This window comes from Lucilia sericata, unplaced genomic scaffold (genome assembly GCF_015586225.1).
Source record: "Lucilia sericata isolate MDLA Ls3-8-SP2 unplaced genomic scaffold, ASM1558622v1 Contig000563F_arrow, whole genome shotgun sequence".
NCBI lineage: Eukaryota > Metazoa > Arthropoda > Insecta > Diptera > Calliphoridae > Lucilia > Lucilia sericata.
Genome location: NW_023994573.1, coordinates 168,383 through 292,653, shown reverse-complemented (window position 1 = coordinate 292,653; position 124,271 = coordinate 168,383). Strand labels below are relative to the sequence as shown.

Genomic DNA, 124,271 nt, shown 5'->3' with positions numbered 1-124,271 from the left:
TGCTTCAGTGTTTTACTTCTTTTTCTTTTAAGTTTTATATATATTTTTTTGTAAATTTGTATTATATTGTATTATAAAAGCCAAGCACGTGCCGTTGGCAAAAAATGCTTTTAACCATACACCTGCAATTATATACGAAAGAAAATAAAGATAAAACAGCAACAAAAAACAACAACAATAATAATGTTTAGTAATACAATTATTACTAAACAATTTTTATAAAGATTGTTTTTTACTTTTTTATCATTTACCCCAGTAACAATGTAGTATAAATAAATGACGTCAAAGCAAAAGAAGTGTTTAAAAATGTTAACATACTTTTAGGGTAGGGTTAAACAAAGCAATAAATAAGTGACGTTTAAAACGAAATTTAAAATACGTGTTTTGAGTATTTTGCAAACAACTAAATTGTGGTATTTAAAAAAAAATCCTTAACTTTGCTATTCGTATAATTTTTGTTATTTTGGCATATTTTTCGTGAAGTATTTGTTCTTTTTATATGCATGTTGGAAAATACTGGTGGTAAATTGTGATACCTGCTATCATCGTCACTGCTGATACCGTGACTATCGTCATATACCACAAGAACTACTATGACAATCAAGGTGTTAAGCTTTTTGTATGATATTCATGACTTCTGTGTTTCGTTTTCTACTTTTTCATTTTTCAACAAGATTTCCTTGTAGAATAAAGGAAAAGGAAAGCAGCGTTTCTTAAACTGTTCTAAAAATCACAAAAAAAAAATTAAAACAGTTTCAAGATTTTTGTAAGGCTTTGAACAATCTATTATTATTATTATAGATATTTTCTCTTTGTTATCTATTAACAATATTTGAGAACCTCTGCCTGTATCCTGCTAGTTTACTTATACATGCGTTCTCTATCGTATATTTGTCTCTAGCAGTTCTTTCTCTCTTTATGTAATAGTGTTTGTTCATGCAATTTTTATGACAAATAACGTCACGTATTTCTGTGGGGTCATATGGCAAAAAAAAGAATATACAAAAATTATACTATACAATATCCTCGAAAGAGGAAACACACTTTAACCACGAAAATCTGCATTATTGCCAAAAAAGGAAAAAGGATGAAGTACAAATACACGGAATCTTCTTTATATTTTATAACAAATAAGTATGTTTGTGGTTGAGATAAAAACACAGCGGTTTAAAAGGCTATATTACATTACATATTTATTTATCTTCTTTGAGAGTTAGTTTTTTAAGCAATTTTAAATGAAATTTTTAAAACACAGATGCTTATGATCTGCAGATAAGTAGAACATAAGTAGAACAGCGCTAGAAAAGAACTAGAACAGCGCCAGAAAAGAACTAGAACAGAACTAGAACAGAACTTAAACAGAACTAGAACAGAACTAGAACAGAACTAGAACAGAACTAGAACAGAACTAGAACAGAACTAGAACAGAAACTAGAACAGAACTAGACAGAACTAGAACTGAACTAGAACTGAACTAGAACAGAACTAGAACAGACTAGAACAGAACTAGAACAGAACTAGAACAGACCTAGACAGAACTAGAAAGACTAAAACCGAACTAGAATAGAACTAGAACAGAACAGAACAAGAACAGAACAAGAACAGAACAAGAACAGAACAGAACAGAACAAGAACAGAACAAGAACAGAACAAGAACAGAACAAGAACAGAACAAGAACAGAACAAGAACAGAACAAGAACAGAACAAGAACAGAACAAGAACAGAACAAGAACAGAACAAGAACAGAACAAGAACAGAACAAGAACAGAACAAGAACAGAACAGAACAGAACAAGAACAGAACAGAACAACAGAACAGAACAAGAACAGAACAAGAACAGAACAAGAACAGAACAAGAACAGAACAAGAACAGAACAAGAACAGAACAAACAGAACAAGAACAGAACAAGAACAGAACAAGAACAGAACAAGAACAGAACAAGAACAGAACAAGAACAGAACAAGAACAGAACAAGAACAGAACAAGAACAGAACAAGAACAGAACAAGACAGAACAAGAACAGAACAAGAACAAAACAGAACAAGAACAGAACAAGAACAGAACAAGAACAGAACAAGAACAGAACAAGAACAGAACAAGAACAGAACAAGAACAGAACAAGAACAGAACAAGAACAGAACAAGAACAGAACAAGAACAGAACAAGACAGAACAAGAACAGAACAAGAAAAACAGAACAGACAAGAACAAGAACCAGAACAGAACAAGAACAGAAAGAACAAGAACAAGAACAGAACAAGAACAGAACAAGAACAGAACAAGAACAGAACAAGAACAGAAACAAGAACAGAACAAGAACAGAACAAGAACAGAACAGAACAGAACAGACAGAACAAGAACAGAACAAGAACAGAAACAAGAACAGAACAAGAACAGAACAGAACAGAACAAGAACAGAACAAGAACAGAACAAGAACAGAACAAACAAACAAGAACAAACAGAACAAGAACAGAACAGAACGAACAAGAACAGAACAAACAGAACAAACAGAACAGAACAAAAACAGAACAAGAACAGAACAAGAACAGAACAGAACAGAACAAACAAACAAGAACAGAACAAGAACAGAACAAGAACAGAACAACAAGAACAGAACAGAACAAGAACAGAACAAGAACAGAACAAGAACAGAACAAACAGAACAAGAACAGAACAAGAACAGAACAAGAACAGAACAGAACAGAACAAGAACAGAACAAACAGAACAAAACAGAACAGAACAAGAACAAGATCAGAACTAGAACAGAACTAGAATAGAACTAGAACAGAACTAGAACAGAACTAGAATAGAACTGAACTAGAACTGAACTAGAACTGAACTAGAACTGAACTAGAACTGAACTAGAACTGAACTAGAACTGAACTAGAACTGAACTAGAACTGAACTAGAACTGAACTAGAACTGAACTAGAACTGAACTAGAACTGAACTAGAACTGAACTAGAACTGAACTAGAACTAAACTAGAACTGAACTAGAACTGAACTAGAACTGAACTAGAACTGAACTAGAACTGAACTAGAACTGAACTAGAACTGAACTAGAACTGAACTAGAACTGAACTAGAACTGAACTAGAACTGAACTAGAACTGAACTAGAACTGAACTAGAACTGAACTAGAACTGAACTAGAACTGAACTAGAACTGAACTAGAACTGAACTAGAACTAGAACTGAACTAGAACTGAACTAGAACTGAACTGAACTAGAACTGAACTAGAACTGAACTAGAACTGAACTAGAATTGGACTAGAACTGGACTAGAACTGAACTAGAACTGAACTAGAACTGAACTAGAACTGAACTAGAACTGAACTAGAACTGAACTAGAACTGAACTAGAACTGAACTAGAACTGAACTAGAACTGAACTAGAACTGAACTAGAACTGACTAGAACTGAACTAGAACTGAACTAGACTGAACTAGAACGACTAGAACTGACTAGAACTGACCTAGAACTGAACTAGAACTGAACTAGAACTGACACTAGAACTGAACTAGATGAACTAGAACTGACTAGAACTGAACTAGACTGAACTAGAACTGAACTAGAATCTGAACTAGACTGAACTAGAAACTAACTAGACTGAACTAGACTGAACTAGAACTGAAACTAGAACTGAACTAGAACTGAACTTACTGAACTAGATACTACTAGAACTACTAGAACTGAACTAGACTGACTAGAACTGAACTAGAACTGAACTAGAACTGAACTAGAACATAACTAGAACTGACTAGAACTGAACTAGAACTGAACTAGAACTGAACTAAAACTGGACTAGAACTGAACTAGAGCTGATCTATAACTAGGCTTTCACTGTAACCAGAAAGAGATTAAAACGGAACTAGAGTTGAAGTAGAACAAAAATTAAAGAAATTAATTCTTTCCTAAATAATTTCATAAGAATTTTAAATGTCTTTCACACCTTAATATTTAAAATTACCTATTTACATAGGCAATTAAAGTATCTGCCTTTTTCCGAAATTGCCTCGCCTAAAGGTGTGCTTCACCTTTAGGAAAAACAATTTTGCAATAAGTATGGAAAATGTACTAAAAAATATTGAAAAAATTTGTGTATTTGCTTGAATTTTAGCATTTCATTTTGCACTTTTCTTCGTTTATTACGCTGCAACTAAAAATTTAACGCCTACACTCTTGATTGATGTATAATTACCCCTAAAGCTATACCCCACATATTGTAGTTTGGAAAATTTCCATAAGATTTTTTGGCCTTTTGTTTTTTTTCGTTGTATGATGAAATATGTAAAAAGGCCTATTATACAAAACACGCGAGAAATCGAACATCATCATCACAGGCCATCATCAGCCGACAATTTTTTTTGGTGTGGGACAATTTTATGGTGATTGGCAGAGGGTGATGGGAAGAAAGGAGAAGGGTTTGAAATGTTTAAAGCCAATTGCAAAAAAACTTACATGAATTGATGGCTAAGGCCAATGTTATGTGCGGACTAAAATCGTGTTTTGTATTTTGTGGCATCCGTTAGCACCTCTTTTCTGTTATTTTGTTGTTTTTTGGTTGATATTTATATACATATGTATTGCCGTACATGTTCAAACAAATGTATGTAAATAGTTTTTGGCCATTTGCAATTGTTGCTGTAATTGTGGCCCAAACTAATGGTTTTATTGGTAAAATATAAATTACTGTGGGATTTTGCTGAGATTTAAGAGGAAAATCAACAAATTGAAAATAAATAAAACAAAATGAGTTTTACAAAGGCTTTTAAATTGACCCTGACTAAATTTTTAACACTTTTTTTTTACCATATTTGGGGTTTAACAGACAATTGATTTTTTATTTACTTTTTTTAAAAATATCGCGTGCTGTTGTAAATTTGTAGTTATTTATTTATAAAGAAAAAGTTTGCTTTTCCACTCTTTTTCTATCATCACCCCAAAAGTAGACAAAGGTTAATTGCTAACATTGGCATTTTTTTTGGCTACCCTATAGGTGTTTTCTTTTTTCGCTTTTCATTGACGTTTTAGAGAGGTGTGAAAATTCCAAAAAAAAAAGTTTATGATTATTTTGACTTTCTTACTTTGTACAGCTCTTTTTTTATTATTTTTTCACACATACACACACGTGTTTGAAAATTTTCCATTTAAAACATAACAACAATTATATTTTATTATCTTTGGGGATTTAAATAAAATCAATATTGCTAAAATGGCTTTTGTTGGATTGTTTTCCCCTGAAGTTTTATTTTTCCTTTTTTTTATAGATTTTTTATATAGAGATTTTTTATACAGATTTTATGTGTCTGTATGTGCAAAAGCTTAATACTTAATCCTCTGGTGTTGTATTAATGTTTGTTTATTTTATTTAAGATAAAATGTAAAAAATAAATAAATTAAAAAATAAATTCGCAAAAAAATCTATAAAAAACCTTTCACCACAACATTGTTTTTTTCAGCACAAAGCTAAATACTAAAATTTGTCTGTTTTTTAAATTCTCTAATAAACACACTGGGCTAGATCAGTTAACAAAAAGCCTTCCTGTTCTTCTAAATATAAACTACGTTTATTTAATTTTTGTATTTTTATTATGAAAACAAACTAAATATTTATTTTCAGACCTATTACGCCTAAAATCATACTACTGTTTTATAAAGCAAATATGCTTGGGCGCCACAAGAGAAACGTAGCTAAATTCCAGTAAATAATTTAACTAAACTAAGTTTTTTTTTAACAACAACAACAATATTTGCTTAAATTTATTTAGTAAACAAATATCAATGCAACAATAATATTTGTTTAAACTTAAATTCAGTGAAAATTTATTATTTTACTAATAAAATGAATTTAATTTTCTAAATTAAACAATGAAAAAATAGATAAATTTAAGCAAACAAATTAAATTTCAAATAAAACACCTTAATAGAAAAAATTAAAGTCTCTTTAGTCATAGTACTGGTCTAGTTCTGTTCTGGTGCAGATCAAGTTCAGTTCTAATTCTGTTTCTAGTTCAGTTCAGTTTTAAGCAGTTCTAGATCAGTTCTAGTTCTGTTCTAGATCAGTTCTAGTTCTGTTCCAGTTCTGTTCTAGTTCTGTTCTAGTTCTGTTTAGTTCTGTTCTAGTTCTGTTCTAGTTCTGTTCTAGTTCTGTTCTAGTTCTGTTCTAGTTCTGTTCTAGTTCTGTTCTAGTTCTGTTCTAGTTCTGTTCTAGTTCTGTTCTAGTTCTGTTCTAGTTCTGTTTTAGTTCTGTTCTAGTTCTGTTCTAGTCTGTTCTAGTTCTGTTCTAGTTCTGTTCTAGTTCTGTTCTAGTTCTGTTCTAGTTCTGTTCTAGTTCTGTTCTAGTTCTGTTCTAGTTCTGTTCTAGTTCTGTTCTAGTTCTGTTCTAGTTCTGTTCTAGTTCTGTTCTAGTTCTAGTTCTAGTTCTAGTAGTTCTGTCTAGTTCTGTTCCTAGTTCTGTTCTAGTTCTGTCTAGTTCTGTTCTAGGTTCTGTTCTAGTTCTGTTCTAGTTCTGTTCTAGTTCGTTCTAGTCGTTCCTCGTTCAGTTCTAGTCTGTTCTAGGTTCTGTTCTAGTCTATGTCTAGTTCTGTATAGTTCTAGTTCCGTTCTGTTCTAGTTCTGTTCTAGTCTGTCTAGTTCGTAGTTCTGTTCTAGTCTGTTCTAGTTCTGCTCTAGTTCTGTCTAGTTCTGCTCTAGTTCTGTTCTAGTTCTGTTCTAGTTCTGTTCTAGTTCTGTTCTGAGTTCGGTAGTTCTGTTCTAGTTCTGTTCTAGTTCTGTTCTAGTTCTGTCTAGTCTGTTCTAGTCTGTTCTAGTTCTGTTCTAGTTCTGTTCTAGTTCTGTTCTAGTTCTGTTCTAGTTCTTTTCTAGTGTTCTAGTGTTCTAGTTCTGTTCTAGTTCTGTTTTAGTTTTGTTCTAGTTCTGTTCTAGTTCTGTTCTATTTCTGTTCTAGTTAATAAAATTCTGAAAATTTTATGCGTTTAAAATACATTTAAAAAGCCGTCACTTTCCTTTCACTAATTTAATTAATGTCACCGAGTTTTTCCAATTGTTTTCATTTTCATTTGTTATTTTTTTGTTGAATTTCCTAATTTAAACCAGAAATAATAATAAAAATCTGAACTTAATTAAATTTACAAGAACGTTTTATATTTAAACGTTTTTTGTTTATTTTTATGATGCATTTATAAATTTTGCATAAGTGTAGGGGTTTTTGTCATAAATATTTTTGTGTGGCAAACACACAATACGCTTGACAATATGCCAACACATATTTTCATCACACGCATACATAAACAGGGGGCCCACACGTACACTTTCATACATACATACAAATTTATAAAATTCCTTTTATAAAAAGCAGGGGATTTTGCATAAATTTTAAGCACATTCTGTTGGCTGCACAATCATTTCCCATGAAAAATTTTTCACTCTGTCGCTTTTTAGTAGCTGTTGCATTTATTATACTACCGACCGTATTTATTGCATTTTTAAAGATTTTTTCTTTTGCTCTTGCTAGTGGTTGTTATTTTTTAAATTTTTTTTTTGTATTTTACTTATTGTTTTATTCCCAATGGTACACTTACCTGCACGGAATGATCCAAATTATTGATAATACGTATCACACGTCCGGCGCTACGTTTTATCGAGCCCGATGTGGTTGATAATGTACCCAAATCCGCTTCCATTATTGATGGCTTACGACTGGCAGGTTTTGAGCCCCAGCCCTGATTGCCCGGTGAAGCATACCACATGCCGTTCTTTTTACCGTAACTCGCAGGCTGTTTGTATGTGTATGTGTGGACACAAATGTAAAAATCATTTCAGTTTTTAAAGGATATTTATATAGATGAATTGCAGTTCCATTTGAAGCGATAACAGCAGGAAAGGGAAGAAAAGGAGAGAAGAGAGAAAAATAGGTTGTTATTTGTTAGTAGATAAAAATTGTTACTCAATCAGTAGACGGAAGTTTACAGAATCGTATACAGTCACATATTTATTGAAGGTAAATATGTATGTGTTAATATATTCATATGTTTGAGTTGATATGAGTTTTGGATAAAAACTTATAGTTGAAAAATTGTTTTAAAAAATTTATATAAAAAAATGCAGTAAGTGGAATATTGCCTACCAATAAAAAATATTTCAATAAATGCATACATTTAAAACAGTTAATACAGTGGGGGAGAAAACAAAGAGAAACGGAATGGAATAGAACTAGAACAGAACTAGAATAGAACCAGAATTAGAGCAGAACTAAAACAGAACTGGAACAGAGCTAGGACAGAACTAGAACAGAACTAGAACAGAACTAGAACAGAACTAGAACAGAACTAGAACAGAACTAGAACAGTACTAGAACAGAACTAAAACAGAACAGAACTAAAACAGAACAGAACTAGAACAGAACTAGAACAGAACTAGAACAGAAATAGAACAGAAATAGAACAGAACAAGAACAGAACTAAAACAGAACTAGAACAGAACTAGAACAGAACTATAAAAGAACTAGTACAGAACTAGAAAAGAACTAGAACAGAACTAGAACAGAACTAGAATAGAACTAGAACAGAACTAGAACAGAACTAGAACAGAACTAGAACAGAACTAGAACAGAACTAGAACAGAACTAGAACAGAACTAGAACAGAACTAGAACAGAACTAGAAAAGAACTAGAACAGAACTAGAACAGAACTAGAACAGAACTAGAACAGAACTAGGACAGAACTAGAACAGAACTAGAACAGAACTAGAACAGAACTAGAACAGAACTAGAACAGAACTAGAACAGAACTAGAACAGAACTAGAACAGAACTAGAACAGAACTAGAACAAAACTAGAACAGAACTAGATCAGAACTTGAACAAAACTAGAACAGTAGTAGAACAGAGATTTATTCTGAATTAAAGTTAAAGCATACATTTAGGGTTCCTAATAAAATACCTTTTCGTGGCATACTGTTAGGAAATTTTTAAACTGTTACAATAACTAATATCACAAATCACTTCTTTTGTCTCTTACTGTTGTAATATTTATATGTATATGTCTGACACATACACAAGTACTTGCTCACACAAATGTTTGTGTGTATATAACTGTTTGTGTTTCCGTACGATTTTTGTTTGTATAAATCTGATTTTAATTAAATTCTTTGTAACACAATTTTAACTCTCTTTCGTTCATTCATCTCTTTCACACTCTCTACTGAACTACGAACAGCTGGAGTGGGAAATTGATGTTGTGTATAAATTTTTATGTAGGTTTGTAAGTTTGTGTATGTGTCATCTGTTTATTGTTGTTGTGTTTATTTGATTTAATATCAAAAATTTTTATCATGATTTTTTTATTGATAATATTTTTGTTTGTTGTTTTTTTTGCAGTTGAATCTATTTAATTATTTTGAATGTGTGTTACTAGCATTTTGTTAAATTGTAATTGTTGTTTTTTTTGTAGATATTATTGTTATTATTTTTGTATGTATGTGTGTGTGTATATTGAGGTGATAAAGTGATTGTTTTATAAATCACAATATAATTGAAATTTCATTGATTTATTTAGTTTTTTTTCTTGTGTTAACAGTTAACTACTAAATTTTTAATAACAATTTTTTTTGTCTATTAAATTTTATCTGTTTGTTTGTCGAGAGGCAAATAAATTGAAAATTTTTCAGCAGTTTGTGTTATTGAATTTTTAATTATCCTAAAAATAGACTGTGAAATAAAATTTTTAATTGAAATCATTGCGTGTGCGAAAAAAGTTGTATTTTTTTGCTGGGCTTCAATTAATTAAATAAAATAAATTAACAAATAATAATTGTGGGAATTATTTTTGCCAAGTGTTAAATTAAAATTTGACAGGATAATTTAAAATTTAAATTTAAGCTAAATTAATTTTTTATTAAAAAGTAATTCAACTTTATAAAACCTCTTCAATTAATAAAGATATTGTAAAAAATTGTATATATATGAACTGCAACCATATCAGTTTATAGTTGAGTGGCTATCTGTGTAGTTATTAAGCTCTTAAAAACTTCATATAAATCAGTCACTTTCTCACCCTCTCTCTTTTGCTGCAACGTCATTTTATCTCCTACTTCTTACTTGTACACAAAGTAACAAAATTTAATCAAGGATTTTCATTTTCAGTGATAATAACAAACAATCATTGTTAAACAAATACACAGACATACACTCTTACAGATATTTCAACAAAATTTTTTTACAATAACATTGAAACACAATCTGTGGATATTAAACGAAAGCAACAAAAAAAAAAAAAAAAAAAAACAATATAAAAATTTACTGAAATTAAAAAATATATGTATGTATGAATGTATACAAAAACAGTTTGAAACTGTATGTGTGTGTGAGTCAACACTCAATACATTTTTACAAATATGTGACATACGTGTCACACATTTTTGTCGCTGGAAGTGCAAAAAAAAAAATCACTCACAATATGTTATTGTCTCTTTTCGGATGCTAAGAGAGCACGTGTTTGTGTGTTCATTTATGTGTGGTGGCTTGAACAAAAATAATTGTTAATTTAATGAGTGAATTATAAAAAAAAAAACGAAAAAAAGATGTCGTAGAAATAAAATAAAAATTTCCAACTGTATTTTTTGAACAATGACGTACTTTTCAAAAGGGGGCCCAATAAATTAATATTCTTTAAGAACTTCTTTAATTATCCTAAAAGTATGCCACAGATTTTTATTCATTTAAGAAACCTATATATAGGCTATAATTATTACTATTGAAATAAAAGATACTTAAAAGTATGCAAGAGAAATGTTCAAATTAAAAGATCTTTTTTAAATTTGATAAGAATTAAGAACGTCTTCTCGTTCTGTTCCTGTTCTATTCTAGTTCCGTTCTGTTCTAGTTCTGTTCTGGTTCCGTTCTAGTTCTGTTCTAGTTCTGTTCTAGTTCTGTTCTAATTCTGTTCTAGTTCTGTTCTAGTTCTGTTCTAGTTCTGTTCTAGTTCTGTTCTAGTTCTGTTCTAGTTCTAGTTCTAGTTCTATTCTAGTTCTGTTCTAGTTCTGTTATAGTTCTGTTCTAGTTCTGTTCTAGTTCTGTTCTAGTTCTGTTCTAATTCAAGTTCTGTTCTAGTTCTGTTCTGTTCTAGTTCTGTTCTAGTTCTGTTCTAGTTCTGTTCTAGTTCTAGTTCTGTTCTAGTTCTGTTCTAGTTCTGTTCTAGTTCTGTTCTAGTTCTGTTCTAGTTCTGTTCTAGTTCTGTTCTAGTTCTGTTCTAGTTCTGTTCTAGTTCTTTTCTAGTTCTGTTCTACTTCTGTTATAGTTCTATTTTAGCTGTGGTAAAATTCATGTTAATGGGAATTTGTTGGATTTTTATTAGTTTCCCTCCCTGTTTAAATACTCTGCACACTTTTTTTGTTTCGGAACTGAAATTGAAAAATTACATAAAAGACAGGAAAAACGTATGTGGGTTATAAAAATAAATACAAATGAAAATAAATAATAAAATTTAAATAAGTAAAAATATGTGACAAACAAAAGTAGTAACAAAGACACCCTACTGTGGTAAAATACAAAATTGTCTAAAATATTTTCACGGCTATAGTTAACATTTTGAAAGGTATATTTGTTTTGAGATATAAGAAAAATTTAGTGAATTGTTAGGTGTAGCGTACTTAGGAAATAAAAAAAAAATAGTACCAAACAACAGAATTGATTTCCAAATGAAAATGAAGTTTGGCTATTAATGTATATAGTTACAAACATATTCTATTACAGTGGGAGAGAAATCTGTAAGGAAAAATTGCAAATTGTTGTGAGAATAAGGATATTTTGTAATTTGAAAATATTTTTTATGACTCAAATGAATAAGATATAATTTGTTGTCATAGTTGATTTTTATTGGCCCACTGTTTAATACCACGTACCCTTATAGTATTTCAACATATAAAAATACTTTTATATGCCCCATATTAAATGAGTAAGTAGTAGTAAATTCAATACATAACCCTCAAAAACGTACGCACATACATATATATAAAAACATTTTATAAATAAAAATAAATTTAATTTGTAATTTGATTTTATAGAAATTACATTAAAATTACATTCTTCATGTTGATGTCATTCAATTGAAGTCCTTTTTATGTATTACTACGCATACGGGCGTAAAAAACAAACATAAAATCTATAATAATTTTTTTTTTTATTTTCAATTTCACATGACAAATCTGAGTTTTGTAATGAAAAAATAATTGCGAAAAAAAAACCTTCAATTCAATTATTTGTTGTAATAAATTGTATTAAAATTGTTGGGGTTTACCCAAGCAAAAGTTGAATGTAATGTCGAGTAAATGAATGTGTTGGTGTGCGTTTGTATGTGCTTTACAAATTATTTTAATTATTTTATAAATGGTTTGTTATAAATAATATTTTTCATGTTTATTTGTTGTCAGAGAGTGGAAAAAAATAGCAAATAATACAAATAAATTGAAATTGAAATTCATTTGTGAAAATCAAATATAAAGTTAATTAATGTTTTGTTTTAAGCATACAAACAAAATAATGATGATAATTATGATGATGATTATTTGTAATTAATGAATTTTAATTGAATATATGAACAAATAACAAATACAATGAACAGGTATAAATTATTTATAATAAGTTTAATATATTTATAAATAGCAGAGATGGGGGTAGTGCACTAAATATTTAGTTAAATCAATATTTCATTGTTCTGTTCTAGTTCTGTTCTGTTCTGTTCTGTTCTAGTTCAGTTCCAGTTGAGTTCAGTTCAAGTTCAGTTCTAGTTCAGTTCTAGTTCAGTTCTAGTTCAGCTCTAGTTCAGTTCTAGTTCAGTTCTAGGTCAGTTCAGTTCTAGTTCAGTTCTAATTCAGTTCTAGTTCAGTTCTAGTTCAGTTCTAGTTCAGTTCTAGTTCAGTTCTAGTTCAGTTCTAGTTCAGTTCTAGTTCAGTTCTAGTTCAGTTCTAGTTCAGTTCTAGTTCAGTTCTAGTTCAGTTCTAGTTCAGTTTTAGTTCAGTTCTAGTTCAGTTCTAGTTCAGTTCTAGTTCAGTTCTAGTTCACTTCTAGTTCAGTTCTAGTTCAGTTCTAGTTCAGTTCTAGTTCAGTTCTAGTTCAGTTCTAGTTCAGTTCTAGTTCAGTTCTAGTTCAGTTCTAGTTCAGTTCTAGTTCAGTTCTAGTTCAGTTCTAGTTCAGTTCTAGTTCAGTTCTAGTTCAGTTCTAGTTCAGTTCTAGTTCAGTTCTAGTTCAATTCTTGTACAGTTTTAGTTCAATTCTTGTACTAAACTAGTTGAGTTCTATTTCAGTTCTAGTTCAGTTTTAGTTCAGTTTTAGTTCAGTTCTAGTTCAGTTCTAGTTCAGTTCTAGTTCAGTTCTAGTTCAGTTCTAGTTCAGTTCTAGTTCAGTTCTAGTTCAGTTCTAGTTAGCTCAGTTCTAGTTCAGTTCTAATTCAGTTCTAGTTCAGTTCTAATTCAGTTCTAGTTCAGTTCTAGTTCAATTCTAGATCAGTTCTAGTTCGGTTGAAGTACATATATAGTTCCAGTTTTTTTTTTGGTAGAAAATGATTGACTTTTTAATAAAATTTCTGACAAATGTCTGCCACAGCTTGAAATATTTTATTTATAATCATAATATTTTCAAAATATTGCAGGCACTTACCGTTTACAATAATATTAGCTCCTTCATTAATTTCTTCATATTTTCCAACAATTTCTCCAATATACATAAACACTGCCTCAGCATCCACAAACATTTTTCTAGTTTACACAGAAATAAAGAATATTTCCATCATTTATCACCGAAATGACGCCATCTTGGCTTTAAAAGTTTGCCGACAATTTTCTCTACTAAAATGAATACTTTACTATTATATTTTTAGATAATTGTATTCCTTATTTATTTAGCTTCATTTTGATACTAAATTTATTAAAATCACACAAATATTAACTAATTAATTTAAAATTTTAAACAAACAAATTACCATCAAAACGAAATACGTGTTTAACAAACGCGACAATCAAACAAAAACTAAAAAAAGTAAAAAGAAGAATAAAGACAAAACATAAACAAAACATTTTTTAAAACAACAACTACAACTACTCCTAGTCTATGCAAAACAATCACACACACTTCAGTTAAGGCTAAACAAAACAACTTAAACACACGCACTCCATAATGACGTCACGCTCAAAAAAATGTAAACAAATCTATTGTTCTCAGAGAAGTGCATTTTATTAAGCACTCTTTAAGAAAACAATAACAACATTCACCTACTCCCTGCTTCTATTTAAATATGCAAAAAATAAACAAACACACACACTCCATATAATTTAATACAAAGCCGGTTGGTTGTCTTTATTCTTCTTCTTACTTTTTTTAGTTTTTATTTGATTGCCGCGTTTGTTAAACACGTTTTTCGTTTTGGTGCTAATTTGTTTGTTTAAAATTATAAATTAATTAGTTAATAATTGTGTGATTTTAATAAATTTAGTATCAAAATAAAGCTAATTAAATAAGGAATACAATTATCAAAAAATATAATAGTAAAGTGTTCGTTTTACTAGAGAAAAGTGTCGGTAAACTTTTAAAGACAAGATGGCGTCATTTCATTGATAAATGATTGAAAAATTCTTTATTTTTGTGTAAACAAGAAAATTGTTTTTGGATGCAGAGCCAATGTTGTTGTTTTAGGTAACATCATTTAAATTGGAGAAGTTGTTGGAAAATATGAAGAAGCTACTATTGAAAAAGGTAAGTGTTTGAAATATTTTGAAAATATGTATTAAGATTATAAATAAAATATTCTGAGCTATGGTAAACAATTTTTAGAAAATATTTATTATTTTAGTTTGCTAACACAATTTTTGTAAAAAGTAAATAATTTTCTATAAAAGATCATGTTTTTTAAAAAGTACGTGGATACATTTTGAAGAAAAATTGTTTGGCAAAAAATACAAAGAACAACCGAACTATTGCTTTTCAGTTCTAGTTTAGTTCTGGTTCAGTTCTTATTCAGTTCTAGTTTAGTTCTGGTTCAGTTCTAATTCTGTTCTAGTTCAGTTCTAGTTCTAGTTTAGTTCTGGTTCAGTTCTAATTCAGTTCTAATTTAGTTCTAATTCAGTTCTAGTTTAGTTCTGCTTCAGTTCTAGTTCAGTTCCGGTTCAGTTCCTTTTCAATACTAGTTCAGTTTTTGCTTTAGTTCTAGTTCATTTTTAGTTTAGTTCTAGTTTATTTCTGTTTCTGTTCTAGTTCAGTTTTAGTTGATTTCTAGATCAGTTTTTATTTAAAAAAACAACTTTGTTCATGTTGTATTTTAAATTTTCTAGGAAATTTAAAATTTTATTATCAAATTTTCTCCCAAAAACATTTGTTTGTCCTTTATGTTGGAAAATTTTTGCATATTTTTTGTAAAATACTCCCATTAAAATTAAACTCTGTGATAAAATTTTCCAATTTTGTCTCTATTTCGGCCACAAATATTTTCAGACTTTTGTTTTTGTATGTTTAAATATGCTTTGAATATTATTACCTTAAATAAGCCTTAAAATATGCAATGCTATTTTACTTAACTGCAAATATTTGCTTTTTGTAACATAAATGCTTGTCTGTTTGTGTTTAAATATTAAAATCGTAATACCAACAACATATCGATATTTTCAAAAGTAATTTTATTATTATTATACCTCTCTAACTTCCTCTCTTTATCAAAGCCTGAAGTAATGTCATACATTGGAGATTATAAATGTTAAGAGTATAATTGCATACTTTAGGGGGGAGTAAATAAATAGTTTGTGTTGTGTGTAAAGATAAAGATTTAAATGATTTATGAAATGTTTAGTTATATGTCTGTACATATTTCGAAAAAGCTTAAAATTTAGTTTTTAAGTTAAAATTTAAAGTAATTGTTAAATTAAAAGTAATTTTTATTAAATTACTTTTAAATCTTTTTTATTTTTTTTATTATTTGTTAGTTTGTTGAGTTTATTTTTATGTGTTTTAATACTGTTTCAATTTTGTTGTAATTCCGTTTAATTGATTCTAATACTAGTGTCATAAATTTTATGATTCTGTATTTTAAAATTTTTCTATTTTAAATTGTTGTTTTTTTCTATATATTTTTTAAAATTTAACTTTTGGTTTATGTATTACAAGGTTAAATTTGTTTGTATTTTTTTATAAATTTTTTTATTTTCATTTTTCCCCATTTCAAGCCAATAAATTATGTTGACAATAATAACTTTAGCAGAAAAAAAGTCATACAAAAGGCTTATTAGAGCAGCAGCCTAAGGCTATTGTTTATGCCTTTTTTTACAGCAGCAGCAACAATATCATTAATAATTTATTGTTTGTTATTTTAAAAGCACAAAAATTCTTATAAAAAAGTAATTGTGTTTGTTGCCGACGTTGTTATTTTTTTCTATTTTCTAAAAGGTCATCATGAAAATGAGTAAAACTAATTAGGTTTATTGTTTATAAGCCCTAAGGTAGACTTTAAATTTTTTAAAGAGAAATTTAAGGCAAAAAGAGTACAAGAGAAAGATGTAATGGTAGACAAAGAAACAGAAATTTTAGAAAATATTTAATAAATAATTTAAAAATTAAATTAATTTAAAATTAAGTTCGTTTAAGTGCCATAGATAAACAAATTGAATTGCTAATTACAGTGGTTGAGGTACAACATAATCTTTAGGTTTATGTCTTTGCCTTTTTTATTTCCAATTTTAAACATTTTCCCACATTTCTTTTCCACTGTTATGCCAAACAATATAATTGTATAATAATACTAGTAATTAATTTAATATATCCTAAATTATTATTATTATTTTATTAGCGTTGTGTGCGTGCCTGTGTATGTATGTATGTCTGTCTGTCAGTTCATTTGTTTAATTGTGTTTCATAATTGTTTTGTAAATAAACTAAATTACTTTGTGTTTGCCTATTTATTATTTGTTTAATTTAAAACCCAATTTAAATCAGTATTTAGAGGTTTTTAATATTAATTATGGTAGAATTTTTTAAATATTTTCTAACAAATATTTTAAATATGTACCATTATTGTGGTAAATGTGAGGAAAAGGTGGTAATATATAAAATAAATTTATATTTTTCATATAAACAACTAGCTGAATTACATAATTATTAGGTATTTTTGTTATAAATAGCTAATATTGATAGTTTTAGTGGATAATTTTAAGAAAAACACTAATTCAGCTAGCTGAATTGTAAATAAATTAAGCAGATTATCTATTTAGCTAGTTTAATTAATACAATATTAAAAAAATCTCTTATTTAACTAGCTGAATTGCTAAGTTTTAAAGAAAATTATCTATTCAGCTATGTGTATTACTGAAATATTATGAAAATTTCTAATTCAGCAAGCTGAATAGCAAAATTTTTAGGAATAATGTTAATTCAGCTAGCGGGATTGCAAGAATTTAAGAGTTTCTTTTTATTCAGCTATCTAATTTAATGAAATACTAAGATTACATCCAATTAAGCCAGCTGAATTGCAAATATGTTAAGAAATGTTTAATTCAGCGGGAAGAATTGGACAATTTTGAAGAAATATTTTCATTTTAAAAAAGTATTATAATTAAATTGTAAAGAATCTGAAGAAAATCTTCAATTCAGCTGGCTGAATTTTGATATTATCAAGAAATGATCTAGATTATCTAGCTGAACTCTTATATTTTAAAGAAAATCTGTAAGTTGTATTAACAGAATTGCAAGAAAATCTCTTATTCAGCTAAACGTACAGTGATATTTTTATTAAAATATTTTTTTCAGCTAGCTGAATTGCCGCAACTTTAAGAAAATTTTCAATTTATTTCATTGATTTAAAGGAAATATTATCAAAAACTTTAATTCAGCAAGCGGAATTTCAACATATTACATTAATCGTTAGCCTAATTACAATAAATGTAAGTACATATTTAATTCAGCTACGATATTTTTCTCTTTATAGAAAATTTTCTCTTTTTATAGGAAATTTTCGGAAAAATTTCTCTTCTTATAGAAAATTTTTGGGAAATGTTTTTTTTGAATTGAAAATTGAAAATTTTTGGGACATTTTCTCTTTTTATTGAAAATTTTTGGGAAATTTTCTCTTTTTATAGAAAATTTTTGGGAAATTTTCTCTTTTTATTGAAAGTTTTGGAAAAAATTCTCTTTTTATAGAAAGTTTTGTGGAAAATTCTTCTTTTTATAGACATCTTTGTGGAAATTTTCTCTTTTTATAGAAAATTTATAGAAAAATTTCTCTTTTTGCAGAAAATTTTGTGGAAAATTTCTCTTTTTATAGAATTGTGGACAATTTTATAGAAAATTTCGTGGAAAATTTACATTTTTATGGAATTTTTTTTTGGAAAATTTCTCTTTTTATGGAAAAAAATGTGGGTGTTATAGAAAATTTTTCTTTTTTTTGGAAAATTTTTAAAAAAATTAATTTTTTTATAGAAATTTTTGTAAAATTTATTTTTTATAGAAAATTTTTGTAAAATTTTTAGAAAATTTTTGGAATTCATCTCTTTTTATAGAAAATTTTTGAAAAAATTTCTCTTTTCATAACATTATTTATAAAAATTTCTTTTTTTATTTTTGGAAAATTATTTCTTTTTATAGAAAATTTTGGAAAAATATTTTCTATTTATTTCATTACTTTTAACCAACAGTTTTCCATTTAATTGTAAATAATTAAGCATAAATTATTTTCATAATAATTTCTGTTCGTTTTATTCTACATTTTATTCATTTTATTTATTTTAATGATTAATGATTTATTTATAAAAAAATAAGCTCTTGTTTTGTTTATTAATTCTTTTAAAAACAATTTTACCATATATATGTGTGCGTTTTATAAATAATTTATAGAAATATGTTTAATGCCATGTTGAACACCTGCTGCGTTTGGGTGAAAGAGAGAGTGTGTCAAATATATGACTTGTTTTTTTGAATTAAAAATATGTTATCAGATGTCATTGAAAGTTTATGGGAAAAATATTAAAATTTTATTCATACATCGATGTATGAAAATTAAAGCAAATAGTAATATAAAAGCGAATAAAATTGTCTATTATAGTTTAATAAAAAATATTTGGTAGAAATTTTTTGTTAAAAGCCTAAAAGTAGGCAATATATTTTCTATTGTTTGTAGTTTTAAAGGATGAATTGTTGAAATATATTGTTTACTGTTTAAAATTTTAAATAGTTTAAAAAATATTTATAGTTATGTTGCCTAATATTAGGCTTCTTTATTTGACAAGAAATGTTGCCTACTTTAAGGTAGCTGTTTTATTACCTTTCATATTTCCTAAATATTTTCTTACTAATTTAATTTTTGTCAGCATTCCTAATTAAGATTTTATTTATTTATCAACTCTATTTGAATTTCCATTAACACTTCATTACTATTGCAGGCGAAAATTTCATTGCATATTTATAGGCTAATAAATTTTATTTACACACATAAATAATGCACAAAAGATTAACTTTCTTAATTGCTTAACGTTAATAACAAATAGTTTTGCTAATTAAAGCCAAAACATTAAATATTCATTTATATTCCCTTAAATATTTCAGCAACCAAACACAACAGCAACAACAACAACACAGATAAGGCCACAAGAGAAACAAAAAACTAAGGAAAATTTAAGTTGTATACAAAATGTAGCATTTAACATTTTTCTCCGTCCGGCTTTGTTTTGTAAATGGACTTAATTAAACATTAATATTCCACAAAAGCAGGCAAAAGATTCAATAGCTATCAATACCCGGACTAAGTGTTAAAAATAAAGCAATTCCTGCCAACTAAATTTTCTACTTTAATTTTTCGTTTTCACTCTACCGCCGTTTGTTTTTCAGTTTTTGTACATTTTTTTTTTTTAAAGTTCTGGTTCATTAAGCAAAAATTTTAAAGTATCCTTTATATTTGTTAGAGAATTTACAATAGAGACACTAGCACAAACACACAACGAGACCAAACACGTTCAAATGTACACGTACATGCAAACGTGCACTCATAGCGAATGAGAGAAAGAGAGAGTGTTTAATTAGGCAAAACACTATGCAGCGAGCGTTTCAATTGAACTGTTTTATACATTAGTTAGTATTGGCAAGGCCATAATAGATTTTATTCTTCAACTAAATAGTACATAAAAGAAAAACTACAGTGACTAGAAAAATAAAACAGCAAAAGTATACAGATTTACTAAGAAAATCTCGAATTCAGCTAGCTGAATTGCAAAGTTTACAAGAAATTTATTAATTTAGTCAGCTGAATTGCAAAAAATTCGAGATAAATTCTAATTCAGCTATATAAATTGTGATATTTTCAATAATTAATGTTATTCAGCTAGCTGCTATAATTTTGAGAGGACTTTCTTTTCAGCTACCTTAATAACTGAAATATAAAGAAAATAAAGAAAATCTCTAATTCAGCTAGCTGAGTTTTGCAAAATTCGTAAAATAGTTGTTACTTAAGTTAGCTAAATTGCTGAAATTCTATTCAGCTAGCTGAATTGCTATATATTTGAAAGGATTTTCAATCCAACAAGCCTAATATCTAATTCAGCTGGCTGTATTGAAAAATTTTTAGGAAATATATTAATTTAGCTAGCTGAATTGTAATAATTTGAAGGAATTTTGAATTCAGCTATACGAAATGTGTTATTTTCTATAAAATTTGCTATTCAGCTAGTTAAAGTGCTACATATTTTTTTTAGAATTTCAGCTAGCTGAATTTTAAAATTTGTAGAAAATTTATTAAATTATCTAGCTGAAAACCAAAATCACAAGGAAATTTTTAATTCAGCTGTATGAATTGCAAAATTTTTAGTAAATATTAATATTTAGTTAGCTAAATTGCTATAATTTTTAGAATTTTTACAATTCAGCTTTCTAAAAATATTACATATTTAGAAAACTTCCAATTCAGCGAGCTTAATTCCCAAAGCTGAAAAGAAATTATTAATTCAGTTGGCGGAATTACACTTATATAATGAAATCTTTAATTTAGCTAAATGAATTAAACTATTTTTGAGAAAATTACAAAATTCAGCTAGCTGAATAGCAAAATTTCACAGAAAATATCTAATTCAGCTAGCTGAATAGCTAAATTTTAAAGAAAATCTCTAATTCAGCAAGCGGAATGGTAAAAATTTTACAGAAAATATCTAATTCAGCTAGCTTAATAGCAAAATTTTACAGAAAATCTCTAATCCAGCTAGCTGAATAGCAAAAACTTACAGAAAATCTCTAATTCAACTATCTAAATAGCAAAATTTTACAGAAAATATCTAATTCAGCTAGCTTAATAGCAAAATTTAATAGAAAAGCGGAATGGTAAAAATTTTACAGAAAATATCTAATTCAGCTAGCTTAATAGCAAAATTTTACAGAAAATCTCTAATCCAGCTAGCTGAATATCAAAAATTTACAGAAAATCTCTAATTCAGCTAGCTGAATAGCAAAATTATATAGAAAAACTCTAATTCAGGTAGCTGAATAGCAAAATTAAAATCACAAAATTAAAATGTCTTTTTAGAATAAACTTAAGCTTATTATTAGGCTTAAATTTAAAAGATTTAAAATGTTCTTTATAATATTTCCGTCCCTTTTTAATAATTTTCAAAATTTCCACCAATTAAGTATTTCCTCTTCACTTTGACCACTTAATTGGCCACCCACTGTTGCAACACCCATATCAAACTAATGACAACACACCAACAACGCTACAATTTTCGTTGAAATTGGTCAATAAAGTTTTTATTGTCAAGTCTCTGTAGCCACAGGAGGGTATTGGGAAACATTTACGGGGGGAATGGATATTAACTCGAAAGTATTACTATAGCAAAAAAAAAAAAAACGAAAGAGCAAAGCATAAAGAAAATTACTTTTAAATGGCCAAAGTTTGCTATTGAAATGATAACTGTAATAAGCGCCATTTTTAAATGTAATATTTAATTTGAAAAACATTTACGTAAGTAGTATAGCATACTTAAAGGAGAACAATAAATGTAAAACTAAAGTAATGACAGAAAAGAACATAATATAAAATATTTCAAATTATTAAAAATTGTTGCATACTTTAAAGCATTATAGAATTTAAATTCTATTACCTACTTTAAGGCAAATGTTTTAAATGCAGTTTTTTTGTTAAATATAATGTTTATAAATAAATAGTTGGAAATTTAACTTTTATTAAATAAAATATTTACTGACAATTTAAAAAAAAACATTTATAATGAAAATATTTAAACATCCGCCTAAACATATGCTACAATTAACAATTTTCAACATAAATTTAGTTTAAATTATATATTGCTTTGCTGTTCTTTTTTTAACAATAGAAAAAAATCCTCTTATTAATATAATACAGACTGGTTTGTAAATAAGCTTTGCTTGCTTTTCATTTTTTTTAGCTGGCTCCTAAAAATATGCCCACATTTTTTGCTAAACAAATAACTAATTAGCCATAAACAAAATCTAGTATTTTTTTCTGTTTATTTTTTAAATAAAAGATAATTTAATACTCTAGTAAACAAGAATGACATTTATGTAGTTTATTTTTTTATATAAATATTTTTATATTTGTTCATTTATTTGTTAAAATACTCATGTTGTCATGTATTTATATAAAAACAAATATATATATTTTTTTAAATTTTTTTAAAAAAAAGTACTTAAAGTTGTTGACATTGCAAAAAGCGAGATAGTTATAAAATATTTATATAAAAATCTGTTATAGAATTTTAATTTTTTCGTCGAATCATTATATAAATCTAATGAATTAAAACAAATAATATAAAAATAAACTTTTATTAAAGTTGAAGTTTTTTTACAAGTTTTTGCAAAAAAAATAATGGGAAATAAATAATAATAGACAACACTAGTATGTTTTAAAAGAAGAAAGTTAACAGATGATAAAGTTATAAGGCGGACACAAAATCTGTAGACTGGACTAAAATCAGAGTCTGGACTATACTTCAGAGTCTGGAATATATACAGACACTAGACTAGAATGTTTTTAGTCCATAGTGTGGGACTATAGATTAGTCTGGTCTATAGTCTAGTCTATAGTCTAGTCTATAGTCTAGTCTATAGTCTAGTCTATAGTCTAGTCTATAGTCTAGTCTATAGTCTAGTCTATAGTCTAGTCTATAGTCTAGTCTATAGTCTAGTCTATAGTCTAGTCTATAGTCTAGTCTATAGTCTAGTCTATAGTCTAGTCTATAGTCTAGTCTATAGTCTAGTCTATAGTCTAGTCTATAGTCTAGTCTATAGTCTAGTCTATAGTCTAGTCTATAGTCTAGTCTATAGTCTAGTCTATAGTCCTAGTCTATAGTCTAGTCTATAGTCTAGTCTATAGTCTAGTCTATAGTCTAGTCTATAGTCTAGTCTATAGTCTAGTCTATAGTCTAGTCTATAGTCTAGTCTATAGTCTAGTCTATAGTCTAGTCTATAGTCTAGTCTATAGTCTAGTCTATAGTCTAGTCTATAGTCTAGTCTATAGTCTAGTCTATAGTCTAGTCTATAGTCTAGTCTATAGTCTAGTCTATAGTCTAGTCTATAGTCTAGTCTATAGTCTAGTCTATAGTCTAGTCTATAGTCTAGTCTATAGTCTAGTCTATAGTCTAGTCTATAGTCTAGTCTATAGTCTAGTCTATAGTCTAGTCTATAGTCTAGTCTATAGTCTAGTCTATAGTCTAGTCTATAGTCTAGTCTCTAGTCTAGTCTATAGTCTATCTTAGTCTAGTCTATAGTCTAGTCTATAGTCTAGTCTATAGTCTAGTCTATAGTCTAGTCTATAGTCTAGTCTATAGTCTAGTCTATAGTCTAGTCTATAGTCTAGTCTATAGTCTAGTCTATAGTCTAGTCTATAGTCTAGTCTATAGTCTAGTCTATAGTCTAGTCTATAGTCTAGTCTATAGTCTAGTCTATAGTCTAGTCTATAGTCTAGTCTATAGTCTAGTCTATAGTCTAGTCTATAGTCTAGTCTATAGTCTAGTCTATAGTCTAGTCTATAGTCTAGTCTATAGTCTAGTCTATAGTCTAGTCTATAGTCTAGTCTATAGTCTAGTCTATAGTCTAGTCTATAGTCTAGTCTATAGTCTGTCTATAGTCTAGTCTATAGTCTAGTCATAGTCTAGTCTATAGTCTAGTCTATAGTCTAGTCTATAGTCTAGTCTATAGTCTAGTCTATAGTCTGGTCTATAGTCTAGTCTATAGTCTAGTCTATAGTCTAGTCTATAGTCTAGTCTATAGTCTAGTCTATAGTCTAGTCTATAGTCTAGTCTATAGTCTAGTCTATAGTCTAGTCTATAGTCTAGTCTATAGTCTAGTCTATAGTCTAGTCAATAGTCTAGTCTATAGTCTAGTCTATAGTCTAGTCTATAGTCTAGTCTATAGTCTAGTCTATAGTCTAGTCTATAGTCTAGTCTATAGTCTAGTCTATAGTCTAGTCTATAGTCTAGTCTATAGTCTAGTCTATAGTCGTCTATAGTCTAGTCTATAGTCTAGTCTATAGTCTAGTCTATAGTCTAGTCTATAGTCTAGTCTATAGTCTAGTCTATAGTCTAGTCTATAGTCTGGTCTATAGTCTAGTCTATAGTCTAGTCTATAGTCTAGTCTATAGTCTAGTCTATAGTCTAGTCTATAGTCTAGTCTATAGTCTAGTCTATAGTCTAGTCTATAGTCTAGACTATAGTCTAGTATATAGTCTAGTCTATAGTCTAGTCTATAGTCTAGTCTATAGTCTAGTCTATAGTCTAGTCTACAGTCTAGTCTATAGTCTAGTCTATAGTCTAGTCTCTAGTCTAGTCTAGTCTATAGTCTAGTCTATAGTCTAGTCTATAGTCTAGTCTATAGTCTAGTCTATAGTCTAGTCTATAGTCTGGACTATAGTCTACAGAATAAAATTAATATATTTTAATCGACACACTTACTGACCCAAGATTTGGTTGGCGATGTGAGCATAACAAACGGTGAACTTTCGTCACTATCTTCGTACATTTAGTCTGTGAAAAAATGACACGGGTCACAGTGATAGACACAGCAGCAGCAATAGTCGTAGTAGACGTTGTTATAGTTACAGCAACAAGACAAAAAAAAATTTTTACACTTTGTTAAAGATCTTATGATTTGAATTACTTTTCCCCCTGTTTACTTAAATTTTTACTTTTTGTTTTCTAGATTTTTTTCTCTTCTCTATTAGACATTTTTACTACAAATGAAGTAGAAATGTTTGTAAAACTAAAGGCAGCATTTGAAATAAGCAAAAAAAGAAAAATTGTAAATAAATAAAAACAAAAAATGTTAAAAGAAAATAATATTCTTTTACAGAAACTTATGTTTTTACTTTAGTGGACTTGCATATAATACATATATAATTTCTACGACTTTAACTATAATTTTGTTTTTGCTATGTTGCTTTATAAATGATATTAAAGCAGAAAAGTACTACGACCACGTTTTCCCTATTACTTGCAGTGACAGAGTTTGGATGATATTTTTTTGCCTTTTTCTAGAATTTTCTTATTCTTGGTTTGTGTTTAAGTTAAAGTTGTTAAAATATGGTTGGTTGTACTTAAGCGACACTTGTGTCTTGACTATTAAGTAGAAATCGTAATACTTTTAGCCCCTGCTCTATACTACCAACAAACATAATTCTAAGCAACATATTCTAGGAGAGCGAAAGGCATGGTTGGTGTTAGGAAATAAATAAATGAATTTCTGCAATTCTGTGGTAGTGGTTGTGTTTGTTGCCTGTTTGTTGATGCTGGCTATTTTTTCTTGTATTTTATTTTAAGTAGCATTTGTTAGAGTAAAATTTACGTTGTGATTTCTTGTTTTTTATTTGTTTTATTTAATTTTTTTTCTGGCTACAGTCTGAAGATTTAGTATTTGTTGGGTGGGGTTTTTGAATGTGTTTCTTTGCTTCTATTTTTAGTTTCCTTTAACTTAAACACCGTTGGGTAATTGCTATTTTATGTGTGAATTACATTAATTGACACTATTTAGAATTTTAATTATATTTAGGAAAAAAAAATATAAAGAAAAATAGTCTGAAGCATTAGTTGGTGGAAAATAAACTTGTTAGTTTGCAATACAGTAAAAGGAATATTATTTAGTTGTTAAGTAAAGAAGTGTAAAAGGTAAAGTTAAAATAAATGAAAGATTTGCTGGCAAAAATAATTACTTGAAACTTTTAAATGGGAACGGGAAATGTACAAAAAAGGATTATTTATTTCAGTTCTAGTTCAGTTCAATTCTAGTTCAGTCCTAGTTCAGTTCTAGTTCAGTTCTAGTTCAGTTCTAGTTCAGTTCTAGTTCAGTTCTAGTTCAGTTCTAGTTCAGTTCTAGTTCAGTTCTAGTTCAGTTCTAGTTCAGTTCTAGTTCAGTTCTAGTTCAGTTCTAGTTCAGTTCTAGTTCAGTTCTAGTTCAGTTCTAGTTCAGTTCTAGTTCAGTTCTAGTTCAGTTCTAGTTCAGTTCTAGTTCAGTTCTAGTTCAGTTCTAGTTCAGTTCTAGTTCAGTTCTAGTTTCAGTTCTAGTTCAGTCTAGTTCAGTTCTAGTTCAGTTCTAGTTCAGTTCTAGTTCAGTTCTAGTTCAGTTCTAGTTCAGTTCTAGTTCAGTTCTAGTTCAGTTCTAGTTCAGTTCTAGTTCAGTTCTAGTTCAGTTCTAGTTCAGTTCTAGTTCAGTTCTAGTTCAGTTCTAGTTCAGTTCTAGTTCAGTTCTAGTTCAGTTCTAGTTCAGTTCTAGTTCAGTTCTAGTTCAGTTCTAGTTCAGTTCTAGTTCAGTTCTAGTTCAGTCTAGTTCAGTTCTAGTTCAGTTCTAGTTCAGTTCTAGTTCAGTTCTAGTTCAGTTCTAGTTCAGTTCTAGTTCAGTTCTAGTTTCAGTTCTAGTTCAGTTCTAGTTCAGTTCTAGTTCAGTTCTAGTTCAGTTTCTAGTTCAGTTCTAGTTCAGTTTCTAGTTCAGTTCTAGTTCAGTTCTAGTTCAGTTCTAGTTCAGTTCTAGTTCAGTTCTAGTTCAGTTCTAGTTCAGTTCTAGTTCAGTTCTAGTTCAGTTCTAGTTCAGTTCTAGTTCAGTTCTAGTTCAGTTCTAGTTCAGTTCTAGTTCAGTTCTAGTTCAGTTCTAGTTCAGTTCTAGTTCAGTTCTAGTTCAGTTCTAGTTCAGTTCTAGTTCAGTTCTAGTTCAGTTCTAGTTCAGTTCTAGTTCAGTTCTAGTTCAGTTCTAGTTCAGTTCAGTTCAGTTCTAGTTCAGTTCTAGTTCAGTTCTAGTTCAGTTCTAGTTCAGTTCTAGTTCAGTTCTAGTTCAGTTCTAGTTCAGTTCTAGTTCAGTTCTAGTTCAGTTCTAGTTCAGTTCTAGTTCAGTTCTAGTTCAGTTCTAGTTCAGTTCTAGTTCAGTTCTAGTTCAGTTCTAGTTCAGTTCTAGTTCAGTTCTAGTTCAGTTCTAGTTCAGTTCTAGTTCAGTTCTAGTTCAGTTCTAGTTCAGTTCTAGTTCAGTTCTAGTTCAGTTCTAGTTCAGTAGTTCTGTTCTAGTTCAGTTCTAGTTCAGTTCTAGTTAAGATCTAGTCCAGTTCGAAAAGTTTTTATAAAACATCTATTTTATATAAAAAAATGAAATTTTTTGAAAAAAGGAAATTTTTCTGAAATTTTCTATATAAAAGGACCTTTGTGTAAAATTTTCTATAAAAAACGGGATACGTTTTATAAAAAGGGAAATATTCGAAAATATGTTAAGAAAGTTAATATTTGGAAAATTTTCTATATTAAAGTTAAAATAATTTTTCTATAAAAAAAGGAAAAGTTTTTATAAAAACGGAAAATTTTTCCAATATAATTATTCTCTAAAAATGTAAATTAAAAAAAGTTTTTTATGTGTTAAATTGTTTAATTTGTAAAGTAAAAAAAAACTACATTCACTAGTTTGTATTTAACAATTTCCACAGTTCAACAGACGTATACTTATTATTTAATATACAAATAAATCAATAACACTCATACGTCCATGTAGTAAAAATTTAAATTTTAAATAATAATTATTTTCCTATATATTTTGCTTATGCTAATAAACTGTTTGGGGGGGAAAGTAATCACGAACCATTGTTTAAACTTTAAGTTTGTTTAACTAAACTTTCTTACATTTTTGGGTTTTTAATTTTCACAATATTTTAAATAATTTTTACTTTTATTTGTTGTTTTATGTTTACTTTTTAAATTAAAAACTCTCACAAACTAATAAACAGCCTTCAAACAAACACGTGCTTTTCCGTGAAAAAAAACACTTTGAAGGTTTTAAATTACGTTTTGTAAATAATTATTTTTTTTATTTAAATTTCTTAAACTACGTTTTATTAACGTCTCGCTAAGCCCATAAAAAACCAGCGTTTCAACCCGATGAAGGCTTTACCACAACTAAATGTGTGAATTGTAAAAAAAACTTTTTAAATGAACAATAATTTGGTAAGTAAATGCACAGCTGAGAAGTGTGGAGTGAGTGGCAAGAATATGTTTTAACTTGGTCATAAATAAATTAAAATAAACGAAAGTATTGTTTACGTGTTGTGGTGATTTGCTTTGGTTTCTTGCCATAAAATTTTATTTGATTTGCATGTTTTCATACATTTGACCAAAAAAAAAAAAAAAAAAAAAAACTCAGAAGAAAATATATAACAAACTATAAACGTCTTAAAGAAAACAGCAAAATTTAGGTTGCGTTACAACGCCAAAAGGAAAATTGTGTCAGTAAAATGGAACAAATTACTACAAAACATGTAAGTTTTTTTTTTTTTTGCACACCAACACTTATATAAATGTTTTTACTAATACTTATACCTTTTGTGTATAAAAAATAAGTGTTTTATTTGTTTTCTTTTTTTTCTCCCAAATTGTTTTCTTGTTTTTTTGTTATAGATTTTTTCCGAACTATTTACCACTTGAGGGCTTCTTTTTGTTAAGTGTGTCTGCCTGTTTGTGTGTAAAACAATTTTCAATTTGTTATATTTTCTTTTAACAACTGTTTACTTTCATTTAACAAGTTTTAAACATGTTCATATTTGTGTGTAAAAAATAAAGTTTTTTTTGCTTACTTTTTCATTATGTTGTTTATAGAAAACTAAATTTTGAAAAAAAGTCTCTTAGATTGTTATTCCCCTGTTTAAAACTAAATAAAAAAACTTAAAGAAAACACATTAATGTTGGTAATTTTTTACCGTTCATTACATTTTAGGTTTGACCCGAAAAACTTCAATAAACAAATACTCTAAAAACTACTGACATAAGTTACAAATACCCCAAAAGGGAAATGTTTAAAAAAATGTTTTACAAAGGGACTTGTTACGATATTTTTAAATTTTATACCATTTTGTTTAACTCCAGTCCTTAAATATTTATATGTTTTTCAATAACTGGCCAGTTTTACTTTTTTTCCTAAAGCCACATGGCTTAAGTGTTAAGCAGTTATACACAACTATATTTTAACTCATATATCAATACTGCACACATATACATTCACACACTCTCTCATAAATACCAAAACACCTCCATTCTTTGCTATATTTCCCATATTTTTACCCACATTCCTTCATTCATATAGATTTTTCTTTATTTCAGTTTGTAGTTTTTTCTCTCTTGCAGTTTAGCTTTTTCATTCACAGTTTTGTAACATTGTGTGTGTGTTTTGTTTGTATTTATTTGTTCGAAACATTCATTCATACTTTTTCTTTAGAAAAAGAAGCCAACAAAAATTCTTAAAAAGTAGTTACTATTACCAATACTATTACTGCAAAAGATATCACTAGATTTTCTTTATTTTTGGTCTTTTGAATGACTTATGGTTTATTTAGTTGATACCAATGTAGAGTGTATTTACATGGAAGTCCTTTTTGCTTTCATTCATGTGTTGAAGACAGTGAAAAGATGAGTCAAAGAAAAGATTTTGTTCTAGTTCAGTTCTAGTTTAGTTCTAGTTCAGTTCTAGTTCAGTTCTAGTTCAGTTCTAGTTCAGTTCTAGTTCAGTTCTAGTTCAGTTCTAGTTCAGTTCTAGTTCAGTTCCAGTTCAGTTCTAGTTCAGTTCTAGTTCAGTTCTAGTTCAGCTCTAGTTCAGTTCTAGTTCAGTTATAGTTCAGTTCTAGTTCAGTTCTAGTTCAGTTCTAGTTCAGTTCTAGTTCAGTTCTAGTTCAGTTCTAGTTCAGTTCTAGTTCAGTTCTAGTTCAGTTCTAGTTCATTTCTACTTCAGTTCTAATTCAGTTCTAATTCAGTTCTAGTTCAGTTCTAGTTCAGTTCTAGTTCAGTTCTAGTTCAGTTCTAGTTCAGTTCTAGTTCAGTTCTAGTTCAGTTCTAGTTCAGTTCTAGTTCAGTTCTAGTTCAGTTCTAGTTCAGTTCTAGTTCAGTTCTAGTTCAGTTCTAGTTCAGTTCTAGTTCAGTTCTAGTTCAGTTCTAGTTCAGTTCTAGTTCAGTTCTAGTTCAGTTCTAGTTCAGTTCTAGTTCAGTTCTAGTTCAGTTCTAGTTCAGTTCTAGTTCAGTTCTAGTTCAGTTTCTAGTTCAGTTCTAGTTCAGTTCTAGTTCAGTTCTAGTCCAGTTCTAGTTCAAGTTCTAGTTCAGTTCTAGTTCAGTTCTAGTTCAGTTCTAGTTCAGTTCTAGTTCAGTTCTAGTTCAGTTCTAGTTCATTAGTCAGTTAGTTCAGGTTCTAGTTCAGTTTCTAGTTTCAGTTCTAGTTCAGTTCTAGTTCAGTTTCTTAGTTCAGTAGTTTCAGTCTAGTTCAGATTCTCGTTCCGTTCTAGTTCAGTTTAGTCCGTTCTAGTTCAGTTCTAGTTCAGTTCAGTTCAGTTCTAGTTCAGTTCTAGTTTCAGTTCTAGTTCAGGTCTAGTGCAGTTCTAGTTCAGTAGTTCAGTTCTAGTTTCAGTTCTAGTTCAGTTACTTAGTTCAGTTTCTAGTTCAGTACTCTGTAGTTCTAGTTCAGTTCTAGTTCAGTTCTAGTTTAGTTCAGTTCTAGTTCAGTTCTAGTTCAGTTCTAGTTCGGTTTCCAGTTCAAAACTATACCGTTGTGATTCTTTTTATTCTACTGTGCTATCTTGTTTTTTTTTTAGTTTTTTCTCACATTCCTTTTTTTTCTTTTTTAGTCTTATGAATTTATGCCATTTGTATGAGTGTGTGTCAATGTGTGTCTGCATTTATGTTTGTTTATGTGTATTTATCTCTGGTTGTGTATGGTTTCTTATTGCTGCTACCGTTATGATTTTTTCTATTTTTTTCTCTTTTTTTCCTACATCGTACTTACTTACTCGGGCAACTGCTAATACTGAAACAATTTTTTGTTATATTTATTACTCTAGAATTGACTTTTTCCTCCTTTTTTCTTACTGTGTTTTTAGCCATAACTTTAAGACGTAAAACATTCAACTAAATTGGTAGTTGTTGTGCCGTTTTTTCCTAAGTAATACCCATAGTGGCTTATGAGCAGTATTTATTACCATTTCTTCTATATGACTTGGTTTGACTTGTATTCGTTTTTCCTCCTTTTTGCTGTATGTCCATATGGACTTTGTTTAGCCTGTTATTATTGTTACTTGTGGCCAGTTTTGCTTAAATACATATAAATACAAAAAGGATTCACTTTTTGCCTTGTTTTGCTTGAACAGGGAAGGAGTAGGTGCTCTGTTTTCATTTTAACCCTAAAATCTTTAGTTATTGTTTATTTTTTCTGGCTATTTTATTTATTTTTATTATTTTTCAAATAGTTTCCCTGTTTTATTTCAACGTTTTTTTTTATAAATTTCAAATATTTGTTTGTGTTTTTTCCTATAGCAGCCTTTTGTATTTATGAGTCTATATTGTTTTGTTCTAAATATTTTGTTGCTGTGTTGTCTTGTATTTTGCTAAAGTTTAGTTTTTTTTATTCTTTTTTAACAATTTTGAAATGTATGGTTTTGAAGTAGCAAGTAAAACAATTTTTTATTTATTAAATCAGGGATTTTTAGCACAAGCCACATGGAGAAAATTTTTAAAGATTACTTTTAGCGGTTTTTTTTTTTAACATTTGGTTCAAAGTTCAGCTCCAGTTCAGTTTTAGTTCAGTTCTAGTTCAGTTCTAGTTCAGTTCTAGTTCAGTTCTAGTTCAGTTCTAGTTCAGTTCTAGTTCAGTTCTAGTTCAGTTCTAGTTCAGTTCTAGTTCAGTTCTAGTTCAGTTCTAGTTCCGTTCTAGTTCAGTCTAGTTCAGTTCTAGTTCTGTCCTAGTTCAGTTCTAGTTCAGTTCTAGTTCAGTTCTAGTTCAGTTCTAGTTCAGTTCTAGTTCAGTTCTAGTTCAGTTCTAGTTCAGTTCTAGTTCAGTTCTAGTTCAGTTCTAGTTCAGTTTCTAGTTCAGTTCTAGTTCAGTTCTAGTTCAGTTCTAGTTCAGTTCTAGTTCAGTTCTAGTTCTAGTTCAGTTCTAGTTCTAGTTCAGTTCTAGTTCAGTTCTAGTTCAGTTCTAGTTCAGTTCTAGTTCAGTTCTAGTTCAGTTCTAGTTCAGTTCTAGTTCAGTTCTAGTTCAGTTCTAGTTCAGTTCTAGTTCAGTTCTAGTTCAGTTCTAGTTCAGTTCTAGTTCAGTTCTAGTTCAGTTCTAGTTCAGTTCTAGTTCAGTTCTAGTTCAGTTCTAGTTCAGTTCTAGTTCAGTTCTAGTTCAGTTCTAGTTCAGTTCTAGTTCAGTTCTAGTTCAGTTCTAGTTCAGTTCTAGTTCAGTTCTAGTTCAGTTCTAGTTCAGTTCTAGTTCAGTTCTAGTTCAGTTCTAGTTCAGTTCTAGTTCAGTTCTAGTTCAGTTCTAGTTCAGTTCTAGTTCAGTTCTAGTTCAGTTCTAGTTCAGTTCTAGTTCAGTTCTAGTTCAGTTCTAGTTCAGTTCTAGTTCAGTTCTAGTTCAGTTCTAGTTCAGTTCTAGTTCAGTTCTAGTTCAGTTCTAGTACAGTTCTAGTTCAGTTCTAGTTCAGTTCTAGTTCAGTTCTAGTTCAGTTCGTGTTCGGTTGATGATTGATACGTTTGTATATATTCGTTTATTTCTTTAAGTGCTTTTCTGGCCATTTTTTTTTTTTTGGTTTTTCCTACATTTTTGTGCAAAAAACTATTGTTTTCATAAAATTTTAATTTTGTTACTGTTGTTGTTAAAATATCCTACTAGTTGTTGTTTGTTTTTGTTGTTGTTGTGTGTAACTACCATTAGCATAGACATATAGACTAAAACTGAATTTACATTCAACCAGGGGGCTGGTTAAGTGATTCGTTTGTAAATTAAATGGGCACTAAAACAAATACACGTACATACATACATATTAGTGTATTGTGTAGATATGTATATGCATGACTGTGAGCTCATATGTTGTTATGTCTGTTACTTGTAGTTTAACATGACATACAAAAACTATTTACTTTTTTTTTCAATTTACAATTATAACTTTTGGTTTTGTAATACAACTTGAGTTATTTAATGTTTTTGAAAAACTTTAAGGAGTTTTTTTTGCTTCAGTTTTGGTATCACTTTAATTTATGAAATAGTTAAAAAGTTGTTCAAAAATACTGTATATATTATTTGGTTAAAGAATTTAAGGGTTTCGTAAAGTGTCTGCTTATAGTATTATATGTTAGAGAAGTTGTAAAATGCTTCTAGTTTTTTAAATATGTTTTATTAACCATTTTTTTATGTAATATTGTACGCTTGAATAATGTTAATAAAATAAGGGACCAATATATATATTTTTAAATAATTTTAAAATTTTTAACAATAAATCTAAAATATATTTTTATGTAACAAAAAATAATAAATTGCATTTATTGCTTTTACAATATTTAATTAAAAACATATCTTTTCTATAAAATTTGCATATTTTAAAGTAAATTTTTAAGAGTAAGAAATTTACTAATAAATTTGCATATTTTTAAACAATGACTGAATTAAATTTGTAAAATAAAAACTTAAAACATTTTTTCTATATGAACCTTAAAACAGTAACAAAATCTGTTATAATCTTGAAAAAAATAAAATAAAACAAAAAATTTAGGAAAATAATTTAAAATAAAAGAAAAGAAATATTTTCTATGAAATTGCTCAAGAAATTTAAAATTTTATTTTTTTTAGCTTTAGACAAATTTGTTAAATTTCAACATATTTGCTCTCAGATAGGGTATATAAATCATTTAAAACATGTTTATAAGATATTTGTGTTTCTCCAGTAAATGTATACAAACATTTGTCTGTATTTAAAAATCTATATTAAGAGTTGTTATGTTCTCCCTGGAAATCATTTAAATAGAACTTTATATCATTTTAATAATATTATTTATTAAACATACATACACACGCTTTCTTAATAAAAATATTGGTTATGAGAAAAAGTTTATGAGTAGAATTTGAAAAATCAAAAAATAATAAACCTGAACTAGAACTGAACTAGAACTGAACTAAAACTGAACTGGAACTGAACTAGAACTGAACTAGAACTGAACTAGAACTGAACTAGAACTGAACTAGAACTGAACTAGAACTGAACTAGAACTGAACTAGAACTAGAACTGAACTAGAACTGAACTGAACTGAACTAGAACTGAACTAGAACTGAACTAGAACTGAACTAGAACTGAACTAGAACTGAACTAGAACTGAACTAGAACTGAACTAGAACTGAACTAGAACTGAACTAGAACTGAACTAGAACTGAACTAGAACTGAACTAGAACTGAACTAGAACTGAACTAGAACTGAACTAGAACTGAACTAGAACTGAACTAGAACTGAACTAGAACTGAACTAGAACTGAACTAGAACTGAACTAGAACTGAACTAGAACTGAACTAGAACTGAACTAGAACTGAACTAGAACTGAACTAGAACTGAACTAGAACTGAACTAGAACTGAACTAGAACTGAACTAGAACTGAACTAGAACTGAACTAGAACTGAACTAGAACTGAACTAGAACTGAAGAACTGAACTAGAACTGAACTAGAACTGAACTAGAACTGAACTAGAACTGAACTAGAACTGAACTAGAACTGAACTAGAACTGAACTAGAACTGAACTAGAACTGAACTAGAACTGAACTAGAACTGAACTAGAACTGAACTAGAACTGAACTAGAACTGAACTAGAACTGAACTAGAACTGAACTAGAACTGAACTAGAACTGAACTAGAACTGAACTAGAACTGAACTAGAACTGAACTAGAACTGAACTAGAACAACTGAACTAGAACTGAACTAGAACTGAACTAGAACTGAACTAGAACTGAACTAGAACTGAACTAGAACTGAACTAGAACTGAACTAGAACTGAACTAGAACTGAACTAGAACTGAACTAGAACTGAACTAGAACTGAACTAGAACTGAACTGAACTAGAACTGAACTAGAACTGAACTGAACTAGAACTGAACTAGAACTGAACTAGAACTGAACTGAACTAGAACTGAACTAGAACTGAACTAGAACTGAACTAGAACTGAACTAGAACTGAACTGAACTAGAACTGAACTGGAACTGAACTAGAACTGAACTAGAACTGAACTAGAACTGAACTAGAACTGAACTAGAACTGAACTAGAACTGAACTAGAACTGAACTAGAACTGAACTAGAACTGAACTAGAACTGAACTAGAACTGAACTAGAACTGAACTAGAACTGAACTAGAACTGAACTAGAACTGAACTAGAACTGAGCTAGAACTGAACTAGAACTGAACTAGAACTGAACTAGAACTGAACTAGAACTGAACTAGAACTGAACTAGAACTGAACTAGAACTGAACTAGAACTGAACTAGAACTGAACTAGAACTGAACTGAACTAGAAATATCCAATCTCGAAACTAAACTGTCTAACAGTACATTTTCCCTATCCCAATAATTTAAACTTACATTTGCCCACCTGACTCCCAAAAACAATTTGCTGCTTCACATATAAAATACATACATATGTATATGTACATAAGTCTATAAGAGTGTCATGTATGTGGTACTCAAAGTATCGCATTATAAGTCCATAACTGTTTGCCTATAAATTGTAAATGTATTCACATGTATTAACTGAACTCTTACATCTGTACACCTGTTCTCATACACATACGAAAACACTCCAATAGGTCTACTTTATAGACTTAAAACATGTAAATGTGTTTCACATACCCCGACACATACATACATGTATCCCTGGAAGTATACTTATTGTTTTCATGTATGTTTCATCTACAAAGATTCCTTTGGCATTGTGTCAATTAATTAACACTTAAAAAGTGACAGCAAAATTTACCTTAAAACAGAGTACAAAATACCTACACCTCGCCCTGCTACTTACTACTCATTACGTACTTTCTATCTATCTTTTATTTTGGATTTTACTTACAACTGTTACCTTTCAAGTTTTCCTGCTATGAAAAAGGCACAACTGGCAGGAAGGATACAGGATGTTTAATGTTAAATGTTAAAATTGTATGTAAATTATTGTTTTAAAAATGAGAAGATGATTTCTTTTCATTCTTTTTTTTTTGATCTTACTCACATGCATGAAAACGAGTAAAAATTAAGACAACAAGTAGGAAAAAAGCAGTAAATTGTTGCCATTAAAGCATAAATTATTTGTTTCTTTTAAGAAACATGAAAAAAGAAGAAATATTTTTGCATTTCTTTTGTTGGTTGTCATGAAAACATTTTAATCCTTATTAAGTGTTTACAGGAAGAAAAGGAAATTAAATAATATTTATAAAGAACCCAGTGGGGAATTTATATGGAAAAGTTAGTTCCTTTTAAAGCAACTTTTCTGTAGAAAATTTGTTTTTTAGACAAGCAACTTTTCTATAGAAAAGATGTCTTTTAGACAAGCAACTTTTCTATAGAAAAGATGTCTTTTAGACAAGCAACTTTTCTATAGAAAAGATGTCTTTTAGACAAGCAACTTTTCTATAGAAAAGATGTCTTTTAGACAAGCAACTTTTCTATAGAAAAGATGTCTTTTAGACAAGCAACTTTTCTATAGAAAAGATGTCTTTTAGACAAGCAACTTTTCTATAGAAAAGATGTCTTTTAGACAAGCAACTTTTCTATAGAAAAGATGTCTTTTAGACAAGCAACTTTTCTATAGAAAAGATGTCTTTTAGACAAGCAACTTTTCTATAGAAAAGATGTCTTTTAGACAAGCAACTTTTCTATAGAAAAGATGTCTTTTAGACAAGCAACTTTTCTATAGAAAAGATGTCTTTTAGACAAGCAACTTTTCTATAGAAAAGATGTCTTTTAGACAAGCAACTTTTCTATAGAAAAGATGTCTTTTAGACAAGCAACTTTTCTATAGAAAAGTATGTCTTTTAGACAAGCAACTTTTCTATAGAAAAGTTGTCTTTTAGACAAGCAACTTTTCTATAGAAAAGTTGTCTTTTAGACAAGCAACTTTTCTATAGAAAAGTTGTCTTTTAGACAAGCAACTTTTCTATAGAAAAGTTGTCTTTTAGACAAGCAACTTTTCTATAGAAAAGTTGTCTTTTAGACAAGCAACTTTTCTATAGAAAAGTTGTCTTTTAGACAAGCAACTTTTTCTATAGAAAAGTTGTCTTTTAGACAAGCAACTTTTCTATAGAAAAGTTGTCTTTTAGACAAGCAACTTTTCTATAGAAAAGTTGTCTTTTAGACAAGCAACTTTTCTATAGAAAAGTTGTCTTTTAGACAAGCAACTTTTCTATAGAAAAGTTGTCTTTTAGACAAGCAACTTTTCTATAGAAAAGTTGTCTTTTAGACAAGCAACTTTTCTATAGAAAAGTTGTCTTTTAGACAAGCAACTTTTCTATAGAAAAGTTGTCTTTTAGACAAGCAACTTTTCTATAGAAAAATTGTCTTTTAGACAAGCAACTTTTCTATAGAAAAGTTGTCTTTTAGACAAGCAACTTTTCTATAGAAAAGATGTCTTTTAGACAAGCAACTTTTCTATAGAAAAGATGTCTTTTAGACAAGCAACTTTTCTATAGAAAAGATGTCTTTTTGACAAGCAACTTTTCTATAGACAAGCAACTTTTCTATAGAAAGGATTAAAATGTTTGAGAAGTTTTAGTTTTTAAGAGAGAACAGTTTCACTTTTGTTTACATTTTATTTTAAAATTTATTTGTCATTTTTTTAAACAAATTTTTAGGTGTCAAAACTAAAACTTTTTTTTGTTCTGTGGTAAAAGATTATTTATTTTTGCAATTTTTTAAACAGCTTAATCAAACAATGTCACACAGCCTAATTTAAAAGTAAGACCAAAACCCCTCTGGATTTTAGAAAAGAAGATTTTGGTTAAAACCCTTCTAAAAACCAAAATAAATATGACACAAACAAAACCATAAAATGATTTATGAGAAAAATATAAAATTTCTAAACAACAAACACATTTTTTTATAATAAATCTTCAAGGTAAAATATAAAGATTTTATTAAAAAAAAATTGTGTGAAATAAAAAAACATTAGAAATACATGTCAACTACATTTATTTAAAACTGTTGACAAGCTCTAGACGTGTTTGTTTGAGGAGAATAAGAATGAGTTATAAAAATCATTACTTTTCTAAATTGAAACAAACAGAAAAAACCAAATTACTTTCAACACCATCATAGCATTTCATAGTGGTTTGTGGTGTAAATTGATGAAAATGAAATCATTTTTCATTTCGTTTATATTTTTTTCTCTTTTTTTGAATTTTGTAAAAGATTACCAACATATATGAAATGTGTGTATGGATATAAAATATCATGTATAATAGTAATTAAAACTAAATAACCTCGACCGAGATTTGTTTGTATTTTTTTTTCATTTTAGTTTTATTATGAGTACTACTAGGTTTTTTATCCAAATTCTTTTTGCTTTGTAATACAAAGTCCAACAATTTTTATTATTATTTCGTATTTATTTTTATTAGATTTTGTTTTTTATTATACACTTTTTTTTGTTAATTCATTCATTCATATGTGTGTTTTTTTTCTTTCTTCTTTTCAAATAAATAAAAATATATTTCTTTCATTTTTATTACTTGTTATAAAAAAAAAACTCTTGATATAATTTCCGTTTCCGTTTTGCTTATATGTTTTCTGAATGAAATATAGATTTGGTAACTTAAAGTAAATAACAACAACAACACACAATACCAAATAAAATCCCTCATTCTTTTCTCGCAAAGCAAAACCGAAAATCTGTGTAAATAATAAAATATGTGTGAAATATAAAACGTCAACATGTAGAACGTTTTTTCTGACCTCACCGGCTCCCCTTGTATTTTTTTGTTCAACTTATCCATAGCTTGTTCCCATTTCTAGATTGTTTTCTAACATTACTATTTCATTTGAAATCTAGTTCCCCCCTAAAAGTGTGCTTTAAACAACAAACACAAAAAACGTGCTTGTTGTTTTCATCAAATACTCTCAGTTTTGCTTTATACTCACGCACTCACTCACACACATAAATATTTATTTAGCTCAACTTAACAAAGCCAGATATTGTTGTTGTTGTGAGAAAAAAGAGGACTTCGCCAAAGAGGAAATTGTTGGCATTTTATGACTTTTATTAATATTTTTTCGGCTTTACTTTGGATTTTTTCTTCCATACAGTTTCTAGCCTTTGGTCAAATATGCCAAACAATAATAGCAACAAAAACAACTACAACAATCACGCATACAAATACACTGGAAAACGAAAAGTTACTTCTTTAAGAGAGAAATTTTCTATGGAAAATCGTTTGTATAAAGGATACGTTTTCTATAGAAAAGTTGATTGTTAAGAATATAATATTTCTATGGAAAGGATAATTGGTAGAAGAAAACATTTTTTTAAAAAGGAAAAAAATTCTCAGAAAGTAAATCGTCTACAGGAAAGTAACTTTGATAAGTTTAGTTTAAAGTGTTGTTTAAAGTCTAGTTTAAAGTCTAGTTTATTGTCAAGTTTATAGTCTAGTTTAAAGTCTAGTTTGAAGTCAAATTTAAAGTCTAGTTTTAAGTTTAGTTTTAAGTCTAGTTTAGAGGACTAGTTCCAAGTCTAGTTCTAAGTCTAGTTTAAAGTTTGTTTCAAGTCTAGTTTAGAGTCTAGGTCCAAGTCTAGTTTCCAGTCTAGTGTAAAGTCCAGTGTAAAGTCTAGTGTAAAGTCTAGTGTAAAGTCTAGTTTAAAGACTAGTCATAGTCTAGTCATAGTCTAGTCATAGTCTAGTCATAGTCTAGTCATAGTCTAGTCATAGTCTAGTCATAGTCTAGTCATAGTCTAGTCATAGTCTAGTCATAGTCTAGTCATAGTCTAGTCATAGTCTAGTCATAGTCTAGTCATAGTCTAGTCATAGTCTAGTCATAGTCTAGTCATAGTCTAGTCATAGTCTAGTCATAGTCTAGTCATAGTCTAGTCATAGTCTAGTCATAGTCTAGTCATAGTCTAGTCATAGTCTAGTCATAGTCTAGTAGTCATAGTCTAGTCATAGTCTAGTCATAGTCTAGTCATAGTCTAGTCATAGTCTAGTCATAGTAGTCATAGTCTAGTCATAGTCTAGTCATAGTCTAGTCATAGTCTAGTCATAGTCTAGTCATAGTCTAGTCATAGTCTAGTCATAGTCTAGTCATAGTCTAGTCATAGTCTAGTCATAGTCTAGTCATAGTCTAGTCATAGTCTAGTCATAGTCTAGTCATAGTCTAGTCATAGTCTAGTCATAGTCTAGTCATAGTCTAGTCATAGTCTAGTCATAGTCTAGTCATAGTCTAGTCATAGTCTAGTCATAGTCTAGTCATAGTCTAGTCATAGTCTGGTCATAGTCTAGTCATAGTCTAGTCATAGTCATAGTCTAGTCATAGTCTAGTCATAGTCTAGTCATAGTCTAGTCATAGTCTAGTCATAGTCTAGTCATAGTCTAGTCATAGTCTAGTTATAGTCTAGTCATAGTCTAGTCATAGTCTAGTCATAGTCTAGTCATAGTCTAGCCATAGTCTAGTCACAGTCTAGTCACAGTCTAGTCATAGTGTAACTCTCATTTTAGCTTCCTGTTCTATAAGGTTTTCTCTCAGTGTTTTAACTCCCCAAAAGCATACTACTTGTATTACTTCTGGGAACTGATACTTTTTTGCCCTTACAAACATTGTTGCTGCCGACTGACTGATGCTGCAGAAATTCATGTTGCTGCAGCTGCTACCAGCCATTCGGTAAGCTACGTTTTTCTTACTTTTGTACAACAATGTTGTAGTTGCTATAACACTAGAAGTATTCTTCTTGATTTTTTTGTAGTAGTTGTAGTAGTTCATGAATTTTTGATCACATTTGATTGTGGGTTTTTTATAGCTGTATAATTTTCTTTGGCTGTTTTGTTGCTGTTGTTATTGCTGTATTTTTATGCCAAGCAACCAACAAACATACATTACTTTGAAGTCTTAAATATTTTATTGGATTTAAATATTTGTAATAAAAAGAAAGAAATGAGATGAGATGAAAAAAATAAAATAAGAAATGATTCTCTCTTTTATATACAAAACAAATAACAACATATTTTCACAAAAAATGTAAATTTTTCTACATACAGACAAGATAGAGATTTTCTTTCTTTTTTACTTATTTTGTTATTTTTACTAGATTTTTTATGTTTGTATTAGATTTTCTTGCTAAATTTTCCTTAAAATAAAAATTACTTAATAAGGTGTTGATATCTATAAGTCTGTTATAATTTCTATTTGTTGTTGTATGAATGTTGCAAGGGGATTTATATGGAAATTTAAAGATATTTTAAAAATTTATTTAAAATATAGAGAAAAATGTTATAGAAATATTTAGCAAATTAATGTTTGTGGAAAATTATAAATTCTTTTAAACTTTACTATTTAAAATGCAGTTTACATTTTATATAAAGATGTTTTATAGAAAAAATATATTGAGAGAAAAATATTAAAACTAATTTTGCTATTATTTATATTTCTTTATTTGCTTAAATGACCATTTAAAATAAATATGAAATTTAATTTAAAAATGTTTTAAATTTTGTATGTAAATTGCTTCAGTTTAATAATTATATCTTTGCATTCTAAACTCAACTAATTATCCTTTAATTCTTCAATTTTCATTGATTTCAAGGAAATCTCATTATGCGAATTTGTATTAAATTTCTGTTAATTATTCACCTTTAATTTTAATTAGAAATTTGTGATTTTGTATAACAAAATGTTTGCTTGTTTGTGTGTGTGTGTGTATCTGTGTGGAATAGAAAATGTTCATTAATAAAATATTCCTTGAAATTTAAATCAATTTTTGAAACATACACACAAACTTTACAAAATAAGTAACCCAGTGCGTATACGTAATATGTATTTCTTGTCTATTTAGTAAAACTATTAATATCAATCATACGCTTCAGTTACTTTAATAACAATTAGTTACGGTCATTCAATACTCAATAAAACAATCATTTAACTACAGGATAAGTAGCATAAGGTACAGAAGGAGGTTAGAAAATCAGACCTTTTTGAAAAGCCTATCATCAGTTTAGTCATGATATGAGTCATCATTAACTGGAATTACATTTAATTTTATCTTAACAAAACATTCAAACTCTTATTTATATGTAATATTAAAGTACAAGTTTAACAATTTACAATTGGTTTTGTTTTCGTTTTCCTTGTAATAGTTTAGGGGTAATACAGGCTTTAAAGGATTTTTATTACAAAAAAAATATTTTAGTTCTAGTGACCCTTTACATAAATTTATGTTGTATAACCATAAGGGTTTTAGTTGGTTTCCCTTTCCTGTTTTTCTTCTTACCACTTTTTATTTTTCATTTTGTTTATGAATATAAATTTTTTATGGCGTCTTAAGCTTTAAAAACTGTACACAAAATGGTTAGTTGCCTCTTTGGCTTAAAGACTGGCTAAAAAGGATTTGTTTTCCCCTTTTCCTTTTGGATTGATTTTAGTGAAAACTAAATTTCCCTTAATTTTTTATTTTGCTTTATCTGTGGCTTATTTGTTTTTATTGATTTTGAGGTTCGTTTTTATAGATTATTTAACATTTTATGGAGTTATAAATAGTAAATAATTTTTTAAGGGGGTTTTTAACTAAAATTTACTTGTAAGTTAAGGGAAGGGAAAAGGACAGGATGTTTTCATAAAGGATGTAAATAATATTGTGGTATTAGGAGTATTTTTAGCAACTTAGTTCTAAAGGAGCAAAAGATCTTTAGTAATATAACTGTAGACTAGACTTGGCCCTAGACTAGGACTAGACTAGGACTAGACTAGGACTAGACTAGGACTAGACTAGGACTAGACTAGGACTACTAGACTAAGGACTAGACTAGGACTAGACTAGGACTAGACTAGGACTAGACTAGACTAGGACTAGACTAGGACTAGACTAGGACTAGACTAGACTAGGACTAGACTAGGACTAGACTAGGACTAGACTAGGACTAGCTAGGACTAGACTAGGACTAGACTAGGACTAGACTAGGACTAGACTAGGACTAGACTAGACTAGACTAGGACTAGACTAGGACTAGACTAGGACTAGACTAGGACCTAGACTAGGACTAGACTAGGACTAGACTAGGACTAGACTAGGACTAGACTAGGACTAGACTAGGACTAGACAGGACTGACTAGGACTAGACTAGGACTAGACTAGGACCTAGACTAGGACTAGACTAGGACTAGACTAGACTAGACTAGACTAGACTAGGGACTAGACTAGGACTAGACTAGGACTAGACTAGGACTAGATTAGGAACTAGACTAGGACTAGACTAGGACTAGACTAGGACTAGACTAGGACTAGACTAGGACTAGACTAGGACTAGACTAGGACTAGACTAGGACTAGACTAGGACTAGACTAGGACTAGACTGGACTAGACTAGGACTAGACTAGGACTAGACTAGGACTAGGACTAGGACTATGACTAGACTAGGACTAGACTAGGACTAGACTAGGACTAGACTAGGACTAGACTAGGACTAGACTAGGACTAGACTAGGACTAGACTAGGACTAGACTAGGACTAGACTAGGACTAGACTAGGACTAGACTAGGACTAGACTAGGACTAGACTAGGACTAGACTAGACTAGACTGACTAGACTAGACTAGACTAGACTAGACTAGACTAGGACTGACTAGACTAGACTAGACGACTAGACTAGACTAGACTATGACTAGACTAGGACTAGACTAGGACTAGACTATGACTAGACTAGACTAGACTAGACTAGACTAGACTAGGACTAGACTAGACTAGACTAGACTAGACTAGGACTAGACTAGACTAGACTAGACTGACTAGACTAGACTAGACTAGACTAGACTAGACTAGACATGACTAGACTAGACTAGACTAGACTGACTAGACTAGACTATGACTAGACTAGACTAGACTATGACTAGACTAGACTAGACTAGACTAGGACTATGACTAGACTATGACTAGACTATGACTAGACTATGACTAGACTATGACTAGACTATGACTAGACTATGACTAGACTATGACTAGACTATACTAGACTATGACTAGACTATGACTAGACTATGACTAGACTATACTAGACTATGACTAGACTATACTAGACTATGACTAGACTATGACTAGACTATGACTAGACTATGACTAGACTATGACTAGACTATGACTAGACTATGACTAGACTATGACTAGACTATGACTAGACTATGACTAGACTATGACTAGACTATGACTAGACTATGACTAGACTATGACTAGACTATGACTAGACTATGACTAGACTATGACTAGACTATGACTAGACTATGACTAGACTATGACTAGACTATGACTAGACTATGACTAGACTATGACTAGACTATGACTAGAACTATGACTAGACTATGACTAGAACTACGATGACTAGACTATGACTAGACTATGACTAGACTATGACTAGACTAGGACTAGACTATGACTAGACTATGACTAGACTATGACTAGACTATTACTAGACTATGACTAGACTATGACAGACTATGACTAGACTATGACTAGACTATGACTAGACTATGACTTATTAGATTAAAGGTTTTCTGCCAAAGATACTCGATATAGTCTCCTATATAAGCCACTTTTTTGCAAAAGTATAATCTTCTTTGGACATCTTTTTTTGACATTTTCGTAAATTAGCTTTTTTCCTATTAAATTATTAATGGCTTAAGAGAATATTTAAACAACAACTTTTTAAATACATTAAGAAAAATATCATTACCAGTCATGTCAAACATTAATATAGAAAAATCAAATAAATTAAGGAAAATTTTGTTTTTCCACCAGTGAACACGTTATCAATTCGCGATAAGGAACATCATTTTTCCTTAAACAAAAAAAAAAAAAAAACCCTCACACACGCACACCCAGACAGACTGCCTTCCATCAAGTTTCGCATACAAGACAAGTCAAAATCACAATCAATGAAAAATCAAAATCACATACACTTCAACCCAAAATAAAAAAAAAGAAAAGAAGAAAGGAAACCAACAACACAGCAAGTTTAAAAGAAATATTTCATTTAGATTTGAACTCGTACGAGTTTCACATTTAGAAGACAATAATGTTTTCAATATAAATAATGAGCGTTTTTTTCTTCTTGCCAACCAAAAGGAGAGGGATGGCAGGTTGCAAGTTCAAAAATGTTTTGAGGCTTGGGGTGAATAAGAGATTAGACAGCAAAAGCTAAATAACACACACGCAATTTTTATTGAATGAAATCAGATGAGAAGCAAAAAAAAGAAAAAATAAAACAAGATGGTATTTTAAATATCATACATTTATCTTAAAGAATATGACATGCCACAAAACATTTTAATACGTACGCAATCTTTTACACAAACACATTGGCATACCCAGGGATAAATAGATTTTCACACATACATACCCTTAATATTAAACATATAACATGAATGAAAGTTATAAATTTTATGTTGATTGTTGTTTTCTGTTCGATGTATTCGTTAGAACATGTTTGAATGTTTTTTTTTTTTTTTTTGGAAATGATGAAGAATATTATAAAATACAATAATACACAACAATCATTGCTTGTTGCCATTCAATCTTATCTTGGTTATTGTATGTGTAGTGTGTGTTTTGGGGTATTAGCAACCACATGCCACCTACTTTTACTAATGCGCCTAAATATGTTGTAGCCAACTTTTAGGAGGTTTAGCAAAAAAAGTGTTCTCTCGTTGCAAAAAATTTTGCTTTCTATAGAAAACTTATCACGCATGACACTTATCACTCAATAGACACTTTTCTATAAAATAACTGCTGTCGCAAAACACATTTAAATAGTAAACTGTCCCCGCAATATGTCTATAGTCTAGTCTATAGTCTAGTCTATAGTCTAGTCTATAGTCTAGTCTATAGTCTAGTCTATAGTCTAGTCTATAGTCTAGTCTATAGTCTAGTCTATAGTCTAGTCTATAGTCTAGTCTATAGTCTAGTCTATAGTCTAGTCTATAGTCTAGTCTATAGTCTAGTCTATAGTCTAGTCTATAGTCTAGTCTATAGTCTAGTCTATAGTCTAGTCTATAGTCTAGTCTATAGTCTAGTCTATAGTCTAGTCTATAGTCTAGTCTATAGTCTAGTCTATAGTCTAGTCTATAGTCTAGTCTATAGTCTAGTCTATAGTCTAGTCTATAGTCTAGTCTATAGTCTAGTATATAGTCTAGTATATAGTCTAGTCTATAGTCTAGTCTATAGTCTAGTCTATAGTCTAGTCTATAGTCTAGTCTATAGTCTAGTCTATAGTTAGTCCATAGTCTAGTCTATAGTCTAGTCTATAGTCTAGTCTATAGTCTAGTCTATAGTCTAGTCTATAGTCTAGTCTATAGTCTAGTCTATAGTCTAGTCTATAGTCTAGTCTATAGTCTAGTCTATAGTCTAGTCTATAGTCTAGTCTATAGTCTAGTCTATAGTCTAGTCTATAGTCTAGTCTATAGTCTAGTCTATAGTCTAGTCTATAGTCTAGTCTATAGTCTAGTCTATAGTCTATAGTCTAGTCTATAGTCTAGTCTATAGTCTAGTCTATAGTCTAGTCTATAGTCTAGTCTATAGTCTAGTCTATAGTCTAGTCTAGTCTAGTCTAGTCTAGTCTATAGTCTAGTCTATAGTCTAGTCAATAGCCTAGTCGAAAGTCTAGTCTATAGTCTAGTCTATAGCCTAGTTTAAGGTCTAGTCAATAGTCTAGTCTATACTTGTTTAAAAAATTAGCTTTTTTACAAACTTTTCGTTACACCCTGTTAACTTTTCAATTTTTTTTGTTTTTCTATATGAGCTGTTATATGTTTTTTTCTGCTGATGAGGTAAACAATAAAATTCCACAAATTTCATAAATATTTCAAGCACATTTACCTGCTGTTTTTATCTTTAGACACACATCTCTTGACATAATGTCAGTGGTTCTACTCTATGGGTGTTTTGGTAAAACTGTATGAGAGTTGAGCATTTTTAAAAAGTGAAAATGGTATAGATTTCAAAAATGTACACCCACACATATAAACATAATAAAAACAATAGCTTCTCGAAGAAAATAAAAAAACCCGTAACAAATACTCAACCTAACATATACAGAGAGCAAAAAGGAATGTTATGGTAATGGCATTAGCATAAAAATCAATTTGTAAGAAACAAAATAAAAATATATAAAAAGATATTATAATTTATTGTTTTCTTTAACAATAATAACCTTAACACATACAGACATTAAGGCATTTTTACTTTTACAAGGGATATTGCGAGACATGTCTTAGTCTGTTCTGTTTTCGCTCTGCCTTTTGTTTTGTCAGTTTTGGTTTAATGAAATTTTAAGCATAAATTTTTATGGCAACAAACCCCCCCCCCCAAAAAAAAAAAAAAAAAAATCACAAACATTACATGAATCTTAATTTTTACCACAAATAAAAACAAAATATAAAAAATAAAACACCGTCGTCATCAATGCTGCCTTAGAAATCTTCATTAATATTTCAGCAAAAATAAAATGTAATGAAATCCAAACCTTTGTATAGAACACAGACATTTGATAACAAAACCTAATGACTCTAAAATGCCATGCATAAACGTATGCATGTATGTGTATACTTTTTTCCAGCTAGATAAATGTATTTTCGTTGTTGTTGGTTGTTTTTTTCAAATTTCATTTTATTTCTATTTAAATGGTAATTAAATAAAATTAATGACAGCTTTAGGTTTGTGTATCAGGACACATGTCTATTTAAAATTCCTTTGATATGTTTAGTTGCTGAGATAAAAAATAATGTTTAAATTCAAAATAATTTAATGTATGAATGCTTTTTAAAGCAAAACATTTTTTTTGGAGGTATGAATAAAATTAAAATTTATTTGTGTGGAATAGTAAATTTTAATAAAGTAAATGGTAATTATTTATAAAGAAAAAAATATGCAGAGAAGCAAACAAATACACAGGATTTTATTCTGTACTTTTGCTCTAAATTAAGTAGCTTTGGCAAATATTAATAAGGTTTAAGTAGTTTTTAGAATGACTATGACTAAAGTCTAGTCTATAGACTATAGTATGGTCACATTTAAAAAGAAATGACTTTAAAACCCCGTTATCAAGAACACTGTTGTGTAAGACATAGTATGAAGATGAAGGTCTAGAGAATGAGGCATTTTATGGTCATAGTCTGGTCTATAGTATAGGCTATAGTCTAGTATATAGGCTGAAATATAGACTGATTTTGTTAAATCTGTAGTTTAGATTAAAGTCTGGTCTGTAGTTTTTATTAAAATCTGTAGTTTTGTACTATAGCCTAATTTAAGTGTAGTCTAGTTTATAGTTAGTTAGTAAGTTAGTGAGTGAGTGAGTTAGTTAGTTAGTTAGTTAGGTAGTAGTTAGTTAGTTAGTTAGTTAGTTAGTTAGTTAGTTAGTTAGTTAGTTAGTTAGTTAGTAGTTAGTTAGTTAGTTAGTTAGTTAGTTAGTTAGTTAGTTAGTTAGTTAGTTAGTTAGTTAGTTAGTAGTAGTTAGTTAGTTAGTAGTTAGTTAGTTAGGTTAGTTAGTTAGTAGTAGTTAGTTAGTTAGTAGTTAGTTAGTTAGTTAGTAGTTAGTTAGTTAGTTAGTTAGTTAGTAGTTAGTTAGTTAGTTAGTTAGTTAGTTAGTTAGTTAGTTAGTTAGTTAGTTAGTAGTTAGTTAGTTAGTTAGTAGTTAGTTAGTTAGTTAGTTAGTTAGTTAGTTAGTTAGTTAGTTTAGTTAGTTAGTAGTTAGTTAGTTAGTTAGTTAGTAGTAGTTAGTTAGTTAGTTAGTTAGTTAGTTAGTTAGTAGTTTAGTTAGTTAGTTAGTTAGTAGTTAGTTAGTTAGTTAGTTAGTTAGTAGTTAGTTAGTTAGTTAGTTAGTAGTTAGTTAGTTAGTTAGTTAGTTAGTAGTTAGTTAGTTAGTTTAGTAGTTAGTTAGTTAGTAGTTAGTTAGTTAGTTAGTTAGTTAGTTAGTTAGTTAGTAGTTAGTAGTTAGTTAGGTAGTTAGTTAGTTAGTTAGTTAGTTAGTAGTAGTTAGTTAGTTAGTTAGTTAGTAGTTAGTTAGTTAGTTAGTTAGTAGTTAGTTAGTTAGTTAGTTAGTTAGTTAGTTAGTAGTTAGTTAGTTAGTTAGTTAGTTAGTTAGTTAGTTAGTTAGAGTTAGTTAGTTAGTTAGTTAGTTAGTTAGTTAGTTAGTTAGTTAGTTAGTTAGTTAGTTAGTTAGTAGTTAGTTAGTTAGTTAGTTAGTTAGTAGTAGTTAGTTAGTAGTTAGTTAGTTAGTTAGTTAGTTAGTAGTAGTTAGTTAGTTAGTAGTTAGTTAGTAGTTAGTTAGTAGTTAGTTAGTTAGTTAGTTAGTTAGTAGTTAGTTAGTAGTTAGTTAGTTAGTTAGTTAGTTAGTTAGTTAGTTAGTTAGTTAGTTAGTTAGTTAGTTAGTTAGTAGTTAGTTAGTTAGTTAGTTAGTTAGTTAGTTAGTTAGTAGTTAGTTAGTTAGTTAGTTAGTTAGTAGTTAGTTAGTAGTTAGTTAGTTAGTAGTTAGTTAGTAGTTAGTTCGTTCGTTAGTTAGTTAGTTGTCGTTAGTTCGTTAGTTCGTAGTTAGTTAGTTAGTTCTTCGTTCGTTCGTTCGTTCGTTCGTCTTTCGTTAGTTGTTAGTTCGTTCGTTCGTTCGTTCGTTTTAGTTCGTTTCGTTTTCGTTTCTTTCTTTCGTTCGTTCGTATTTTCCGTTTTCTAACCTTCTTTTCGTTCCTTCTCTTGATCCTTAAACCATATCCTCTTAGTAACTACTTTATTCCTTCAAATCAACTTTTCTTTTTCCCCCTCCCACTTAAAAGCTCCAACAACAAAGCCTTAAATGCACAAAATGTGTAAAATTTATGAGCAATTTAATAATTTTATTTTAAATAAATTAAAATTCATCACACAATAAGAACACAATGGCAAAAACAATAAGGTAAATGAGAAGAAAATTGCAATAAAACTGAAAATATTTAAACAATAAAGAAAACTAAAACATCTGTATTATTATTTAACATAAATAAATAATAATTTATGACAACAAAACAACAAATGAACAAATAAATGAAATAAACCCAAAAAATACAAGGTTATCTAAAAATACAAAAAATATTTATATTAATGTTTACATACATCTAAACAAACAAAATTGTGTAAATGTAATTTTAAAAAATTTTCATCTAAACAAATATATAGACGTTTACATTGGGAAAACATGTTTGTTTATTTGTGTTCATTTTCTCTTTCTCACTTTTGCTAACAACAAAAACTAATCTATACTATTAACTTTTCATATATGTATAAACAAATACACTTAAACAAACATAAACACATACATATACAGTTGTATGTATGTGCTACATACTTACAAATGTAATATATTTAATATACATGAGTATATTTTTCTGCATATTAATTAAAACACGTTTTCATGTGATTTTTTCATATTTGTTTTAACACTAATACAACAACAATAATAATATTTGTTTGTATATGTTTTACAACAACCACAACTACTACATAAACAAGTTAGTTTATGTTGCCAAAAACAAAAAAACAATAAGGAAAAAAATAAAACAAATGGTCTTGTAACGTGTAAATATTATAAAACACACACACACGCATACACTTTTACATTTATAAATATTGTATATTTTACACTCTAACACAAACATAATAAATATTACTAAAACACAAATATTAATATGAAAATAATTCTATATTGCAACACATATTTACAAAGCGTTACTATATATGAATATAATTAACGAGATTGGTTTGAAAAGTGTTTTAAAAGGGCAGTTTTTTTGTTTGAATTTAATTTACAAGGGCAGTTTTTTGTAAAAATGTTATTTGCGGGTGCAGTTTTCCGTAGAAAAGTGTTTTAGAGGACAGCTTTTTTCATTTTTCCATAGAAAACAGTTAGCAAAGTCAGTTTTCTATAGAAAGATGTTCTGCAATAGCAGTTTTCTATTGACATTTTTTTGCGAGAACATCCGTATATAGAAAAGTAATTTGGGAGGACAGTTTTTTTTATAGAAAAGTAATTTTCGAGAAGAGTTTTCTATAGAAATGTGATTTGCGGGGACAGTTTTCTATTTAAAAGTGTTTTGCGGTAACAGTTTTCTATCGAAATGTAATTTGCGAGGGAAGTTTTATATAGAAATGTGATCTGCGTGTACAGTTTCTTATAGAAAAGTGTTTTGTGAGGACAGTTTTCTTTAGTAAAGTGTTCCGCAATGGCAGTTTTATATAGAATCGTGTTTTCGAGGGCAGTTTTCTATAGGAAAGTTTTTGCGAGGGCAGTTTTTTATAGAAATGTGTTCAGCGAGTATAGTTTTCCATAGAAAAGTGATTTGCGAGGACAGTTTTCTTTAGAAAAGTTTTTTTGCTTGGGCAGTTTTGTTTAGAACAGTGTTTGCGAGGGCAGTTTTCTGTAGATAAGCGTTTTGTGAGAGTATCTGTCTAAAGAAAAGTAATTTGCAAGAACAGTTTTTTTATGAAAAAGTGTTTTGCGAGGGCAGTTTTCTTCAAAAATTAATTAAAATTGAGGACATTTTCTTCAGAAATTTGTAAGAACATTTCTCAATAGAAAAGTGTTAGAGGGCTGTTTTCTATAGGAAAGTCTCTTTCGAGAGCAGTTTTCTATAAAAGAGTGTCTTTCGAGAGAATTTTTCTACAGAAATGTGTTTTGCGAGAGCAGTTTTCTATAGGAAAGTGTCTTTCGAGATCTGTTTTATACAAAAAAAAAATGTCTTGAGTGATCAGTTTTCTGAACAAAGGTGTCTTGCGAGGATTATTTTCTTTAGAAATGTACCTAGCGAGAGCGGTTCTCCATATAAGAGTTTTTCGAGAGCAGTTTTCCAAGGAGAAGTATCTTTCGAAAGCATTATTTTTATAGATAAGTGTCTTGCAAAAGCAGTTTATAATAGAAAAATGTTTTGCGAGAGCAGTTTTCTATAGAAAAGTATTTTTCAGAGCAGTTTTCTATAGAAAAATGTTTACCTTTGAAGTATGTTTAAAAAAACATTTCACAAACTTTTCAAACCACCCTCCTTTAATATTCCTCACAAAATAAATATCATGTTATAAGTATAGTGTAATTAAACGTAATTAATATTTTTATTATACAATATTATAATTTTTTGTTTGTTTTTGCATTTTTTGTCGTTCCATATTTTTCCAACAAAAAATCATATTTATTACTCGCCCTCCCTCTTCACCAGCCTTCTCACGCTCTATTCGCTTAATGAACAAGTAGTTTAACATGTTGACATGCAATTCACTCTATGTTGAAAATTATTATAAAAATCTAAAAGTTTCTGTGTGTGTGTGAAACATTTTGTTTATATTGTATGTGTTAGTATGCGGTGCTGGTGAGAAAAAGTTAATATTTTGTTATCCTTTCTCCCTCCCATTATACATATTACACAGTTCAAGTATTATTAACACATTGTTTAATATTTGTTTGTTTTATTGTAGTTGTTGCTGTAGTTGGTATTTGTATTATTGTTTGAATATTTGTTTGTTATTGTTATTTATTATAGCAACAATAGCAGCGTTATTATTATTATTTCGAATATTGTTTAACTTTTAACAAATTGACACCTCAACACTTAAACTTGTATCCGTGTGTGTGCGACTGTGTGTATGTGTGTATTTTGTTGCTGCTGCTGTTATTGCTGAGAGCTATTAAAAATATTATAATTATTGTTTGTAATTTGTTTAACAAATCTGTATGACAAATTATTATTTCATTATTTGGTGTCAGTTTTTTTTTGTGTTGTTAAAGCAAAAAGATTAATTGATATTTAATGAAGGGATTGAAAACAGTGACAAAAGACACATTGTGCAGTTTTCTTAAAGATATTGCTTTACGAGGGCAGTTTAGAAAAAATGTTTTGCTGAGGCAGTAAGAAAAGTATTTTGCAAGAGCAGTTCCCTATAGACAAGTGTCTTGCGAGGATAGTTTTCTTTAGAAAAGTGTTTTGCGACAGCAGTTTTCTATTGAAATGAGACATCCGAGAGCAGTTTTCTATAGAAATATGTCTTGCGAGAGCAGTTTTATATTTAAATTATCTTGTGGGGACAGTTTTCTATTGCAAAGTGTCTTGCGGGTTAGTTTTCTTTAGAAAAATGTCTTTGTCGCAATATAATAAAATACCTATTACAAAAATAAATATTTTAATAATGCGCGAGAGATTTGCCGTACATATGATGTTGCTCATGTGCAGGTTCGATTACTACTGTCTTTAAAATTAAAAAATAATGTTTATGGACCACAAAGAATTTACAAATTATAAATATCAAGTGGTCCGTTATCCAAAAACAAAAATATTCAACTATTGTTGGTACACACATTATGCTTACTTATATTTAAATAAATAACAAATGCATGTACGTACACGACAGAAAGAAGAATGACAAAAATTTGCACTAACAATAATACACTCATTAACAGACGCAGTATTAATAACAACAACATTAAGGGTATTGGAAAGTACGAACGAAAAAACAAACAAGTAATTAAACAGTCGGTGACAAAAAATATGATCTCCTCCAACATTCTCCCCCCGTTGAAAGGTCTGCGTTTCAAGATCCTATAAATTAGGTAAAGGGGCCACCTTGTGTATAGGTCGCCGACAAAAACCATTAGCAGATTTTAATTCGACTACTCGTACATGTCCATCAGTACCAAAAATTGTTTTTGTGACTCTTGCAAGGAGCCAATTCTGTGGTGGAGTATTATCTTCATGGATAATGACTAGTTGTCCAATATTGATATTTGGTTGTGTTTTAGACCATTTCGAACGTTGTTGTAGCGATAAAAGATAATCTCGGGACCACAGTTGCCAAAATTGATTTTTGAGATACGAAATTTGTTGCCATCGATTTAATGCGGATAACTTTGAAGAATCAAAAGTTTCCTGAGGTATGGACACCAACGATGAACCAATTAGCAGATGACCGGGAGTAAGTGCTTCTCCATCATTAGGGTCATCTGACATTGGAGCTATAGGACGAGAGTTCAATATAGCTTCTATTTCGACAATTAAAGTTTGTAGTTCTTCAAATGTAAGGCGAGCTTGAGCAAGATTTTTTACTAATAGGGTTTTAGCAGATTTAACAGCGGCCTCCCACAATCCACCAAAATGTGGGGCACGAGGAGGGATGAAACAAAATTCGAAGCCATTTTGAGTACAATGCGTCTTGATTTCTGATACGATTTTATTAGAGAGCAATTTATCTTTTAACTCTTTGAGTTTATTGTGGGCACCTGTAAAATTTGTCGCGTTATCGCAAAAAATGCGTTGCGGTAGGCCACGTCGACTAACAAAGCGATTTAAACAAAGTATAAAATTGTTTGTGGACAAATCGGAAACGAGCTCCAAGTGAGTTGCCTTTGAGCTAAAGCACACAAAAACTGCGACGTAAGTTTTATAAGGTACCTTTCCACGAATACGATACGAAGTTAAGAATGGGCCACAAAAATCGACTCCACTGACCAAAAATGGTCGTTGAGCTCTTAGGCGATCAACTGGTAAGTTGCCCATTATTTGTCCAATCAACTTTGGTTTGTAGTGGAAGCAATGGACACAATTGCGAACCACTTTTCGAACTACTTCTCTGGCGTTAATTATCCATATTTTTTTACGAAGTATTCCAAGCAATACTTTGGGACCAGCATGTAAGTGAAGACGATGTAAATGCTCAATGTATAGCTTTACAAAGCGATGATTTTTCGGCAATAAAGCGGGAAAGCGAGCATCATATGGGATTGGAGCTTTCGATAATCTTCCACCCACTCGAATCAAATTAATAGTTTTGTTGTCAGTTTCCATTTGATGTACAAATGGAGCCAGTTTTTGCAAGGACGGTTGTACCAAATTATTGTTTAAAATGGCGTTTAACTCCACGACGAAGTTTTTACTTTGTATATGTGCTACTAATTTCCAAAATGTGTTCTCCAACTCCTGGGGTGGGAGATGAATGATGTTATTGGCTTTCAACAAAGGGTCTACCTTGCACCTATTACAAATTCGAAAAATGTATGTAAGTATCCGAAGAATTTTATAGTATGACGAATGCTTATCTATAATTTCATCTATGACGGACTCGAAGTAAAAACATATCGAGGTATTGTGATTTCATGAATATGTTCCAAATCTGCTTTAATTTGGAGCCACATCAATGTCAAACTATTGTTGAGGGGATCATCCCAACCAATGTTCTGGACCCACATCTCTTGGAGCAGCATTTTACAACGAACTACAATAGGGCTCAAGAGACCAAGCAAATCGAAAATTTTTGCTACTATCGATAAAATTGAACGTTTTGTGGGATTACTTACATCGGGCAAGTTAAAGCGAAACAAAAATATATCCTGAGTAGGATTCCAGGACATTCCAAGTGTTTTTGTAATATTTTCTTCAGTGGTTTTAATGGCAACTTCTTCGTCGTTGTTGGTTACGAAGTCTGGACAATTGCTATTCCACTTTGCGAGCTGAAGACCATGAATACTGAGAATTTTAATAATTTCAGATTTCTTGAGTTCTAAGATTTCGAGACTATCAGAGCCAGTGAGAACATCATCTACGTATAAATCCTCACGAAGTACCTTTGAACCAATGGGAAAAGTTGAACTGTGCTGATCGGCGATAAAAAACAAACTTCGAATAGCCAAAAACGGTGCTGCTGAGAGCCCATACGTAACGGTGTTTAGTTGAAACACGCATAGTTTGTCTTTTGAATTGGATCTCCAAAGAACCAATTGAAATTTACGATCACGTTCATCGACTAAAAATTGGCGGTACATTTTAGATATGTCTGCAGTGAGAGCAAATCTATTCAAACGAAACGAAAAGAGTGTGGTAACTAAATCTTGTTGTATAGTTGGGCCAACCATGAGTATATCATTCAAGGAATGATTCGAAGTTGTGCGAGCTGACCCATCGAAAACGACACGAAGCTTTGTTGTTGTACTCTCAGGCTTGAGAACACAATGATGAGGTATTATGTAATGTGGATGCGAAAGAGGACGATTATAGAGCGACATATGACCAAGTGCCAAATATTCGTTCACAAAATCGACATACATAGATTTTAAAGTGGGATCACGTTCCAATTTACGTTCGAGCGACAAAAATCTTCGTTTACTAATTTCGAAAGACTCACCTAAACAATTAGGATTTTGTTTAAATGGTAACCGAACTTGAATTCTTCGGTCCGAGTTAATTTGGACATTTTCGGTGAAATGTTTCTCACACGCTTGTTCCTCATTGGTAAATGTTTGAGGACCACTTACATATTCCTCAACTTCCCAAAATTTTCTCAATGTGTTATCAAGAATTGAAGTTGAAGAATCTAGGGCCAAATTACATGTAAGGGTCGAGGGATTTTTTTGATCGTTGAATTTTCCACCGACAATCCATCCAAAAACTGTATTAACAAGGCAAGGCATGCCATGTCCTAACGAAATGCGTCCTTCGAGCAACAAATCGAAAAATATTTCCGTACTAATTAACAAATCAATGCGTTGGGGCTTATAGAAAAGCGGGTCTGCGAGTTGTATGGTTTCTGGAATTGTGAACCTTGTTGTATCTATTTTTTCACCAGGCTGTTGGGCTGATATAGATTTCGTTACAGCAAATGTTGATGACCACTGAAATGAGCCAATTCGGGATTTTATGGTAGCAGCGACAGAATATCTTATTTTTGTTTGAATTTCACTTATTCCAGAAACATCTTGACAATTTGGTAGAAAACGTAGTTTAAGTTTCTTGGCAGTTTCTTCTGTAATGAAGTTAATTTCAGAACAGGAATCCAGAAGAACTCTTACAGGTTGATAACAACCGAAACTATCTTTGATAAGAACCACCGCAGTTGGTATTATGGCTCTTTTGAACGAACGAGCTACTAACGATGTTGCATTATTTGTAGATGTTTCAGGAGGAGCTGGATTAACTGGTGCTGATTCCGGTTGAACGAAAATATGTAACGAAGTATGATGAGCGGACTGACAAACCCTACAACGACTACTAGGAGGACATTTCGAAACTAAATGACCCTTTCGAAGGCAGTTTATGCAATGCCCATTACGTTTTACGAAATTAAAACGTTCCGAAACTACGAGCGACAAAAATGATGAACAGATGGCGAGATGATGACCAGAGCTGTTACAATACGAACAAGTTGTGTTTGTATTCGAACTAAGAAAAGTATTTGCATTACGAGAAAAGTTTGATTTTGGCTTTGTGCCAGTAGAACTACTTTTTTGTTCACTTTTCTTTCCATGACTTTCCAAAAATTGACATCGATGACTCAAGATGTCATAACAGGTGTCCCATGAGGGCAATGATCTAAAATCTAGTTTTTCATCGTAATTCTGTTTAGAACTATCATCCAGCTTCGATAAAACAATATGAATTATAATAGCATTCATAATGTCTAATTCCGATCCAAGCGATAATAGTGAACCACGAATTGCAGAAACGGTATCTATGATATAACGTAATGAAACACTGTCGCCTTTGGACATTTCAGGAATGTTGAAAAGTGTTGTAATGTGTTCCAAGAAAATTAGTACTTTGTTGTCGTACCGCTCCCTCAACCTATCAAGGGCCTTCGGGTAATTCTCATCAGTCACTTGGAAAGGTTCCACAACTGATAGGGCTGGACCAGAAAGACAATTTAACAGATAATTGAATTTATCTACTGGCGTAATTGACGAATTATCATGAACCATATTATTGAAAGTAGTGATAAATCGTTTATAATCTGCGTACTTTCCATCGAAGCGAGGCAATTTTAACGAGGGCAAACGAGTTTGATTGGAAAGTCCGATCGAAGTGTTGAAGAAACTTTGTTCCATTGAAGTCGAACTACGAGTTTTGTTTAAGATGGACAACAATTTTGCCTTGGCTGCAATATATATTTCTTCTAAGTCACTCCTAGTGACATCGGAAGGACTTATTTTTTCAATTTGCCCTTGAATATGGGAAATCTGTTTGAAGTAGGACTCTAAAATTTCGAGCCGACATTGCAAAATTGTTGTATCAGCAGTATCTCCATCCTTATCGATTTTCTTTTCTAAACAAGTAATGTTTCTTTTCATTGTGGCCCTTTGTTGTTTCAAAGAGGCCAATTCTGGACTTCCAGAATCATTTAATTCTGGCATATCTTTGTCCTTGTTGGCCATTTTTTATATAAACTTTTCGAAAATTTATAACAAAATGTTTTATAGGAAATCTTCAAAAAATACCTATTACAAATCTTGTATCTTTTATTTGTACCAAGTATTTCTTGAACCACAAAAAATATTGAAACACAAAAATTAACTTGTTTTCTTCTACAAAATTTTGTTTAGGAAATAAATTTAATTTATTTGAGCCACAAATTATTGTAATTACAAAATAAAGGAATTTATTTTGTTCTACTAAAAAATGTGAAATCAAATAAATTTAATTATTTATTTGGACTACAAATTGGTTTTGAAATTACAGAAAAACAATTTTTTCTGTTCTACTAAGGAGAACAACAGCTCTTAAGTTGGCTCTAAGAATTTCTCGAAAGTATTTGCAACAGTACCACAAATTGGTTCTGCTGGAGCGAAAAGGCAATATTCGTGCAACTGGTATACACAAATTCTACAAAGATGTGGCTCTACGGGCCAGGAAATCCTCAAAACCAAATTAAATAATTGAGTTTTATTTAAAACTTAAGTGCCGTGTCCTGTCACGGTCGCCAAAAATGTCGCAATATAATAAAATACCTATTACAAAAATAAATATTTTAATAATGCGCGAGAGATTTGCCGTACATATGATGTTGCTCATGTGCAGGTTCGATTACTACTGTCTTTAAAATTAAAAAATAATGTTTATGGACCACAAAGAATTTACAAATTATAAATATCAAGTGGTCCGTTATCCAAAAACAAAAATATTCAACTATTGTTGGTACACACATTATGCTTACTTATATTTAAATAAATAACAAATGCATGTACGTACACGACAGAAAGAAGAATGACAAAAATTTGCACTAACAATAATACACTCATTAACAGACGCAGTATTAATAACAACAACATTAAGGGTATTGGAAAGTACGAACGAAAAAACAAACAAGTAATTAAACAGTCGGTGACAAAAAATATGATCTCCTCCAACAGTCTTGCTTGAGCAGTTTTGTCTTGCGAAAGCAGTTTTCTGTAGAAAAGTGTCTAGAGGGAGCAGTTTTCTATAGAAAAGTGTTTTGCGAGAGCAGTTTTCTACAGAAGAATGTCTTTCTAGAACATTTTTCTACAGAAAAGTGTCTTGCGACAGCAGTTTTCTATAGAAAAATGTCTTGCGAGGGCAGTTTTTTAGGAAATTGTCTTGATAAAACTGTTTTCTATAGAAAAGTGTCTTGATAGAACAGTTTCATATAGAAAAGTTCCTTGATAAAACTCTTATCTATAGAATAATGTCTTTATAGAACAGTTTTCTATAGAAAAACGTCTTGATAGAACAATTTTCTATAGAAAAGTGTCTTGATAAAACAGTTTTCCATAGACAAGTGTCTTAATAGAACAGTTTTCCATAGAAAAGTGTCTTAATAGAACAGTTTCCTATAGAAAAGTGTCTTGATAGAAAAGTTTTCTATAAAAAAGTGTCTTGATAGAACAGTTTTCTCTAGAAAAGTGTCTTGATAGAACAGTTTTCTATAGAAAATTGTCTTGACAGTTTTCTATTTAAGAGTGTCCTGTGAAAGCAGTTTTCTATTAAAAAGCGTCTTGAGGGATCAGTTTTATATGAAAAAAGGTCTTGGAAAGCAGCTTCCTATTGAAAAGTGTTTGCGAGCGCAGTTTCGTTTAGAAAAGTGTTTCTTGGAGAGCAGTTTTGTATAGAAAAGTATCTTGCAAGAGCAGTTTCTTGTTCAAACACTTTTCTTTATAAAGGCGTCCTGGTCATTTTGGTTATTTTTCAAAATTCGTGTTTAACATTGTCAACATTAGCTGTTTTACATATTTTTGTGAAATGCATGAAGTCATAAAACACTTTATGATTTGACACTTTTTCCTGGTAATAATGTCATGCTTATAAAACTAATTTCATTTACAAAAAAACCAACAAAATGAACTGTCACTTAACAAAACCCACAAAAGGAAAACAAAAGAAAAAAACTAACCCAAAACGTGTTAACAATTTCTGACTCTCATCCACAAGTCCTTTAAAGTGTCCCTTTTCACATGCAAAAACGAAATGTTAATTTCTGACTTAAATTGCTTGTCTTGCTTTAAATTTATTCTCAAAATTAAAACTTTAATTGGTCTTTCCCAGTTGGTTGTAAGGTCTTCATAATATTTTCCTTTTTATTTTTTAATTGACACATCAATTTAACACACGCAACACAAATACACAACAATACTATCACACAATCTACTCTATACACTTCAGTTACTTTATGTTGCTGCTTGTTGTTATTATTGTTGTTGTTCCCTTTTGTTGTATACAACTTGTTAAAAATGTTGTATGTGTGTTGCAGTTGAACTATTTAATATGCTTGTTAAAAATTTTCTTTTTTAAATTTACATTTTTTGTTAAAATTTTTCTTACAAAAAAATACACACACGCATGCATGAAACAAAACAATTAAATAATATTATATTGTTATATGCAAAAAAAAAAAAGGGAGAGAAAAATTTGCATATGAAAAATTTTTTTGACACTTTTACTTATTTGTTACCTGAAACGTGTCATAATTTACATACTAGCAACAAATACGACTACAGCAACAATCAAAACAAAAACAATGAAAGCAATAAGTACAGCAACAACAACAATAATAGTAACAAGATTTAAAACATTCATAATGTGACATAATATGTATAATGGTCGGTTGCACAGTGGGACAAAATAATACAGTTTATTTACAGTCAGGAATATAGTCTAGTCTATAGTCAGGACTATAGTCTAGTCAGGACTATAGTCTAGTCCATACTCAGGACTATAGTCTAGTCAATAGTCAGGACTATAGTCTAGTCTATAGTCAGGACTATAGTCTAGTCTACAGTCAGGACTATAGTCTAGTCTAGTCTATAGTCAGGACTATAGTCTAGTCTATAGTCAGGACTATAGTCTAGTCTATAGTCAGGACTATAGTCTAGTCTGTAGTCAGGACTATGGTCTAGTCTATAGTCAGGACTATAGTCTAGTCTATAGTCAGGACTATAGTCTAGTCTATAGTCAGGACTATAGTCTAGTCTATAGTCAGGACTATAGTCTAGTCTATAGTCAGGACTATAGTCTAGTCTATAGTCAGGACTATAGTCTAGTCTATAGTCAGGACTATAGTCTAGTCTATAGTCAGGACTATAGTCTAGTCTATAGTCAGAACTATAGTCTAGTCTATAGTCAGGACTATAGTCTAGTCTATAGTCAGGACTATAGTCTAGTCTACAGACAGGACTATAGTCTAGTCTATAGTCAGGACTATAGTCTTGTCTATAATCAGGACTATAGTCTATAGTCTGAACTATAGTCTAGTCTATAGTCTAGTCTACAGTCAGGACTATAGTCTAGTCTATAGTCAGGACTATAATCTAGTCTAAGTCAGGACTATAGTCTAGTCTATAGTCAGGACTATAGTACAATATAGTCAGGACTATAGTCTATTCTATACTCTAGTCTGCAGTCAGGACTATAGTCTAGTCTATAGTCTGGACTATAGTCTAGCCTATAGTCAGGACTATAGTCTAGCCTATAGTCAGGACTATAGTTTGGTCTATAGTCTAGTCTATAGTCAGGACTATAGCCTAGTCTATAGTCAGGACTATAGCCTAGTCTATAGTCAGGACTATAGCCTAGTCTATAGTCAGGACTATAGTCTACTCTATAGCCAGGACTGTAGAATACTCTATAGTCAGGACTGTAGTCTATAGTCTGGTCTATAGTATAACCAATAGTTTGACCTAAAATCCTTATTATAGTTTAGGCTTTTACCTGGTCTACAGTTTAGCCAATAGTCTGAACATTTTTGCTTTTCCTCTTACCCCACTGTTCTGTTTCCTTTGAAAGAACAAAAATAAATAATTTTCATTTACCTTTTTGTATAAAATAAAATAAAGTTCCTTCCTGGTTGCAATTACATACAATATTTATACAAAATATATGCAGTGCATGTCTGTATGTGTGTTAATAAGTTTATATCCTTTTTTATTTTTTCTGCATAAATACACAAATTCACACACACACACAGTCACTCAAGCAAAGTTGGTTTTATATATTGACCCTAATGACATGTAATGTCTCTCTACATTTAAATGAAAATTTCACTCGGTCTTTTTCTCTCGTTACGTCTGTATTTTTTTCTAGCTTTAATTTCTCCTCAACATTGTCAGTTGGTCGGTGTATGTTTCTAAACCGTAGTATGTTTGTAGGAGAATGTGTTCTATGTGTGTGTCTTTGTGTATAAAGAAATGTTTGTGTTATTTGAAGATTTATAGCATTTGTGAGTCAGATTTCAAAAATGTAATTTGTAATGCTGTCCAAGTTCTGCTCTATGGTTCTACTTTGTACTATATATGTTTAATAGTAAATGTTTAGTGTTTGTGTGATTGAATGAGTATGTACGTGTGTATGTTTGTGTACGTTTGAATATTTACTCTATTGGCTTTTGCTTTTCTAACATGTGTCATTCTTGTTAGAGAATATAATACCACTCATACTTATGCATTCACAGAAAATAAATACATAGCTACACATACACACGTACTCACGTATGAAGAAACAAATGTAATATATACTCTAATATGGATTGCACAGTGGGTTAGAAGCGAATTTAAGTTCTAGTTCAGTTCTAGTTCAGTTCTAGTTCAGTTCTAGTTCAGTTCTAGTTCAGTTCTAGTTCAGTTCTAGTTCAGTTCTAGTTCAGTTCTAGTTCAGTTCTAGTTCAGTTCTAGTTCAGTTCTAGTTCAGTTCTAGTTCAGTCTAGTTCAGTTCTAGTTCAGTTCTAGTTCAGTTCTAGTTCAGTTCTAGTTCAGTTCTAGTTCAGTTCTAGTTCAGTTCTAGTTCAGTTCTAGTTCAGTTCTAGTTCAGTTCTAGTTCAGTTCTAGTTCAGTTCTAGTTCAGTTTCGTTCAGTTCTAGTTCAGTTCTAGTTCAGTTCTAGTTCAGTTCTAGTTCAGTTCTAGTTCAGTTCTAGTTCAGTTCTAGTTCAGTTCTAGTTCAGTTCTAGTTCAGTTCTAGTTCAGTTCTAGTTCAGTTCTAGTTCAGTTCTAGTTCAGTTCTAGTTCAGTTCTAGTTCAGTTCTAGTTCAGTTCTAGTTCAGTTCTAGTTCAGTTCTAGTTCAGTTCTAGTTCAGTTCTAGTTCAGTTCTAGTTCAGTTCTAGTTCAGTTCTAGTTCAGTTCTAGTTCAGTTCTAGTTCAGTTCTAGTTCAGTTCTAGTTCAGTTCTAGTTCAGTTCTAGTTCAGTTCTAGTTCAGTTCTAGTTCAGTTCTAGTTCAGTTCTAGTTCAGTTCTAGTTCAGTTCTAGTTCAGTTCTAGTTCAGTTCTAGTTCAGTTCTAGTTCAGTTCTAGTTGAGTTCTAGTTCAGTTCTAGTTCAGTTCTAGTTCAGTTCTAGTTCAGTTCTAGTTCAGTTCTAGTTCAGTTCTAGTTAAGTTCTAGTTCAGTTCTAGTTCAGTTCTAGTTCAGTTCTAGTTCAGTTCTAGTTCAGTTCTAGTTCAGTTCTAGTTCAGTTCTAGTTCAGTTCTAGTTCAGTTCTAGTTCAGTTCTAGTTCAGTTCTAGTTCAGTTCTAGTTCAGTTCTAGTTCAGTTCTAGTTCAGTTCTAGTTCAGTTCTAGTTCAGTTCTAGTTCAGTTCTAGTTCAGTTCTAGTTCAGTTTAGTTAGTTCAGTTCTAGTTCAGTTCTAGTTCAGTTCTAGTCAGTTCTAGTTCAGTTCTAGTTCAGTTCTAGTTCAGTTCTAGTTCAGTTCTAGTTCAGTTCTAGTTCAGTTCTAGTTCAGTTCTATTCAGTTCTAGTCAGTTCTAGTTCAGTTCTAGTTCAGTTCTAGTTCAGTTCTAGTTCAGTTCTAGTTCAGTTCTAGTTCAGTTCTAGTTCAGTTCTAGTTCAGTTCTAGTTTTCAGTTCTAGTTCAGTTCTAGTTCAGTTCTAGTTCAGTTCTAGTTCAGTTCTAGTTCAGTTCTAGTTCAGTTCTAGTTCAGTTCTAGTTCAGTTCTAGTTCAGTTCTAGTTCAGTTCTAGTTCAGTTCTAGTTCAGTTCTAGTTCAGTTCTAGTTCAGTTCTAGTTCAGTTCTAGTTCAGTTCTAGTTCAGTTCTAGTTCAGTTCTAGTTCAGTTCTAGTTCAGTTCTAGTTCAGTTAGTTCAGTTCTAGTTCAGTTCTAGTTCAGTTCTAGTTCAGTTCTAGTTCAGTTTTAGTTCACAGTGGGTTAGAAGCGAATTTAGGTTCAGTTCAGTTCTAGTTCAGTTCTAGTTCAGTTCTAGTTCAGTTCTAGTTCAGTTCTAGTTCAGTTCTAGTTCAGTTCTAGTTCAGTTCTTGTTCAGTTCTTGTTCAGTTCTAGTTCAGTTCTAGTTCAGTTCTAGTTCAGTTCTAGTTCAGTTCTAGTTCAGTTCTAGTTCAGTTCTAGTTCAGTTCTTGTTCAGTTTGTTCAGTTCTAGTTCAGTTCTAGTCAGTTCTAGTTCAGTTCTAGTTCAGTTCTAGTTCAGTTCTAGTTCAGTTCTAGTTCAGTTCTAGTTCAGTTTGTTCAGTTCTTGTCAGTTCTAGTTCAGTTCTAGTTCAGTTCTAGTTCAGTTCTAGTTCAGTTCTAGTTCAGTTCTAGTTCAGTTCTAGTTCAGTTCTAGTTCAGTTCTGTTCAGTTCTTGTTCAGTTCTAGTTCAGTTCTAGTTCAGTTCTAGTTCAGTTCTAGTTCAGTTCTAGTCAGTTCTAGTTCAGTTCTAGTTCAGTTCTAGTTCGTTCTAGTTCAGTTCTAGTTCAGTTCTAGTTCAGTTCTAGTTCAGTTCAGTTCAGTTCTAGTTCAGTTCTAGTTCAGTTCTAGTTCAGTTCTAGTTCAGTTCTAGTTCAGTTCTAGTTCAGTTCTAGTTCAGTTCTAGTTCAGTTCTAGTTCAGTTCTAGTTCTAGTTCTTCTAGTTCAGTTCTAGTTCAGTTCTAGTTCAGTTCTAGTTAAGTTCTAGTTCAGTTCTAGTTCAGTTCTAGTTCAGTTCTAGTCAGTTCTGTTCAGTTCTAGTTCAGTTCTAGTTCAGTTTAGTTCAGTTCTAGTTCAGTTCTAGTTCAGTTCTAGTTCAGTTCTAGTTCAGTTCTAGTTCAGTTCTAGTTCAGTTCTAGTTCAGTTCTAGTTCAGTTCTAGTTCAGTTCTAGTTCAGTTCTAGTTCAGTCTAGTTCAGTTCTAGTTCAGTTCTAGTTCAGTTCTAGTTCAGTTCTAGTTTAGTTTCTAGTTCAGTTCTAGTTCAGTTCTAGTTCAGTTCTAGTTCAGTTCTAGTTCAGTTCTAGTTCGGTTCTAGTTCAGTTCTAGTTCAGTTCTAGTTCAGTTCTAGTTCAGTTCTTGTTCAGTTCTAGTTCAGTTCTAGTTCAGTTCTAGTTTAGTTCCAACCACTGTCTTACAATTTTTGTCTCATACATTAAATACGAACATTTATATGAACATTTCAGACCAAAAAAAAGTTATGAGAAAATCTTTTACTCATCATACACATGTCATCATATATTACCTACTCTGACAAAAATTGTGTTACAAGAACCAACAGGAAAATCGTACACAAAAAAAAAAAAAAAAAAAAAACTAGAAAAATATCCATATTCAACATATACATTGACACCATGACTGATAGGGTCAGGACGTTTTCTTATTTTTCATTTTCAGGAGACCTCAGCACAAACATACTACTATTCCAAAAGTACACAAACCGGATCATACATACATATGTATGTGTGCGTATATGAGTACTTTGCTAGGAAAGAAAAGAAATCATTAAAAAACACATGTTTTCTAGGTTTTTGTTAGCAATTGTATTATTAGTGTACATTTTCATCATACTTATGATCATCATCGTCATCATCATTTTAACTTGTGTGTATGTGTGTGGCTACATAAACATTATCACAAATTTGCACGTATTCGTTTAGTTACTATTTTTTGCTTTCATAACTTTATGTATGAATGACCATTTACTTTTTGAACTCTTATGCAAAGAAATTACTAATGGACATACAGATGAACGGGTGGATGAAAGTTAGTAGATGTCTTTATTCATTTAATATTTAGTATATAAATATGTAAATTTTTACATACATATGTATACTTTTCCTGGTATAGTTATATATGCAAGTCTTTGATATTATATTACATATTTCCGTATCCTTTAACATTTATTAGTAGTATTATTATACAACTCAGTATTTCCTTTTCTTTTATAACATATGCTCTCTTTTTCTATCATTTATGCTTTCTATGTCTATCTTGGACAACATTTAAATACTAGCTAGATGTGTAAATGTGACAAATGTCGCCAGCTTTCATTAGATTTTTACATGTCGTCATTATCAGCATCTCTTAGAGAGACAGTTAGAAAAAGGAAAGAGTTTAGTTATAATGATTCTCTTAAGGATTCTTTATGCATTTAAGATTTTGTAAAATTAAAAGATTCATAACTAATTAAGAAACTTTTTTGAAGCTTAATAACTTTACTCTACTACTCTTTTAAATAGTAGTAAATCTACTACTTTTTTACAAAATTTTTTAATATTTTTTCAATATTTAAACTTTTTTTGTTCGAATTCTAATTGACAACAATTTGCTTAAGTGTAGTCCTTTACTAATACGGGAACTTCTCAGTATTTCATAAATTCCCAGCACATTGTAGTAGTAATGATTATATTCATTTTTTTCTCTATTTTCTCTTCAATTTTTCTGTTTTAGTAATTACTCAACAAATGTCAAAAGCACATGTTAGTATTATTTTGTCGAAAAAAAAAAAAAAAACTGACAAATGACCTTAATATAAAAGAAATGTTCATATATTAAAACAAACTAATTAAGTACTTTTTTACCTTTTAAAAACACAAACATATGAACATAACTATAACTAAACCTTAATAAGAACTTTCTATTAAAAGTTTTAGTTTTTGTATCCAATTGACATTCATGTGACAAAATTTAAATTAAATAAATGACACTTGTTAGAGATAGTTGTAGAATTTTAAGTAAAAAATATATATATTTAAGGAATTCTATTGTTAAAAAAACTGTTATTCCTAGAAAAGGATATGAATATTTAAATTTAGAGATATAATAAACCAATTTCTGTGATAAATTTGATAATGTCAGGAATTTTGATTTCTAAAGTTTATTTTTTTTAATTTATCAGTAAAATCAATTGTGTTACAGTCGTTTTAACCAATTATTTACAATTTAAATTTCTAGGAAAAATATTTTTATCATTTCGTACTGCTGTTCTTATTTTAATTAAATTTAAAGATTTAAGAACACAAAAAAACTACTATTATTGACAAGTGCTTAATAGTAATTGGAAAAGAAATTTTAAGAATTAAATAAAGACAATAGAAAGGTAATCAATTTAAAATTTCAATTAAATCTAAACACAACGTTCGAAAAATAGTAATAATTAAAAACAAACAAAACAATTTAAAATTAAAATTAAAATTTTTAAAAAGTAGTATTTCTACTACATTTTCAAAAGTGTTTCGAACGAAGGTAGTTAGTAGTTAGTTAGTCAGTTAGTTAGTTAGTTAGTTGAGTTAGTTAGTTAGTTAGTCAGTTAGTTAGTAGTTAGTTAGTTAGTTAGTTAGTTAGTAGTTAGTTAGTAGTTAGTAGTTAGTTAGTTAGTTAGTTAGTTAGTTAGTTAGTTAGTTAGGTAGTTAGTTAGTTAGTTAGTTAGTTAGTTAGTTAGTTAGTAGTTAGTTAGTTAGTTAGTTAGTTAGTTAGTTAGTTAGTTAGTTAGTTAGTAGTTAGTTAGTTAGTTAGTAGTTAGTAGTTAGTAGTTTAGTTAGTTAGTTAGTTAGTTAGTTAGTTAGGTAGTTAGTTAGTTAGTTAGTTAGTTAGTTAGTAGTTAGTAGTTAGTTAGTTAGTTAGTAGTTAGTTAGTGAGTTAGTAGTTAGTAGTAGTTAGTTAGTTAGTAGTTAGTAGTTAGTTAGTTAGTTAGTTAGTTAGTTTTAGTTAGTTAGTAGTTAGTAGTTAGTTAGTTAGTTAGTTAGTAGTTAGTTAGTTAGTTAGTTAGTTAGTTAGTTAGTTAGTTAGTTAGTTAGTTAGTTAGGTAGTTAGTTAGTTAGTTAGTTAGTAGTTAGTTAGTTAGTAGTTAGTTAGTGAGTAGTTAGTAGTTAGTTAGTTAGTTAGTTAGTTAGTTAGTTAGTTAGTTAGTTAGTTAGTAGAGTTAGTTAGTAGTAGTTAGTTAGTTAGTTAGTTAGTTAGTTAGTAGTAGTTAGTTAGTTAGTTAGTTAGTTAGTTAGTTAGTTAGTAGTTAGTTAGTTAGTAGTTAGTTAGTTTAGTTAGTTAGTTAGTTAGTTAGTTAGTAGTTAGTTAGTTAGTAGTTAGTTAGTTAGTTAGTTAGTTATAGTTAGTTAGTAGTTAGTTAGTTAGTTAGTTAGTTAGTTAGTTAGTTTAGTTAGTTAGTAGTTAGTAGTTAGTTAGTTAGTTAGTTTAGTTAGTTAGTTCGTTGTAGTGTGGTAGTAGTTAGTTAGTTAGTTAGTTAGTAGTTTAGTTAGTTAGTTAGTTAGTTAGTTAGTTAGTAGTTAGTTAGTTAGTAGTTAGTTAGTAGTTAGTTAGTTAGGTAGTTAGTTAGTTAGTTAGTTAGTTAGTTAGTTAGTTAGTTAGTTAGTAGTAGTTAGTTAGTAGTTAGTTAGTTAGTTAGTTAGTTAGTTATAGTAGTTAGTTAGTTAGTTAGTTAGTTAGTAGTAGTAGTAGTTAGTTAGTTAGTTAGTTAGTTAGTTAGTAGTTAGTTAGTTAGTTAGTTAGTTAGTTAGTTAGTTAGTTAGTTAGTTAGTTAGTTAGTTAGTAGTAACGAACTTTCGTTACATACATAGTTAGTTAGTTAGTTAGTTAGTAGTTAGTTAGTTAGTTAGTTAGTTAGTTAGTTAGTAGTTAGTAGTTAGTTAGTTAGTTAGTTAGTAGTTAGTTAGTTAGTTAGTTAGTTAGTTAGTTAGTTAGTTAGTTAGTAGTTAGTTAGTTAGGTAGTAGTTAGTTAGTTAGTTAGTTAGTTAGTTAGTTAGTTAGTTAGTTAGTTATTAGTTAGTTAGTAGTAGTAGTTAGTTAGTTAGTAACGAACTTTCGTACATACATGTAGTTAGTTAGTTAGTTAGTTAGTTAGTTAGTTAGTTAGTTAGTTTAGTTAGTTAGTAACGAACTTTTCGTTACATACATAGTTAGTTAGTTAGTTAGTAGTTAGTTAGTTAGTGTAGTTAGTTAGTTAGTTAGTTAGTTAGTTAGTTAGTAGTTAGTTAGTTAGTTAGTTAGTTAGTTAGTTAGTTAGTTAGTTAGTTAGTTAGTTAGTTAGTTAGTAGTTAGTAGGTAGTTAGTTAGTTAGTTAGTAGTTAGTTAGTTAGTTAGTTAGTAGTTAGTTAGTTAGTTAGTTAGTAGTAGTTAGTTAGTTAGTTAGTTAGTTAGTTAGTTAGTTAGTTAGTTAGTTAGTTAGTTAGTTAGTTAGTTAGTTAGTTAGTTAGTAGAGTTAGTTAGTTAGTTAGTTAGTTAGTTAGTTAGTTAGTTAGTTAGTTAGTTAGTTAGTTAGTTAGTTAGTTAGTTTATAGTTAGTTATGTTAGTTAGTTAGTTAGTTAGTTAGTTAGTTAGTTAGTTAGTTAGTTAGTTAGTTAGTTAGTTAGTTAGTTAGTTAGTTAGTTAGTTAGTTAGTTAGTTAGTTAGTTAGTTAGTTAGTTAGTTAGTTAGTTAGTTAGTTAGTTAGTTAGTTAGTAGTTAGTTAGTTAGTTAGTTAGTTAGTTAGTTAGGTAGTTAGTTAGTAGTTAGTTAGTTAGTAGTTAGTTAGTTAGTTAGTTAGTAGTTAGTTAGTTAGTTAGTTAGTTAGTAGTTAGTTAGTTAGTTAGTTAGTTAGTTAGTTAGTAGTTAGTTAGTTAGTTAGTTAGTTAGTTAGTTAGTTAGTTAGTTAGTTAGTTAGTTAGTTAGTTAGTTAGTTAGTTAGTTAGTTAGTTAGTTAGTTAGTGGTTAGTTAGTTAGTTAGTTAGTTAGGTTAGTTAGTTATTGGTTTAGTTAGTTAGTTAGTTAGTATTAGTTAGTTAGTAGTTAGTTAGTTAGTTAGTTAGTTAGTTAGTTAGTAGTTAGTTAGTTAGTTAGTTAGTAGTTAGTTAGTTAGTTAGTTTAGTTAGTTAGTTAGTTAGTTAGTTAGTTAGTTAGTTAGTAGTTAGTTAGTAGTTAGTGTTTAGTTAGTTAGTTAGTTAGTTAGTTAGTTAGTTAGTTAGTTAGTTTAGTTAGTTAGTTAGTTAGTTAGTTAGTTAGTTAGTTAGTTAGTTAGTAGTTAGTTAGTTAGTTAGTTAGTTAGTAGTAGTAGTTAGTTAGTTAGTTAGTTAGTTAGTTAGTTAGTTAGTTAGTAGTTAGTTAGTTAGTTAGTTAGTTAGTAACGAACTTTTCGTTACATACATAGTTAGTTAGTAGTTAGTTAGTTAGTTAGTTAGTAGTTAGTTAGTTAGTTAGTTAGTTAGTTAGTTAGTTAGTTAGTAGTTAGTTAGTTAGTTAGTTAGTAGTAGTTAGTTAGTTAGTTAGTAGTAGTTTAGTTAGTTAGTTAGTTAGTTAGTTAGTTAGTAGTTAGTAGTTAGTTAGTAGTTATTAGTTAGTTAGTTAGTTAGTTAGTTAGTTAGTTAGTTAGTAGTTAGTTAGTTAGTTAGTTAGTTAGTTAGTTAGTTAGTTAGTTAGTTAGTTAGTTAGTTAGTTAGTTAGTTAGTTAGTTAGTAGTTAGTTAGTTAGTTAGTTAGTTAGTTAGTAGTTAGTAGTTAGTTAGTTAGTTAGTTAGTTAGTTAGTAGTTAGTTAGTAGTTAGTTAGTTAGTAGTTAGTAGTTAGTTAGTTAGTAGTTAGTTAGTTAGTTAGTTAGTTAGTTAGTTAGTTAGTAGTTAGTTAGTTAGTTAGTTAGTTAGTTAGTTGTAGTTAGTTAGTTAGTAGTTAGTTAGTTAGTTAGTAGTTAGTAGTTAGTAGTAGTTAGTTAGTTAGTTAGTTAGTTAGTTAGTTAGTTAGTTAGTTAGTTAGTTAGTTAGTTAGTTAGTTAGTTAGTTAGTTAGTTAGTTAGTTAGTTAGTTAGTTAGTTAGTTAGTTAGTTAGTTAGTTAGTTAGTTAGTTAGTTAGTTAGTTAGTTAGTTAGTTAGTTAGTTAGTTAGTTAGTTAGTAGTTAGTTAGTAGTAGTTAGTTAGTTAGTTTAGTTAGTTAGTTAGTTAGTTAGTTAGTTAGTTAGTTAGTTAGTTAGTAGTAGTTAGTTAGTTAGTTAGTTAGTTAGTAGTTAGTTAGTTAAGTTAGTTAGTTAGTTAGTTAGTTAGTTAGTTAGTTAGTTAGTTAGTAGTTAGTTAGTTAGTTAGTTAGTTAGTTAGTTAGTTAGTTAGTATGTTAGTTAGTTAGTTAGTTAGTTAGTTAGTTAGTTAGTTAGTTAGTTAGTTAGTTAGTTAGTTAGTTAGTTAGTTAGTTAGTTAGTTAGTTAGTTAGTTAGGTAGTGTTAGTTAGTTAGTTAGTAGTTAGTTAGTTAGTTAGTTAGTTAGTTGGTTTGTTTGTTTTTGTAGTTAGTTCATTTTTTATAAAATATTTTTTTATATAAAATTTTACAGTTTTGACTTTTTTTGGTAAAAATTCTTGTTTGAGTAGTATTTTTGGTAAAAAATACTATTTCATATAAATAGTATTGTTTCTGATACTTTTTGTCTAAATCACATTTTTCCATTTCTCTTGCCTACTTATCTTTAAAGTCCTGCTCTAAAAATATTATTAATTGCTTTGTTAACCCTTCTATACTAAACTAAAAATAATCACAATTACTGCTTACAAAAAAGAAAATCGTATCAGGAATTGTGTCATGGTATTCTAGTGGAGGACAAAAAAACTTGTCACCGGATACATAAATATTTGTCTTTTTATTGTTTCAAAATTCAAATTTTAATGTAAATATTTCTACCATGCTCGTACGTCATACAAATATGATTTAGAAAAAAAACTCGTTTTAATATACATTTGTTTTATTTGTCTATTTTCAGTGCAAACTAAACTAGTTGCTAATATGATAAGCTACTCAACAATGGGAGCTATTATTGATGGGGTGAAGGTTTTGCTACTTACTGGAAAAATATTTGAGAAAATAGGTAAGTGATTTCAATTCTAAAAATAACTAAATTTTGATATTTAAATTTAAAAAAATCCTAAAAAATCATTTATTGCTCCGTAGTGTACCTGAAGTTTTGCTTCATCACAGTAATTTGATCAATACATACATATGTTCACCTAATTGTAGAATATGCAAATATAGTTTCATTAATTACTATAGGAAATGTTACATTTCAACAGTTTTGTTTTCACTCTTTTTGTCATTTCCTTTTGATTTTGCCCAAAATTTTCCTACATTTGCCACCATGACTAAGCATTTAATATAAAAATCATTATGATTTTTAGGTTTTTGTCCTTTTTATTAACTTTAGCACAACAAAAAAAACCTCACAAAACTGACCTTTTATTTCTGTCACCAGAAGCGAGAAAAAGTGTAACAAAAATGAGTAAAATTGTAATTATGATAATATTTTTGTCACCAAATCAAAAAAGGGTTGATGTATAATTAACACTATGTAAATGTATAAAGTTTCAATTATAATTGTTTTACTGGAATTTTGTAGGAAATTAAAAATTTATGTTGAAAAATGTATTTATTGTCATGCATTTGAATTACAAGTGAAAATGTAATTAAAATGAGAACAAAAATTTTTACCATAATAAAATAATTCGTATAACAGCATGACGTATACGTAATATTATTAAGAGTATGGACACTTTTGTTAAGTATACGTAGTAGAGGCATTACTAGAAATGGTTTGTTTATGTATAGAGTTTGGTGGGGAAATTGAATTTATTAAATAGAACTCAATCAGCTAAATATAGTGCCGAAATAGGACGAAACTAAAACTCAAACTAGAACTCAAACTAGAACTTAAGCTAGAACTTAAACTAGAACTCAAACTAGAACTCAAACTGGAACTCAAACTAAAACTCAAACTAGAACTCAAACTAGAACTCAAACTTGAACTCAAACAAAAACTCCAACTAGAACTGAACTAGAACTCAAACTAGAACTCAAACTAGAACTCAAACTAGAACTCAAACTAGAACTCAAACTAGAACTCAAACTGGAACTCAAACTAAAACTCAAACTAGAACTCAAACTAGAACTCAAACTGGAACTCAAACTAAAACTCAAACTAGAACTCAAACTAGAACTCAAACTAGAACTCAAACTAGAACTCAAACTAGAACTCAAACTAGAACTCAAACTAGAACTCAAACTGGAACTCAAACTAAAACTCAAACTAGAACTCAAACTAGAACTCAAACTGGAACTCAAACTAAAACTCAAACTAGAACTCAAACTAGAACTCAAACTAGAACTCAAACTAGAACTCAAACTAGAACTCAAACTAGAACTCAAACTAGAACTCAAACTAGAACTCAAACTAGAACTCAGACTAGAACTCAGACGGACTAGACTCTAACGAGACATAAACTAGAAACTCAGTACTAGAACTCAAACTAGAACTCAAACTAAAATCAAAACTAGAAATCAAACTAGAACTCAAACTAAGAACTCAAACTAGAAACTCAAACTAGAACTCAAACTAGGAACGCAACTAGAACTGAACTAGAACTGAACTAGAACTGAAACTAGACTGAACTAGAACTAGGAACTGAAACTAGAACGGAACTAGAACGGAACTAGACTGAACTTAGAACTGAACTAGTACTTGAACGAGAACTGAACTAGAACTAACGAACGGACTAGAACTGAACTAGAACTGAACGAGAACTGCAAAACTAGAACTGAACTAGAACTGAACTAGAACTGAACTAACCTGACGTAGAATCTGAACTAGAACTGATAGAACTGAACTAGAACGGAACTAGAACGGAACTAGAACTGAACTAGAACTGAACTGAAGAAAGGAACTAGAACTGAACTAGAACTGACAGAACTGAAACTAGAACTGAACTAGAACTGAACTAGAACTGAACTAGAACTGAACTAGAACTGAACTAGAACTGAACTAGAACTGAACTAGAACTGAACTAGAACTGAACTAGAACTGAACTAGAACTGACTACGAACTGAACTAGAACTGAACTAGAACTGAACTAGAACTCAACTAGAACTGAACTAAACTGAACTTGAACTTATCTGGAATTGTATAAAAAATTCATGGAATGTTTAAGGTTTTATAAATTTAAACTTTACTGTATTTTGTAGAAATGCATTGATGGCTGCCTCCTTGGCCCAGAAATCCCGAATGTTGGATGATGAGCTGATCTGTCCTGTATAATCCATGTTAAGGCTGTTCTTTCACATAAACTTTGCAGAATCTGCAATTTTGTTTTCTTTAATTTTTTTTTTGCTTTTTTTTCGGATTTCTTTAAGAAATCTTTTGAATTTTTTTGACCTTTTATTGCATTAAATATTTATAATTTTCTATACTTTCATAAACATTCTTTATCATGAAATTTATGCTTGTTTACTTCCCGTTTTTACGATAAAAATCTAATAAAACACTTTAGTTAAATATTTACTTTCACTTGCAATCAAAATAGTAAAAGTAAAAAAAGACACACGGAAAAAAAAGCGAAATTCAATCTATTGTCGTTACACTGTCAATAGAACAAATAAACCGTCGAACAACTGAAAGGATCAATGAATGTTTGTGGACAACAACGATGTCACAATATGTTGTTGCAGACGCTTGACGTTTAAAGGTAAAACTGTTGCAATGCAGCCTAAAGGCAGACTAAACGAGACTCGAAGAAAAAAATAATTTCTTTGTAGTTTGATTGCAATGTGTTTGCTTTTGAAAACTGCATGTAGTATTTATATGACAGTTTTTTGAAATGGCGGAAAAGACAGGAAAGTGAGTGTCTTTTTCTTTGTTAATGGTAATATTGTACATTTTGCTGTTGTTGTTCTTGTTATTATCGTTGTAACTGTCGATGTCAATTTTGTAGTTTTTTTTTTGCAAAGTTTGTCGAGTGAAAGGCCGACAAATAATACATAAAGATGGCTGACAATATGGCGGAAATAGTAAACGATGCCAGCAAAGCATAAACAAATGTCATATAAAAATACACATATGCAAACACACACACACATGTGTTAACTAATACACACATGCAAACTCACACATAAACTCGTCCTTACTAAATATTGCTTTAGACATTTTCTACAAATACTTTGAATAGAAATCGTGAACTAAAATGCAGATTGAATGAATGTGTCATTGACGTTTGTTAGATTGTGTTTTATAGGCACACACATACCTACAAATATTTGCATATGTGCATGTGTGTATGTTACATATCCTTTGGAATGTCTGCTTTAGTTATTGCTTTTGTTCAAACAGTTCAAAACAAACGTCGTTCGTTCGTTGTTGTTGTTTTCCTGCTGGTTTAAATGGTATTTGTGTGGAGTCGTTTGGTTTGATTTTCAGGGGTGGCAAAAACGAGCTTCCACATGAAGCATACGTTTTATGAAAAAATTCCTTTTTGATTCATAAAAAAAATCACAAATTCAGTCACATACGCAGCTAAAAATGCATTCGTGCATATGGGAGAACAGTGATTTGATGACAAATCAATGTGACAGATTCTGTAACGAACAAATGATTTTCACAGATAGTCCTCGATATATGTAGAAGTTTACAGTTTTTTAAAATTTTTTTAGTTCTAGTTCAATTTTTCTACAGTTCTAGTTCAGTTTAGTTCAGTTCTAGTTCAGTTCTAGTTCAGTTCTAGTTCAGTTCTAGTTCAGTTCTAGTTCAGTTCTAGTTCAGTTCTAGTTCAGTTCTAGTTCAGTTCTAGTTCAGTTCTAGTTCAGTTCTAGTTCAGTTTCTAGTTCAGTTCTGCAGTAGTCAGTTCTAGTTCAGTTCTAGTTCAGTCTAGTTCAGTTCTAGTTCAGTTCTAGTTCAGTTCTAGTTCAGTTCTAGTTCAGTTCTAGTTCAGTTCTAGTCAGTTCTAAGTTCTAGTTCTAGTTCTAGTTCAGTTCTAGTTCAGTTCTAGTTCAGTTCTAGTTCAGTTCTAGTTCAGTTCTAGTTCAGTTCTAGTTCAGTTCTAGTTCAGTTCTAGTTCAGTTCTAGTTCAGTTCTAGTTCAGTTCTAGTTCAGTTCTAGTTCAGTTCTAGTTCAGTTCTAGTTCAGTTCTAGTTCAGTTCTAGTTCAGTTCTAGTTCAGTTCTAGTTCAGTTCTAGTTCAGTTCTAGTTCAGTTCTAGTTCAGTTCTAGTTCAGTTCTAGTTCAGTTCTAGTTCAGTTCTAGTTCAGTTCTAGTTCAGTTCTAGTTCAGTTCTAGTTCAGTTCTAGTTCAGTTCTAGTTCAGTTCTAGTTCAGTTCTAGTTCAGTTCTAGTTCAGTTCTAGTTCAGTTCTAGTTCAGTTCTAGTTCAGTTCTAGTTCAGTTCTAGTTCAGTTCTAGTTCAGTTCTAGTTCAGTTCTAGTTCAGTTCTAGTTCAGTTCTAGTTCAGTTCTAGTTCAGTTCTAGTTCAGTTCTAGTTCAGTTCTAGTTCAGTTCTAGTTCAGTTCTAGTTCAGTTCTAGTTCAGTTCTAGTTCAGCAGTTTTCTAGTTCAGTTCTAGTTCAGTTCTAGTTCAGTTCTAGTTCAGTTCTAGTTCAGTTCTAGTTCAGTTCTAGTTCAGTTCTAGTTCAGTTCTAGTTCAGTTCTAGTTCAGTTCTAGTTCAGTTCTAGTTCAGTTCTAGTTCAGTTCTAGTTCAGTTCTAGTTCAGTTCTAGTTCAGTCTAGTTCAGTTCTAGTTCAGTTCTAGTTCAGTTCTAGTTCAGTTCTAGTTCAGTTCTAGTTCAGTTCTAGTTCAGTTCTAGTTCAGTTCTAGTTCAGTTCTAGTTCAGTTCTAGTTCAGTTCTAGTTCAGTTCTAGTTCAGTTCTAGTTCAGTTCTAGTTCAGTTCTAGTTCAGTTCTAGTTCAGTTCTAGTTCAGTTCTAGTTCAGTTCTAGTTCAGTTCTAGTTCAGTTCTAGTTCAGTTCTAGTTCAGTTCTAGTTCAGTTCTAGTTCAGTTCTTGTTCAGTTCTAGTTCAGTTCTAGTTCAGTTCTAGTTCAGTTCTAGTTCAGTTCTAGTTCAGTTCTAGTTCAGTTCTAGTTCAGTTCTAGTTCAGTTCTAGTTCAGTTCTAGTTCAGTTCTAGTTCAGTTCTAGTTCAGTTCTAGTTCAGTTCTAGTTCAGTTCTAGTTCAGTTCTAGTTCAGTTCTGGTTCAGTTCTGGTTCAGTCCTAGTTCAGTTCTAGTTCAGTTCTAGTTCAGTTCTAGTTCAGTTCTAGTTCAGTTCTAGTTCAGTTCTAGTTCAGTTCTAGTTCAGTTCTAGTTCAGTTCTAGATCAGTTCTAGTTCAGTTCTAGTTCAGTTCTTGTTCAGTTCTGGTTCAGTTCTTGTTCAGTTCTTGTTCAGTTCTTGTTCAGTTCTTTTTCATCTCTTGTTCTGCTCTGTTCAGTTCTTGTTCAATTCTTGTTCAGTTCTGTTCTTGTTCAGTTCTTGTTCAGTTCTTGTTCAGTTATAGTCAGGGGTCGTCCTGAATCACTGTCTCCTGATTTTTTCTTCAAATCATCAAATGGGTTAGCGGAATGTAAAACAACAACTACAACTACTTTCTCTTTGTTTTTAACAACTGGAAAAGAATTAAAAAAATGGAACGTGAAAAGAAGAAAAAAAAAAAAAACGAACGCATGTATGAACAAGCAACGGATTTTCCCCAACTAATACATGTGTAGAATACAATCTGAAACGGAATGTCGACGTTTGGCTTCATTTCTAAAGCCAAAAGAAAAAGTTGATTTTTAAACAAACGATAAACTACAATTGGATTTTCTTGTTAATTTTTTCACATTCACAGTATGACTTTTTTCGAACTAAACATATTTGCCTTTAGCTCGTTTGTTCTTTTTTTTTATTCGAAAATAAAAAGTTAATACAGGGCAGACGTCAACGCGAATTCAATTGAATTGCATTTCCGTTTGTGCCACATACGAGAAGTTCTATTAAGGGTTTTGTTGTTATCTTTTTTTTTAGATATTTCGAAATCGTTATTAAATCGTTAATAATACAAGCGCTTCTATCAACTATCTTTTATAGTCATATTTTTTTTTATATTTCTTATATGTAGACATAGTACTATTGTGTGCAAGTGAAAGTTTGCTTGTTACAGTCGTTGTCTTTGTTCGAATTTTTTAGGTTCCAGTTTTTCGTTATTGTTTCGATGTCATAAAGTTTAATGTAAAGTAGGAAAAGTATAAAGTCTATGGGTTTCTCCGAATGGAACTAACATTGAAGTTCGTTCTGCAATTGGGCTATAAATGCAACAAAAATGAGAACTGAACTGATCCAGAATAGGAAATATTTGGAACTAAATTGAGATAGAATTCTATAGAAAGGTGTTGCGTCTAGATGCACTTCTGCAGAAAATCAGTTTCCTGACACTCAGATCTTTAAAAAGCCTGAATTTAAAAAAAACATTGTAGAAATAGGTATGATCCCTTTAGACAAATTTACATCCTTTAATTTAACTAAACACAGAAAGTAAAAACCCACATAACGAAAGCAACAATGGCGATAACATAAATTATTACAAAATAATAGAAAATCTACAAAAACAAAAAAGACTTTAACTTTTGCAAAACTTTACTTTAACTATATAAACACCGATATCAACTAAAACAACACAAAAAGCCTCTAGAACAGTAAGTACCAAAACTATAATCTTATTTTGGGTACTTTTAACACTAAAAGAGAACTTTGTTTTAAAACAGTTTTGTTCAAATCTTGGTACTTTTTTCTGGTGTTTCTTTAAGTACGAATTTATATCAAACACTTATCAACTCTGTTCTCATAAGTTAAAACTATAACTGACAGAACTTGTCCCAAAACCCATAGAATATAAGATGGAGGCTTAAAGGAAACAATATCTCTAACAGAACAAAAAAAAAAAAAAAAAAAAAAAAAAAAAAAAAAAAAAAAATATTGTGACCATAAAGCGACCTAATAAAGTTTATTTAATACAACTACTCGAGAAAAATACTTTTAAAAGTTATAAATGACACTAACAAAAACAACAACAACAAAAACAACAGTAAATGAGGTTACAACAAAATTTTCTAACAAAATCAAATAACAAGGAAATTCTAGACAATGAACCACAACGAGAAAAAAGTCCAGTAGCACAGAGTTCGTTTAAATAGAGTTAAAACAACAAAACTAAAAACAGGCAGCAAGTTAAACAATGTGAAAAAAGCTGTTGACACTCTTGCTAAAAACTCTGTTAGTAATAATTTAAAAATAGCAACAACTGCAGACATTAGAAAAGCAGAAACATCTACACGATGGCTATTACAAGTATATAGGGTAATACAACGTTAGAAGCAAATATCCATAAAACCCAAAAATAAGCTAAACATGAAAGGAAAGAACGCAATTTTTGTTGACTTTTTTTTTGATCTAAAATAATCATTTCATTTTAGTTCAAAGGGACCAGCAAAATACCTCTTAATGCAGAATATCTGAGATTAATTGTTTCGTTTGTTCAGTTCTGTTCTATTATAGTTCGATTTCCGTTCTAGTTCAGTTCTAGTTCAGTTCTAGTTCAGTTCTAGTTCAGTTCTAGTTCAGTTCTAGTTCAGTTCTAGTTCAGTTCTAGTTCAGTTCTAGTTCAGTTCTAGTTCAGTTCTAGTTCAGTTCTAGTTCAGTTCTAGTTCAGTTCTAGTTCAGTTCTAGTTCAGTTCTAGTTTAGTTCTAGTTCAGTTCTAGTTCAGTTCTAGTTCAGTTCTAGTTCAGTTCTAGTTCAGTTCTAGTTCAGTTCTAGTTCAGTTCTAGTTCAGTTCTAGTTCAGTTCTAGTTCAGTTCTAGTTCAGTTCTAGTTCAGTTCTAGTTCAGTTCTAGTTCAGTTCTAGTTCAGTTCTAGTTCAGTTCTAGTTCAGTTCTAGTTCAGTTCTAGTTCAGTTCTAGTTCAGTTCTAGTTCAGTTCTAGTTCAGTTCCAGTTCAGTTCTAGTTCAGTTCTAGTTCAGTTCTAGTTCAGTTCTAGTTCAGTTCTAGTTCAGTTCTAGTTCAGTTCTAGTTCAGTTCTAGTTCAGTTCTAGTTCAGTTCTAGTTCAGTTCTAGTTCAGTTCTAGTTCAGTTCTAGTTCAGTTCTAGTTCAGTTCTAGTTCAGTTCTAGTTCAGTTCTAGTTCAGTTCTAGTTCAGTTCTAGTTCAGTTCTAGTTCAGTTCTAGTTCAGTTCTAGTTCAGTTCTAGTTCAGTTCTAGTTCAGTTCTAGTTCAGTTCTAGTTCAGTTCTAGTTCAGTTCTAGTTCAGTTCTAGTTCAGTTCTAGTTCAGTTCTAGTTCAGTTCTAGTTCAGTTCTAGTTCAGTTCTAGTTCAGTTTCTAGTTCAGTTCTAGTTCAGTTCTAGTTCAGTTCTAGTTCAGTTCTAGTTCAGTTCTAGTTCAGTTCTAGTTCAGTTCTAGTTCAGTTCTAGTTCAGTTCTAGTTCAGTTCTAGTTCAGTTCTTCAGTTCTAGTTCAGTTCCAGTTCTAGTTCAGTTCTAGTTCAGTTCTAGTTCAGTTCTAGTTCAGTTCTAGTTCAGTTCTAGTTCAGTTCTAGTTCCAGTTCTAGTTCAGTTCTAGTTCAGTTCTAGTTCAGTTCTGTTCAGTTTAGTTCAGTTCTAGTTCAGTTCTAGTTCAGTTCTAGTTTCAGTTCTAGTCAGTTCTAGTTCAGTATAGTTCAGTTTCTAGTTCAGTTCTAGTTCAGTTCTAGTTCAGTTCTAGTTCAGTTCTAGTCAGTTCTAGTCAGTCTAGTTCAGTTCTAGTTCAGTTCTAGTTCAGTCTAGTTCGTTCTAGTTCAGTTCTAGTTCAGTTCTAGTTCAGTTCTAGTCAGTTCTAGTTCAGTTCTAGTTCAGTTTCTAGTTCAGTTCTAGGTTCCAGTTCTAGTTCAGTTCTAGTTCAGTTCTAGTTCAGTTCTAGTCAGTTCTAGTTCAGTTCTAGTTCAGTTCTAGTTCAGTTCTAGTTCAGTTCTAGTTCAGTTCTAGTTCAGTGTCTTCAGTTCTAGTTCAGTTCTAGTTCAGTTCTAGTTCAGTTCTAGTTCAGTTCTAGTTCAGTTCTAGTTCAGTTCTAGTTCAGTTCTAGTTCAGTTCTAGTTCAGTTCTAGTTCAGTTCTAGTTCAGTTCTAGTTCAGTTCTAGTTCAGTTCTAGTTCAGTTCTAGTTCAGTTTCTAGTTCAGTTCTAGTTCAGTTCTAGTTCAGTTCTAGTTCAGTTCTAGTTCAGTTCTAGTTTAGTTCTAGTTCAGTTTTATAGAATGTTATCTGAGAAGTTTCTGAAGAAAACACTCATTGAAAAAGTAGTTTAAGACAGATACTTTTTTAGGAAAGAATCTACATATGCTATTTTTTTAAATTGGTAGAATTGTATTCTTTTACAACAAAATATGTTTTTATAAATCTTCTTGCAACAAATGTCCATATAATCTCTTTAATTTTAAAAACGTGCAACATCCAACGCTCCTTTAAAGTAGTTTGTAATACGTTTGTGTATATTTTCCTTAATTTTCTGTTGTACATTTTATTGTCCATTTAAATTATTCTAAATGCACTGTTGGTAGCTCGCCTTTTGCATATAATTGCCTTTAATAATATTCAAAATTGTGTTGTTACCATTGTCCTTACTCTCTTAAGCTGGTGTCCTTAACAGTTTTGCTCATTTTTTGATTATTTTAACCCTAAACTCGTGCCATTTAACAACAGCACGTATTAAGCATCATAGTCTTCATCATCGTCATGATGATTATAACAGGAAGAATCCTAGCTAACATAAGCTAACCATGACCAGCAAAATATTCACATCAAAAAAGTTTACTTTAATAAATTTACGCTTAAACTTTTACGACAAAATTGAAACCAAAACTAAAAACCAAAATTGCTAGGGAAAGAGTTTGCATAGCAAGGATTTAACAAAGTTAAATAAATATTTTGCTGTACCTTTATCATTTATTATTAGAGTACTTCGTCCTATGGAGAGCAGGTTATAGTAAACTGAGCTGGACAAAAGAGCCAGCCGGCCTTATAAATGAAAGTTAAAAAAGGGTCAATTTACCAGCATTATTATAAGCTTTTGATATTTACTTGAGCGCATGCAAGTGCAGGCTCATATACATACAAACACACACTGAAATGAAAGTATAAATGTGTACATAAGTAAGTGACCGTAGTATCCTTATACACTGATTGAGGCACACATGCATCATGTGTGTGTTTATTTGATCATCCACACATAAACACACATACATACAGAGTCCTACCTGTGTCCTCCTGTACTGAGTTGCACCAAAGACATACATATTAATAGTGTAACTCACTTACACCTGACACTTTCCTCTCTCCTCACTACTACTTGCGATCTGGACTCAATTATTTTATTCCGTTTTGTGAGTGTCGTTGTATGTAACAAGAGGGTGCAGTTTTGGTTTTTTTTTACGTCTGCCACAGGAGTGTTCTTTGCATGAGTGTAACTGTGTATGTTTACATTGCATGTAATTGACCTTCATTCATAATAGAGAGTATAATGTTGTTGTTGCTATTGTTTCTGTTGCTTTTGTTTGTTGTATTGCATTTAAAGTATAGATTTTCTCTGCATAATTTATGGATTGAAACAATATTGAGGGTGCAGCAAGATTTTTTTTAGCAATTTATGTACATAAGACTCTAAAAACAACTATGAAAAAATATACATGCATACATTGAATAAAGAACCAACCTAGAGTTTGCTATATTTTAAAAAGAGATAATCTTATCTTAAAATGTTTAATACAATTTAATGGTTTTTTATTTTATCGAAAAGGGGACGATAAAGAGTACTAGGATTCAATATAAACAAATAGGTATTGAGTGTTAAAGAAAATAATTTTAATTTAGAAAGATAAAAGGACTACTTAAGTTTATAATCTAAATTGCGGTAACACAAATTCAAATTGCAATTAAAAATTAATCTATTCTATCTATCCTAGCACTTAGAAGTGATCACAGATTTTCAATATTTTGCTCCTATCTCTTCTAGTTTAGCCAGAAAATGGACTTTTATGTTTTCACTCAAAAAATCGAGTTTCAGTAGGATTTAGAAGTGATCACAGATCTTTATTCTTTTGCTCCTATCGCTTCTAGTTTAGCCAGAAAATGGACTTTTACGTCTTCACTCCAAAAAATTGAGTTTTGGTAGGATTTAGAAGTGATCACAGATTTTCATTCTTTTGCTCCTATCTCTTCTAGTTTAGCTAGAAAATGGACTTTTATGTTTTCACTCAAAAAATCAGAAAATGGACTTTTATGTTTTCCCTAAAAAAATCGAGTTTTGGTAGGACTTAAAAGTGATCACAGATTATCATTCTTTTGCTTCTATCTCTTCTAGTTTAGCCAGAAAATGGACTTTTATGTTTTCACTCAAAAAATCGAATTTTGGTAGGATTTAGAAGTGATCACAGATTATCATTCTTTTGCTTCTATCTCTTCTAGTTTAGCAAGAAAATGGACTTTTATGTTTTCACTCAAAAAATCGAATTTTGGTAGGAAATAAAAGTGATCACAGATTATCATTCTTTTGCTCCTATCTCTTCTAGTCCAGAAAATGGACTTTTATGTTTTCAGTCAAAAAATCGAAGTTTTGCTCCTATCTCTTCTAGTTTAGCCAGAAAATGGACTTTTATGTTTTCACTCAAAAAATCGAATTTTGGTAGGAAATAAAAGTGATCACAGATTTTCATTCTTTTGCTCCTATCTCTTCTAGTTTAGCCAGAAAATGGACTTTTATGTTTTCACTCAAAAAATCGAATTTTGGTAGGAAATAAAAGTGATCACCGATTATCATTCTTTTGCTCCTATCTCTTCTAGTTTAGCCAGAAAATGGACTTTTATGTTTTTACTCAAAATATCGAAGTTTTGGTAGGAAATAAAAGTGATCACAGATTTTCATTCTTTTGCTCCTATCTCTTCTAGTTTAGCCAGAAAATGGACTTTTATGTTTTCTCTCAAAAAACCGAATTTTGGTAGGATATAAAAGTGATCACAGATTTTCATTCTTTTGCTCCTATCTCTTCCAGTTTAGTCAGAAAATGGACTTTTATGTTTTCACATCACAGATTTTCATTCTTTTGCTCCTATCTCTTCTAGTTTTTACTCAAAAATCGAAGTTGAATAGGATTTAGAAGTGATCACAAATCTTCATCCTTTTGCTCCTATCTCTTCTAGTTTAGCCAGATAAAGGACTTTTATGTTTTCACTCAAAAAATCGAATTTTGGTAGGAAATAAAAGTGATCACAGATTTTCATTCTTTTATGTTTTCACTCAAAAAATCGAAATTTGGTAGGAAATAAAAGTGATCACAGATTATCATTCTTTTGCTCCTATCTCTTCTAGTTTAGCCAGAAAATGGACTTTTATGTTTTCACTCAAAAAATCGAATTTTGGTAGGAAATAAAAGTGATCACAGATTTTCATTCTTTTGCTCCTATCTCTTCTAGTTTAGCCAAAAAATGGACTTTTATGTTTTCACTCAAAAAATCGAATTTTGGTAGGAAATAAAAGTGATCACAGATTATCATTCTTTTGCTCCTATCTCTTCTAGTTTAGCCAGAAAATGGACTTTTATGTTTTCACTCAAAAAATTGAGTTTTGGTAGGAAATAAAAGTGATCACAGATTTTCATTCTTTGGCTCCTATCTCTTCTAGTTTAGCCAGAAAATGGACTTTTATGTTTTCACTTAAAAAATCGAAATTTGGTAGGAAATAAAAGTGATCATAGATTTTCATTCTTTTGCTCCTATCTCTTCTAGTTTAGCCAGAAAATGGACTTTTATGTTTTCACTCAAAAAATCGAATTTTGGTAGGAAATAAAAGTGATCACAGATTATCATTCTTTTGCTCCTATCTCTTCTAGTTTAGCCAGAAAATGGACTTTTATGTTTTCACTCAAAAAATCGAATTTTGGTAGGAAATAAAAGTGATCACAGATTATCATTCTTTTGCTCCTATCTCTTCTAGTTTAGCCAGAAAATGGACTTTTATGTTTTCACTCAAAAAAACTAATTTTGGTAGGATATAAAAGTGATCACAGATTTTCATTCTTTTGCTCCTATCTCTTCTAGTTTAGCCTGAAAATGGACTTTTATGTTTTCTCTCAAAAAACCGAATTTTGGTAGGAAATAAAATTGATCACAAATCTTCATCCTTTTGCTCCTATCTCTTCTAGTTTAGCCAGATAAAGGACTTTCATGTTTTCCCTCAAAAAATCGAATTTTGGTAGGAAATAAAAGTGATCACAGATTATCATTCTTTTGCTTCTATCTCTTCTAGTTTAGCCAGAAAATGGACTTTTATGTTTTCACTCAAAAAATCGAGTTTCGGTAGGAAATAAAAGTGATCACAGATTTTCATTCTTTTGCTCCTATCTCTTCTAGTTTAGCCAGAAAATGGACTTTTATGTTTCCACTCAAAAAATCGAGTTTCGGTAGGAAATAAAAGTGATCACAGATTTTCATTCTTTTGCTCCTATCTCTTCTAGATTAGCCAGAAAATGGACTTTTATGTTTTCACTCAAAAAACCGAATTTTGGTAGGATTTAGAAGTGATCACAGATTATCATTCTTTTGCTCCTATCTCTTCTAGTTTAGCCAGAAAATGGACTTTTATGTTTTCACTTAAAAAATCGAAATTTGGTAGGAAATAAAAGTGATCATAGATTTTCATTCTTTTGCTCCTATCTCTTCTAGTTTAGCCAGAAAATGGACTTTTATGTTTTCACTCAAAAAATCGAATTTTGGTAGGAAATAAAAGTGATCACAGATTTTCATTCTTTTGCTCCTATCTCTTCTAGTTTAGCCAGAAAATGGACTTTTATGTTTTCACTCAAAAAATCGAATTTTGGTAGGAAATAAAAGTGATCACAGATTATCATTATTTTGCTCCTATCTCTTCTAGTTTAGCCAGAAAATGGACTTTTATGTTTTCACTCAAAAAATCGAATTTTGGTAGGAAATAAAAGTGATCACAGATTATCATTCTTTTGCTCCTATCTCTTCTAGTTTAGCCAGAAAATGGACTTTTATGTTTGATTTAGGAGTGATCACAGATTATCATTATTTTGCTCCTATCTCTTCTAGTTTAGCCACAAAATGGACTTTTATGTTTTCTCTCAAAAAACCGAATTTTGGTAGGATATAAAAGTGATCACAGATTTTCATTCTTTTGCTCCTATCTCTTCCAGTTTAGTCAGAAAATGGACTTTTATGTTTTCACATCACAGATTTTCATTCTTTTGCTCCTATCTCTTCTAGTTTTTACTCAAAAAATCGAAGTTGAATAGGATTTAGAAGTGATCACAAATCTTCATCCTTTTGCTCCTATCTCTTCTAGTTTAGCCAGATAAAGGACTTTTATGTTTTCACTCAAAAAATCGAAGTTTTGGTAGGAAATAAAAGTGATCACAGATTTTCATTCTTTTGCTCCTATCTCTTCTAGTTTAGCCAGAAAATGGACTTTTATGTTTTCTCTCAAAAAACCGAATTTTGGTAGGATATAAAAGTGATCACAGATTATCATTCTTTTGCTCCTATCTCTTCTAGTTTAGCCAGAAAATGGACTTTTATGTTTTCACTCAAAAAATCGAATTTTGGTAGGAAATAAAAGTGATCACAGATTTTCATTCTTTTATGTTTTCACTCAAAAAATCGAAATTTGGTAGGAAATAAAAGTGATCACAGATTATCATTCTTTTGCTCCTATCTCTTCTAGTTCAGCCAGAAAATGGACTTTTATGTTTTCACTCAAAAAATCGAGTTTTGGTAGGAAATAAAAGTGATCACAGATTATCATTCTTTTGCTCCTATCTCTTTTAGTTTAGCCAGAAAATGGACTTTTATGTTTTCACTCAAAAAATCGAAATTTGGTAGGAAATAAAAGTGATCACAGATTATCATTCTTTTGCTCCTATCTCTTCTAGTTTAGCCAGTAAATGGACTTTTATGTTTTCACTCAAAAAATCGAGTTTTGGTAGGAAATAAAAGTGATCACAGATTTTCATTCTTTGCTCATATCTCTTCTAGTTTAGCCAGAAAATGGACTTTTATGTTTTCACTTAAAAAATCGAAATTTGGTAGGAAATAAAAGTGATCATAGATTTTCATTCTTTTGCTCCTATCTCTTCTAGTTTAGCCAGAAAATGGACTTTTATGTTCTCACTCAAAAAATCGAGTTTTGGCAGGAAATAAAAGTGATCACAGATTTTCATTCTTTTGCTCCTATCTCTTCTAGTTTAGCCAGAAAATGGACTTTTATGTTTTCACTAAAAAAATCGAATTTTGGTAGGAAATAACAGTGATCACAGATTTTCATTCTTTGGCTCCTATCTCTTCTAGTTTAGCCAGAAAATGGACTTTTATGTTTTCACTTAAAAAATCGAAATTTGGTAGGAAATAAAAGTGATCATAGATTTTCATTCTTTTGCTCCTATCTCTTCTAGTTTAGCCAGAAAATGGACTTTTATGTTTTCACTCAAAAAATCGAATTTTGGTAGGAAATAAAAGTGATCACAGATTATCATTCTTTTGCTCCTATCTCTTCTAGTTTAGCCAGAAAATGGACTTTTATGTTTTCACTCAAAAAATCGAATTTTGGTAGGAAATAAAAGTGATCACAGATTTTCATTCTTTTGCTCCTATCTCTTCTAGTTTAGCCAAAAAATGGACTTTTATGTTTTCACTCAAAAAATCGAATTTTGGTAGGAAATAAAAGTGATCACAGATTATCATTCTTTTGCTCCTATCTCTTCTAGTTTAGCCAGAAAATGGACTTTTATGTTTTCACTCAAAAAATTGAGTTTTGGTAGGAAATAAAAGTGATCACAGATTTTCATTCTTTGGCTCCTATCTCTTCTAGTTTAGCCAGAAAATGGACTTTTATGTTTTCACTTAAAAAATCGAATTTGGTAGGAAATAAAAGTGATCATAGATTTTCATTCTTTTGCTCCTATCTCTTCTAGTTTAGCCAGAAAATGGACTTTTATGTTTTCACTCAAAAAATCGAATTTTGTAGGAAATAAAAGTGATCACAGATTATCATTCTTTTGCTCCTATCTCTTCTAGTTTAGCCAGAAAATGGACTTTTATGTTTTCACTCAAAAAATCGAATTATGGTAGGAAATAAAAGTGATCACAGATTATCATTCTTTTGCTCCTATCTCTTCTAGTTTAGCCAGAAAATGGACTTTTATGTTTTCACTCAAAAAAACTAATTTTGGTAGGATATAAAAGTGATCACAGATTTTCATTCTTTTGCTCCTATCTCTTCTAGTTTAGCCTGAAAATGGACTTTTATGTTTTCTCTCAAAAAACCGAATTTTGGTAGGAAATAAAATTGATCACAAATCTTCATCCTTTTGCTCCTATCTCTTCTAGTTTAGCCAGATAAAGGACTTTCATGTTTTCCCTCAAAAAATCGAATTTTGGTAGGAAATAAAAGTGATCACAGATTATCATTCTTTTGCTCCTATCTCTTCTAGTTTAGCCAGAAAATGGACTTTTATGTTTTCACTCAAAAAATCGAGTTTCGGTAGGAAATAAAAGTGATCACAGATTTTCATTCTTTTGCTCCTATCTCTTCTAGTTTAGCCAGAAAATGGACTTTCATGTTTTCACTCAAAAAATCGAGTTTCGGTAGGAAATAAAAGTGATCACAGATTTTCATTCTTTTGCTCCTATCTCTTCTAGTTTAGCCAGAAAATGGACTTTTATGTTTTCACTCAAAAAAACCGAATTTTGGTAGGATTTAGAAGTGATCACAGATTATCATTCTTTTGCTCCTATCTCTTCTAGTTTAGCCAGAAAATGGACTTTTATGTTTTCACTTAAAAAATCGAAATTTGGTAGGAAATAAAAGTGATCATAGATTTTCATTCTTTTGCTCCTATCTCTTCTAGTTTAGCCAGAAAATGGACTTTTATGTTTTCACTCAAAAAATCGAATTTTGGTAGGAAATAAAAGTGATCACAGATTATCATTATTTTGCTCCTATCTCTTCTAGTTTAGCCAGAAAATGGACTTTTATGTTTTCACTCAAAAAATCGAATTTTGGTAGGAAATAAAAGTGATCACAGATTATCATTCTTTTGCTCCTATCTCTTCTAGTTTAGCCAGAAAATGGACTTTTATGTTTGATTTAGGAGTGATCACAGATTATCATTATTTTGCTCCTATCTCTTCTAGTTTAGCCACAAAATGGACTTTTATGTTTTCACTCAAAAAATCGAATTTTGGTAGGAAATAAAAGTGATCACAGATTTTCATTCTTTTGCTCCTATCTCTTCTAGTTTAGCCAGAAAATGGACTTTTATGTTTTCACTCAAAAAACCGAATTTTGGTAGGATTTAGAAGTGATCACAGATTTTCATTCTTTTGCTTCTATCTCTTCTAGTTTAGCCAGAAAATGGACTTTTATGTTCTCACTCCAAAAATCGAGTTTTGGCAGAAAATAAAAGTGATCACAGATTTTCATTCTTTTGCTCCTATCTCTTCTAGTTTAGCCAGAAAATGGACTTTTATGTTTTCAGTAAAAAAATCGAGTTTTGGCAGGATTTAGAATTGATCACAGATTATCATTCTTTTGCTCCTATCTCTTTTAGTTTAGCCAGAAAATGGACTTTTATGTTTTCACTCAAAAAATCGAAATTTGGTAGGAAATAAAAGTGATCACAGATTATCATTCTTTTGCTCCTATCTCTTTTAGTTTAGCCAGAAAATGGACTTTTATGTTTTCACTCAAAAAATCGAATTTTGGTAGGAAATAAAAGTGATCACAGATTATCATTCTTTTGCTCCTATCTTTTCTAGTTTAGCCAGAAAATGGACTTTTATGTTTTCTCTCAAAAAAACTAATTTCGGTAGGAAATAAAAGTGATCACAGATTTTCATTCTTTTGCTCCTATCTCTTCTAGTTTAGCCAGAAAATGGACTTTTATGTTTTCACTCAAAAAATTGAAGTTTTGGTAGGAGATAAAAGTGATCACAGATTTTCATTCTTTGCTCCTATCTCTTCTAGTTTAGCCAGAAAATGGACTTTTATGTTTTCACTCAAAAAATCGAATTTTGGTAGGAAATAAAAGTGATCACAGATTTTCATTCTTTTGCTCCTATCTCTTCTAGTTTAGCCAGAAAATGGACTTTTATGTTTTCACTCAAAAAATCGAAATTTGGTAGGAAATAAAAGTGATCATAGATTTTCATTCTTTTGCTCCTATCTCTTCTAGTTTAGCCTGAAAATGGACTTTTATGTTTTCTCTCAAAAAACCGAATTTTGGTAGGAAATAAAATTGATCACAAATCTTCATCCTTTTGCTCCTATCTCTTCTAGTTTAACCAGATAAAGGACTTTCATGTTTTCCCTCAAAAAATCGAATTTTGGTAGGAAATAAAAGTGATCACAGATTATCATTCTTTTGCTTCTATCTCTTCTAGTTTAGCCAGAAAATGGACTTTTATGTTTTCACTCAAAAAATCGAGTTTCGGTAGGAAATAAAAGTGATCACAGATTTTCATTCTTTTGCTCCTATCTCTTCTAGTTTAGCCAGAAAATGGACTTTTATGTTTTCACTCAAAAAATCGAGTTTCGGTAGGAAATAAAAGTGATCACAGATTTTCATTCTTTTGCTCCTATCTCTTCTAGTTTAGCCAGAAAATGGACTTTTATGTTTTCACTCAAAAAACCGAATTTTGGTAGGATTTAGAAGTGATCACAGATTATCATTCTTTTGCTCCTATCTCTTCTAGTTTAGCCAGAAAATGGACTTTTATGTTTTCACTTAAAAATCGAAATTTGGTAGGAAATAAAAGTGATCACAGATTTTCATTCTTTTATGTTTTCACTAAAAAAATCGAAATTTGGTAGGAAATAAAAGTGATCACAGATTATCATTCTTTTGCTCCTATCTCTTCTAGTTTAGCCAGAAAATGGACTTTTATGTTTTCACTCAAAAAATCGAAATTTGGTAGGAAATAAAGTGATCACAGATTTTCATTCTTTTGCTCCTATCTCTTCTAGTTTAGCCAGAAAATGGACTTTTATGTTCTCACTCAAAAAATCGAGTTTTGGCTGGAAATAAAAGTGATCACAGATTTTCATTCTTTTGCTCCTATCTCTTCTAGTTTAGCCAGAAAATGGTCTTTTATGTTCTCACTCAAAAAATCGAGTTTTGGCTGGAAATAAAAGTGATCACAGATTATCATTCTTTTGCTCCTATCTCTTCTATTTTAGCCAGAAAATGGACTTTTATGTTTTCACTCAAAAAATCGAGTTTTGGTAGGATTTAGAAGTGATCACAGATTATCATTCTTTTGCTCCTATCTCTTTTAGTTTAGCCAGAAAATGGACTTTTATGTTTTCACTCAAACAAACCGAAATTTTGGTAGGAAATAAAAGTGATCACAGATTATCATTCTTTTGCTCCTATCTCTTCTAGTTTAGCCAGGAAATGGACTTTTATGTTTTCACTCAAAAAATCGAATTTTGGTAGGAAATAAAAGTGATCACAGATTTTCATTCTTTTGCTCCTATCTCTTCTAGTTTAGCCAGAAAATGGACTTTTATGTTTTCACTCAAAAAATCGAATTTTGGTAGGAAATAAAAGTGATCACAGATTATCATTCTTTTGCTCCTATCTCTTCTAGTTTAGCCACAAAATGGACTTTTATGTTTTCACTCAAAAAATCGAGTTTTGGTAGGATTTAGAAGTGATCACAGATTATCATTCTTTTGCTCCTATCTCTTCTAGTTTAGCCAGAAAATGGACTTTTATGTTTTCACTCAAAAAATCGAGTTTTGGTAGGATTTAAAAGTGATCACAGATTATCATTCTTTTGCTCCTATCTCTTCTAGTTTAGCCAGAAAATGGACTTTTATGTTTTCACTCAAAAAATCGAAATTTGGTAGGAAATAAAGTGATCACAGATTTTCATTCTTTTGCTCCTATCTCTTCTAGTTTAGCCAGAAAATGGACTTTTATGTTTTCCCTAAAAAAATCGAGTTTTGGTAGGATTTAGAAGTGATCACAGATTTTCATTCTTTTGCTCCTATCTCTTCTAGTTTATGGAAAATGAACTTTTATGTTTTCACTCAAAAAATCGAGTTTTGGTACAAAAGTGATCACAGATTTTCATTCTTTTGCTCTTATCTCTTCTAGTTTAGCCAGAAAATGGACTGTTATGTTTTCACTCAAAAAATCGAGTTTTGGTAGGACTTAGAAGTGATCACAGATTATCATTCTTTTGCTCCTATCTCTTCTAGTTTAGCCAGGAAATGGACTTTTATGTTTTCACTCAAAAAATCGAGTTTTGGTAGGATTTAAAAGTGATCACAGATTATCATTCTTTTGCTCCTATATCTTCTAGTTTAGCCAGAAAATGGACTTTTATGTTTTCACTCAAAAAATCGAAATTTGGTAGGAAATAAAGTGATCACAGATTTTCATTCTTTTGCTCCTATCTCTTCTAGTTTAGCCAGAAAATGGACTTTTATGTTTTCCCTAAAAAATTGAGTTTTGGTAGGATTTAGAAGTGATCACAGATTTTCATTCTTTTGCTCCTATCTCTTCTAGTTTATGGAAAAAGAACTTTTATGTTTTCACTCAAAAAATCGAGTTTTGGTAGGATTTAAAAGTGATCACAGATTATCATTCTTTTGCTCCTATCTCTTCTAGTTTAGCCAGAAAATGGACTTTTATGTTTTCCCTAAAAAAATCGAGTTTTGGTAGGATTTAGAAGTGATCACAGATTTTCATTCTTTTGCTCCTATCTCTTCTAGTTTATGGAAAAAGAACTTTTATGTTTTCACTCAAAAAATCGAGTTTTGGTAGGAAGTAAAAGTGATCACAGATTTTCATTAATTTGCTCCTATCTCTTCTAGTTTAGCCACAAAATGGACTTTTATGTTTTCACTCAAAAAATCGAATTTTGGTAGGAAACAAAAGTGATCACAGATTATCATTAATTTGCTCCTATCTCTTCTAGTTTAACCACAAAATGGACTTTTATGTTTTCAATCAAAAAATTGAATTTTGGTAGGAAATAAAAGTGATCACAGATTTTTATTCTGTTGCCCCTATCTCTTCTAGTTTAGCCAGAAAATGGACTTTTATGTTTTCACTCAAAAAATCGAATTTTGGTAGGAAATAAAAGTGATCACAGATTTTCATTCTTTTGTTCCTATCTCTTCTAGTTTAGCCAGAAAATGGACTTTTATGTTTTCACTCAAAAAATGGATTTTTATGTTTTCACCAAAAAATGGAGTTTTGGTAGGAAACAAAAGTGATCACAGATTTTCATTCTTTTGCACCTATCTCTTCTAGTTTGGCCAGAAAATGGACTTTTATGTTTTCACTCAAAAAATCGAGTTTTGGTAAGAAATAAAAGTGATCACAGATTATCATTCTTTTGCTCCTATCTCTTCTAGTTTAGCCAGAAAATGGACTTTTATGTTTTCACTCAAAAAATCGAATTTTGGTAGGAAATAAAAGTGATCACAGATTTTAATTCTTTTGCTCCTATCTCTTCTAGTTTAGCCAGAAAATGGACTTTTATGTTTTCCCTCAAAAAATCGAGTTTTGGTAGGATTAAGAAGTGATCACAGATTATCATTCTTTTGCTCCTATCTCTGCTAGTTTAGCCAGAAAATGGACTTTTATGTTTTCACTAAAAAAATCGAATTTTGGAAGGAAATAACAGTGATCACAGATTTTCAGTCTTTTGCTCCTATCTCTTCTAGTTTAGCCAGAAAATGGACTTTTATGTTTTCACTCAAAAAATCGAGTTTTGGTAGGATTTAGAAGTGATCACAGATTCTCATTTGCTCCTATCTCTTCTAGTTTAGCCAGAAAATGGACTTTTATGTTTTCACTCAAAAATTCAAAGTTTAATAGGATTTAGAAGTGATCACAGATTTTCTTCCTTTTGCTCCTATCTTTTCTAATTTAGCCAGAAAATGGGCTTTTTTTTTGCTCCTATCTTTTTTAGTTTAGCCAGAAAATGGACTTTTATGTTTTCACTCAAAAAATCGAGTTTTGGTAGGATTTAGAAGTGATCACAGATTTTCATTTGCTCCTATCTCTTCTAGTTTAGCCAGAAAATGGACTTTTATGTTTTCACTCAAAAATTCAAAGTTTAATAGGATTTAGAAGTGATCACAGATTTTCTTCCTTTTGCTCCTATCTTTTCTAATTTAGCCAGAAAATGGACTTTTTTTTTTGCTCCTATCTTTTTTAGTTTAGCCAGAAAATGGACTTTTATGTTTTCACTCAAAAAATCGAGTTTTGGTAGGATTTAGAAGTGATCACAAATTTTCATTCTTTTGCTCCAATCTCTTCTAGTTTAGCCAGAAAATGGACTTTTATGTTTTCCCTCAAAAAATCTTAATTTAGGATTTAGAAATGATCACAGATTATCATTATTTTGCTCCTATCTCTTCTAGTTTAGCCAGAAAATGGACTTTTATGTTTTCACCCAAAAAATAAAGTTTTGGTAGGATTTGGAAGTGATCACAGATTTTAAATTTTTTCCTATCTCTTCTAATTTAGCCAGAAAATAGACATTTATGTTTTCATTAAAAAAATCGAGTTTTGGTAGGAAATAAAAGTGATCACAGATTTTAATTTTTTGCTCCTATCTCTTCTTGTTTAGTCAGAAAATGGACTTTTATGTTTTCCCTCATAAAATCAAAATTTAGTAGGATATAAGTGATCACATATTTTTATTCTTTTGCTCTATCTCTTCTAGTTTAGCCAGAAAATGGACTTTTATGTTTTCTCTCAAAAAACTTGTAATCAAATTCAGGTCGCAATTTTGAAGATAATTCAATGAAATTTGGTACATGATCTTCGGTTATCCCAGGGACGAAGCCTATTGAAAATGGTTAAGATCGCTTCATTATTTTATCTAGCCCCCATACAACTGAACCCCCGAATAGGGCTTGTAAACCTTGTAATCAAACTACAGGTCGCAATTTTGGAGATAATTCAATGAAATTTGGTACATGATCTTCTATGGTACCGGAAACGAAGCGTATTGAAAATGGTTAACATCGGTCCATTATTTCACTTAGCCCCCATACAACTGAACCCGCTGAATAGGCCTTTTAAGTTCTTAATTATGCTTAATATACTCCTATCTCGACAAAAAGCTGTAAAACCAACTTCTATATTAGCCTTAATTTATAATAATAAATTATAATAATAAAATAAATATAAATTTTATAATTATAGGGCCTCATTTGACCCTAGCCCCTATAAAAAGCCCCCTTCAAAATTTGACTTAAATGACACAATTTTATTCCAGAATAAATGGCTTAAGTATATCTGAGACAACGTAAAATTCGACTTAAATACTTCATTATGAAAACTAAATCACTTTTTATTTTTGTAACAGGTGTAGGGTATTATATGGTCGGCTTCGCCCGACTATAATTTCTTAATTGTTCATATTGCTCTTTATCTAAGAATTTTCTTCGCATTCTTCTAAATATTAAGTTACATCTTCCCAAGTTAAACAGGGCGTATAATTACTATTATAAATAGCCTCCCAATTATTTATTACGTATACGTCTTGAACAATTACGATAACAAGGAAAAATTACCTACAAAATACTTATCATCTGTCTAACTAGTCCTCAAAGTTAAATGGACTGTATAATATTCCTTATTTCTTTTTGCTTTTCTTGGGAATAATCTCAAATGTTGGCAAGTGTACAAGAAGAAAAAAATTCACAAGATTATGAGTATGGACATCCTGAGGTAATTCAATAAAATGTGTTTACTTCCTATTCAATACAATTGCTACTTGAAAAAGTTGTATTTGTATTTTTTGTTATTAAATGACTAACAGCTTTACATTTATTTCAATTAATTAAACGGAAACATTTAACACAAATGGACTCTTATCATTTATACGCTGCTGTTTGGTTATTAAACAAATGACAAATTATAAAATCCTTTACAAAGGATGCATAACAATAGCAAATAACAATAACAACAACAATAATAAATTGCCCTACCCAAAAAGGAAGTGTAATAATACGAGACAAAGAAAAAAAATGAAAAAATAAAATCCAATAAATCTGTTTCAAATTAATGGCTCCAACAAACCTCAACAAACTCCTCCTTAAAAATCCGGTTGGCAATGGCACAATGAACAAAAAACTTTAAAGCAAAGAAAAAGTATAAAAAAATATTGTAATGGCCAGCAATCACTTAAGCTAATATGCAAATTAAGGTTAACACAATTGGTTTTAAACAAAAATACAAAAATGTAGCAAAAAAAAAAAAAACGGCAGCAACAATTTTTCAAAAAAATGCACAATATGTTCTTGTAGCCGTGACACACTCACTTACTTTCACTTCAGGCCCTCCTAAAAGTAGACCACACTGATTTTTTCCCCATTTATTTTAAATGTTGCACAGAGAAATAAACACAAAAAAAATGTCTAGAATTTCTTTCACATCATCATGTGGGGCTCGACTCAAACAATATACACGCAAATGATGATGAATTTAACATTAACAAAAAAAAGTTAAAAATGATTTGAGTTGTGGGAAAAAACGCCAAATTGTTTTTTTCCCTTCTTAAATGTATTATGACATGTACGCGTTTACTCAGCCGTGAATACACGGTTAAAACTGAACTCACTCATTTTATTCATTCGTCCGTTCAATGCATTCGTTTAATTTTTTTTTATTTTGTAAAAATATTAAGGGGTACATTGCGTTCATGCACAAAAGAGTATTTATGACTAAAGAAATATTTAAAATATACATAACAAAAAAAATTTACTTTCGAAAGTTGTTTAATTTTTGTGTTTTTTAGTTCTAGTTCAGTTCTGGTTCAGTTCTAGTTCAGTTCTAGTTCAGTTCTAGTTCAGTTCTAGTTCAGTTCTAGTTCAGTTCTAGTTCAGTTCTAGTTCAGTTCTAGTTCAGTTCTAGTTCAGTTCTAGTTCAGTTCTAGTTCAGTTCTAGTTCAGTTCTAGTTCAGTTCTAGTTCAGTTCTAGTTCAGTTCTAGTTCAGTTCTAGTTCAGTTCTAGTTCAGTTCTAGTTCAGTTCTAGTTCAGTTCTAGTTCAGTTCTAGTTCAGTTCTAGTTCAGTTCTGCTTCAGTTGCAACAATTTATTAAAAAATATTTATAATTTGATTTATTAAATAAAAAAGAAACAAATTCAAAACATCTAATAGCTCTTCCTAAACTAAATTTATCATTTCGGCATCATACATGTTACGTTCATCACTCAATTAAAATTGTCATTAAAAAGAAAATATTCTTTTAAAATAAATTACATTAAAGAAAATTTAATATTTCATTTTTCATTCAATTTCATTCAACAAATTGGTCTCAACTGCAATGATTTTCTTTCATTTTTGTAGTTTTTTTTTAATCCTGTTTATATGTTTGTATTGTATATTGCTGTAGCTGTTTGAATCCTGCTCGAGAATTCTGTTTTAGACAAATATTTATATGTTTATTTATTATACGACAACATTAAGTAGTTTTAGTTGCTTTTATGGATGCAGCAGCAACAACTTTGATTCTGTTAACATTTGATCTGTCTTTTAGTAAAATTTAAATTGTATGTAAAATATACAAATAGTTAGTAGTTTTCTTTTTGCTTGTGTATAAGTATGTGTACTTGTACGTATGGATATGAAAAAAATTCTAATAAAATTGTGCATTTGTTAGAAAAACGCATACACTTTTACACAAACATACATAGACAATATTTAGTCTCATATGAATGTCTATATGTCTAAAGCAAAAATATTCCAGAGAAAAATAAAATTGAAAAAAAAACTAACAAATTTTCCATGTTTGGGATAATCTAGCAACCAGACAGTAAAAATACATAGAAGCAAGAATGAAAGATATTTGTGCAACATTGATATTGCATATTTTTAGTTGTTTGTAGAGACTACAAGCACACATACATATGTATATAACATATGAACATATGTACGGGTGGATGTGTGTTTGTATACAAACTTAATATTTGTATACATTAGTATATCTCTATATATATGTGTGTGTATGTGTATTGTTATTCTAAGCATCATCATCATCAGAGCTTTTGCATTCAGCCATGTGACTACAAAAAGAAAAAAAATTGGGAAAAATAAGCATAAAAGAGAAACTAATATTATTCGAAAAAGCAGAACACACACAATCAAAAATTTTAGTTAGACATTCATAGTAATTTGAAAATGTTTGCAAATTTAGAAAATTGGAAATATAAGATTTATTTTTTTTGTGTTTTTTTTTTTACATCTTTTTGCTATTATTGTAGTTTATCTTTAGTCTAGGAAATTTTTGCTTTAACTGAATACTAAATTGCTTTAACTGCAAAAAATCAGCTGGTTGTAGTTTTTGTTGTTATTATTGTTAAAGCAAATTATGTTATAAATAAGAAATGTTAAGTTGAGCCAAAAAGTATGCTATTAAATTGCCAAACATGTGTTAACAAAGGATAATCACCTGTGGAGAAAAAATTAAATGGTAACCGAGAGACTGAATGCTAGTAAATGATTTAAATTTGAAAAGAATGAAATTTAAAAGCACACTTTTAAAATTGCAATAAAATAGTCTGAAACTGAACTGAAATTGAACAAAACTTGAAGTGAACTAGAACTGAACTAGAACTGAACGAGAACTGAACTAGAACTGAACTAGAACTGAACTAGAACTGAACTAGAACTGAACTAGACCTGAACTAGAACTGAACTAGAACTGAACTAGGACTGAACTAGAACTGAACTAGAACTGAACTAGAACTGAACTAGAACTGAACTAGAACTGAACTAGAACTGAACTAGAACTGAACTAGAACTGAACTAGAACTGAACTAGAACTGAACTAGAACTGAACTAGAACTGAACTAGAACTGAACTAGAACTGAACTAGAACTGAACTAGAACTGAACTAGAACTGAACTAGAACTGAACTAAAACTGAACTGAACTGAACTAGAACTGAACTAGAACTGAACTAGAACTGAACTAGAACTGAACTAGAACTGAACTAGAACTGAACTAGAACTGAACTAGAACTGAACTAGAACTGAACTAGAACTGAACTAGAACTGAACTAGAACTGAACTAGAACTGAACTAGAACTGAACTAGAACTGAACTAGAACTGAACTAGAACTGAACTAGAACTGAACTAGAACTGAACTAGAACTGAACTAGAACTGAACTAGAACTGAACTAGAACTGAACTAGAACTGAACTAGAACTGAACGAGAACTAGATCTGAAAAAGTTTTTAACATTTTGCAAAATTCATCACAAAATATTTTTTTATTGTGCTTCTTTTTACTACTTTTCCTTTTACTTTTGCCTTTTACAGACTCTTTAAATCATTAACTTTATTGTAAAATAACACCCAACAAATGCACTTTTACTCGTATTTATTACAACAAAAACACTCATAATAATAATTTAATACATCACTTTAGTACAACAATTATACTAAATACGAGTGTAAAAGATTAAGTTCAAATAGTAACAATTGAAATAAAAATTATAATAAAAACAACAGAATAACAAGCGAAAACCTACAGCAGCCATAACACAACAATTGTTGAAATAAAAACCAAAAAACCAGCAGCAGCAAACAAACAGCAACAACAAAACTATAACATTTTTAGCAATTAATTAAACTGTCATTTTATATGAAAAATATGGTCACATTAATGTTGATGTAAACGTGTTTTATAGAGCAATACTACAACATACAAAAAAAAAAAATATAAAAATATAAAAATGGTGAGTGTGTATGTGTAAAACAAGAATACATGTTTACATGACATAAAATGTTACTTTGCCAGGCTCACAACAACAGTGAAGAGCATTTGAATAGGTGTTTTAAATAGTAATAAAATAGTTACTAATATTGGTTTATAACGGAGATATTTACGGTTAACATTTAATTTTTTAGAATTTTGCTTCCTTTAGTTGTATTATCCTTACTGTTTACTCTCTTACTTTCATTATTTTAATATTATATATGTGGTCGAGGGCTTTACACGATTTTTAAATTATTTTATAATTTATTTATTAAATATGACGATGATGTTCATGTTTTTGTTGCTGCTATTGCTGATGTTGATGATGGTGTTGATGATAAAAAACTTATGATGATTAAACATTTTTAAAACCTACTTTACATATCAATAAGTGCATAAATGAATAATTGTTAAATATACCACCAGCTATGGGACAACAAAAGCTAGTTTAAAGGGTCTCTTAGGGAAAAGGGTTTTTGTTGGGGGAGAGAGAGAGAGAGGAGGTAGCCAGTTAAGGAAAAAAATTATAATAACAACTCAACCAAACCAAAATCCGTCAATTTATTTATTCAATTGGAAAATGTACATTAAATGGTAAAATAATTGATTACATGTATTTAAATTTATGAATAAAAAATATTAAAATTGAAGTATAATATTTAAATAATTTATAAATTATTGATATTTATTTAAAGAGAAATATTTAAATATTAACAACATTTACTATTTAACGAGTAAAACTTTACAGCTTAATTAAATAATGGGGGAAAAATTAATTACAAAAGAAATGTTTATAAAAGAGGTTTAACCTTTAGGGGGAAAAACATTGTATTTTATATCATTAAAGAGAAATTCTACAGTACAAAGCTTAAAGAAAACTTCTTTAAAGCTTTATTTGTGAATGTGTTCCTATTCCCAATTAAGCTTCTTTTAAATGTCTGTTAATATACTTAAAAGATCTTAAAAAAGCAAAATTTAAAATGTGTTTTATTTAAGCTTTTATTATTGATCTTGCAACTAAGCTTTTACTGGATACCCGGAAACAGCTACAATTAAATCTGTTTTCAAAAGCTTTTCCATAAGCTTTATTATTTTTCATATGAAGCTCTGTCTAAAGCCCTAATTAAGCTACGTTTAGAAAAGACCCTATCTTTGCTCTCTATGGTCAAATTGAGCTTTCAATGAAGCTCTGTCTATAGCCCTAATTAATCTACGTTTTAGGGTATTTTCTTTGTCCTAATTAAGCTTAAATTAAAACACTCTCTATGGTCTAGTAAAGCTTTATTTTTAATCTTTTTGTAATTCCCATAATATCGATCATTTAATGACCCATATTATGTTCCAATTAAGATTTGTTGAAATATCTAACTAAAGACTCCGCAAAGCTTTATTTAAGCACAATAACTAGTCCCACTTAAGCTTTATTTAAACCCATTGCAATTATGCCCAACTAAGTTTCATTTGTTGGTTTATCAGTAGTTCCAAAAAAGCATTAATAAAAGATTCCTATTAGACTTCGTTAAAAGCTTAATTTAAAACTTTCTCTTTATCTCAATTAAGCTTCTTTTGTTGACTTCCTTAAAAGCTTAATTTAAAGCTGTCTATTTATCTCAATTAAGCTTCTTTTGTTGACTTGTCTGTAGATCCTAATAAGCTGGGTTTAAAAATCTTAATCAGACTTCCTTAAAAGCTTAATTTAAAGCTTTCGCTATATATATAATTAAGCTTCGTTTGTTTATCTATAGTTCCAATTAAGCCTCATTTGTAACCCTAATAAAACATCGTTTAAAGGTCTATCTAGAGCTGAGTCTATAGCGCCAATTAAGCTTTAGTTGATAGTCTGCCTGTGGCTGTAAATAAGCTTTGTTTAGAGATTATCAATAGCCTACGATTAAGCTTCATGTAAATGGGTGTCTATTACTCCAATTAAGTTTATTTTAATGCTCGGTCTAAAGTTCAAATTAAGCTTCTTTTACACTCCATTTAAATGAGTTTCTATTACCCCAATTAAGTTTCTTTAATATTCGGCCTAAAGTTCCAATTAAGCTTTATTTGAACTTCTATCTATAATCCCAATAAATTTTCATTTCAAGATTTCTATTTCTAGAGACCTAATTAAGCTTCATTAAATCATAGTTTTTTATATGTCTGAAGATGTCTGATTAAGCTTTTCTTAATACTTCCAATTCAGCTTAATTCAAAACTTTTTTTAAGGCTTAATTAAGCTTCATTTGTTGGTGTATCTATAGCTCAAATTAAGCTTCTTATGAAGAACTCAATGAGACATCTTTTAATGGTATATATTAAGACTATGATAAAACTTTTGCTAAAGCTCTATATTGGATTCAAATTAAGCATAATTTTCAAATAAGCTTAATTTGAGTTAGAACTTTCAAATTAAGCTTCTTTTTAACATCCCAATAAGACATCCTTTGATGGTATATATTAAGCTTCTTTGAGCTTTAAATCTAGACTATGATAAAACTTTAGCCTAAAGCTCTATATTGACTTCAAATTAAGTTTAATTTTCAAATAAGCTTAATTTAAGTTAGAGCTTTCAATGAAGCTTCAATGAATTCCAATCTCTAGTTTAAATATAGCCTGAGTTCAATTTAAAACTTTTAATCCTGTATATCCTTTGCTATAATCCTTTAAAACTTATTAAGCCTCTAACAATTGCATATCATTTTGCAACTTTTGCTTAACTTTATCTAAACCTAATTACATATCTATAGTCCTACACATTTTATCTACTTAAAACATTACAGTTAGTAACTTTTTGCTCTTTTTTTCTTTTGCTGATCTAAAAATAATTTCTTCTATTAACTTTAAGTGAATCTATAAAAACGTGACTTTGTATAATTTTCATTCGTTTTCAGACACTTTTCAAAACTTTGTTGTTGTTGTTATTGCTGCTGTTGTTGTTGTTGTGTTGAGCAAAAAGTGTTGAATAGTAGTTTATAGTATTTTTGCATAAAACTTTTTAACTCAAGTTGTATAAAGTGAGATACATAATCGCCAATTGATTAGCTTTTTGACTTAACACAACATGCAACATTGTTGAAGCATGTTGAGTAGTGCAAAAACAAAAGCAACAGTTTAAAGGGGTGATTAAATTCGAAAAAAAGGAAACAAATCATGATGATATTACATTTCCGGTTTAATTATGCAGTTTATTGGCTGGAGTAATAAATTAATTTATAAACATAAAAGTTCAAGCTTTAGTAATAAATGAGTTGTTTGGATGTTAACATGGAAATAAGTTGCAAGATTATTATTTAATTTTATTAAAAAATCCACACATAAAGTCTTTTTTAAATCCTGTTTTTTGTTTTTTTAATCCCTTTGCCTTTAAAATAATCATTTCTGTTCCATTACTTTTAAGTCAAAGTAATATTTTAACTGCAGTTTTAAGTCTTTTATATCTTGCACTTTATTTTTCTTTATTTTAGTAATAGTTTTTGCTTTTTTCTCTCACTTTCTCTCTCTCGTTCACTTAGACAAATGTAAAACCATTAAAAGTGCAATTGGCCTTTTCATGTTTTACTCACACATTCTACAAACTTTCTCATGTGCTGGTGTTATGTGTTGCTAGTTTGCCTTCTTCCTAACACCGTTAACTTAATATTATTTGGTTAACGTTGGCATGATATGGATCAACATTAAAGTGGCAACGTTTGGTTTAAGTTTCAATACAGTGTAATGTATCTGTTACTCACACACACACAAACAAACAAACAAACTTTCTACCATAAATATATCTATGCAGACATCTAACCACTCTGACACTAAACCCCCCTTAATGCCTCCTCTGAAACGTGGTTTGCTGCAGCTAACATAGCCAGTAAGGCAACCAGGCATTTATCCATCTATATATTCATTCATTCGTACGTTCACTCATTCATTCATTCAGCCATCAAGTAAAACTATCAAGTAAATACGTGGACTCATTGCTACTCATGCTAAAGGGGTTATAAGTGTAAGTGCTGCTGGTTAAAATGTTTTTGCTGTAGTTTTCTGTTGTAGTTGTTACTTTTTTGTGAACTGTGCTGTTGGCTTTTATAAGCCAACAGCTTTTGTTTAAAGCACAAACTTTATATTGGGTGTTTAAATCTGCTGCAGGTCATATGCACTTTTTTAAAATATTTTTGCTCTTTTTGTTTGGTTTTAATCCCTTTTTCGCACACACAATTATGGCGGAAATAATTATATTTACTTTTCACACCTTTTAAAAGTTTTATGGAAAAAATATTATTATAGCAGAAGTAAAAAATTAGCTTAAAATAACTACAGCAAAAGGTATGCCAGTTAAACTATATTTGAAGTCCATAAACGGTTCCAATTTGACAGGAAAGCTTCGTTAAATTGTATCTCTATTAATAGCAATCAAGCTTAATTTGAAGTCCCAATTAAGCTTCGTTTAAATTCATTATGTTTAGTTTTCAGGTCTATCGTTATTCCCAATAAAGCTTTATTTTTTGTCTATAGTCTCAACTTAGTCCTAATTAAGCTTCATTTGTATAACTAAGCTTTATATGTTATAACTATATACGATCTCAATTAAGCTTCATTCGAATATCTATATTTAGTATCTATTAAACTTTTCCTAAAGCTTTCTTTATAGATTCAATTAAGCTTTATTTACAGATCTATATTCTGTTCCAATTAAGCTTCGTTTAAAGCTTTCTTTATGGTCAGAATTAAGCTTTTTATAGTTCAAATAAAGATTCTTTAAAAGCTCTTTATAATGTTTCAGGAAAGCTTCGTTAAATTGTATCTCTATTAATAGCAATCAAGCTTAATTTGAAGTCCCAATTATGCTTCATTTAAATGCTTTATGTTTAGTTTTCAGGTCTATCGTTAGTCCCAATAAAGTTTTAGTTTTTGTCTATAGTCTCTACTTAGTCCTAATTAACCTGCATTGGAACTAACTAACTAACTAAGCTTTATATGTTAGAATTACATACGATATCAATTAAGCTTCATTCTAATATCTATATTTAATCTCAATTAAGCTTTTCCTAAAGCTCTCTTTATAGATTCAATTAAGCTTTATTTACAGATCTATAATCAGTTCCAATTAAGCTTCGTTTAAAGCTTTCTTTATAGTCAGAATTAAGCTTCATTTGAAGACCTATATATACGACGCTAATTTTAAAGCTCTCTTTGTAGTATCAACTAAGCTTCATTTTAAGATTTATATTTAGCTCCTTTTAAGCAACGTTTAAAGCTCTCTACTTACTCCTAAATAAGTTTCATTTGTGTAATTAAGCTCTTGTGATCCAACTAAGCTAAGGTCTATATTCAGCCTCAAATTAACTTCTTTTAAAGTTCTTTCTATAGTCCCAATTAAGCTTTATTTCAATATTAATTTAAGCTTCTTTTAAAGTTCTCTATAGTTCCAATTGAGCTTCATTTGTAATATTATCTGTGATCCCAATTAAGCTTCATTTGAAGCTTCATTTTCAGTCGCAAGTAAACTTCGGTAGAAGTTCTCTCTAGTGTCCCTATTAAGCTTTATTTCAATATTTTCATTTAGACTCAATTAAGCTTCATTTGAAGTTCTCTTTGTAGTAATAATTAAGCTTTATTTTAAGATATATATTCAGTCTCATTTAAGCTTTATTTAAATTTTCTTCTTAGTCCTAATGAAGCTTCTCTCTGTAGTTCCATTTATGTTTGTTTAAGCTTTCTCTGTAATCACAATTGAGCTTTATTTTAAAGTTCGAATTAGAACTTTAGCTTATCTAAAGTTCTAATTGTGTTATAGTTAATTAAATTAAATTTTTTGCTATGTGTAAAGCTCCAATTAAGTTGTATTAGAAGATCTATATAAACTTCGTTTAAAGCTTCATTTGTTGGTCCTAGTTAAGCTTAATTTAAATTTCAGTTTAAACTCCCAATTAAGTTTCATATAGAGTTTAGTTCATAATGCCACTTAAGCTCTTCTTGGAAGCTTTAATTAAACTTTATTTAAAGACCTGTCATTAGCTCCAATTAAGCTTCGCATATTCAATCCCTATCACGATTTAATTTAAAGATTTGTTTAAAGTCCGAAAAAGGCTTAATTTTAATTTATGTTTAAAGTCCCAATTAAGCTTTATTTAAAGTTCCCAAAACTTTAATTTGTAGATCTCTACATTTTGTAAATCAGTTTTAGGTAATCATCAACCTCTTTCTAGTTTTTCTTTTATTATTAAAATTTATTCCTTTCCAGATTTATAGTTTCCTCTTAAGTAATTCTCTCTTAATCCCTCACGGCCTTAAATTTTTGCCTACATCCAATAAAATTTATTGTGTTTTTTTGTTTCTTAATTTCAAACCTTTTACATTCTCCTTTTTCTCCTCAAAGTTGCTCAATTTGGATTTTGTTCTATACTCTTTGTTGTTGTTGTTCTTGTATAGGTAATAAAACCAAAGGAGCTGGTCGTAACCCAAGAAGTAGTAGTAATACCTAATATTTGTAATAAAATTACGTTACACATTTTCTCTGCTATTGCTGCTCTTTTTTTTTCTAGCTTTTAAAGTCGTGGTTGTTGTTGGTATTAAGTACTAGTTGTTGTTCTAGTTTTTGCAGTTTTTTATAATTTTAACCATATTTTGCCTTCTCTACAGCAAATGCTAATAACGTTAAGAAGAGTATAATAAAGGTAGTTGTTGCTTTATGATAGAGTAATTGTTGTAGTAGTTGAGAAGTATTTACAGTTAAAAAAGTGAAAATGAGCATTTAATATGAATTCACGCTGAAAAGTTTCTGTTTGTTTTGACTTTGAAACAATGTATGTTAAATTGTTTTTTGTTTTGTTTTGATTTAATTTTCAATTATTATTATATTTTTCTTTGAAGAGTTTTTCTTTTACAATCAAGAGTAAATAGCGGAAAACTTATTAATATTTTATGAAAAGTAGAGATTTTCACAATGTGGTTTTTGCGTAGATTATTTGTAAAGAGAACTTTTTTATGAAGTTAACTTTACATGGAAAAAAAATATAAATATTACTAGTGAAGATAAAACTGGGATTAGAAATGGATATAATTTTAACAATTTTGTTTAAAAAATCTTTAACTAAAATCTCTTTAATCATTATTTTTTAACATTTTTTTCAGCCTCAAGTCAAACTTTAATGAGGCCAAAATTGGATTTAAATTTTACGTACTTTAACAGAAATGTAAGTAAAGCTATATAAATTTCTTAAATTAAAACATATGAAGATTAAAAAACTTTATTTAGTTAAATTTAAGGCCTTATACTTAGTTTCAACTTAGTCTGTGAATTCCTATTATTCAAATTAACTAATTTCTCTAAAGAGTCCCTCTCGAAGCCCCTCTTAAAAAAATTGAGATCAAAATTTCCCATATATGCGTCACACAACTTCCACTTCCTTCCATCTCTATAACTTACTCACTCTCTTAAAAAATTTCAACATATACAAGAACACATACTAACACTTTTCTACGTAATCGGAGACCTACTTTGGTTTAAGTTGTATTTATTAAATACTATTTACTCAATTGTATAATTATTAGATTTTGCGTGTTCTAAAGGAAGTTTAGTTTGCTTTCGCAATGTGTAAAAGCGAAATAAAAAAGAAAACGGTTTTACTTTCATTCAAGAAAAACTAAAGAAACACTTACGAATAAATGTTTACGTAAAATGGAACTTTTTTTACATAAACAACAACGCACTATTGACATGCAAAAATGGACATTTAGAGATGCCAGATCATTTTTTCATTCCTTCTCCATCAAAAACAGCAAATTTAGTTTTACTTGGAACTAGAACTGAACTAGAACTGAACTAGAACTGAACTAGAACTGAACTAGAACTGAACTAGAACTGAACTAGAACTGAACTAGAACTGAACTAGAACTGAACTAGAACTGAACTAGAACTGAACTAGAACTGAACTAGAACTGAACTAGAACTGAACTAGAACTGAACTAGAACTGAACTAGAACTGAACTAGAACTGAACTAGAACTGAACTAGAACTGAACTAGAACTGAACTAGAAACTAGAACTGACTAGAACTGAACTAGAACTGAACTAGAACTGAAGAACTGAACTTAGAACTGAACTAGAACTGAACTAGAACTGAACTGACTGAACTAGAAACTGAACTAGAACTGAACTGAATGAACTCTGAACTAGAACTGACTAACTGAACTAGAACTGAACAGAACTGAACTAGAACTGAACTAGAACTGAACTAGAACTGACCTAGAAATGAACTAGAACTGAACTAGAACTGAACTAGAACTGAACTAGAACTGAACTAGAACTGAACTAGACTACTAGAACTGACTAGAACTGAACTAGAACTGAACTAGAACTGACTAGAACTGAACTAGAACTGAACTAGAACTGAACTCGAACAGAACTGAACTAGAACTGAACTAGAACTGAACTAGAACTGAACTAGAACTGAACTAGAACTGAACTAGAACTGAACTAGAACTGAACTAGAACTGAACTAGAACTGAACTAGAACTGAACTAGAACTGAACTAGAACTGAACTAGAACTAGAACTGAACTAGAACTGAAACTAGAACTGAACTAGAACTGAACTAGAACTAGAACTGAACTAGAACTGAACTAGAACTGAAATAGAACTGAACTAGAACTGAACTAGAACTGAACTAGAACTGAACTAGAACTGAACTAGAACTGAACTAGAACTGAACTAGAACTGACTAGACTGAACTAGAACTGAACTAGAACTGAACTAGAACTGAACTAGAACTGAACTAGAACTGAACTAGAACTGAACTAGAACTGAACTAGAACTGAACTAGAACTGAACTAGAACTGAACTAGAACTGAACTAGAACTGAACTAGAACTGAACTAGAACTGAACTAGAACTGAACTAGAACTGAACTAGACTGAACTAGACTAGAACTAGAACTGAACTAGAACTGAACTAGAACTGAACTAGAACTGAACTAGAACTGAACTAGAACTGAACTAGAACTGAACTAGAACTGAACTAGAACTGAACTAGAACTGAACTAGAACTGAACTAGAACTGAATTAGAACTGAACTAGAACTGAACTAGAACTGAACTAGAACTAATGAACTTGAAATAACTTTCGTAAAATCATTCCTATGACTTTGATTTTTGCATTCTTAACTAGGTCAAGGTCAAAACATAAAGAACATATTAAAGATAAGTTTAAACTGAAATCAATTTGTATTTCCCTGCCTTAATCTTTATTCTAGGAATCAAATTTCCTTTTGCTGTTTCGAAAATTCCCAAAATGTCTATTTAACTTTCTGTTAAAGTGGCTGCTTTGTGTAGGAGAGTTTAATTGTTGAATTGAGTTTTAGTTGTTGGTGTTATGTTTGAGGTTGGGGGGTCAATAAAAACCAGTGAAAGTGTTGATGAAGGTGGTGGTTCGCTTCTTAAAGGTTTTATTTGCTAGCATGTTGGTCAGCCAAAATTTTTTACAATTACAAATAAATAATTTGCTACTGAAATACTTTAACGCTCTCTCTTTTGTTTCTATAAATCACATTTTATTTGACCAAAAAAAAAAAAAAAACAAATGAAATAAAAAGTGGAAAATAAATGGAAACCTTAATTTCGGTTTCACTTGCTGCTTTTTTGGGTCAAATATTCAAATTTTTATTGATTTCGCACGAACTACATTTAAATAACCACAACAACAAAAAACAGCTGTGAAGGCTACTCTCGAAATTGTTGTTGGGGGGTTTGAAAATAGGAATATTTTTTCACACAACTAAATAAGAATTTGGTGATGAAATATTTTTTAAAGAATTTTATTTAACTTACCTTAAACGCTTTAAAGGAGGAAACCACATAGGAGGCACCATCTTCCAGTTCATCGAGATGATATTTGCGGTCACCATCCATGGAGAAAACATAACGAGCACCACGTGGCAGATCTATTTTGGGTGATATTTTATCAAGTAAATTCTCCAGTGAGGTTATATCACGACCCGGACGAAAACGCAATTCTACCCCCGGAAAGAAGGGATCGCCATTGCGATAGAATACCACACGTCTGGCCTTCCAATACGAGAGATTCGAATAACGACTGGCCGCACTCATAACACTATTTATATGGGCATTTGATGATAATTCTGGTCTAGATTTTGAACGTTGTAGAGGTTGGACCGGTGGTTGTTCAGAATTCTCACTCATATTGTCCGGATATTGTAGCTGCAGCTGATTGGGAGTGGCTGCACCACTAGCACCGGTTCGACTCTGGCGACCCGACTGATTAGCAAGACCACCGTTGCGCTGAGACCAATAATCATTTGCAGCAGCACCTACGCCTCCATTGCGCTGCAGCTCATAGTCATCTTCGTTATCGGAATAATTTGTATTATTCAGGCTTTTCAGGGGACTTGAGCGATTACTATTAAGACCGTTATAATTTCCCGTTTGATTGTTATTAATTTTATTTTGTTGTTGTTGTAATAAATGTGGTTGTTGTGGTGTTGCGTTTGAATTTAGCTCATCATACGGTTGCGTTGGCGACGTATTTGGCGAAACGTCTCGGTCGAGTTGTATAGCCGTACTAAGTTGTGGCGTTACTCTGCCGCCATCCATAAGTGATGAGGGCTCGTTAGCTAAGTTGCTGTTTGTTGTATTGGTGGCAGCACCCTGTGCCTCGTTCTCCTCTATGGTGGACATGTTTTATTACCAACGCTGCTAATTTTTGCTTTCACTACCACTTCTTCTACTTCTTCTTGTTCTTTTTCTTATAAAACAACAACTTGTTTTTTATTGTTGTTGCTAGATTTCTTTGTTTGTTTATATTTTATTTTCTTCTTGTTGTTGACGTATGTCGACGTGAAGAAAAATAAAACTTAAAACTCAACTTAAAAGCTTTCGTTCTTTTGATTTTGACGTTAAACTTTTTTAAGTTGCTAAAGTTTAGTTTCTATTTTTTTCTAGTATTTACTTGCAATATTTAGAGTATAGTTGTTACCTTATTTTGTGTAGAGTTTTTAGAGTTGTGTGCTAAGTCTACAAAGTTTCGTTTAAAGTTTTCGTGCAGACTTTCTTGATTTTTGCTGTTAAAATTTTTCCAAAATAAACTGCCAAGGATTAAAACACAAAATAAAAGTTAAACGTTATAATTATTTGCTTTTATTCAGTTTTTGTTTTTTATTTCTTTTTTTGTTAATTTAAGGGAGAATATGTGATATTTGTTCTTTTTAAGGAATTTTAATGAATGTTTAGTTCTTTCCTTTTTTGGACGTATTTTGTACTTTCATGAAAAACTAAGACATTTTTTTGCGGATTGTTTATATTTCAGTTAATATGTGAGCAATAGATTGGTTCATTAGTGTGAGGAAAAACTATTGAGTATATGGGAAAACATAAAATGTAGAATGAGTAACATATAAGCAATTTTCGTGAAATTGATATTAATCATACGCAAAGTATGGCCAAAGTAAAAATTTCTAACGATAAGTTAATCTGACCCGATAAACATATGTGTGTTATTACTTTAAGAACTGAAAGGAACAGAACTAAAACAGAACTCGAACAGAACTAGAACAGAACTAGAACAGAACTAGAACAAAACTAGAACAAAACTAGAACAAAACTAGAACGGAACTAGAACAGAACTAGAACAGAACTAGAACAGAACTAGAACAGAAATAGAACAGAACTAGAACAGAACTAGAACAGAACTAGAACAGAACTAGAACAGAACTAGAACAGAACTAGAACAGAACTAGAACAGAACTAGAACAGAACTAGAACAGAACTAGAACAGAACAGAACAGAACAAGAACAGAACTAGAACAGAACTGGAACAGAACTAGAACAGAACTAGAACAGAACTAGAAAGAACTAGAACAGAACTAGAACAGAACTAGAACAGAACTAGAACAGAACTAAACTAGAACAGAACTAGAACAGAACTAGAACAGAACTAGAACAGAACTAGAACAGAACTAGAACAGAACTAGAAATGAACTAGAACAAGAACAGAACTAGAACAGAACTAGAACAGAACTAGAACAGAACTAGAACAGAACTAGAACAGAACTAGAACAGAACTAGAACAGAACTAGAACAGAACTAGAACAGAACTAGAACAGAACTAGAACAGAACTAGAACAGAACTAGAACAGAACTAGAACAGAACTAGAACAGAACTAGAACAGAACAGAACTAGAACAGAACAGAACTAGAACAGAACAGAACTAGAACAGAACTAGAACAGAACTAGAACAGAACTAGAACAGAACTAGAAAAGAACTAGAACAGAACTAGAACAGAACTAGAACAGAACTAGAACAGAACTAGAACAGAACTAGAACAGAACTAGAACAGAACTAGAACAGAACTAGAACAGAACTAGAACAGAACTAGAACAGAACTAGAACAGAACTAGAACAGAACTAGACACAGGAACAGAAATAGAAAAGAACTAGAACAGAACTAGAAAAGAACTAGAACAGAACTAGAACAGAACTAGAACAGAACTAGAACAGAACTAGAACAGAACTAGAACAGAACTAGAACAGAACTAGAACAGAACTAGAACAGAACTAGAACAGAACTAGAACAGAACTAGAACAGAACTAGAACAGAACTAGAACAGAACTGAACAGAACTAGAACAGAACTAGAACAGAACTAGAACAGAACTAGAACAGAACAGAACTAGAACAGAACTAGAACAGAACTAGAACAGAACTAGAACAGAACTAGAACAGAACTAGAACAGAACTAGAACAGAACTAGAACAGAACTAGAACAGAACTAGAACAGAACTAGAACAGAACTAGAACAGAACTAGAACAGAACTAGAACAGAACTAGAACAGAACTAGAACAGAACTAGAACAGAACTAGAACAGAACTAGAACAGAACTAGAACAGAACTAGAACAGAACTAGAACAGAACTAGAACAGAACTAGAACAGAACTAGAACAGAACTAGAACAGAACTAGAACAGAACTAGAACAGAACTAGAACAGAACTAGAACAAAACTAGAACAGAACTAGAACAGAACTAGAACAGAACTAGAACAGAACTAGAACAGAACTAGAACAGAACTAGAACAGAACTAGAACAGAACTAGAACAGAACTAGAACAGAACTAGAACAGAACTAGAACAGAACTAGAACAGAACTAGAACAGAACTAGAAACAGTTCTAGAACTAAACATAACTAAAACAGAACTAGAACAGAAATAGAATCTAATATTTTACTGAAAATAAAATTTTTTACTGAAAATGTAATTATTTTACTAAAAGGTCGAATTTTTGACCAGGAAATAATTTTTTTACCAAAAATCCTTCTTTCAGTATAGAATTATTTTTTACTAAACTTTCTTGAAATTTGTTTTTTATCAATTGTTTTGAAGTATTTACTTTTACACAGAAAATTGAACTTAAAATATTTTCCAAAAATTACCTTGATTATGTGCGTTATCCTAAAGTGCTGAGTTGGTCCTTTGAAATCTTAAATTTAAATCTTAATATTTAAAAATCCTTGACTTTAGACAATTTTAAGATATTATTTTAATCTTTATTTTTATTAATAATCTTTTATAAACTTTTACTTTTTAGTTAGCTTTATAAAATTGATTTTTAGTTGCTTTGTAATTTTTTTTTGTTTCTTTTATAAAATTCTAGTAAAAATTTTTTCTTGTTAATCTTGATCCCGGTCTTAGTTTTGTGCCAACAGTCAAAGACACTTTTGTGCGTTTGATAATTAAAACACAGTTTGCGTTTTCAGTTAAAAAGGATGTCGTAGAAATTGGTTTGGATGGCTGCTTGCCTAAAGGGGAAATGTGTTGAATACTTTCTTTTTTTCTCACACATACACTATCACACGCATTCACTTAAATCCTTTTTTTCTATGTGTATAAACTTATACGAACTCATACACATGTTAAAAGTAAAAGAAAACGTTTAAAAGAAAATGTTGGTTTTGTTTTAGTTGCTTTTGTTTGTGCGGGTTTTATTTCTTTTATATTTTTAGAATTTATATTTTTAAGGTTAATGACACTAAACAGGTTAAAGTTAAAGATTTTTTTGTTGAGATAAAAATGCTTTAAGTAAAAAAGTTTAGAAAAATAAACTTTCTTTAAAATTGAATTAAATTAGAGTTTAATATTTTTTTATTACAAAATTTCTCTTACAGTTTTAATGTTATGTTTTGGGTTTGGTGTTATTTTTTATAATTGTTGTTATTAATTTAAAATTTAAATTTCATGCGTTTTGTTGTTGTTTTTTATTTTTTTTTTGTTTTTTCACAAAATTGCCCGTTGTTGCACGTTGTTTGGTCTTTAATGTTTGCCGGTTGAAATCTTTGTGATTTCGTTATTATACCTTCAAGTACTCAGTTCGTTGTTGTGTCCGTTTCGTTTGTTTTATTTTACTTTTTTCTTAGTAAAAATTTCAATGGTTTTTCTTGTTGATTATTTTTCCTCTTCTAAAAAACGCTATTACTTGCTACATATTGCGGCATATTTTTCGTAGGTTTAGTTGTTTGTATTGAAAATGTTTGTATTGTATTGCGTTGCTTAGTTTGTTGTTAGTATTAGTGACCCATAATTGCGCCGCTCAACAAAACAAAAAAAAATAATTTTTAACGTTTCTTTACTTTAATGTTAAATAATGTTGTTTGTTGCACGTTAAAATTTAACTATTTTACTAAACAACCTCCCTGCTGGAGGCATGCACTACTTCCCCTCTTTCTTTTATAGCTTACAGCTACCTATCCCCTTGGCTTCCATTTCTTTACCTCTTACCCAAATTGCAACTGCTTACAATTTTGTTTCGTTTAAATTGCCCACCATAGTGGCACACAGCGTATAGCTTTTTGTTCCTCTCTTCAGCGGAAGTCACAATTTTTTGTTGTTGTTTTTGTTATCGTGTTTATTGTTGTCGGCGTCGTTGTTCGTTGGTGTATATGTATGCAAACACGTTTATGTTTGTGTATAGTGTATAAGCGGTAGTGTGGTAATAGTTGAAGTCGAGTATTGTTTGTTGCTTCTTGACGTGAGTTGTTATATACAATTTTTTTTGTTGAAAACCACAGCACTATGGGTCAAAAAAATTAAGAAACTAGAACTGAACTAGATCTGAATAAGAATAGCTAGAACTGAACTAGAACTGAACTAGAACTGAACTAGAACTGAACTAGAACTGAACTCGAACTGAACTAGAACTGAACTAGAACTGAACTAGAACTGAACTAGAACTGAACTAGAACTGAACTAGAACTGAACCAGAACTGAACTAGAACTGAACTAGAACTGAACTAGAACTGAACTAGAACTGAACTAGAACTGAACTAGAACTGAACTAGAACTGAACTAGAACTGAACTAGAACTGAACTAGAACTGAACTAGAACTGAACTAGAACTGAACTAGAACTGAACTAGAACTGAACTAGAACTGAACTAGAACTGAACTAGAACTGAACTAGAACTGAACTAGAACTGAACTAGAACTGAACTAGAACTGACTAGAACTGAACTAGAACTGAACTAGAACTGAACTAGAACTGAACTGAACGACTAGAACTGAACTAGAAACTGAACTAGAACTGAACTAGAACTGAACTAGAACTGAACTAGAACTGAACTAGAACTGAACTAGAACTGAACTAGAACTGAACTAGAACTGAACTAGAACTGACTAGAACTAACTAGAACTGAACTAGAACTGAACTAGACTGAACTAGAACTGAACTAGAACTGAAACTAGAACTGAACTAGAACTGAACTAGAACTGAACTAGAACTGAACTAGAACTGAACTAGAACTGAACTAGAACTGAACTAGAACTGAACTAGAACTGAACTAGAACTGAACTAGAAACTGAACTAACTTACTGAACTAGAACTGAACTAGAACTGAACTAGAACTGAACTAGAACTGAACTAGAACTGAACTAGAACTGAACTAGAACTGAACTAGAACTGAACTAGAACTGAACTAGAACAGAACTAGAACTGAACTAGAACAGAACTAGAACTGAACTAGAAAAAAAATTACGAATTTAATTTAATGCGTATTAGTAATATATAATTTAGTTAAAAACAAAATATTAATCATACGCCTTTAGTACAAACGAGGGAAATACTTGATGACTTTAATTTGATATTTAGCATTTTTTTCATTCCCAAGCCATAATGCATTACACCGTCTTGCATGCAACTTGTGTGCAAAAAGCAAAAAATCACAAAAATTATACAAAAAACTCTGAAGCACAGTTGTGGTTTTGGTTTAAGGTTTATGTGTCACGTTGGTTTTTCTTTATTTCACAGAATTTTTTTGTTTTCAGTTTGTTCCTTTATGCCGGTTGCTTTCTATATACGAAAGAGTGTGCGTGTAATTGTTACAGTAGTGGCAGCATATAGTAGTCATATTATACAATTGGGACAAATGATTTTTGTGTTTGTAAGTGAGTGTCTGTATGATGGTTTTTTTCTTCTTTTGTTTCAGTTTCTTTTTCCTCTATGGTTTCTTTTTATTATTGTTATTATTTTCATTTAACCGTGAGGGGTTTTTCACAGGATGTCACATACAGTGGGTCAAATTAATTGTTGGCAAAAACCAACAGAAATAACGAGAAAAAACGTTGTCATAAAAATTGTGAAATGCAGGGGGGAACAAGAATGAACAAAACTTTTTAACAAGATGCCAAATGATGTGAAAGCTATAAAAAATTTTTGATGAATGGTTTGTTTAGAAAAAGAATTCTTAGGAAAACGGTTTTTGCTTTTTAGCGCAAGAAATAATAGAGTTAAAATTTCAATGAACATGGGGGTAAAAGGTATTTTTTTAATTTGGTTTCAAAACAATGGTATTTTTCAACTCTAATAATGAGTCATGAAATGCAAGATTTTTTTGAAGGAAAATTCCCTCAAATGACTGTAATTAGTAGAGAAGCATGTACGTATGAGTAATATTGAATTACAACAAATCACTCATACGTCTTAGATAGTATTTTAATACAACGTAACGTAGGGTAAAATTTAATTCTAAAGTATTAAAAATTCATGCCAATTAGTAAAATAATATTAAACTGTCATGATACTCTCTATTTTCTAATAATTAACTTGTGAATATTTACAAGAAAAAGCCATAAAATTAGAGACACATTTTTCGCTTCACTCTAGACTATTGAACTTTTGCAGACTTACCCCACTGCTGTTTGCCAATAACCATAAATTACTTGCCAGTGAACTCATAAACACCTCACTCAATTGCAGCACATGTCAGGAAAGTTTTCCTTCTTTACGTTTTTCCCCAATTACCTTTTTCAATACAGACCTTAAGAAACCACTAAAAGGAAAAACAAACCAAAAAAAAAAAATACCCACAGAGTGAAAACATAAACGAAAAACGTCCACCAGCAAAGTGAATTTTTAAAAAGCAGAGAGTATTTTCGCAACATAGTTAATAATACCAAAAGTTGTTAATGTTTTCTCCTTTTTTGCTTTCTTTATAATTCATACTCATATATTACACATTGACACAAAGTCCACAAAGAAATAAAATAAACTGAAGTTGCAATATGGTTGAGTTTATTTTTGCAAAAAAAATATACTGTAGCAAACAATAAAGAACACACAAAAAAGTTAAAAGAATGAAAGAAATACTAGCAAAATCAACATCAATTGCTTTATAAATATAAAAATATATACAAACATTATAAAGATACCTGTTCACACAAACATGCACACATAAAACTGTTTGAGTTTTCTATGCAGGACGATTTCTATGCAGGAAATTTGACTCCTCTTCCTCCGCTTGTGTGTAAAATGTTACCGTTTAATTTTGTTTAAAATTTTTTTTTTTAGTGTCTCACAGTTGCCAATACAAAGATTTATGTAAACCTACACACACAAGAAATAAATACAAGTGCAAACAAAGACTGGACAGGACTAAAGTACAAACAAATTCACCCATTCTTTATTTTTCTAATTTAGTCCATCTTCATTAAAAGCTGGACGAAATGAAACTAACTTTTTCAAATGAAGAGAACAGAACTAGAATGGAACTAGAACAAAAATAGAAAAGAACTTGAACAGAACAGAACTAGAACAGAACTAGAATAGAACTAGAACAGAACTAGAACAGAACTAGAACAGAACTAGAACAGAACTAGAACAGAACTAGAACAGAACTAGAACAGAACTAGAACAGAACTAGAACAGAACTAGAACAGAACTAGAACAGAACTAGAACAGAACTAGAACAGAACTAGAACAGAACTAGAACAGAACTAGAACAGAACTAGAACAGAACTAGAACAGAACTAGAACAGAACTAGAACAGAACTAGAACAGAACTAGAACAGAACTAGAACAGAGCTAGAACAGAACTAGAACAGAACTAGAACAGAACTAGAACAGAACTAGAACAGAACTAGAACAGAACTAGAACAGAACTAGAACAGAACTAGAACAGAACTAGAACAGAACTAGAACAGAACTAGAACAGAACTAGAACAGAACTACAACAGAACTAGAACAGAACTAGAACAGAACTAGAACAGAACTAGAACAGAACTAGAACAGAACTAGAACAGAACTAGAACAGAACTAGAACAGAAATAGAACAGAAATAGAACAGAAATAGAACAGAAATAGAACAGAAATAGAACAGAAATAGAACAGAAATAGAACAGAAATAGAACAGAAATAGAACAGAAATAGAACAGAACTAGAACAGAACTAGAACAGATCAGTTGGTTCAATCAATTGATTTTGCATTTTACTTAAACGAAAATACTTCTTCCTATGTCTGCCTGTATATGTTTTCTTTTTATTTGTCTGCTTGAATACTTGTACTTAAATGCCTATTAACAGGTCCTCTACACTACTACTCGACTAATACTGACACACATACATATAATTCTAGTCAAACATGAATGAATAAACATACAAAAGGATAACAGCTAGTATGTGTGTGTGTGTGTTGTCAAACAGCAATCTGCAAACAATTACTCGTAGTAGTACTGATGATTTGCTTTAGCAAATGTACTGCTTTGCATTTAACTTTAACTTCAGATTTTGTGTCCTATGCTGTATATGTTTCCAACTTGTTTTCCTTCGTGTAAAGTACTTGAGGGTTGTAGTGACTATAAAAATGAAGCACATTCATTGAGGTGCTGGCAATTTCACATATATACGTATTCCTATTAGCAGTAAGAGCTTCGCGTTTAAAAAAAACTTTTCAATAGACCTGAGCTAAGTTGCTGATATTAGTAGAGTTGCAAAACATATAAACAGACATAGATATATTGACTTAGTATGTACTAGCTCGTAGTATATACAGACATTTATGTATACTTGATATATTGTTGGTTGTATACGGGTGTGTGTGTGTCGGTGTTACATTATTGCTGTAGTATCAAAACAACCAGGTCGCTAAACTAACGTTCCTTTAAACCACAATATATAAAGATGGTAGATGTTGATGAGAAATTGGGTTTAAACAGGGTGTTTTTTGAGGAAGTGGTATAAAAATAAGATTCAGCTAATGTATTTACAATTCAGAAAACTAGTAGAATTAAACTTCAAATTCAAAATATAAATCTCAGAAGTTTACAAGAAATAGACGCTCTTTTTGCTTAACCCTCTACCCCTATATAGAGAACAATTTCAACACATCTACACAATACCTTACATGGTGACAAAGTATGAGCGTGTATATATCCCTTATTTCAGCAATAGTGTTGGTTAGTTAAAACTGATGTTGGCATGCTAACTAAATACATATAAAAAATAGCAGTTAGCTTGTTGCATTATAAATGTGAAAAGAAACCGCAAGAAAGAAACAAAAACAGAAAACCCGGCAAAAAAAGTGGGTTGCATGTTGTTATTAAACTGGTGGTAGTAAGTTCAGCAACATTTAACATTCTAGGCAACACGCAAAGTTGTTGAAAAGGTGTGATTGTATTTTAGTGTGAAAATGGTGGTACTTTTGAAATTGTTCTTGTTGTTATTGTACCCTCTCCTCCACCTCTTCCTGGCTGTTTCTTTTTCTGTACAAAACTTTTTCTTTGTAGGTGGGTTACAATTAATTTTAGCCTTTTTATTATTTTATAGAGCAGCAATTGTTGTTCTTGTTTACGGCCATAGTAGAAATATTGCTGCTGGTGTTGCCTTTCTAAATGTTTTATAAAATAGTCTACTGTTTATTTTACCCTAAAAGAAAGGAGGCTAGCTAGTTGGTCTTATTATTTAGAAGGACTACTTTTCCTTTTCGTATTTGCTAGGAGCAGTTTTTAAGTAAAGTGTATATGGTCTGCCTAGTTTTCAGGTAGCTTTATGCCCTCAAACTATTCTCCTGTTTAAAAAAACTTTCATTTTATTAATGTTTTTTTGTGTTTCTATAATGAATTTGTAAAATATATGACCATTTTGAAGTTGTTTGCATTTGACGCAAAAAAAAGAAATAACTGAAAATTGGCGCAAAAGTTTTAAAACTTCATAAGCCTAATTTCCTCAATTTTTTGTTTTTGACTAAGGAAAGGGAGTTGGTCGTTTAGTTTGTTGGTTAAGAAAATTACAGAAAATTAAAATGACAATAGAGGGCAGGCAAACAACTAAAACAAAAGGCCTATAAGTTCTAGTACAGTTCTAGTTCAGTTCTAGTTCTAAACTAACTAAAACAAAAGGCCTTTAAGTTCTAGTACAGTTCTAGTTCAGTTCTAGTTCAGTTCTAGTTCGTTCTAGTTCAGTTCTAGTTCAGTTCTAGTTCAGTTCTAGTTCAGTTCTAGTTCAGTTCTAGTTCAGTTCTAGTTCGTTCTAGTTCAGTTCTAGTTCAGTTCTAGTTCAGTTTTCTAGTTCAGTTCTAGTTCAGTTCAGTTCTAGTTCAGTTCTAGTTCAGTTCTAGTTCAGTTCTAGTTCAGTCTAGTTCAGTTCTAGTTCAGTTCTAGTTCAGTTCTAGTTCAGTTCTAGTTCAGTTCTAGTTCAGTTCTAGTTCAGATCTAGTTCAGTTCTAGTTCAGTTCTAGTTCAGTTCTAGTTCAGTTCTAGTTCAGTTCTAGTTCAGTTCTAGTTCAGTTCTAGTTCAGTCTCTAGTTCAGTTCTAGTTCAGTTCTAGTTCAGTTCTAGTTCAGTTCTAGTTCTCAGTTCAGTTCTAGTTCAGTTCTAGTTCAGTTCATAGTTCAGTTTCTAGTTCAGGTTCTAGTTCAGTTCTAGTTCAGTTCTAGTTCAGTTCTAGTTCAGTTCTAGTTCAGTTCTAGTTCAGTTCTAGTTCAGTTCTAGTTCAGTTCTAGTTCAGTTCTAGTTCAGTTCTAGTTCCGTTCTAGTTCTTGTTCAATTTTGGTTTTGTAAAAAATTCCGTAATTTAGAGGCCCCTGCGCCTTTAAATATGCATTACCTTCGCTCACAAATAGTGTCAATTACAGTAAAAAAAGCAGACTGGCCAGCATGTTAACTAGTTAAACTTTTACAATGAGCTTCACTTTCGCCAATTTTGATAAACTTCCTTTAGTCATCGTCGTCGTTGTTGCTGTCGTCATCACCGTCCTTCCTCTTCCTCCACATCCAACTTTATTTATGAGAGTCTGACGCTTGCAGAACTCAACGTGTGTATGCACGTGAGTGTTGAACGGTAAAAGTTGGTAAAAGTAAAACTTTAAACCACATTGATATCCAAATATACAGACATTTTGCTGGTTGGCTATTTTTTTTTTTTTTGGTTCAAAAATGGAAATGAGAAAAAAACCAACAAACGACGGAAAAAATTCATTTTAGAAAATGTCTAGCCTGTACAAACATTTAGTGAAAAATGTGTGTGTGTGTGTAGGTTTATGTATGTGGGTTTGTGTATAAATGTTTTAGTTCTATTTTAATGTGATTGCAATTGCGATATTAATGTTGACGCCAAACGTTTTCCTAACCAACAAACGAGTTAAACTATTTTATTTTTTTATATTTTTTACTTTAGCAGTTTTTCATTATTTCGACAAACTCTAGCATACTTTCCAACAAATACAAACACATTCACAAATTTTGCCCAGTAGTAAGAGCAAAAGACAAAGTGGCAGGGGTTTTTTTTTGGGGAGACAACCAAAGCAAAACTGGCCAACATACTGGACGTGGTTGATTGTAATAGAATGTTTGGTGTTTAGTTTAAAAACCTCATTCATGGCATGTGGCAAAAAATGTTTAAATAAACAAACATACATACATATGTATGTATGTATATCAGTATTTGTATGATATACTTGTTAGTTTAAAGGTAGTATGCTTGTTTGTCTCCTCTACTTTTGCTTCAGTTTGAGGTTTTTGTGGTGGTTTTGCTGGGAAAAATTTTAAAGTTTAAAAGTTTTAATTTTTAGAGTTTTTAATTTGTTTGCTATGACTTTAGTTAACAGAAAATGCAATGAACAATGTTTTACTTATTTTCTTTCTTTCTTGCTAAATGTAGATCGTTTCCTTCAAAATGTCTTTAACTGAAGGTAATTAATGTCTGCAGTTACTTATACCAACAAACAATAACCTAGTGTCCGTATGACTTAAAAATACCATAGTTAAGGATTATCACTAAATGTGTGATGGATGTGGATCGTTGTTGAAATTTTAAAAAGAATTTCGATTTTTTGTATAAAATATGATTGATCACAGAATTTGCTATTTGTACGATTGGAAATTGTTTATAAATCCCCATCAGATTTCTGTTAACATTGCTTTCCTTTTTGACACCCAAATAATGTAAATTTGTAAAATATTTCCTCAGCAAAAGTGTTAAACTCTTAAAAAGTCATTAGTACACTTTCCTTTAAACAATCTTGAAATTAAAACAAATTGCTTTTTTAATTCAATTTCAAGTCCATATATATTCTACTTTTTTCACCACTAATCCATGTACTATAAAGGGGAAGTACAAGTAGAAAACCAAATAAAACCATGTAATTTAATTCTGTTCCCTACAGTTTTTTTTTCTAAAAATTCTTACAGGAAGGGGGCAAAATTCCATGAAATTATTACATTTTCACATTTACAAAATCCTATGAAATTAATTATACACATGCCTTTAATTACTATAAATTCCTCTCATTGTTGTTGCTACTTTTTTTTCTGGTTCACAAAGTTCACAACAACATTCATGCAATATTTGAGGTTATGGTTGATTCATACATTATTTGTTCATTTAATTTTGTACATTTGTATAAGTGTGTGTTATAAGTATGTCTGTGTGTTGGTTAACATTTTAGTATAAATATTTATTTAAATGTCATTGTTTTATTATGTTGTGAAATTAACATTCATTATTTAGTGGAAAGAAAATTATATATATTAGTCGTATCCACACAACCAACCAGCAACCATCACACACCATGACCACAAAGATTTGCAAATTATATTCATAAGGTTGTTAATGGATTTTTGAGTTTAATACATTTTTTTTACAAGAGGGGCTTTTATTATTTAGGATTTTGTGTTACCTGGTATTTAAAGTTCAAATGGGAAGAGATGAAAAGGTGTGCAGTAGCTGGGAGCAAGTAGTCTTATAATAAGCCTAAGTACAGTGGGCGAAGATTCTAAATCTGAGAAACTCTAAATTGGAACTGAACTAGATCTGAACTAGAACTGAACTAGAACTGAACTAGAACTGAACTAGAACTGAACTAGAACTGAACTAGAACTGAACTAGAACTGAACTAGAACTGAACTAGAACTGAACTAGAACTGAACTAGAACTGAACTAGAATTGAACTAGAACTGAACTAGAACTGAACTAGAACTGAACTAGAACTGAACTAGAAATGAACTAGAAATGAACTAGAACTGAACTAGAACTGAACTAGAACTGAACTAGAACTGAACTAGAA

At 30.4% G+C, this 124,271-nt stretch overlaps 1 protein-coding gene across 1 annotated transcript; it reads right to left on the bottom strand.

Annotated features, from left to right (window-relative positions):
• Window positions 1-7,583: 7,583 nt before the first annotated feature.
• On the bottom strand, window positions 7,584-111,128 carry LOC119606242 (echinoderm microtubule-associated protein-like CG42247; the record flags this gene model as incomplete). The annotated part of the gene is made up of 2 exons (XM_037959667.1): window positions 110,262-111,128; window positions 7,584-7,778 (listed from the first exon to the last, which is right to left on the bottom strand). Coding segments are annotated over exons 1-2 (1,062 nt in total), but the record flags the coding sequence as incomplete, so codon positions are not given.
• Between the last annotated feature and the right edge of the window lie 13,143 nt (window positions 111,129-124,271).